This window comes from Lissotriton vulgaris, chromosome 10 (assembly GCF_964263255.1).
Source record: "Lissotriton vulgaris chromosome 10, aLisVul1.2, whole genome shotgun sequence".
In the NCBI taxonomy this organism is placed as follows: Eukaryota; Metazoa; Chordata; class Amphibia; order Caudata; family Salamandridae; genus Lissotriton; species Lissotriton vulgaris.
The window spans coordinates 588,491,435-588,635,613 of NC_141698.1; positions in this window are offsets into that span (position 1 = coordinate 588,491,435).

Sequence of the window (144,179 nt, forward strand, 5' to 3'; positions counted from 1 at the left end):
CCGAAGGGGTATCTCCGCGCTTGCCTTGGGAACCCATCCTGGTTTTTCCCTGTGAGATAGCCCCTACAGGGCATCCCCAAGGTGAAAGCCAGGCATCCCGCCGCGGGGGGGCCGTTGCGGAGATTAAGCAAGCTTAATGCCCAGAGTTGCAGAGTGTGAACCCATGATTAGGTCAGGCACCGAAGCGAGAATTATCGAGTCCGTGGACATTTTGAGCTCAACACCCTGCCGCGTCGGGAATTGAACCCTGGTCCCGGGTCTGACCTCTGCTTCAGGGTCTGCCTGCTCTAACCAGTGAGCCACACTTCTCCACTTGTGGGAAATATGGTGACCAAGATAGTCCACCCCATCCTGAAGGAATTTGCATTTGTCCTCCCTCAAAGTTAGCCCACTAGACCTTAAGATGCTCAAAACAAGTTTAACACACTCATCTTGCTAAAGTTCGGTCTTGCCGTGGACCAGTATGTCATCCTGGAAAAAGACAACACCAGGAATGTTCTTGAACAGATTGTTCATCAGCCTCTGAAAAACAGCCGAGGCTGAAGCTAGAACAAAGGGCATGCGGATGTAACGATAAGCTCCCTCCGGAGTTACAAAAGAGGTAAGATGCTTAGAATTTGAGCACAACTCAATCTAGTGATATGCTGATGATATATCGAGGGAAGTGAAACATTTAGCACCTTCGAGAGTAGCTAACATCTCGTTGATATTTGGAAGTGGTTGCCGGTCAATACAAATGTTTGCATTGAGATCGCGCAGGTCAACACACATCCTCAAACATTTGTCGGATTTTCTCGCCAAAACTATGGGAGCGAGCCACTCAGAACCCTCAATTGGCTCTATCATACCGGCAGCACGCAAACATTGTAATTCCTTTCTCAACTCTGCCCATAAGCTTAGAGGCACTTTGCGCACCTTGTGGGCAACAGGCATGGCATTTTCTTTTAAAATTATACGGTGTTGAAAACCCTTGAGCTTGCCTAACTCCCCACTAAATACCTCAGGAAACATAAGCGCCCACTTGGTGTTAGATACTTGAGACACAGTCAGTGCCCTTGGTGATGCAGAATCTGAAGAATAAAACTCACACAATTCGCTGCAGGATATCACCATGTCAGGATGGTTGGGATCCAAAATGATGTTCAAGTCACCTTGCTCGTCCCACCCCAACAAATTGGTACCATCCTTGACAATGAATAAAACACCAGTGGTATGATCGGCATGAACTTCCAGTTTGGCAGAACACTTTCCCAAAACTTCTTCCCTTTTCCTATTATAAGCAAAAATCTTAATGCTGGAAGGTTCCAAAACTACGCTAGACAGTTTATTGAAATCAGCAAAATTCAGCAAAGTGAACGGAGAACCAAAATCTGCTAAAAACTTGCAGACAACTCAATTCACAGCTATCAAACATGAAGGAGACTTCCTTTTCCGGAGACCAGACAAAACAGATAGTTCAACAACTCCGGCCTCAAGCGAAGAAGAAGACAGCATCAACAATTCATAGCATTCCTCATCAGATTCCCCTGAAATATTCTTTACAGAGTGAATGGGCTTATTCGCAAAAGCAGCTTTGCATATACGGGAATAGTGACCTTTGTTCCCACCCTTGTAGCAGGTGTGATTGAGAGCAAAGCAAAATTTAACAGAACCCAGATGTGACCTACTACCACAACGAAAACACATTAATTCATTTTGCACAAACTTGGTTCTGGAAGAAACATTAACTGGAACAGCACGAGTAACATTAGGCAAGGCACTAGTTTTAGGTTTAGAAAGAGGTTTGGAATTCAAAGGTTAACTACCACCGAAGAAGAGGATGTGGATGGAGAAGAAGAACTCATCTCTCTAACACAAAACTGAGAATGCTCAATACTTTTGGCCAGAGTGAGAGCAGTCTCCAAGTCAGGATCACCAGAAGCAAGTAGCTTCTCTTGAATTTTCTTATTTGAAGTCCTTTCAATAAGTTGGTCTCGTATGATCTCATCCCTAAATTCCCTATAGTTACAGTTAATGGCCAGTATGCGAAGCGCAGCTACAAAATCGTCAATAGATTCACCAGGTGTTTGAGCCCGTTGAAGAAACTTGTGACGTTCGAGCACAACATTCCTCTTGGGAGAGAACCTTTTATCGAGAGTTTTTACTAACGAGGCATATTCATCAATTAGAAGTGAATCACCAGCATCACCACCATTAACCGTAGTGCTGACCACCTCTAGAGTCAAAGTTTTTAAAATGTTTCTGCCTCCAGTGCCAAGATTATAAATGAGCAGAGCTTTTTTCTTTTTACCGGTAAAAGTGTCACCATCAATAGCCTCTAAATACGCTTCAAAAGTGTCCTTCCATTGTTCCCATGGTACAGGCGGTGTGCCAGCAGTTTGCAAAAAAGGAGGAGGGGCCAAAATACGATCCATTGCGTGGGTGAGTTGCTGCCCCAAGAATAAACGTACAGAAATATATCCCCAGTAAAACTAAAAATTTTACAATCAAACAGTGAACATTGCAAAATAGAGACGTGGATTTAAAAACATGTACACCTCAGCGATGATGAAGAAAAAAAAAAATACTCAGCACGTGAAATCCAACACTGTGTGCAAAGAATTAAAGTCAACGTTGTGTGAATTGAAATAATTGCGTGCCTCAAACACAATTGTGCGCATCAAACGAAGACATTACTGTGCCCATCAGTGATGTAGATGATAGGCAAAACGCAATGAATAAGGCAGGACATGCTGTGCACATCAGCGATAAAGGTGATGAAGGGCTAAACAGCGGTGCGCATTGGATCTGATAAAGCGTTGTCACAAAGCACTTAAAATGGCCGCACGCAACGTGGGATGTCGCGTTAACGGCGTCAGGCAAGTCAGGCAGGATCCCTGTAGCAACACAAGAGCAGAGCAACGGCTCGATCGCATGAGGAGAATGAAGTAAAAAGTACCTTTGTAGCGCAGTTAGGAATATCCGACAGTCTGCAGGCATGGAGGGCACAACAGGAAACAGGAATCACTTTGGAGCGGGCCTCAAGAAACTGGAAACCATTCCCAGTAACATCAAGTAGACAGAAGCCCGAAAATGCCAGGAAGACCGGACTGCCATATGAGAAATCGTGTTCGACACTGGGGAGACTAGAAGCTGGAGACAATCATCGCCACTGAAAGGAAGCACAACACTCGGACCAAGGTAATTGAAAGGTGCTTTATTCCGTCCAGCCACAGCGACTCCCTGGCAGCAACTGCCGAGCATAGAATTAACACAAGTCTTCCACGCAGGGAACATTCTCATGTAGAATGCCATGACAGGCTAAAGCAATCCCAACACATACATTTTTAAAGAGAACACAAATATCTACTGAAGATGTAGACACTAACATTTTTGCTCTGTTCAAACTGGTGGCTGAATGTAAATTTGAGAATTTCAGTGACCAACTCATATGGGACCAATTTATCTGCCAATTCAAAGACAGAAATATACACCCTAAACTACTTTCCCTAGATAACCCATCATTGTTAGAAAGCATTAGAATAGCCAAGAGCATTAAAACGTCTTTCAAATCAGCAAAAGAAAGGTATTATAGAACAAGATTAGTCATCACTCTGGACTTCCCCATTAGTTGTGGCATGCAAGAATAATGGTGAGTTAAGAGTGTGTGTTGCCTTTGTGCACTCAACAAGGACGTATTGGTCAATTCACACCCCCTTCTTAAGATAAACGAAATGCTGGCTTCAGTTTCAGGAGCAAGGTTTTTTCCTGAGCTCGACTTAGCTTCTGCAAACCATCAAATTTAGTTAGATCTGGGCTCCCATCACTGCACAGCCTTTGAATATAGTTTCACTCATGCAGTCTGGGAATCCATCACCAACATTTTCAGATAATCTAGGTGAGCCACCAATTTCCTGGAGGAAATGGTTTGATGCCTTTAAAACCTACTTGAGAGCCATTGGCTTATCAAGGTTTAGACCGGAATGAAAACCATGTTTGCTACTCAATTTGCTAGGTTTTGAGGGCAGATCTACATTAGACATCTCCCAGACGTGGATTTTTCCTGAGCTCGACTTAGCTTCTGCATGCCATCAAATTAAGTTAGATCTGGACTCTCATCACTGCACAGCCTTTGTCTCAACTTGGAGAACATATCAGTATTGTCGCATGCTATTCAGCCTGGCATCGGCGGCCTCAGCATTCCAGAGGATGATGTTTACTCTACTCAAGGGCATTAGAAATGTAGCCATTTTCCAAAGTGACATTCTGGTTTATGTTTGTGATCGCCCAATGCATGAAGCTGTTTTAATTTAAACCAGGTCCTCACTATTTCTCAACAACAGGGCATTATTCTTAAAAAAGAAAAATGTGCATAAAGTTGAACTGTTGAATATCTAGGCCATGTGAGCTCGAGCTCTGGCAAAAGTCCCAAGCCAGGATTGATCAGTGCTAATTTAGAAGCACCCCATCCCATTTACAGTGGGGGTGGCAAGTCATTCCTTGGATTGTGTGAGTTTTATTCGCGCTTAATTCCAGGTTTTGAGTCCAAGGTTTGAACCATTTTGAATTACCTAAAAAAAAGTAGTATTTTGATGGGCTGTAGAATGTGTTGCAGCATTTGAGAAGGTAAGGTCGCAATTGACAAATATGAAAATGTCCCAACCATATGATCCTATGCTCAAAGGTGTCTTAATAGTTGATGCCAGTAACCTTGGATTAGGTGCTATACTGTCACAAAGATCAGATAATAAAGACCGGACCATTGGTTTTGCCTCCAGGGTATTTCAGGAACCAGAATTACACTATTCTGTGAGTGAAAAAAGAGCTGTTGGCGTGTTGGTGGGCCATTAAAAAGGATTGTAGCTATTTATGGGGAAGCTATTTTATACTTCAGACTGACCACATGCCATGAGTGTTAATTCTAGGTGGCAACAGTTCTAAAAACAACACACATAGAATAACAAGGTTTTCACCAAGGCTGTTGCAGTTGAACACATACCTGGATGGAACAAAATTAGGCCTGGGCGGTAAAATCCTCTCCGCTTGCGGAATTTGCAGATGTTTGGCAATTCCGCGTTCCACGGAGAACGCAGAATTACTGATCTGCAGCGTAGCGGAAATTATTCCTTGTTTGTGCTTTAAAAATGCATTTTCGCGGGCGCTGTAGTGACTTACCGGGATTCCTGGATTTGACGACGAATGTTCCTATTTGTTCGCGTGCGCCACGCGATTTCGGTAGCCGCCCACGCAATCCCGTGAGAGTGTGCCATCGCGAACACGTCATTCGGACGCACCATCGGACACCACAAGAGTGTGCGATCGCATACACGTCATTCGGACGTGCCATCAGATTTCTGGCGGAAGTTTGGTGAAGCTAGTGATGCCGAACACGCAAAATTTGCAAATAGTATCCCGCGAACAGGAAAAACACATTCCGAACGGGCGGAACAAGCAATTCCGCGTACGCGCGGAATTCCATGTAGCACACATAGATTTTTTACTGTTTGGCAGAACTTTGGTAACGTGACTACGCAAATTCCATCCACCCCTAAACAAAATCAGGGCTGACCACCTCTCTCATTTTACCACAAACATAAATCTTCATATACAGGAAGATCTTCATAAACAGCAAGAGAGTAAACTTAAATTTGTGGCTAATGACATTGAAGATGAAAGTTGTATAATTACAGCAGTTGAATTGGGTATGGTAGGTCTTTTTTCGGAATGGAAAATGGCCCCTGATATTAATGCAGTGTTGGGTTTAGTACCCAAATATATCAGGGATGGTTTGGGCCCAAGAGAAAACTTTGGATCTGAGTATCCAGCTATTCAGTAAGGTAGCTGAAGAGCGGTCCTTGGAGGACTGGTTAGTTTTGAGGATTGACAAGTTGGTTCTTCCCGTAAAACTCAGGCTTCTTATATTGAGGAGTGCCCATGAAGGGCATCTAGAACCCCCTTTAACTAAATGTAGAGTACGATCTACATTCTTTTGACCACAGAGGGACAACAAAGTTGACCTATTGATTAAGGCTTGTGTTGTATGCTCAATGAGTGACAAAACTCTTAAAATGTCTAACCCCCCGTTGTCTCCCTTTGAATGTCCTGCTGGACCATGGCTGAAAATTGGGATTGATTTAGTAGAGCCATTCATCTCCCTGCCCAACCATCCAAGGTATGCTTTGGTCCTTATTTACTATTACTCTAAGAGGCCAGAGGTAGTATTTGTAGGGGAGCCAGATTCTAAGTCAGTCCTGTGTTTCTTAAAAGATGTGTGAATGAGGGAAGGGTTCCCGGAGACCTTGGTTTCTGACAACAGGCTACAATTTGTCTCATCTGAATTGGAAGGGTTCCTGAAAATGAGTATTAAAAGATATTTCAGGAATTCACTCTATTACCCCCAGACAAATAGCCTAGTGGAACACTTAAATTTTGTGTTGGCTGAATGCATGCGGTGGGCATTGCAAAACAGATGAGTGGTAAGCACTGTAGTCCAAACCATGTTGTGGTTTTATAGGACCATGCCACAGTCCTCTACAAATGTCTCCCCATTTGATCTGCTAAGGGGTAGAAAACTTACAACTCAAGTTCAGATAAGCAAGAATGACAATATGGTAGAAACAGATGTGTGAAAAGTATGGACACACGTGTGAGGAAGAATGTGAGCAATGCTCAATGTAAGCAGAAGTTCTACTATGATATGAAGAAAAGTGTGCGTGACAAACCTGTTATGGTGGGAGATTATGTGTACATTAGGAAATGTTCTTATGTCAGAAAAGGTGATTCAAATTTCTCTAAACCTGTGGTTGTTGACAAAGTTTGCGGTAGTGTGGTCCGTGTCGAAGGTCGTCATCGGTGGAATCTTGCTAAAGTTGTCAAAGTTTCACCTTATCCGAAAATTTCACATTAGATCTCTAAACATGGTGACAATGTATAACAAACTTCTGTACAGAAATGCAGTGTACAAGATGGTTTTCAACTGGTGTGGAGCAGTGTGCGAGAACATAGAATTCCATCAAGATACCGATGATTTTTTTGGACATTTATTTACAGTTTGGAGCATTGACCTTGTATACAATTGCTAATCTCATGTTTGTTCTATTTACTTCTAATTACCTGACATTTATATTTTTCCTATTTCTGTTCAGATATTGTTGGTTTAACCTTGGTTTCATGTGTATTTTGGTATAGCTTGTGACCTTTATATTTTGCATTTTTAGTAGGTTTATACTTCTATGTATTTTCATTGATTTAATATGTTTTGGGTATTGCTTGATAAATATTATTGAAAGTTTTGTTGTAAAAGGAAAAAACCCATGTAGTATTCCAGACTCCACACCATCGCATGACAACTTTGTTAGAACAATAGTGTGGAGTCAAAGTTCTGTAAAACATTGTTGATAAAGTGTTTTTGGCAGTTGGATGCTTGACTCGAGTGGTGTCTGTACGCTCAGCAACTCGGGTGGTTTCTTCAAATATAAATGTTATGCTACCTATTTTGGCTTTGTGGTAGTAATTAGCACAAAGGTATGAGTAAACACATCTCAGTTGCTGACAGGAGTTATCTGAAATATGAATATAATAACTATTTTTAATTATGAGGTCATTCTTACCAGTTCTAGGAACACCACTCAGAGCTTCAGACAAAATAAAATAAATAAAACAGAAATAAAGAAATCATATTTTCTGAATTATGGGTCTCATGTACAAGGTTTGGAAAATCTGAGAGTTTTCAAATGCTAAAAACAATTTTTCAATGTACTAAACCAATTTAATGATTCAGAAAAGTTTTTCTGAATTGTTGAATGGGTTTGGGAAACCGTTAAGCATCTTTATTTGGAGGAGGCATGTTATGGGTGTCTATTTCAAACACTGATTTCCAAAGAGACTACTTTCCCATTGTAAATATAGGCACATTTTTTTAGGAGTAGGAAGTAGTCCATGGGACACAATTTTTCGAATGGAGACATGGATCCTCCACAACTCTTCCACCGATATATTGTAGGCTATCCTGCAAGGTTATTCCATCATTAGGCAGTATAGGCTCTCCAAAAGAGGGCGGGGGGCGGATTTGCAATACTCTTTAAGAAATACAGAACAAAAGCACAGGTGCACCACACAACAGAACTTAATCAAGAAGGACAGTTATAAAGTCCATATCCAGTAAAAATGTTCCTCTATTTTTTCTTATCTTAAAAAACCGTCTGCCTGGCTCTCTGTTGCTGTTATGTCTCCCAGCGGTTACATTGACCGCGACAGTCTTATCTCGGCTGTTTGTATCCTGCCTATTCGGTATTGTTTGTAACTTAAGTGTTACTTGCAATGGGACATCTCCTCTGCTCGGATGCACCATAGGTCTAGTGGTGGCCGTAATTGTACAAGCCTATCCATTATCACGTGGTTTTACTGTTCTTACCTCTAGGTCTTTGCGCGATATTTTGAAAATAAACTTCCACAAGATTTGCTCTGAGCTCCATCGCAACATAACATGATGATGTTGGACATCCCTATTGTGGGATGCGCCTTTTAGTCATCATTAGTCGTGGCTTTTATATAGATCTTTCTAATCTCTGAAAATAACACACTGGACGGGAAACAGCCTACTAGTAAGGAATCCTATGACCTTTCAGCTTATGGAGGAGTTTGACCCTGCCATCATCTAGTGCCCTGAAGAAGTCCTGCACTAGGACAAAATCCGTCGGCTGTGCTGTGTGTTGAGTCATTAAAACCGGACTCTATGTTTTACCTACTGGAAATGAAAATGGACTAAAAGAAAAAAGTGAAGAACATTTTTACCGGATATGGACTTTATAACTGTCCTTCTTGATTAAGTTCTGTTGTGTGGTGCACTTGTGCTTTTGTTCTAAATTGTTAGGTTCCTGTTAGGTTCCTGAAGGAACAAGCATTGTGACGGTGGGTTCCATTCAGTGTGCACACAGACCCCAGCTAGTATAGAAGGGACAAGATTGATGGAGGGATAACAGGTTAGGTGATGGTAGTTAGAAGGTTTCACTGTTAGGTCCAATAGTTTCAATGCTCTTTTTTTGAACTTGCTATCAAGGGCTGCGAAACTGCATTCTTCTCTCATGTGCTCTTTAACAATTTTGCTATATTTACCACCCCAGGGCCATTGCCAAACTTCTTCACTTTACTAGCCGATACATGTCCCCCGTAGCCATGTGCTACTCAAATCTATTAGCATTAGGTGATTCTAATGTTCATTTGGATGAACAGGTGGTGTAACCATGCACTCTACAACTGAATAAACTTTCTGTCTTGCTGAAAAGCCCTGGTTAAAGAAATAGAGAGTCTCCAGCTTAGGGAACACACTTAACCCAGTGTTTACCAACATGACCTGTGCCGAAACATTGCCCCCATCCCACTGGTTAGGTTAGATCATCTGGGAATTCCAATTACCATATCTCGTGCTAGGACATGAGGGGAATTTGTTCCCAAACCATATTGGCACAGACATGGATGAAAGTGGCTCCTGAGAGGCATAACCAGGCCCTCAGTAATAACTATTGATCTTTCGATAGCTGTTTTAACAAAGCCAACAGTCAACTTGATGACTAGCTCAGGAGTGCATTAGACCAGATTGCTCCCATCACAAAACTAGTCATCCACAGAAGTAAACCGTCAGCTGCATGATTTTCTACTGAACTGCTGGCTCTTAAAAAGAAATGCAAGAAGCTTGAACATCTCTGGCGCAAATTCTATGATCAACGCAGCACAGACAACTATAAGATAGCCCTGAAAACCTATATTTGCAAATTAGCCAGTAATACCTAGAGCACTATTCTAAGGAAATTTTTGCCTCCAAGAATTCTTCTGATAAAGTCTTTCAGATCATTAAAACCCTCACATCATTAACAACTGTTGCACCCTCCTCATGCCTTTCAATTGAGAGTTATGAAGTCTCCTTGTTTTCCGAAAAGGTGGGACACATTTGCACTTCATTTTCATCAGATGCTAGAAACCACCCACAACTGGAAACATGGTTTGACACAATAGGCAAAGGTGTTAAACTTCATCATTTCCATCTTATCAAATCTGAGGAACTCACATCTCTCTTCTACATAGTTAAACGGGCTCCATAGATGACCTAATTTCCCCGGCCATCATGGAGTAGGGATGTGAAACTATGCATCATGTCCTATATGAATGTATTTCTTTGACCCTGGCCTCCTAATGTGATTCCCTGCAATTGAAGCACACTATGGTGGTACCTCTTCTCAAAAAAAACCCTACTCGACCTATCAAACAGGAAAACTACTGGCCCGTCATTCCTACCCCTATATTAAAAACTCACTGAAAAGTATGTGAATAGACAGTTGTCAGTTATCTGGAGGATAACAACCTATTGCACTGCACCCAATCTGGTTTCCGGCCCTTACATATCGTTGAATCTTCCCTGTTGCTGACTTCTGAATCATGTCATTAGATTATGAAGGAGCGGGACACAGTGGTCATCTTGATACTGTGTCACATAATATTCTTCTGAAGAGCCTTTGGAAATGTGGAATCAGCGGCAATGTGTTGTTTTGACGGTCCTCTTTCCTGTGAAGAAGCACCTCCAAAGTCTCTCAGAACCCTTTTAAGTCCACGGTGTTCCACTGCAGAACAGAGTTTCACAGGGCTCTTTACTCAGCCTGACCCTTTTCAATGTGTATGATTGTCCTTTGGCTGAGGTGATTAAGATACACAGCTTTTCTATTATCTCATATGCTGATGACACACAAATTGTCATCAGCCTGTCGCAGAATAGCAACACTGAGGCCTCTTCCCTCCATGAATGCTTCTCAGAAGTAGTGGCATGGATGGACTCAAACTGTCTGAAACTTAATGCTGGGAAGATGGAGGTAGTGGCCCTAGGCAAGCAAATCAACATCTGGTCCAATGCCTGGAGGCCTGGTGACCTAGGTGCTCCATCCGTATCTAAGGCTAAGGTTAAAAACCCAGGCATCTTGTTTGATAATTAACTATCTTTTGATGTTCAGATCACCACCCTCGCGGTTAAGTACTTCGACATGCTGAGATCTCTGAGGAAAGTCCTCCATCTCTTACCAGAAGGCACCCAGAAAACTGTGATCCAAGCACTGGTGATATCCAGGCTAGACCATTCTAACGTCCTATATCTGGGTGTGTCCAAGGTCCATCTGAACTAACTACAGTGGGTCCAGGATGCAGTGGCTCGGGCATTGTTGAAGCTCCCTAGGCAGACCTCTATGAGACCCGCACTGCAGAAACTACACTGGCTTACGATAAGGTAAGGAGTTCTTTTTAAAGAACTCTGTTATTGCTCTAAGGCTCCTTCCTCCCAAGGTACTCACTACCTTCAGCTGATGGTGAAACTCTATGTGCCAACTAGATACTTGAGATCAGCAAAAGCTAAATGGGCCATCATCCCAAAATGCAAAAAGCCTAGAGCAGGAGGTAGTTCTTTTGGTCTCCTAGCTCCTAAAGTCTGGAATACCCTGAACTTCTATTTACTAAGAAGTTAAAGACCTGGCTTTTTAGCTTACAGTAAGCTTTTCTATCAAACTAGGTGACCCCTCATCCAGTGTGTCAGTAACCTAGTGCTGAGACACTCCACAAGGAGTAGCTATGTGCTTTACAAATTGCAATATTATTATTATATTTAAGTTATTTACCTTCAGCCAAACTTGGGGCCAGCTTCTTAATTTAAAAGTAGTATCAACAAGCAGAATCTATGCTTCTCTCCTAAATAAATACCTAACCTAAACCCTGCCTAAATCCTGCCTAAGTGCACATACTGCCATGAATTATTAATCAATGAAAGAATTTTCAAGGATGATAGAATTAATGAGGAGTGACTTTGAAAACAAGCTTATTTTCTCTCTAACAGTGATCATAAGGCATATTTAGACCACATTTTACCTTATTTTCCACAACTTGTGTCAATGTTTTATGTAGCACTGCAACTACCAATCCCTGACCTGTGCTATCTTAAGGGTTTCTTTAAATGTTTGAGACAGTAGGCTCTTTGCTCTCATGACTCATTTTCTGAATGTCTGCTATCAGCAGGAATTTTAACGTTTCCATTCAACCGTAATATCTTATTAGAGTAGAATAATGAAGTTGCTTGCTTCTTACATGCAAATAGTGAGGTCACAACTGCACTGCAATAGCACAAGCACTCCGTGGTCCCAAAGTTCTCTCTCTTCGGCCCCTGCAATCAGAAAACCGTTGAGGCGGCGGAGGCAATGGGAGGTGAGAGGCGGAGGCGAGAGAGGGGCAGAAGGCTGCAAGCTGAGTCAGAGACACTTCCACCTCCCCCGCAAATTCCATCGTCTACCTTAACTACTCCTCACAGTCTGTACTTCTGTGTGGTCTAGGCAGTCCCAGAGGTACTGTGAGGGAAGGGAAGGTAACCACGTTGCTGCCGCCCGGGAACCACAGCCACCTGAAAGGATCCTTAGGCCTGGGTGCTTCCCGACCCGGCGGCTCCTGGAGTGGGCAGAGCAGGTATTTTCCTTTGATGCACAAGGACGAATTTCACAAGTGAGTCAGGCGTGTTTGGCAATGCCTAAGGCTGCCATCACCTCCCTGGCATGTCAATAACTACTTGTGCCCAGTGAAGACGTACTGTTTCCCCACAGCTCTGCTCATCACAGGAGGAGCTGTATACAAACTTTGTACAAAGTTTGTTGCTACTGGTTTGTGGCATTAAACTGCCCATTTTACTTATTGTAGCCTCCATCTGGCACTGCATAGCACCCTCTGGATGGTAGAACCTTCGACTTGGGAAGTCCTTTTATTGTAACCAGCAAAGGCAGACCACAAGCCCTAGAGAGCAACGTGGAAGGGAACTGCGGAGAACTTATGCTTTTATAACCACAGAGATTCTATCAAAAAAGTGAATAGGTGATATTTTTTTGTATATATACTTTTTACCGTTTACACCAGGGTGCTAGGCTCTCTCTTACACATGGAAAGATGGGAGCACAATGTGCTTGTTAAAATACCCCTCACACTCTAAAAAACCAAGTAGAGTAATGCTTCATCATAGGGGTCTTCCCGCCCCTATAACGGGACGGGGCGTGCTACGACCAGACGGAATACGCGGGAACACTAAGATGTGACAGAGGCTATGTGTAGGTGTATAGGAGTCAGTGAAAGTGTAGGGACCTAACACTAGTGAGTGTGCAAAAAGTGAAAAAATGGAAAAGATTTAAAAATTCCCTGGCTAGTAGAAAAAAACACATTTATTAACTTCTCCAGCTGGGAACATTAAGAAGGGGTTGTGTGGTAGAGCATTAGCTACTACCTTGTCGACATGTTTCGTAAGCAGTCCCCTACTGCTTACTCATCAGGACCAAAAGAACAGTCCCTACTGTTATTTACTCAGTTTCTAACAGGTAATGCCTACTGTCCTATAAACAACCAACAAAAATAAGTTGGATGTTTAGGCCTCAGGGCATGAGTTGGCCCACGTGAGGCAGAAAAAATCGACCTATTATGGTCTCTGTAAGAAAAAGGAAGAGAAAAACCAACATAAATTTATGCACGGACATTGTTTTCTAAGTGGGAAAGAAAACAAACAAACAAACAGGTTTTTTCTTGTAGGGGACCACAATTTCAAATGTTTAAAAGCGGTTCTACTTTCATACATGAAAATCAGCATGTAGTCATGTGTCTCTTAGTATCACTGCCCTATGTGGGAGACACCAATGGTACCGTTTTGTCGGGACCTTTGTCATAATTTCACACACACACACTAACAATCGTGACTCAATGCACTAACAACACACTAACAAAAGAGGGGAGGGGGACCTCCTTGTAAAATGTTTCAGAGTTCGGAATGGTGACATACTTATCTCAGCAGTTATCATGCCCCATGAGGTTTGCAGGCGAGGGGTAATCTGCGCAGTTTTACTGAGAAAGACAAAGGTTCATTTCAGGTGTTTGTTTCTAAAAAAGCGCAGCGAGATATTAGTGCGTTTGTCTACCCCCGCGACCTGTTTATTAAAGACTCAAGGTCGGAGTCTATTACTTACGTCTCTGCTAGCAAAAGGAAAGCATTGTTCCTACCCCCGTGCACCTCCGAGGATTGCCGGGCTCAAGTGGCTTGATGTTTTTGAAAGCCGTTATGCTTCCGCGTTCATTCTGCGCTGGGTGCCGCCCCCTTTGTTTTGTGCTAGAGCGTCAACCCGTTAAGATGGCGACCTATTTTTGGCACAGCGGAGGCGCAAAGGATGCGGAAGTCTTTTTTCTTGTCTATTAAATAGGATCCCAGTAAAGCGATGATATTGTAAACCCTTCGAGACCTGATTACATGTAAATTCAAATTGGGCAAGTAAATTAGGATGATTTAAAAGGTTTCTTTTATTATAAGTACAGCCTCGTGATGGTTAGTAATAGCGATATGAAAAGGAGGGTTTTTTTTGGGGGTTGATATTTCTTACCGCAGTGGATCTGTGTGCATGGCATTTGCGCAGAGTGCTTATAAGATATATGTAGAGACTTATTGCTGATAAGCTCTCACGGTGGAAATGGCTGCTGAAGGGAGATATGGTGGGACTAGCCTACAGTTGGTTCCAGGGTATGTCATCATTCAATCCATGTTTATGTGACTGGACGCGGAAAACCCATCGCTGTTCTTTTTCCAGCAGGAATCTTTCGTTACTTACTAGTTCTATTACTGTCCATTTAATTTCCTCGGGTTTGTGGTTCATTTCGAGGAAATGGTTGGTAAGTTTTGTACTTGTTTTTTTGCATTTGATTGTGCTCTTATGTTCGCCAATCCTTACCTTGATTGCCCTGCTTGTCATGCCTACATATTCTAGTTGGCATGGGCAGGTAATCAGGTATACAACATTCGCACTGTTGCAGTTGCTGAATGCCCTCTGCTCCCACACCGTGCCATTCCTGAAAGTTATTTTCTTACTTTTCTTGGTCAGTCCACATACCTTGCATCCGCCACATGGGTAGTGACCTTGGACAAAGTTGGGGTTTTTTTGTATGTTGGTGTCAGATTTTGGTCTTGTGTGGACCAGGACATCCCTCAAGCTCTTTGCTTTCTTATGTGCGAACATGGGTTTTGATATGTCTAACCCCCCACTGTTCAGGATTTTCCAATTCTTGTTTATGATCTTGGTCACTAGGTTTGAGCTGGTGTTATAAGTGGTCACGCAGATCGGACGTTTTTCTTCCTCTTTTGCTGTTTTTTCTTCCAACAGGCTTTCCCGGCAGTTGTTTCTTGCTCGTGTATAGGCCTGATTTATAACATGGTCAGGATACATCCGTGCTTTTAATTTCTTTTTGAGGTCGCTTGACTGGGTTTTAAAAGTCTCAATCTCAGTGCAGTTTCTGCGTAAACGCAAGAACTGTCCATATGGTAAATTATCCCGCAGATGTTTGGGGTGGAAGCTATTGTACATGAGGAGACAGTTCTTGGAAGTACTCTTGAAGTGAGTCGTGGTCATAAATTTCCCATTTTTAGGAAAAATATTTAGGTCCAGAAAAACCAAGTTGCTCCTGGATGCCGTGCTGGTGAACCTTAAGAATTCGTCCTGCAGATTTAGCCATGTTAGGAACTGTCCCGAATCCTTTTCATCTCCATCCCAGATGATAAGGATATCATCGATGTAACGTTTCCATAATCTGATCTTGGGTCTGAATGGGTTGTTGGGGTTCAATATTTTCGTGACCTCTAGATGATGTACATATAGACCAGCTATACTAGGGGCAAATGTACTTCCCATGCTGGTCCCATGCTTTTGTACATACAGGGTGCCCTCATACTCAAAAAAGTTCTCTTTTAAAGCCAATGCACAACAGTTCATTACCACATTACGCGGTGTTTGATATTCCCAAAAGTCCTCGAACAGAACATCCTCAATGATGTCTAGGGTGGCTTGGTGGGGCAGACTAGTGTATAGACTTTCAACATCACAGCTGATTAACAGCTGGGTTTCAGGATCAAAACGTATCTCTTCCAGAAGGTTTAGCACTTCTTTTGTATCCTTCAGATACGTAGATGTTTTTTGGACCATTGGTCTTAGAAATGCGTCTGCGAACCTAGAGACTGGTTCCAGAACCGACCCAATACCCGAGACAATTGGTCTCCCGGGGGGGTTTTGGAGGTTTTTATGGATCTTTGGTAGGGTATACAGGTAGGGGGTTCTTGGATTCTTTTGGATTAGAAAATCCCCCTCCTTCTTTGTGATCCAATCGTGCGATAGTGCCTCCTCGAACTTATGCTAACAAGGGAGAGAGCAAGAGATCGTGTTCATTGGAACTGACTGGAGAGTACTCCTGTTCCCCTGTGGAATAACTAGATAAACAAATAGAGGAGTACCATCATTGTTTATCTAACTGCGGAGAACTACCAAAAGCTCAGCCACGCCTGGAGGCGCTTGCTGAAATTGAGCCGCGGGCTCCTGCAGCGCCTGGGCCAAGTCTGGGGCTAAGGCCAGGCCTGCTTCACCCATCATCGACCGAAAGAGGCCGGGCAAGGCCTATTCTCTTTCATGCCAAGACCACGCAATCGACCCGTGTAGGTTTGTTTTTTTTCAAAATAAGAACTTTCCTTCTTTGGAGAATTATTGACCATTTCTTTGATGTTTTAAATCCTCACTTTTTGCAAAGGTGGGCAAACGCAAGGCAGGTGATCCCGCGAAAAGTGAAATTCATGCCAAAAAAAACCAAAGGCCTGGAAAATTATACTGAGCCCTTCTCATCAGACTCCAGTACATCAGCTGACATTGATACGCTAATAGAGAAAGTGGAGTTGCTTTTGACCACAAGTGAGAGAAATGGAAAGGGTAACTTAACTAACAATCTAGCTATGTTCAAAAGGTACAAAATACTTAGTCCCCTGATGTGTGTTCAGTGATGATGGTGCCATGTGTAGTATCCCCTGACCACTTGGATCCCACAGACCCAGTTCCATCCAGCGCTAGAGAAATTTGTAGTACTGACCTTGTCGGTATGGCCCTATGCCCTCTAAATCCTAATATAAATATTGTCCTAATGTGCCATGTTACAATAGTTTTGATGCAATACAATATATTGGTCTGAATCAAGATACTCTTACTCACAATGTCCCTGCACCAGAAAGTAATCAAGTCCAGTTTACCGTACTGGTACAAAATGCCCATGGGGAAATATTTCATTTTGAATCATTGGACTGTAGATTGGACCATTTTAAAAGTTTCATTCTCTCCCTGTCTGCCAAGGTTACTAGTTTATTAGCTACAACTTGCTATTGCTGCCAGGACCAAATGTGTAATAAAGGCACTTATGAGCCTTTTTTGAAAAGGCATCAAGGCAACGTTCCAGATCCTGCAACTAGTGGGGAATCAAATTTGACCACGAGTCTAGTGAACACTAGAAATTGCAACAAAACACATTGAGACAAAGTGAATGCTCCTGATAGTCCACCAAACAGAGCCTCCAATTTAAATCTCCTTGTGGGCTTGTAAAGATCTCATTCACAGTATATGCTAAACCATTTGAAATGCCCAGCCACCAAAGCACCGCCTGTAGATACTTTCAAGATTCAAAGGTCGAGCTATAGTGAAAGTCGCTCATATCCAGTAGATAGTATAAGACCACCATTCTATCTTTCATTAAGAAGCCATCCTACAAAAGTCTATTTCAACCTGGCACAAGGGCCCCCGGCCCTGTCTACCAGTCAATCAATTTATGGTCCAAGTCCCGAAACTGCTACAGGAATCCTTTGACGACCCAGAAGCTTTAATTAATAAAGTGACCCATGGGCTTAGGGTGGAGCGTACTGTGTTTCAGTGGTTAGATTTGACATTGTGCATGTAAAAATATGTTCACCTAATCTATCCTCACATGATTACATACAAGTTGTCTTGTGTTCAAATCATATGGTTGAACATATTATTGTTTTTGAATTGCACACTTGTCATCTTGTAGGGATTAAACCTTTGTGAATAAGGCTGAAAGCATTCCCTTCGCCCATGGTTACAAAAAGAGGGCCAATTTGGAACGTGTCCAGCCCTCCCCCCTGTGGTTCCACAACTCCTTTGCCTGATGCCACATCTAACCTGGAGGAAATTGATTGACTAACAAATGAATTTGAACTGAATCCTTGATTGTCTAACAAGAACATTCTTTTAAAAGTAACCGACTAATAATGGTAACTGTATTCCATCCATACACAAAGATGATTTAAGTCAGTTTATTGACAATAAGAGTAACCCTTTGATAAATTGCTGCACTTTAGAAAATATATCTGTCAGTCATCCATGTCCAACATAGACAATGTCTTAAAAGGTGATAGTTTCCACAAGAACAATTGTCTGCTAGCTAGCATTAGTTATTATCATGGAATATAGCAGGACTAGGCTCAAAGCTGGTTGATTCAAATTGGGTATCACTCTTTGAAGAACATGACATGTGCATGCTCCACGATACCTGGACCACAGAAAACTTTTTTATAGAAGGGTTTTCTACTTTTAGCGTAGAAGCAAAGCCTGTAGAGTGATTTGGGAGAGCAATGGGTGGCCTTCTGATCTTAGTCAAAAATTGATGTACCAACATAGATTGCCTTGATTTAATTGGGTTCATTGTGATTTTGGCAACAGGTCTCCATTTGGCACTTATAAACATCTATGTAAAAACGACAAGGGAAATTGATAAATCATCCACTTTATCTCTTTTGGAAGAGGTTTTCGATACCCTGCAGATGAACACAAAAATCATAGTGACAGGGGACTTTAAAATTGCTCATGAACCCTTGATATATTTACATGAGATTACAGGAGAGGAAAATGAATTCTGGGGTATCCCGTCATTGATAGGTCAACCAAGGAAAGACTTCTCCACCACTGCACTTAAACTGGCTTCTTTAACAGTAAGCAGAGGGGACTCAGGGTATGTAATGGGCATACCAACTCTGATCCCAACAGAGCATCAACCTTCAAGAGAAGAACGTGTACCAGTGTCATAGATTATGTCCTCATTGATGTGAGATGAGGGTCACTTTTAACTGACATGAAAGTGTTAAAGTGTTTAGATAGTGATCACAACTCTTTGGAAGTAACACTTGTGGAATCTTTGAAACAAGAAGTTAATACTTCATACACTATGGTTCCAGCCTCCTTAATAATGAACAACCGCTACTATATTACATGGTCCAATGTCCTGTCAAATCAAAAACTATATTCGCAGATTTATATTTTATATGTTGTACACCTAGCGTAATATATGGGGCTTAATGAAGTAGAAATGCCCATCCTAAATGTACACAACCAGTTGTTTGGGGAGTTGCAAAAGATTTTCTATAAGAATGTTCTTCATGCAAAACCATGTTCTACTAAGGCGTCTAAGTGGTTTGACCAAGCGTGTAAATCAGCCAGGAGCTCACTAAGGTTGGCCATCTTCGATGGTGATAGGACTAAATTCTGTGAAGCCAGATGCACTTATAAGGTACTATTAAACCAGTTGAAATTAAACTGGGAAGAAAAACTCTGGCAAGATTTGTTAGCTGCTAGTAAAACAAATGGCATAAGGTCTTTCTGGCATACAGTAGCTCAAACTAAAATCTTATTATAATATTTCACCGGGGAAATGGGTGACACACTTTTATATTTTTTATTCTGCAAAAGATTGTAATGGCCAGAGGACTAATAGCAGCTTGAATGTCTTTAAAACATTGTATAATATAAAACCTGTTGAAGAGATTGCCCCCGTTGTCTTTAGTCTTGAAGACACAAATAGAGCTATTGATTGCTTAAAATCTGCTGAGGCACCAGGCCCAAACAGAATCCCTGGAGATGTATATAACACGGAGCCTCAGATATGGTAAAAGTGTCGTGATAGAGGAACAACTAGACACCTAGTAGCTTTTAGGGTCATAAAAACGTGATACAACTAAACAAATTGTATTTGCAGTAAGTAGGTTTCTACAGGCAATCTGTGACAAAAGGAACAAAATTCAAAAAAGCAGTCATTTAATGCTTGTGTCTATATTGTCAGTAGTTTCTTTCTTTGTGATTTTTATCAGCTTTTTAAAGGTTTTATTATTATACATATAAATATTAAAACTCTGATATTTAATGGGGAAATTGTTAATGCACATTTTCTTGCCCCCTGAACACGACTGCTGGTTGTATTTTGCACTTTCTCCTGCAAGGAGTTATCTGCGCTGATCTTCCTTGTACAGTATCTACAAAATTGCTGCTCCAAATTTTTCTAGGATACTGCTATTGATGTAATACCTTTCTATGAGTTGGAAATGTGACTTGTATAGATTTTATAATAGTTAAGGATGTATATATTACTTTTACATATACTTCCTTGAGTTAGGATGAAGTAAGTAGGAATTGCTATTGCATTAAACTGCAATATGGAAATAATTTACACATTCAATTGTAAGCATATTGAAAGTCACAAAGTATTTCGATGGTCATGTAGAGGCACAAATCTACACGCCGATTAGCTTTGTAAATTCATTAGTTTGGGTGCATTATTCCACATAAGGTTTGGGCCAGTCTTTCAACAGGCTCTGGTTTGATGTTTTCTTGTTAACAGGCTGCAGCCCACCATGGGGAGAAAGTTGGACCAGATGTATCATTATACTGGTCTCAAATAGTGGTTGCAATTTGCAACCAGTCTTCTGAGATCAGTATAGAATATTGTGAACTAACCTATGTACTAATAGTTCGGTTTGCAAAATTCGAAATTAGAGTGGGACCCATTTCGACCTAAATTCATTAATATTCATAATGTAGGTCTTAAAATATGATTCAAAACTCACTCCAGTTGGGTAAATTGACTTATATCTGTCAACAAAGGGAGGGACGGGAAGGGCTTGATGAAGGTCCAACGTACATGCCCTAAATTAATCCAGGAGACTGAAAGGTACGGAGTTCCTTAAGTGGGGTATTAGCCACCTTGTGTATACTCCAGGTAGTAAGGAGGTGGGGAATACATCCTGTCGGAACTAGAACCCTCACACACCCGGCATGCTTAATCATATGGGTCTTGTCCTCGTCAGGCCGGCGGTGCAATGCTCTAAGGGCACCCATAAAGGGGCTCTTTATCAGAGATCTTTTGTTCCTCGCCGTATAGGTGCCATGGGTGTGAGGGGCCTAGGTAAGTGTAGATGTGGGATGTGAATATAAAACAGGTAAGGGAAGCCTCTGTGATGAGTTTTATTCTGTAAGGGTCCCAACCTGATTAAAAGGAATAGAAGGCGGCAACTGTTTTGTTATAATGTGACAAAAATTTCGCTCAATCCCCAGATGGTCAGCATGTTTCTTGCCTCAATAGGTCACAAAAGTCATCAGCTGGAGATTCTTCAGGACTGAGTGAATAATAAAAAACTATCTGCAGTGGGTGGCAAGATGCAACGCTACCCACCAATTGCTCTACCCATGGGTCATTGCCCAGGAGAAAAGGCAGCCAACCTAGAGTACAAAGAAGAAAGAGCAACATTTTTGTTACATTATAACAAAACAGTTGTATGGCTTTTTCTTTTGACTGTTATCGTATATTTAATATTTCACAGAAAGACTTTTTCTTTTTGCAAATGCAGATGGGTGACATCTTGCATTTTTTACTTTTACTACGAGCCATGATGTGAACTGGTGGACTGCCGTAACATCGGATATACATTTAAATTTCGTAAAAATATGGAAGTGTTACTATATAATTCTAATACGAAAATGTTAATATTCCAGATATATAGATTTATTGGTATATGTTTTTAGTAAGCATAACGAAGAAGCGTTCTTGATCAGAACATTTTTAGAACACACTTTAAGATGTTGCCCATGGAGAGGAGGGGGATTTAAGGGGCGGAAAGATGGCGCCCGAGTAGTACGCGGAGCGAGAGCGGACTCACTACAGAGTTGTGTCTGTTGGGAATCGGTGAGTTTCATGACTCAGAATTACAAATATATATGAGAATTCATGGTATGATAGCGCCTTAGCGTCCCTCAAAAGAGCTTGTAGACAGGCGGAGAGACTATGGAGAAAAGCGTACGACCCGGATTTGAAGGCCTGCTATCTTGCCAAGATTAAAGCATATCACAGGGCGGTGTGTAGAGCACGAGCAGCCTTCTATGCTCATGAGTTTCAGAATAACCCGAACCCTTCAAAACTGATTTTTAAGGTGCTAAAAGATCTGATGACGAAGAGGACAGCGGGGGCAGAAATTTGTTCAGACTCCCACTGCGAGGGCCTGGCCTCTTTTTTTTGTGAGAAAGTATTGGCCATTTATCGCACCTTCCCGACGGGATCTCCAACTCTAGAGCTGGTCAGCTGTATTTTGAGAGACAAGGAGTGTCTTACGATTCTGCCTCCCTTGTCTATGGAGGCCTTTGATTCTCTTAGCCTCAAAATTAAATCAGGATCTCCAGCAGATCCACTGAAACCGGCCCAGCTTATGAATCTATCGCCGTCATGTCGCACTCCGGTGCTCTCTTTGATTAACCTATCGCTCTCCTCTGGGCTAGTCCCCGCCAGATGGAAGCAGGCCGTAGTCACACCTATTCTGAAGAAGTCTACTCTGGACCCTCTCAAGCCTGAGAACTACCGTCCTATATCGTTACTTCCTTGGGTTACGAAAGTCGCGGAAGCCCATGTGAACACCATTTTGGTAGACCATCTAGCTAGGGCTAACATTCTTGACCCTACCCAGAATGGGTTCCGTGCGGGCCACAGTATGGAGACGGCCCTACTCTCCATGGTCGAACATCTGCGCTCGGTGCTTGATGCGGGTCGAACGGCGGCACTATTGCTATTAGATCTTAGTGCCGCATTCGACACGGTCTCGCACAGGATTCTGCTTCAACGACTTGAGGAGGTGGGGGTTACAGGCTCCGCCCTATGCTGGTTTCGATCTTTTCTTGCTGACAGGTCGTTCCAGGTCGCAATCCCGCCCGGTAAGCTAAAATCTATCCGCTAGTTCTGGGGGTCCCACAGGGGTCATCGCTGAGCCCCACTCTATTTAATATTTATGTGAGGCCGCTGGCTGCGGTCATCAAGCATTGGGGCCTGACGATGGTCTCATATGCAGATGACACGCAGCTGGCGGTCATGCTGAGTGGGGACTCAGACACGGAGGCCCTCAGGTTCTGTGACGGCTTACGGGCGGTGGCTAACTGGATGAATTCCAACTGTCTCCAGTTAAATACCAAGAAGACTGAGATTATGGTAGTCGGCAAGCAGGCGGCACTGTGGTATGACAAGTGGTGGCCTTCTGAATTGGGTGTGACTCCGTCTCCAGCATCGGAGATAAAGAATCTGGGGGTAAGGCTCGACCCGTCCCTCGGTTTCATCTGCCATACCAAGAAGGTGGCAGCATCTTGCTATGGCATTATTAGAGGACTCAGGCCAATCCTTAAGTTCTTTAATGCTTCCACTAGGCAGCTGGTGGTTCAAGCATCAGTGTTGTCTCGGCTGGACTATGCCAACTCACTTCTGGCAGGGATCAATCAATCCGAACTTTCCCGACTGCCGCAAGTTCAAAATGCGGCAGCCAGAGTAGTGATAGGTCTGCCAAGGCGTTGTTCGGTTGCTAAATCTCTACATTCTCTTCACTGGCTTCCTGTACACCAGAGGATTAAATTCAAGGTTTTATGCCTTGCTTTTAAAATTCTCAAGGGTACGTCTCCTCAAATCTTGGAGAATTTGCTGACACCGTATGTCCCTTCGCGAGCCCTCAGATCCTTGGGTCAAAATCTGGCTGTGGTTCCGCGTTTTAGACTAAGTAGAGCTGGTGGCCGCTCCTTTCGAGTTTTAGCGGCAAATTGATGGAACTCTCTCCCTGTGCACATTCGAGCTATTGACAATCTTCTTCAGTTCAGACGGGCCATCAAGACCATTTTATTTGTTTAGCCTCCTTGTTATGTTCTATGGTCCCTCTGATATTCAGTGGTGTTGTGTTGTGTTGACCTTGTCAAAGCGCCAGGACGCCCCTTTGCTGGGGCAGCTGTGCGCGGTACAAATAAAAATAACATAACATAACATGACAATTCGATGAGAGGAAAACTATGTGGGTTCTAATAATGGTAATCCTTTACCTTTACTCAGGTCATCTACTCTTGGATTGGATAGAAAGATACAGATAGAGACTCACAAACCATTAAATAGCTAAGGTGAGATTGAATATGCACGAATAGTACGGTGACTATAATAATAATTGAGAGAGAGCGCATTTTATATCAGGGATTATCGTTTTTTTCCCCTGTTACATAGGAACAATTATATGGATGATCCTCGCAGATACCTAAAGAGAACAAGATGGGGATTTACAGAATTACATATTACTATGGTGAGGTTAAGACTGATTTGGGTTACATTGTCATTAACAACGAGTGTGGGTGCAATGTTTACATATGGGAGATATTGTATTTCTTCTTGTTACTTAGGATTGGTATCTCAATTTAGGATACTGGTAACGAGTGAATACAGACTTGAGGAGCAATGAATAATTGACCTACCTACGGCGTGATAGACATTTCTTGAGGTGAGACCGGTATTCGGTTTATCTACGAACATCCGCTAATGTTGAAATTTTGAGATTGGCGAAAGCCAGTTGGTGTGCTTAACATGGAGATTTAATAGGGTTATTAGAGTAATTGGAATGATTTAAAGGGGGTTTAATTCGATTCGATATTCATTTAGATAAGATAAACAGAAGAGAGTGACTGTGATTGAGTTGGTGTAGGAGTAGGAATGCATGCAATTGATACTATATTGGAGGATTATTGGAATTTAGTTGAGTTTGTAGTTGGTGAAGACAATTGCAAAAATGGTTCTCTTTTTACAGATGGTTGAATTGATCGGGTACTTAAACTGATGGTTACAGTAGTAACATATAATAATGGTGTTAAAGGTGAATCTGTTTTTGAGTTAATATATTCTTGGGTCCAAAGTGCACATGGGTGTGGAACAAAGTTTTTTTCTTATCTAGCAAGTTCTTTCCTGTTTACTTAAAGATCACAATGGGTGAACTGTGACTATTATATCTTGTGTACTTCTCGTTTCCTGACTGGATCTTGGATTAAGGTCTTACTAATGTAATAATGATACAATTGATGTAGAATTTGTTTTAATGTTAATTATTTTGGGTTGCAGCCCTGATGAAGTCATGATGCATTAGGAATTGCATAACGAAACACGTGTTGGCTGCACTTCTGAAGTTTGCAGTATCAACATGGATTTTGAATGCCTTCAACTAACCCAGGACCACTTCTCCTTCAGAAAGCAACTCCAGACCTGGCTTTTCGAGCAGTAACGGACCTCTCTCCCCCAGCGCCTTGAGACCCTTCAGGGTGAGTAGCGCGCTATACAAATGTTTTGATTGATTGATTGATTGATTGATTTGTACCGTAACTCATATAAGGAAGATTTTTGTTGAAATTGGAGAAATTCTGGACTTGTGATTACGGAATAGATTTATGACTAATGGATATGAATATAACTCGTAATTTGAACTGTTAAATAAATACCTTGACATTTACTTTGGGACATTGAACTAATTATATGTGGATGACCTGCACTTTGACCACTATTGTATTGTTAAACTTGTTTACTTTGATGTTTGACCCATTTTACTTTGCAGTGCTCAGGGAGGAATTGTTATATAGTCATAGTATAATTCGTTGACACGCCTGGTGTGCATGTCACCGTAATGAATCGACGCGTGTTTAATGCTGTAGACAATATGCTCTATTGGTCAAACTCCTCGTATAATTTGTTGACACTCCAGGTGTGCGTGTCACCATTATAAGTAGATGCGTGTTTAGTACTGTACATAAATCACTTTGTTTTCCAAACTCCTTGCTCCATTTTTTTTATGTTTGAATTCCTGCAAACTTTGCTTGTATTGCAATATTGTAAACTTCCAACCAATACGTATTGGTTATGGCCTTTGTGATGGAGATTCAAAGTGCCCGTAACTTTATGTATAAATGCTTTTAAAATGAACTTGTCCATGGCAGACAAATTTATTAACACCAAAATGACCGCTTTGTTGCTGCAAACAATGTATAGGCAACACACTATCTAAAGCTGCTTGTAGTTCTTCTAAGATGGCGTCTACGTTGCTTAAGTTGCGTGCGTCAAGCAATTAGCAAGTGCCTGGCCTGGAAATGGTTTCCTTGATTACGTCACACCAACGTTGTGTTAGCCCTGGAATCTCTTATTATGCTGTTGCTGTTTTTTACACGCATAAAGCTGACAATACCTTTCAGTCCAGAACTGGTGCGCTGGACTCTCTCTTGTCTTGCAAGCAATTTTAACCTGACGAGGTTTCCACTGACCATCGGAAAACAGTACAACACAAATTCAGCACCAGATGTGTTTTGTGGGTTCTGCAGTCACCTGTTCATCATCGCCATCAATAATGTAGTAACATCAAATGCCAAACGATGTGTCATTTGGAAGGCAAAAACTTTATTAGTAACAGGGTCGGCTCAGTGGAAGCATAAGACAGCAACTGACAAGATATTCAAACCACAAGTCTTCTGTATTCTGATGTGGAATGCTCACCCCCGGAACAGCCATTGCATGAGCATTCCAACCAGAGGTAATAACAAGGAGAGACCACTACAGATTAGCATTAATATCTGGTGCTCAGAGAAGAGTGTTTGGTTCTGCCTTCTATAATGAGTAAATCTAGAATTGTCAAAGTTAAAGTCCAAACTTAAAAGATGTATCAGTAGTCTAAAGAATCTCACAATTCAGGGATATGCAGAAAATTGGGAAAAATATGAGGAGGTACAGGAAGTAAAGGAAGGTGTCAGCATTGCAGAAGCTCGGTCAAGAGCCTTCTTGGTTCGGGGGAATTTGAGTATTAGCCTAAGCTACACTCAGCAAGAATCAAAGTACAAGGACAAACTGCTCCAGCATCAGACAGTGTAGACTTCAGTTATTCACACTAAAATCATTCAGGTAATACTCTGTTCACATCATCAGGGGTTCCACTGTGCTTTTCTATTCTCACAGTGTCAACTGAAACATTGGCTAGTGTTCTGACCGGGTTTTTGTCCCCCTTTTTGAGTAAAGGTGACTTTAGCCTGCTATCATTCTAATAGGAAGATTAGAGCCTCAGACCTGGCCTATTTACAAGGTGTTTGACATAATTCCCTATTTTCTTCTTTATCCTCGGGCCTATAAGTTTATGTTAGGGGATAGATCCATTAGTATTAGTATTATTCCATCCTTTTGTAAAGCTACTAGTATATTTCTGACAGAGTTATGCTTATTTTGGGCCTTGTAGGCCTCGAACGAGAGAGACTCCATCTTTCTTTCTGCCTCGGCTGCTTGAGATGCTTTTAGATCAAATGTAATGTTTTAGTTATGAGTAAGCATGGGCGGAAAATCCGTTACGCTCGCGGATTTTGCGGATTTTCGGTAAATTCGCAATCCGCGAGATTCGCGAATTTCCCGCAAATCCGCGAGCAGCGGATTTTATGGCTTGCTCGCACTGTTCACATGAGTTCGCGGCTTCCCAGTTCAACTTCGCGCCCCGCGAATAAGCGCTAAATTGCAGAAATACGATCTTAGCAAAAAAGAAACTACTTACCAGGTTCAAAAGTTCAAGCTCATCATTAGTAGCCATTTCCTGTAGTGCTTCCTGAGGGGCCCCTCCAGAGTTCAGTTGCCTACTTGCAACTATTATGTGACCCTGCTCTGACCCTCAGAATAGTTACACAAAGGTCCTGAATTACAGCTAAGGCAGACAAGCAGGAGCCAGGCTGGAAGTTCAAATCCAGTGACACATTAATCAGCCCCTAATTCATTATTGTCAGTTGGGGCAGGGCAGGTGTTGTAACTAATTTTGCAACAATGAAAGCACTTAGCAAGTGCAAAAGATCACTAATCAGGAAGCACTAAGGAAGCAGGTGCCAGCTAAAAAAATATTCTGTGACACATTAATCAGCCCCAAATTAATTCAGGTCACTCGAGGCAGGGAAGGTGTGCTTTGCTTTTTCCACAATAATGTACACCAGAGGGTGCTGTGATGAAACAGAGGGTGGCATGGGTGGGCCAGAGGGTGGCATGAGTAGTCAGAGAGTGGCATCGGTGACAGAGAGTGGCAGTGATGAAGAAGAGTGTCCCAAACAGGCTGGACACGTAGAAACAACAAGTTCGCAAAACTTGCGACCCGACAGGTAAGTTCGCGTTTGCGAAATTGTACAAAACCCTCGCAAACTGGCAGAAACCCGCGCGAACACAAAAAAAAAAATCTGCAAATTCGCGAACGCGAGATTCGCAAAATTCGCCCATGCTTAGTTATGAGGTGTTGTTCACTTGGAGAGAACCGGCTCAGGCTGGCCCTTATCGAAAGACTGTATTTTTCTTCGTGTCGAAGAAATGACATCAGGCCGGACGGCTGAGAACATGTCCTTGGCATGGGGTGGTACAAGAATTTTGTTGGGCAGCAGGTTACTGGCTGGAAATTTCCATGCATGAACAAGGTTCTATATTAGCGAAAGTACAGAGAGGAGCAGGGTCATTGAGTCAGTTAGTAGACGACAGCTAGTCATTAGCATTATTGCAGTTAATCAACTTAAAGCAGACAGTCGCCATTTTGAAATCCGTAAAAAGACCGAAGGTTGATAATCTCTCAGAAAGATTGAAATTACTTTAGTTGGTAGCAGCTGGTGAGCTTTGATACTGATATCAGAGCATTCAGAGTGAAGAAGTTAGCGGAGCGAACGAATACTAGAGCGGCAGAAACTGATTTATAAGATCGAAGTTGGAAGGTGAAGATAGTCCGTGATCGAGAGGAGAGAGGAATAGTGCAGAACAGCGAGAGTGAAACAGACGAAACAGAGAACAAGAGGGTGATCCTAAGATGAACCAAGGCACAGACGAGAAGGGAACCCAGATGACAACTGAGTCCAGACTTCGTACTCATAAGGTGACGTCGACCCTTTCTTATTAGCGTGCACACACATTCTAATTCTTTCCTTTGCTTTTCAGGCTATATGTTGTATTGCAGTATTATATTGTTGTTATAATTTGTTATTGCGTAATAAAGGGACCCCAGTTCTTAGTGAACCATTGTATAATTGGTATTTCATATGACACAGTTAACCATTCTTCTAGTCAGATGCTGTTATGTGGACGGATGCGTTTCCTGTCCGGGTCAGTGGTAACTGAGCAAGGGAGAAGGGAGCACTTGAATCAGAGAATAACCTTTGCATATCGTAATTCAGCCATTCTTGTGTGAAAGGATCAAATTGTATTTGAGATATTCCCAGTAGTATATAATGAAACTTCCCAACAGAGAGAGAGTTAAAGGTATTAATAGGACAGTGATCGTCGTTGTGTAGCGGCGTTAGTGAGAGCATCGTAAAAGTACGGTGTGTATACCCACAGAATTGTGGCTTGAGTAGGAGCGAGTGAGAGCATCATAAAAGTACGGTGTGTATACCCACAGGATTGTGGCTTGTGTGAGAGAGTGAGAGCATCGGAAGGACACGGTGCCTATACCCACAGGATTGCGGCTTGTGTGAGCACTGATTGTGATCAGTGTGTAATGGTAAGTAATCAGAACTGCCCCCTTCACTATGAGTAGGAGGGTAGCATAGTCTGGGCCTAGGATACCACGAGACTATAAGGTATGAGTGTGGTGTAGAATATGGAATTCCTTAGTAATGAGTGAGTATTTCTAGCAATCCCTATAGATTTGGTGGTGTTTTAGAGGATCTAAGCTTGTATATTGCTAATTCCCCATCCCCAGGTAGTGTAGCGATTACCCATAGCTGGAGAGCTAGTGTACGGAAATACCGCTGTAGCACTACATCTCCCAGAATGCCCCGGGGCCTGGCGCAACTGTCCACGCCCTCTGAGAGTGTATAAAAACTCCCTTGTCCCATCACCGGATGCTTGTCAATCCTTCCGGTTTTATGATCGTGTTGGGAACTAGCTATTTCGAGAATCGAGGGTGCGCGGACGCTTGCCTTCCCGCTGAGGACGTCGAGAATCGAGGGTGCGCGGACGCTTGCCTTCCCGCTGTGGACGCCAAGAAACCTTGCTTATTTTCAGTAAGTAGAATTCAGGTACATACATTTAGCACGGCCGTGCTATTAGGGTATAGTTTTCTACTTGACCTTCGGATCACCCCTGAGGATAGTTTTGATATTCAGATACTAAACACATTCATCCCACAAGTAGTGATTCAAACTACGCGGTGGTATTTTCAGAAACTTGTTTTTTCCTGTGGATCTAGCTGTGAATTAACAGCGACCCATTCGCTTGAACTTGAGTCTCTTCTAACCCAGACTTCAGGATATTACAAGCGGTGGTTATCCGTAAGTGAAGACTTGGTTATATGTCTACATGTAACATTTATAGTATTTGCCCATTTGTAGTACTAAACAAGTGTTCTTGTGTCTCCAGACAATTGTTGTGCCTTGAAGTCATCCGAAGTCTCAGACCAGACCTTGAGGGGTGTCTTCACAACAACCTTCCCCGATCAACTATCCTTCCCCTTACCTGGAGGACTACCTGTCTCCGGTGTGTATGTCACACGTGGAGGGTCAGTGCTATCGGGTATAGGGAAGACTATCATCTCGCCGTGGTCCCCGCTAGCTGGACACTTCAGGTTAGTGGCTTGTGTATTCTTCATTGGGATTACTTGTCCGCTGCTAACCGTGACAGGTAGGTACCCAGGTGCCTTGGTAAATAGGTCCTGAGGAGGGAGGTGGTTACGTTTCAGCTGGGTTGGTGGTGTCTTGGTGAGCTAATTCTATCCGGTCCGAAAATCCGGTCGTTACATCTGGCGTCACGAACCGTTTATGTAAGCCTGTTAGCGCGGTGTTGTTCTATCTTGTTACTTTGCGCTTGGCGCGTACGGAGTACATTTAGTATATTATTTGTTTATAGTTGTATATATCTTTTTCTTTTGGCACAATGTTTTTGAGAAGGTCGAAATCTACTTTTAAATTGCCTGTTGAAATTCCCGGATGGGAATCAACGCCTTACGAGGCATTGGCCCGTGAGTGGGCTGATTCTACTGGATTGAGTGAAAATTGGAGTTCTTGTTTGGAATTGGCGGATCCGTCTAATGTGATTGCTTGTTTGCAAAAAGCGCTGATTGTCAAGGGTGATGAACCTCCTATTTTAGGACGCAGGGTTGGATTGTTTTATCTGCATACAGGCTTGTACATGAGAAATTTTTGAAATTACAGAAACAATATGCAGACATTGAACAAGAGTTTGTTGAAGTGCAAAATGCTCATACTCTTTTGAGATGTCAAAATAAATTGCTTGCCGACAAACTCGAGACTTATCAGACTATTGCTGAATGTGCTGCTGTTTGCATTGCTAAATACAAATATAAGAATCGTCGTGGTCGTGTTTGCAAACGGAAAGTGCGTCTGGTCGTGGCAAAAGCTGGACTGGACTGGAATACTGATGAGTGGGATGGTAATATCTGGGACTCAAATGATTCTGGCTCCTTGGCTGAGGAGTCTGACAAACGCGAGTATTCTCGCACTGGACGTGACTGTAAATCTAATACTTTTGACAAACTTGATGATTCCGGCGACCATGGTCGGGATTCTAAATCTGATGACCTTTCTCAATCTAAATGTCCCTCTAATTCTACTGATCAAGTTCCTTCTGCTGCTCGTACTGAAATTTCTATGCATCCGGTTTTTCGGCGTAAATTACAGCAGGCTCCTGGTAACCCAAATGGTATTCCTTTGGATAGTTTAGAGGACTTTACACAATAGGAAGTTAGTGACATTTTGCAACGATTTCGACAGCGGCCCGGTGAGGCCTTACTTACATGGATGGTGCGTCTCTATGAACTGGGTGCTGCTGGCATCATGTTAGATGCGGGAGATGCTTTGAAATTTTATTCTTTGAGTTCTGATTCTACTGTACAAGATCATTTCCGAAACTATAATGGTGTTGGTCAAATTAGTCTGCTTAAATTAGCGACTGATGGTTGTAATCATAAATACCCTACTGAATCTGATTGGCCCTTGAATGACAAGCCGTGGTATACTTTACGTGATGCGGCACAAAGACTGAAGGAGGAGGTAATGAAAACTGTGATTTTTCTGAATACATCTGACAGATTGTTGGATGGTTTGTTGACATCTTCTGTGCGGAATCGTATTATCCATTCTTCCCCTGTTGCATATAAACAAGTTATGATGACTTTGTTGATCAATCAGACTGGTAACGCGTTGTCCTTAGTGCTTGAATCTGTATGTCAGCTTGGTCAATTGGGTGAATGGCTTAAACCTGAAAGACAGTCCAGACCTGAGGGTCGTACTGCTGGAAATTATCAGTTTTCTAGACGTGATATGTTTCTTGCTTTGTTGGTTGACGGTGTGAAGAGAGAAGACATTGATGGTGAACCTAATAATCGCTTGTGGGATACGTTTTGCAAGCGCGGTTTGGATCGAAAGGAGGGTGCTCGACGTGTACGGAAGAATGAATGTGATTGTGAATATTCTGATGACAGTGGGGATGATAGACGTCGTGATGATTCGGATCGGTGTGATAGACGACGGAATAAGCGTCATTTATCTCCTTGGCGTGAGAGAGAGAGGGGGAGAGAGGGGGAGAGAGAGAGTGGGAGATGACCGTGTTGAAAGCAGATACAGAGATGAAAGGGATCAGTCCCCTGAAATGAGGAGAAGAGAGGATCGACACAGATTTTCTGAACGAAATTCACAATACCATGTAGATGACAAAAATCCGTTTCGTAATGGGGATGGATATGAACAGGAAATTACATCTTCCAAAAAATTTGAGAGTATTTACCCTGATTTGTCTTGGTTGTCGGAACGCAGTAAAAATGACTAGGAAATAGGTCAAGCTCCAGTACGCAGTTGGGCTCACAAAGATAATAGACCCTATGTAGACATTGACATTTTTTGGAGACAACGTAATATACAAAGGGCCCGAGCATTGGTAGATACAGGAGCGGAGGCCACTCTAATTCATGGAAAATCAAAGAAATTTAAAGGACAATTTTTCACAATTACTGGTGTAGGTGGAAAGGAGACCCCGCAGTACAAACAAATGTTGAGATGAAAATAGGTAGAATTCCCCGAAAAGAATATTCTGTTTTAATTGTGTCACCTTTGGAATACATAATTGGAATCGATATCCTAAAAGGTATGACATTGCATTTAGATGATGGTTGTTATCAATTTGGAAGTAGAGGTTATATATCATCCAGACCTGTACGAGTTGGCTGTTTGAGAATGCCTCCTATAAAAATTCCCCAGGCTACAAAAGTCATTTCCCAAAAACAGTACCGTATTCCAGGTGGTCACAAAGAAATTAGTGCTACAATTCAGGATCTGCTAAATGCAGGAGTTATAACTCCGGTTATCTCTGCTTGAAATAATCCCATTTGTCCTGTGCGTAAAATTGATAATTCTTGACGTATGACTGTTGATTACCGCAAATTGAATAAACATACACCCCCTTTGACATGATTACTTTAATTGAGAGAATTCAGAAGCATCCAGGAATGTGGTATGTGTATATTGACATTGCTAATGCTTTCTTTTCGATCCCAATTGCCCCTGAGTGTCAGGAACAATTCAGTTTTACATGGAATGGACGTCAAATGACGTTTAGAAGTCTTCCCCAAGGCTCTGTACACAGTCCTACGATCTGTCACTGACTGGTGGCGGAACATTTATCTGAAATACCCATAAACCCACAGATACAGATTTGTCATTATATTGACGACATTTTGATTCAAGGTGAGACATAGGATCAAGTTCAGACTCAGTTAGATCAGGTTATTAATCATATACGGGAAAAAGGTTGGGAAATCAATCCCAACAAGTTACAAGGTCCGTCACAAAGTGTAAAATTTTAAGGTATCGATTGGTATAAAGCTTACAGAGAAGTAATTCCCCAGGTGAAACAGAAAATCCTTGATTTTGCAGTTGCACGAAACCGAAAAGAAGCCCAGAGATTTATTGGTTTATTTGGTTTTTGGCATCAACACATCCCACATTTGAGTCAGATATTAGCCCCTTTTTACAGAGTTACTCGTAAAAAGAATGCGTTTGGATGGAGTAAACCTCAGCAAGATGCATTTGATTTGCCGAAAGAAGCGATCCAGTATGCTTTGGATCTGTGGCCCGTACGTGATGGTGATGTGGATCTGAATGTGTCTGTGCAAGGTCCTTATGAAATTTGGAGTTTGTGGCAAAAACAAGGCAGAAATAAAGTACCGCTAGGTTTTCGGACTAAAAAGATACCGGATGCTGGTGACCGTTATACACCTTTTGAGAAACAATTACTTGCATGTTATTGGGCTCTGGTGGATACCGAGCAATTGACTTTGGGACATGATGTGATGTTGAGACCTGAAATTCCTATTATGCAATGGGTTTTGAGTTCGCCGAAAACTCATTGAATTGGACATGCTCAAGAGGCAAGTGTGATTAAGTGGAAATGGTACATACAAGACAGGGCACGTGTGGGTCGGAAAGGTGTTGCGACATTACATGAGCAAGTGGCGCAGGCGCCATCGAATGAGACTGGGAGTGATTGCTCCGTACCCATAGTACACGAATCCCCTGTTAAGTGGGGTAAGCCATTTGATGATCTGTCCGCGGAGGACAGAAACCATGTGTGGTTTACGGATCTTTCAGCGAGGTACATAGGGGAGAAGAGGCATTGGAAGGCAGTGTCCTATAATCCTATCACACAAAAATTGCTGAGTACAACTGGTGAAGGAACAAGTAGTCAATTTGCTGAACTGTATGCTGTTTACCAAGTTTTGAAACAGGAACTACCTGGTACATGCCACATTTTTACTGACTCCTGGTCCACTGCTAATGGACTGGCGGTCTGGTTACCAACATGGCATGCTCGTAATTGGGAATTGCATTCTAAAGAACTTTGGGGTAAGGAGTTATGGCAAGAAATTTGGGAATTGCTTCTGCAAAGTACTGTTACAATCTTTCATGTGGATGCTCATACACCAATAGACTCCCTTGACAAATTCTTTCACAACATTGCAGATGAGAAATCTAAAATTGCTGAGGCAGTGGTGGACATGCAGGATTCTGATTTGGCGGGATTGGCGAAATGGGCCCAGCAGGACATTTTGGAGAGAGAGCCACTAGCAGGTGGGCTGCTGACCGAGGAATTTATATTCCTCTAAATTTGATCAAAGATACTATAATGCATTGTCCTATCTGTCAACATTCTAGACAACGAAAAGTACCACAAATTGTTAGAGGACAGTTACACCGAGGTAAATTACCTGCTCAGATTTGGCAGATTGATTATATTGGTCCACTCCCTATGAGTAAAAATTGTCAATATATATGCACCATTGTTGACACGTACAGTGGTTTTTTAGTGGCCTTTCCTTGTAAACGAGCTACCCAAGTAAATACCATTAAAACATTGGAATTGATTATGCTGTATTATGGTGTCCCATTTCAAATTCAATCTGACAATGCATCCCACTTCAAAGGAAGATTGGTACAGGAATTTTGTGTGGAGAATAACATTGAATGGGTGTTTCACATACCGTACTACCCACAGGCAGCATGCCTGGTGGAAAGAATGAATGGTTTGCTAAAAGATCAATTGCGTAAATTAACTGATAATAAATATAAGAATTGGAGAGAATATTTGTTTCAAGCACTGTTAATTTTGAATAATCGTCCCTTTTTAAATGCTGATTCCCCATTAATGCGTTTATTTCCTCCAGCTGTTGATGCTAAACTGAACACAGTTAAAAATACTGTAATGTATTGGGAAATTTCCCCTGGAGCTCTGGCTCCATGCAGAGCAACCCCAGGTTCTGCAGGCTTAGACCTGCATGCCACGAATGACATTACTAAAAAAGGAAGAGATCGAGTTATCATTGAGATTGGCATTGGTGTCAGTATACCAACTGGAAATTTTGGCCTAATAGCCCCAAGATCGGGCCTGGCCTTAAAAGGCATTCAAGTGCTTGGAGGTGTCATTGACAGTGATTATCAGGGAGAGATTAAGGTACTCCTGCTGAATAGCAGTGAGGTTGATTTACCGATTTATAAGACTGACCGAGTTGCTCAACTGCTAATCATGCCTGTTTTCAGTGGTGAGATTCAGAAAGGCACTGCCCCAACTTTATTAACTGTTCGAGGACAAAAAGGTTTTGGCTCCTCTGATAATCCAGGAGCAAGAGTGTGGGTGCAATCGCCTAAAAGTCCCCCTGAACAAGCTGAAATTATTGCAACCGGTCATGATAATACAGTACTTGTCATGAGACCAGGGAGAGATAGCTGGGAAGCTGTCCCAGCTGACAAATGTTACTTACGAGAATGAATAATGCCTGTATTTGATTTTCTTTCAGATCATTCGCTGGACTGCTGTTGCAGGATGTGCCGGCGTTGGACTCCTTTTGGCCTGCTACGTCGGGGGAGGAAGGAACCCCCAGACTCTGGTTGACTGGAGAATCAGAGTGCCACATTCCTTCGCTGCGTGGGATTCATCATCTAACTTTTGGACTACCCTGGCACGAAGGGTAACAAACTCCCCACATTTCTGTTTAACACTGATGCGTTCTGTAACAGACATATTAGCAACCTGTCTGGTTGCCGTCCCGGCTTCTTTGGAGACCCTTGCCCATATTTTTAATATATCAAATGCCCGTCCTAATATTATTCTTGGTGATTTCGCGACTCATGAATACTGTCCTTTATGTACTGTGCTATTAGATCCAGTACCACCGAATCATTCTCAAATAACCACATATAATATCACGCAGGATGATTTATGTTTCTTCCTTACCTGTGATCCAAGCGCCATAACTGAATGTGTTCGTTTGAAGCTAAAAGGTGCTACTTCATTTACAGATCATGAAAGAACTTTATGTTCCCGGAGATCATCGAAATTGTGTGTTTCTGTTAAAAATAGTATGACCTGCAAAAGTCTTGTAGTTACCCCTAGCCACTATCGTACAATGCTATTACCTTCTGGATGGCTTTTTTCTTGTGGCAATACATCTTGGCCTTACATTCCTGCAAATATTACCGGAGGACCCTGTGCTATTACTAGATTAAGCTTGTTAATGTTTTCTTCACATCCTAATGTGAATTCCCGTGTTGTCCGTGATGCAGTAATGTTGAAGGACAATTGTGACTCTACTCTACATTTATTTTCTGAATCTGAATATCTTAGTTTAGCTTTCTCTATTTTAGGTGTTCCTGCCATGGCAGTATATAATGCTAAATCCATTGGAAAAATGGCCTGTTGGATGGTTAAATCCATTAATCACACTTCCACGATTCTGTCTGACATGCTATTGGACGGCCAGGGTGAACACAGGGAAATTCTACAGAATAGAGCTGCTATTGATTACCTTTTACTTAAACATGGACATGACTGTTCTGACTTTGAGGGTCTTTGTGTTTCAATTTATCAAACCACACTAGGTCCATTCAGGCTCACATTGACAAACTACACGACTTAACCAAAGAAGTTAGGAAACACATTGACCACGGCTGGTTTGACTGGCTCTTTAATTGGTTACCAGATTTACATTCTTTACGTCAGATATTAGGGGGTATCCTGCTTACTATTTGCATTTTAGTTGCTATTTGCTGTTTTATTCAGTGTATTCCTTCTTTACTTCAAACTTGGAGATACAGTACTAGAAATAGATCTGTTTTGTTTCATATTATTCTTCGACAGATGTTAGATCCATTTAGTGAATAATTAGTAGTCTAAAGTCAAGGGTGAAAGGTTCTGACCGGGTTTTTGTCCCCCTTTTTGAGTGAAGGTGACTTTAGCCTGCTATCATTCTAATAGGAAGATTAGAGCCTCAGACCTGGCCTATTTACAAGGTGTTTGACATAATTCCCTATTCTTTTCTTTATTCTAGGGCCTATAAGTTTATGTTAGGGGATAGATGCCTTAGTATTAGTATTATTCCGTCCATTTTTAAAGCTACTAGTATATTTCTGACAGAGTTATGCTTATTTCGGGCCTTGTAGGCCTCCAACGAGAGAGACTCCATCTTTCTTTCTGCCTCGGCTGCTTGAGATGCTTTTAGGTCAAATGTAATGTTTTAGTTATGAGGTGTTGTTCGCTTGGAGAGAACCGGCTCAGGCTGGCCCTTATCGAAAGACTGTATTTTTCTTCGTGTCGAAGACATAACATCAGGCCGGCCGGCTGGGAACGTGTCCTTGGCACGGGGTGGTACAAGAATTTGGTGGGCGGCAGGTTACTGGCTGGAAATTTCCATGCATGAACAAGGTTCTATATTAGCAAAAGTACAGAGAGGAGCAGGGTCATTGAGTCAGTTAGTAGACGGCAGCTAGTCGTTAGCATTATTGCAGTTAATCAACTTAAAGCAGACAGTCGCCATTTTGAAATCCGAAAAAGACCGAAGGCTGATAATCTCTCAGAAAGATTGAAGTTACTTTAGTTGGAGCAGCTGGTGAGCTTTGATACTGATATCAGAGCATGCAGAGTGAAGAAGTTAGCGGCGCGAACGAATACTAGAGCGGCAGAAACTGATTTATAAGATCAAAGTTGGAAGGTGAAGATAGTCCGTGATCGAGAGGAGAGAGGAGTAGTGCAGAACAGCGAGAGTGAAACAGATGAAACAGAGAACAAGAGGGAGGTTCCAGTGACTTGGAGGGGAGCAGAGGAGACAGAGCATAGCGGTACAGACGTGTATCCGTGACTGCAGGGGTGATCCTAAGATGAGCCAAGGCACAGACGAGAAGGGAACCCAGATGACAACTGAGTCCAGACTTCGTACTCATAAGGTGACGTTGACCCTTTCTTATTAGCGTGCACACACATTCTAATTCTTTCCTTTGCTTTTCAGGCTATATGTTGTATTGCAGTATTATATTGTTGTTATAATTTGTTATTGCGTAATAAAGGGACCCCAGTTCTTAGTGAACCATTGTGTAATTGTTATTTCATATGACACAGTTAACCTTTCTTCTAGTCAGATACTGTTATGTGGACGAATGCGTTTCCCGTCCGGGTAAGTGGTAACTGAGCAAGGGAGCAGGGAGCACTTGAATCAAGGAATAACCTTTGCATATCGTAATTTGGCCATTCTTGTGTGAATGGATCCAATTGTATATGAGATATTCCCAGTAGTATATAATGAAACTTCTCAACAGAGAGAGAGAGAGTTAAAGGTATTAATAGGACAGTGATCGTCATTGTGTAGCGGCGTTAGTGAGAGCATCGTAAAAGTATGGTGTGTATACCCACAGAATTGTGGCTTGAGTAGGAGAGAGTGAGAGCATCGTAAAAGTACGGTGTGTAAACCCACAGGATTGTGGCTTGTGTGAGAGAGTGAGAGCACCTGAAGGACACGGTGCCTATACCCACAGGATTGTGGCTTGTGTGAGCACTGATTGTGATCAGTGTGTAATGGTAAGTAATCAGAAGCCCCCCTTCACTATGAGTAGGAGGGTAGCATAGTCTGGGCCTAGGATACCACGAGACTATAAGGTATGAGTGTGGTGTAGAGTATGGAATTCCTTAGTTATCAGTGAGTATTTCTAGTAATCCCTATAGATTTGGTGGTGTTTTAGAGGATCTAAGCTTGTATATTGCTAATTCCCCATCCCCAGGTAGGTACCCAGGTGCCTTGGTAAATAGGTCCTGAGGAGGGAGGTGATTACGTTTCGGCTGGGTTGGTGGTGTCTTGGTGAGCTAATTCTATCTGGTCCGAAAATCCGGTCGTTACAGCTAGTTATCCCACATTAAACATAGGAACAACTTTGTCCTTGCTCAACCAAGCCATGTGAAACACTGTGCAATAGGACTCTTCAGTTAATGCTCTGGCTCTCGATGTTCTTTCGTCAGCCTTCTACTCAGGCTCTCTATCACTAATGCAGTGTTGTATCTAATCTCAAACTAACACTGTGTGTGAATAACTGCAAGGGAATAGTCATGTCAGCAGAAATGGAAAACAGTATTTTATACAGAATGAAAAATGGCACCCTAAGAGCAAGTTTAAAATATGAAATTAATGGTGCACATTTAATATGCGTGTGCATGCTTAAACACAAATGAATATAACTTGTCAGTACATTAGATTCATATTGCATGTGGTATACAGTAAATCATTAATAAGCATGTGTGCGTGTGACTAAGAACTACATTTTATATAAAATATACGTGTAACATTAGTCGACACATTACACAAATTATTGTTCCTAGAGCAATCACATTCTAAATATGTGAGGATGGTTTCTTTTCAGTCATCTAAACAGTAAATCACGTTTAATGAGTTAAGGCTGACAGTGTTATGTAAGTCTACAGTGAATGCCTTTCAATAATGATGCCAAGTGCAACATTTTATTTATTTGTTGTTAGGTCACCAAGAAAACGTGCTAGGTGGGCTCAAAATTACGCTGTACTTTTATCCATGCATACTAATGTAACAATGTGCTATAATAGGACAATTATGTACACCCTGTTAAAGGAGATTACCGTTTACCGCGAAGTACATATTGAGAAAAAAATTAACTATATACATGTGGCGTTGTATATATTTTCAGCTATAAGCGATGGTTCGATATAGGACTCTTGTGTACCTGGACATGGAATTATACTGTATTTTTACCTTTTAGGGAGCACGAACTGTTTTACGCATTTACAGGTCCCAAATCTTTGACCTACTTCAAAGAGGAGTTATGAAAGCGCATCCTCTCCTAAACAGTTTTTTGTTGTTCATTTCTTATACTTTTAAAAAGCAAAGCATGAATCACAACAAGGCACAGTCAACTCCGACTACAACAGAGCATAATTCTGAATTCATTATGAGCATGCGGGTCATGCTTGCTAGGAGGAAGAGAGATGCCAGACCTGTAAAGTATGCGTTCTCTTTACACGTTCTGTCATTGCTGTATGAGCAGCCAGCCCCGCCATATGCTATCTCCGGCACACACACCTACTGCCTGGAGTTTTTATGAAGTATTTGGAGCAACCCTGGCCTAAAGCAGGCATCATACTTATTCTCGAGGACTCCCCTTGACGCCCCTGGTGTCTGTGCTACTTTAAAAATGCGACATTCCTGGAAGCCAATCTTTCCAGTTTTCATCCTCAGCTCCTTGCCCCCTGCTGCGACTCAATATGGCGCTAAATAAATATCACCGAAGCGCTCGCGCGCAGCCTGCGTGGGGCCGGCTGACCCGTGGACGTCACGTGCCGTCGGAGGGGTGTGATTGTCAGAAAGTGACTGATAAGGCTTGCAGGAGGGAAGCATTATGCTGGCACTTCATCATGATAACAGTGGGAGATCGAAGTCATCATATTTCATCTCCCGTGAATAAAATAAACACGTGGTTTGGAGTCTCTCTCTGCTGTCAGCAAGTGTACTGGGATTATACACTAAATTATGGCCCTGGCGCACAAAATTGGGGTGTTTTAAAGTTCAGAAGCGTCTTTATCATATTTAACAGCTGCTGCTGCACAGCACACCGACAACAATCAAATAGAGTGGGCATGTATGAGTGTAAGGATATGGGATTTTTATGGCGCGAACCTAGCCCAGAGCCAGTCGAGCGCTGTGCATGGTCAAAGCGAAGCATAAATTCTGCGAGGAAGGGGAGAGGAAGCTGGGCTGTAGACGGCGAATGGTATTTGTAGCTTCTGGCTGGGATCGTGGAAGAATTAAGGCCTACCCTTAACACATCTTCTCCCAAAGAAAGTGTAGTTTGATACAGAGCTAACACACAGCTCAGATATCTGCACTGAGGACATAACGAGGTGTACTAAATCACATTTGAGGCAATATGAAAACTGGGAGGAACAAGCATTTTAAAACGTTTGCGAAAGTATCCAAACAATAACACTTTCTAGTTTGTAAATGTGTTACTAAATCCTTAGCAAGCAAGAGTTAACTGCAGTCTTTTCAACAGCAAGGCAGAACTAGGATGGTGTCTACGGAGCCTCGAGACGAGGGTGCTAGAGTGGCCCTAGTAGTATGGTAGTGCGGCCCAATTGGAAAGAGGTGGAGCGGTTGTTAAACGTTGCTTTGCATGGGATGAAAACGTTATTGCGATGCAATGGTTCCAGAGGCAGCTGGCATCCCCGGGATGCGGGCAGGGGGGCTCGCCCGCAATAGAAAATAGAAAATTTGAAAATTTTAACTTACCGTCTCCGGAGCTCTCTTCTCCCCCAGAACTGACAGCAGCAACTCCCTTGACCGCTGCTCTTCAGAGCAGCACCCTGATTGGAGGGAGCCGCCTCACTTTGCGCTCCACAGCGCTGTTGAGGCAAAGACTTGCTCTAACCTTAGCGCTGTTTGAAGGTCGCTTGTGTGGCTGGTCATCTCAAGATGGCCGTCCAAAAAGACTGCGCACTTCAAACAGTGCCATGCAAGCCCACCCTCCTCCCTGCTGAGTGACAAGCGGCTTTCAGATAGAAGCAGCCCCACCCCGTCCTGAAAGAAAAATAAAATGGTAATAAAATGACCATTATACTTTTTAGGGGTTTGGGCGGATTTTAAGTGGGCAACGCTCCTCAGCTTCAACAGAGCCACCTCTGATTATGGTTCTTCAAAAGAACGTGGTGATAGATTTTGAACTAAGAGAGAGTGAGAGAGAGAGAAAGAGAGAAGAAACAGGAGCACTAAGGGGCTGAGAGAGAGAGAAGCAGAGAGAAACAACAATATACATGGGATGTGCAAGAGAAAAACACAGACAGATTAAGAGAGAGATGAAGAGAAAGAGTGATGAAGAGAAAGAGGCATGGAGATGTGAGAGATCTTGAAAGAGACAGTGGGAGAAACGGCTACAAATAGCAAAAGACAAATGGCGAGAAAGATTGTGACAGGTGTTTGAGAGATACAAAAGAAAAGGCAGGATAGAAGAGAGTGATTGAGAGACAGGGATATCAATACTTGGAGAAGAGAAAAAAGAAGACTCGAGAGAGGACAAAATATAGAGAGAGCCTGAGGTGGAAGACAAGAAGGTGAGAGGAGACATAGAAAGAGAGCTAGTAGAAAAGGGAGAAAGGGGAAAAGAGAAAGGGAGGAATAGAGATAGAAAGAGGGATGAGGTCAAGAAGAAGAGTAAAAGAGAAAATGAGACAGAGAGAGAATGGGGAGATGCGGTAGAGAGAGGTAAAGGTGGGGAAGTGAGAAAGTGAGAGACAGAGTAGAGAGAGGTGGGAGTTTGTGGTAGGAGGAGAGATACATGTGGACACAGACATGGGAGACGAGAGGGAGTGTAACAGAGCAAGAGGAAAAGGTAAGCGTTAAGAGAGAGCCAGCGACGCTATGAGAGTGAAAGACAGGCTGTGAGGAACAGGCAGAGCTTGAATTTCTACTGATACCACAAACACGTTTACAAACTTTATCAAACACACTATACTATGGTGGCATTTCGCCTTCCTCAAAAATTCGTTTTTTTCCTGCTATACTCGTATATTTGCCCATGAAAAGAACACCCCCATGAATCACTGAAAGTCTCTGGTTTTCCTATTCTATTCTCAATATCATAATCTTTGGATGATGCCAAGGGACGCCCTTACATTTCTTTTAAAGCAATTTAGGGTTGATTCACTCCACCCTGTTCCTAGGGTGAATAAAATGTTATCTGGTCCAGAGTAGAATCTTTTAAATTTCTTTTAATATGCTGCCCCAGAATCTCATTTAATTTGTCCAGGTGGAAACATGTTTTATATTGTATTTTTAATTTATATCCTCAAGAAAAATTTCGAATTGGTCTGTTGTAAAATGAGTGAATGGGTTTTCCTATAGATAATACTGTTCATTCAGTAAACTGACAGGAACTATGGTGGTGTTTTTAAACTGTTGAACATTACACAAGCCACACACTTCTCTAGTCATGGTTATTGAAAATGTATAGTTTTAATTTATCAGTTTAAATATAACATACGCTGGGTTATTATTTTCCTAGTGTGTATATTCTAGTGGTGGGCGTAATTCGCGTGATTCACTGTAGTGTAATTATAAAAAGTTATGAAAGATTACGCAGAATTAGCCGAAAACATCAACCCTCTATTTAGCACTATTTACTTAGTTCAAAATGTAGAACTAAATGCCATAGAACAGGAGCAGCAGCATCCAACTGCTGCTCACCCTCGTTTCCTGTGCTCTTCGGTAAGCTTTTTGAGTAAATTATTCCAAATTACATGAAATTGTGTAATTTTCTGTAATTTCACAGCACAAGAGTGATGCAAGATCACCAAAATAACTAAGATTACTCTGGCATAAATAAAACTTGGCCCAGGCTTAGTGTGTTCACATGAATGGTTTCCTTCTGGTAATCTTTAGGGGGCCGAGGTTGTAATTTCACAAATTGCCAACAACATGCACTTATATTTTAGAAGCTCGAAAGACATTGCAATTTTGACTCAGCAGTGCATCCCATGTCTCAAAATCCCCCCTTTCATTGAATATTTTGTTTGTGCACAGTTTGAAAATCACCTGTTTTAGTTAGGAAAAGTTCATTGTCAATCCCTAAATGTTGAGTTTACCCATACGGTATTTATTTAAAAAAATAAAATGTTGTTGCACAAGGTTTAGGCTAAATCACCATCGACAAATGTTTGGGGGATAAAAAGAAATCCAGTTCATAACATTTGTAAAAATCAGTTCAGTGCCTTTTTAAGAGAATTTGAATACAGGGATTACAAATATTTCGTCAACTGCTTATAGAGCCTATTTTATTCTGCTGCCCAACACATTACCAATAGAAATTCAAGACAGTTTTTGTCCATAGTGTTCACTTTGTGAGCGATAAACCTACTTACCCGCACAACCACTCATTTACTTTCTCTGCCACTCACTCACTCACTCACTCACTCACTCACTCACTCACTCACTCACTCACTCACTCACTCACTCACTCACTCACTCACTCACTCACTCACTCACTCACTCACTCACTCTATACGTGACTGTCTCGCTCAATGGCACTCTTATTTGACCTGATAACGATGATAGGTTGAACGATATATAAAACTGAGATTTTTAATTAAAGACATCATTTGCACCCAGCACTTTCATTCTTGCACATTTCTAACCAGTTTATGCACCAATTTCAGCATTTCAATCAATCAATCAATCACAGCATTTGCAAAGCGCGCTACTCACCCGGGATGGTCTCAAGGCGCTGGGGGAGAGGGGTATGGTACTGCTCAAACAGCCAGGTCTTGAGCTGCTTCCTGAAGGAGAGATGGTCTTGGGTTCGCCGAAGGTGGGTGGGGAGGGAGTTCCAAGTCTTGGCTGCCAGGTAGGAGAAGGATCTTCCTCCGGCAGTGGTTCTGCGGATGCGTGGTACGGTGGCGAGGGCGTTGCTGGTCGATCGTAGCTGGCGGGTGGGCCTGTAGAACGTCATGCGGTCGTTGAGGTACTTGGGGCCCAGGTCGTGGAGAGCCTTGTGTGCGTGGGTGAGGATCCCATTTAACCCAACATGGCAGAAGTTTTACACATATTACACATGCTCTACTTTCAAACTGAAAAAAACCCTTCTTTCATAACAATGAGATGTTGCATTAGTCCTAGCTAGGATAGACTACTGCAATGCGCTATATCTGGGCATCCAGAAAAGTTGCACCTGAAACTTCAGTCACTTCAGAATGCGGCTGCCTGTTCGCTCTGGAGGATCCTAAACTTTTATCCCATTTCCAAGGACATTCGTGACCTTCATTGGTTGTCTGTGACCAAACAGGTCAAATTTAAGGCCCTCTGAACTGTACAGAGAGCATTGTATAGTAGAGGTCCCATGTATTTTTAGAAGTCCTTTTCCTGGCATGTGCCTAAACGTAATTTAAGATTTGGAACTGCAAAATTATTGGCAGGTCCCAAAATAAAGAAAGCGAGATGGGGAGGGAGAACTTTTTGTTTTTTGGCTTGTAGGTTGTAGAATTTTTTGCATTTTGTCCAGAGATCCAAATCCAACATATACTCCTTCAGAAAATAGTTAAAAACCTGGCTCTTCTATATTCACTTCTAGTTTATAGGGACGCTTAGCGCTAAAATGCCTCGGCATATACGTGCTTCATAAAAATGCTACTTACTTAATTAACATATTCTGTTTTTGTTTCTGTACACTGCTTAAGCATTTACATTTTTTGAATTAGACAAATTAAACACTGTGACATTAATGGCCTTATTTTGATAGTGGTCGGTTGGACCACCGACTGGTATTACAGCACTCAGGAGACCGACGACAAGCAGTTGCATAGGATGCAACCGTTGTGCTAGAAAAGACAGCTGCACAAGCTGCTGTGTAAAAGTACACTTCATGCACATCCCTGGAATGGTGCATGGAGGTGCTTGAGAGCACTACATGTGTCCCCGCATCACTTACAGTGGGTCAAACACATTAGGTGAAGTAGTTTTCTGTGATTTGAAAAGTCCACAGGAAGGAGGAATAATGAAGCCGACTACTGGGATCTCAGGGAACCCTCAAGGTCAGATCTTAATGCCCTCACACACCTGGTAGGGTGTTATGCTTCATCATTGGCCACTTCTCGTCAAGCCGGTGCTGCAATACCTGACCCATCTGGGGGCTCTTTTTGGAACTCTTTTGATCTGTCATCATTAGATGAATGTATGAAAGGGGGGCTTGTGTGAAAGCTAAAGTGTTGATAGAGGCGTGTGTAAAATAGTGGAAGGTAACCAAAGAGAGTTGTATGGGGTACGGGTATCTTAACTAAGTAAAAACAGAGAAGCTATCCTTTAGTAATAATGTACCATGATAGCTCCCAATTGAAGTGCAAGAGTATGGTTGACATGTTTCATGCCTTAGGTTGTCAGGAGGGTCATATGGCATTTCATCAGGACCAAAAATGGAGTAATCCTGCCCTATAAAAATCCATAAAACACCCTCTAAATAAAGGATGAACTACAACCATTTGAAACTTAACCCTGATAAAACCGAGTTGGTTTTGACAGGTGGCTCCTCCAGTCCCTGGAACTCTTTGTTTTGGCTTTCCTCTTTGGGCTTTCCTCCTTCCCCCTCTTTTTCTGTCAAGACCATAGGGATAAAATTAAACGCTCACCTCACTTTGCACTCCCAGATTAGTTCCGTTTTTTCATCCTGTTTCCTCACTCTCCGCACTATCCGTAAGATTTCCCGCTTCTTTTCTTTTTCCACCCTTAAACTTATTCTTTCTGCCATGGTCATCTCCCGCCTAGACTACGGCAATGCTTTGTATTCCGGCGTCCCCGCATACAATCTTTGGCAACTTCAACTGGTTCAAAACCAGGCCACTCGACTTGTTTACAATCTCTCCAAGTCTCATCATGTTACCCCCTTGCTCAAAGCATTGCATTGGCTGCCTATCCGGGAGCGCGCCCTTTTCAAGATGGGCTGCATCACTTTCCAGGCCCGGGCAGGGACGGCCCCTGCCTTTATCTCTTCTGAAATTAAGGCCTACCTCCCCAGTAGAGAGTTGCGTTCCTCTTCCCAATCTCTTCTGTTTGTCCCTCGCTTCAGGAAGAAGAAGTCGGGGCGTCAAATTTTCCACTCTAGCCCCCGCCTTCTGGAACACCCTTCCCCTTCCCCCTAGGTCCTCCTCTCATTACTTGGAGTTCCGGAAAGCACTGAAAACATTTCTCTTCACTCAAGCTTTCCCACACTAGCGGCCCACCCTCCTTTCTGCCTTTTGGTCCGCATCCCTAGCGCCAAGAAACCGCCTGGTAGTCGTGCGCTTTATAAATATTTTCATTTCAATTTCAAGGATGTCTGTCTTCCCATGATCTATCCCCTACATGATCCCTACAACTACTTGTTTATTGCAGCTACTTCTGTTTGCCACTTTTTACCCCCACCTTGCAGATGCTGATTTGCATATCCTGTGAGTGTTGTTTGAGACAATGTTTTCTGTTCTGAGCTAGAACTCCATCACTAAGGGATGATGGAGCAAGGATTCGCAAGCAAAAGTGACTTGTTCGTAAGCAGCCCTCTCGAAATAACATATAATGTACTAACTAACATGTTTTGTCATATTAATATTGCATTTCATGACATTTCTAGTTTCTAGGGGAAGCTTTTCAATATGCTTTTACTAACTATAACCTGCTTGCATTAAAATGGCTGCTGCTACGCGGGAATTTCTACTGCCATGCGTCTATCACACTCACAACATGACGTATTACTTCGCTTGGTGGGAAATCTTTGCTTCTGCACACTGGAACTAAGATGGCTGTTCTGTGTCGTAATGTGCAAGAAGCTTGCATTGCTGCTTTTGCTAAGCTGTTCGTTCTGCCTAAACCTTAATGCAATAGTTAAAATAAAATAATGGGAATAGAATAGAGATAAGTGGTATTCAGTGCATTCATTTATTTCCGTGTTCTAAAACTGTTTCTTTTCTATTTTCACATGTATCGCATTTGGGCCTGAAATGTGTTTGAACTTCATCTTTGTAGGAACTGCGCCTGCGCAAAGAAAAACTCAAGCTATTGAAGCCATGGCATTGAACCAGTGCCAGAATCGGACATGAACTGTGAAAACTATGGGAAACTGACCTCTCAACCCTGCCAGAGGAAGGTGAATAGAATAATTTGTTAAAACATTTTGTTATATTGATACATTCACTGCCGTGTGGAATAAAAGTGTATGAGAAAATAAAGTTATGGGAGGGAACATAATTTAAATATGACATGCAAGTTACCTCATATCAATATGGTGTGATGACCTCTCCGCGTATTTTGACCAATAAAATTGTGAGATTCACACATTTGCAACATTTGGGGGGTGGTACACTGCTCTGGGAAATAGTATAACTAAGGTAGGCTTAGCTAGTTAGATTGTTCGACTTGTCCGAATAGCTGACCTGTCTCTGAACCAACTCACTCAATAGGTGATCGGGAGCAGAGGTGCTGGCAAAGCACTTTGTCAGAAGATTTGGATAACCCAATCAGGGTTCTGGAAAGAGTTTGATAACCCAATTGGGGTTCTGGCTGTTAGCTGCAGAGAGGGTTTACAACGCTGGCGTTTTGAATTTTAGCTGTGGGTGCCGGTCTTATCCTGTGGTGGTCCTGTCCTGATTCAATTTGGTCTGTACCTGTCCTGATTGCTGGTCTGCACCTGTTCTTTCTTGCTGGCACCTGCATTTTGCGGTTCCTATTCTTTATCCCAGCCCGTGGCCAGGGTTGGTCTTTACACCAGCCTAGGTAACTAAGCAACACCTGCATCTGCAACTGCAGTAATTGATGTTGAGCTTGCCTTGTTAGAATCTTACACTGTGCTCCAGCTGAAGGAATTCTGTAAAAACTTTCAAGTGTTTACAAGGGGTTTTATTAGGAAGGTGGAGCAACAGAAAGCTTTGAGAACCTGGGCGGAGACCCAAGAAGCAGGGGATGACTTACCAAGGGAGGAGAGGCAAGAAATTCTTGAGGAAACAGATGACCAGATTCTGGATTCCAATGTGGATTTGGGATTTCCTGTAGAAGGGGCCAACAACTTGCCAGGAGCAGTAGTGTTTCCCAGCCCACTAAACAGTCTCCTTCAGGAACCTGTCTACAGATGCGCTGGCAGACAGGAGGAAGGAAAGCAAATTAAAGTGAAAGCGTGGTAAGTTGGAGCACGCTCATGAAGGAAGGAGACTGGCTATGGAGGAGAGGAAACTGACCCACAAGCTCAACCTTAATGAGCTGGACATTAGAGCTCTACAAGTATGGTCCAGCAACAGCAATGATAGCAGCGCACCTGTAGTGTCTACTAGTGAGTCCAGAGTCAGGATTCCAAAGTATGTGATGCCAAGTTATGTGGTGGGAGATGACATAGATGAATTGTTTGCACCCTAAGAAGTATCTCTAAGAGTGCAGGAGGTCCCAGAGGAGGTCTGGGGTGGTAGTATATAGAGGTATATTCAGACAGCGAAGAGGGACACACTCCTTACACTATAGGTTGAGGACCAGGCCTGCTACACTCAGTGGCATAACAAAACTTGAGGGGGCCCCCCTGCAAAGTACATTGAGGGGGCTCCCTCTCTCTGGCCCACAACCTACCACTTTTGCTGAGCGAGTCCCCTGGGGTTCAGGGCCCGCCCCCCACACCGCAGGTGCTGTGGGGGCTTATTTTACACCACTGGGGCCAAGCAATCCTCTCAATACTACAGAGGGACTGGGAAAAGTGGCGGGCACTTGTATGCGCGCATGTCGGTTTGGCTGGTTGTCTTAAGCCTGTCAAACAGGCATATGCACTTAGAATTTCTCCACCCAGATGTATTGTATAGCTGGGTGGAGAAATGGCACAGGCCCAAAGTCCCTTCGCGAGCACCTAACCAGGCCACTCAGACCAATCCAGGCGCTGTTCTCACAGCTTGAGAGCAGAGTCTGGATTAGGCGGAGAGTCTGGGAGCCTGTGTTGGCCCGGGGATTCCTAAAGAGGAGCACAGAGGCATCCGGAAGCTGGAGCAGTATTGGACAAAGCAGGTAAGTGCATTTTTAAAAATGATTTGCCTCATGCTGCCCCACCATTTTAGTTTGGCAGCAGCCGCTGCTGTTCTCCGGTCATTCCAACACCTGTGTGCGTGTCGCCTCGCCTTATTCCTTCACTGGCCCTAAGATAACACTGCAGTGTGCTGAAAATGAGAATGCGTACAAGACATGTACCAGAAAAGACAATATGTTACCTATTTAATTATGTAATACATGTTTTTGTTTGGTTTGAGATCCACTAGCATATCTTGATTATACATCATGTTAATGATTCTGATACATCCAGGTTAATAGCCATTATATGTGTTGTTCAGTGCTATAACGATGTTTAAGTCAAGTTGCAATCCTAGGAAATTGGATACCCTGAAATGTTCACAAATGTGTTTCAATGTTTAGGCGATACAAGAATCAGTGGTATTTCAGTTTAGATCTTCATGTAGGCATTTCTTTAGAAGAGTAGCAAAACATTGAATGTTAGGAAGTCATCATTTAAAATCACCTAAAATCTTTGGATATACTTGTCAATAGTTTGTAAATAACACATCTCTTGGTGTCACGTGAACTCACGAGTCACACACCATCTTCACCAAAAGACATAGAGCAACTCAAACAACTACCTAATTGTAAGAGGCTCACAACAATAGGGCAACTCACTTTTCCCCAAGGAGCTGGGTATAATCAGTAACACAGAAAATGACCCTTGAGGAATCATTCAACTTTTAACTTATTATTTACAAGTTGTCACATTCATGAACACAATTTATCAGAACTCGAAACAAGTTTCCATCCAAAAATGGTTCTTTTTATCTTGAAATCAATTCAGTAAGCTTTATCAAAAAAGAGAACGGATCACTGAAACAATGTCGCCGTCATAAAATATCGAGATACCAAAATATCGACAAAAAATATAGAATGCCATAATATCGACTTCCTATCTCCAAACAGGTAAGTACAAAAATATCGAATCAAAAATATCGATGTTAAAAATATAGACAGTCAAAATATCGACTTTTTTAAATAGTTAAAAGTAATTTAAAATTAATAAAATAATAAATATAACTAACTTAAAATACTTAAATACCATCAAAACGAATAGATATTTAATATAATTAAAACATTTGAAAAAAAACCCATATATATATATATATATATATATATATATATATATATATATATATATATATATATATATATATATATATATATATATATTCACTGAAAAAACCATAGGTTATAGACCATATATAGATAGGGATTAGCATTTAAAAAACCTTATTTTATTTGCACAAAACCATTGAAATTCCATATATAGTTAGTTGCACTAACTATATATCGCGGACCCGCAATCCACTGCTAATGATGTCACATATTACATCATTCATGACATGGTCAGTGACATCACTGATGACATCACTGATGACATCTCAAATGACTTCACTGATGACATCACTGATGACATCTCATTTGACATTACTGATCACATCACTGATGACATCATTCATGTGATTATACGATGAACCTCTTCAGACTCTGATATAACCTTAGATACACTCAGTGTAAACAGACACTCACAGACTGTCACTCATCCATGGAGTTACTCACACACCTAGTCAGTCATGCAAAGAATCAATCACACCTCCATTTCCTAAACTATACAGTTATACACACCTTACTTATTCGAACATATACTAACACATATTTACTCTTTTATACAATCTCTGATACAAGTTCACAATGATCCATACAGCCATTCACACATTCACTGGCTCTTATGCACAGTAATTTATATATGTGAACTCTCACATGTACTGTGTTTTACATATGTACTTACTTTGACATGTAGCACTGAGATATCCATTCACTCACCAATACTCTCGTACACAGTCAACCACCCATACAGCTGTTTCCACATGCAGTTTTGAACCCATAGATCTAGTGAATCAACTGTTCACACATGTATGCACAGAGTCACACACCTCCCAGCCACCCCCACACACACACACTCACTCTCCCATACAAATACTTGGACAACCAATCAATAACCCATACAGTTACTCATATAGCTACTGATCAACACATGCAGCAGTTCATAGAACAACAGATATAATGATGCACAAATTAAGACAGTTTAGTCACTAACCCATGCACTCAGTGAGACACATTTAATCACTCTCTCATACAGTCAGTCATGCACCTACTAAATCCTTCATCCAGACACTTATACATCCACTCATTCTTCAATATGTAAGACATATTTTAACTTTACAGAAACAGACAGTCACTGGATGATGTCATCAGTGATGTCATCAGTGATGTCATTTGAGATGTCATCAGTGATGTCATCAGTGATGTCACTGACCATGTCATGAATGATGTAATATGTGACATCATTAGCAGTGGATTGCGGGTCCGCGATATATAGTTAGTGCAACTAACTATATATGGAATTTCAATGGTTTTGTGCAAATAAAATAAGGTTTTTTAAATGCTAATCCCTAACTATATATGGTCTATAACCTATGGTTTTTTCAGTGAATTTTCAAGGTTTTGTAAATGCAAATTCCTAACTATATATGGTCTATAACCTATGTTTTTTTCTGTGAATTTCATTGGTTTTTTAAAAGCTAATATCTATAGCTGTAAAATATATTCTTTATTAAGTGACGTATCACGTAGCCCGTGAGACGCCTCATGATGCATCGCATAACCGTGACGTATCGTCTCTGCAGCGCAAACCAAACCCAAAACGTAAGCGCGCCAGAACACGCTTAAAGATATATATATATTTTTTTAACCTTAATTAGACAAAATCCACACGTGCACATATCACAAACGTTCAAAAAACACAATATGTCGGACTCCCGTTACGCTGCCGGTTAGCTGCCCGGTTAACGTACCAGGAAGCACCTTTACCGCGAAAAATCGCAATTTTTTTTTTCACCCCCCAGGGAACTTTAATAGCCCCCTCATCAATCCTAGGGGTTCAGGAGGGGTCTGCCTTACCCCTTTCATTCATTTACACCTTTTTTTTTTCCACCTCTTGTCTCTCGATCCCACAGAGAGACAAGATGGCTGCCGCTCCAGACTGTTTACAATGATAACAGCCAATCAGCTTCTCCTCAGACTCCCGTTACACTGCCGATTAGCTTCCCGGTAGCTGCCCGGTTAGCTGCCCATTTCGCGTACCAAGACGCGTCTCTACGGCGAAAAAATCGGATTTTTTTGTTTGTTTTTTTTTGGCCCCACGTGGCTTTATAATATCCCCCTCATCAATCCTAGGGGGTCAGAAGGGGTCTACCTTGCCCTCTTTCCTTCATTTCCCCCTTTGTTTTGGCCTCCTCTTGTCTCTCGATCCTACCGAGAGACAAGATGGCGGCCGCTCCGGACTGTTTACAATATTGACAGCCAATCAGCTACTCCTCAGACTCCCGTTACACTGCCGGTTAGCTTCCCGGTTAGCTGCCCGGTTAGCTGCCCGGTTCGCGTACCAAGACGCGTCTCTACGGCGAAAAAATCAGATTTTTTTTTTTTTTGGGTTACACTGCCGGTTAGCTTCCCGGTTAGCTGCCCGGTTAGCTGCCCGGTTCGCGTACCAAGACGCGTCTCTACGGCAAAAAAATCGGAATTTTTTTTTTTTTTGGGGGTTACACTGACGGTTAGCTTCCCGGTTAGCTGCCCGGTTAGCTGCCCGGTTCGCGAACCAAGACGCGTCTCTACGGCGAAAAAATCAGATTTTTTTTTTTTTTTTTGGGCCCGGCGTGGCTCTATAATATCCCCCTCATCAATCCTAGGGGGTCAGAAGGGGTCTACCTTGCCCCCTTTCCTTCATTTCCCCCTTTGTTTTGGCCTCCTCTTGTCTCTCGATCCTACCGAGAGACAAGATGGCGGCCGCACCGGACTGTTTAGAATGTTGACAGACACCGGAGAGCCAATCAGCTTCGCTTCGCAAAGTTCCGATACGCGAAAAGGTCGCGAACCGGAGCGCTGCCCGGAGCGCTGTTACAGATATATATCTTGATTTAAACGTTAATTTCTCAAAATCCACTGAAGCACATATATTGAGACCTAGCAAAGGCACATCGGGCTAACAGTCCCTACAATTTTGCCAAGTTTCGTGCAAATCCATTCAGCCGTTCGAGCTAAAAGTGAGTCCAACCGCCCTATGGAAAACTCAATGTTAAAAACGCGTTTTGGGACCCCCCTTTTTTCTCAGCCCCCCCTTGACGAAACCCCCCCAAATTTCCAGGAGCTGCTCAGAAACAAAATGTGCCATTTTCCTGAAAATTTCAGCCGATTCCGTCCACAAACGCCAAAGTTATTAGACATAGAATTTTCAGAAATCCCATAGGGAAAAAATCCTAACTATATATACCTACTGGCGACCGCCAGTAGGTAATATATATATATATATATATATATATATATATATATATATATATATATATATAAACATAGTATTAATAAAAAAAATACAATATATTTACCATAGGATAGCGAGAGGGTTAAATTTACTATCACCACTCCAGTGAGTGCAACAGTAGAAAAAACATTGGATAGCGTTGCAGTAAACATTACTATTCCCACTCCAGTGAGTGCAACAGTAGGGAAAACGTTGGATAGCGGGAGGGTAAGAATTACTATTCCGACTCCTGTTAGTGCAACAGTAGGGAAAGCGTTGGATAGTGTAGGGGTAAAAATTACTATTACCACTCCAGAGAGTGCAACAGTTGGGAAAACGTTGGATAGCGTAGGGGTAAAAATTACTATTCCCACTCCAGTGAGTGCAACAGTAGGGAGAGCGTTGGATAGCGTCCAAGTAAAAATTACAATTCCCACTCCAGAGAGTGCAACCGTAGGGAAAGCGCTGGATAGCGTAGGGGTAAAAATTACTATTCCCACTCTAGTGAGTGCAACAGTAGGGAAAGCGTTGGATAGCGGGAGGGTAGAAATTACTATTCCCACTCCAGAGAGTGCAACAGTAGGGAAAGTGATGGATAGCGTAGGGGTAAAATTATTATTTCCACTCCATGAGTGCAATAGTAGGGAAAGTGGTGGATAGCGTAGGGGTGTAAATTACTATTCCCATTCCAGTGAGTGCAACAGCAGGGAAAGCGTTGGATAGTGTAGGGGTAAAAATTACTATTCCCACTCCAGAGAGTGCAACAGTAGGGAAAGTGTTGAATAGCGTAGGGGTAAAAATTACTATTCTCACTCCAGTAAGTGCAACAGTAGGGAAAGCATTGAATAGTGGGAGGGCAAAAATTACTATTCCCACTCCAGTGAGTGCAACACTAGGGAAACTAAATACTTCACATATAAATAAAAATAACATAAATATTAATACCAATTACAAATTAATTTAAATATATACTTTTTTTAATAAGAGACCTTTATTATTAAGAATCCAAGCTTGCCATACATTTCACAGATATGCACTTATGTGAGGTACATGTGCACCACAAACACTGATCAACATAATTAAATACACAGCCATTCAGCCGGCATCCCGGGGGCCCGGCGGCGAGTAGGTCGAGTATCAGCCTTGGGAAACAGATTGTGGTTACAGCCCAGAAGCAGTTTAAGGTGCACCATGACAACTTGCAAGCATCTGAAGAACCCTTGTGTCTAAGGTCCCAGGGAACAAGGAAAGGTCAAGAACAGTTAAACCAACCCAACACCCCCCACCCACCCACAAAAGTGCATGCAGGGATGCCCATGTGTGCGCATTCAGATGGAGTACATTAGTGTGCCTAGATGGTGCTATACATAGCCCCTAACCCTGGAAAAACCACCCTCCCCTGTTAGTTGTCTAGACCCAGCCCCAGAGGCATAGGTTGTTTCCACGCTGCCCCTGTCCCGCCCCCCTCCCCCACCCGGCGGTCCCCTCTAAATGAGCCCTGTGTTCGCCTCAACCCCTAGTCCTCCGTGTCATCTGGGAGGTCCACCACTTCCGAATCCACTGAGCCCTCCTCATCCCCCCTTTGAATGTATTCTTGGTAAAGACCCCAGAAATGTTTAGGCCTACTCCTGGGAGGAAGTATCTCACTATAGAGTTTGGTCTGAGTGCTGCAGTGTAGTAAGTCCCCCGCCCATCTTTTCTTGGTGGGGAGAGGCCCCCTCATCCAACATCTCGCAACCAACCTCCTGGCTAACAGTAGTGCCATGTTGACTAGACGACGCTGGGAGGGAGGGAGCGGCTTAGAGTAACCCAGTAGAGCTAATTCCGGACTGCGAGGCAGTTCCACACCCAGGATCCGGTCAATCTCTGAGAAAACCTCCACCCAAAAAATCCTGTATGCCCTGGCAGTGCCATGCCATATGAATAAAGTCAGCTACTGACGTGTGACAGCGTTCGCATTCCGCCGACTGCCGCAGGCCGTATCGGTGGAGCCTTTCGGGGGTGTAGTAGACCCGCTGGAGGAACTTGAAATGCACTAATCTGTGCCTGCCATTGAGGGAGATTCTACGCGTGCTGGAGCTGCAGTATCTCCACATGCTGTCGTCAATGGGCGACTGCAGATCACCCTGCCATGCCTCCCTGGCCTTGGAATAGTGCAACTGCTGATGTGCCACACCTAACTTGTTGATATGTGAAATTAGTTTAGCAGGAGGCTTGTTTTTAATGACATATGTTAGTTTGGGGACCTCCACTGGCTCCTCCATAGCCGGGCCCAGTGCTTCCCTAAACGCCGAGCGGAGTCTATGGAACTGGAACCGTTGCAGAAGAGAGGGACCCAATGTGGAGGGTGGGAGCTGGTCCCATGTCTTCAAGATACCCTCTGCGAACAGGTCTTCCATCTTCACGAGCCCCAGGGAGCGGAGCGCCTCAGTGACACCCTTCTCCCCAAGGGGGTCCAGCCACAGCGCCCATTCAATTTGCATTAGGGAGGAGTACAAAATAGGGCAGCCACGTGCACGGGCCAGCGCGTGCCAGGCGTGGTTAGTCGATTTAAGGGAGTCCAATTGACCGACGGAGCGCTCCTCTGGGAGGCAAATCGTGGCCAGAAGGGAGAGTGGGTCCGCAAACAGACGCTCTAGGGTCACATGTGGTATGCGTGTGTCCCCGTGGATCCACGAGTGTAAGTGCGATGCCTGAGCTATTCGGTAGTATCGTTCCATGTCGGGAGCCCCCAGACCCCCCATCTCACAGGGAAGAATCAACGTCGCCCACTGTACCCTGGGTTGCTTGCCTCCCCATGCCAATCTGATGAGCACTTGTGTGAGTTGTTTAAAGAAGGCCTTCGACAGGACCACTTGGATGTTTGTAAATAGAAATAGAAACCTCGGTAGCACAATCATTTTCATAATGGCTATCCTGCCTAAGAGAGATAGCGAACAAGCTTATTGAAGGCTACACCATAATTGTCCCTGACCAAGATTTCCGGATCTGTGTGTAATTGTATACCTAGGTACCTGACCGAGTCTGTGGACCACTTCAGGGGATACTCCATGTCAAAAGGTTGCGTCACAGGCGTGAGCGGGAAGGCGATAGATTTATCCCAATTCACTTGTAACCCAGAAAGTGAGCCAAAACGGACGACCTCCCGAAGGACAGCAGACAAGTTCGACTCCGGGTTACGGATGTACAGCAAGGTATCGTCGGCATACGTAGAGATGCCTATTTTATAGGTAGGAAAGCGGCTCCCCTCTAGGCTGTGGTACTCCCTTATAGCGCAGGCTAGAGGCTCCGCCACCAGCGCATACAGTAAGGGCGAGAGGGGGTAACCCTGCCTGGTACCTCTGCTGATGCGGAACGGTTCAGTCACTCTGTCCCCCAATTTCAGCCTAGCCGTCGGTTGGTGGTACAGGGCACCTATCATCTGTAAGAACTGTTCACCCAGACCTAGTTTCCTAAGCACCCTAATCATAAAAGGCCACTCCACCGAGTCAAAGACTTTTTCCATATCAAGGAAATACCATTAGGGCGGTATTTTCCTGGCGGACATGTTGCATCGTCCCCAGCACAGTGCGAATATTGTACGTCAAGTTTCTGTTGGGGACAAAGCCGGACTGTTCAGGCGCGACAAGTTCGGGGACCAAGAGGGCCAAGCGATTGGCCAACACCTTAGCGTAGATTTTGGCATCAACGTTCAGCAGACTGAGGGGTCTGTATGAACTGCAGGACTCCGGGGGCTTCCCAGGTTTCAAAATGGTGACCAGCAAAGCCTCCTTCATTGTGAGGGGCATCACACCATCCTCGCAGATAACATCGAAGAGGGAGATCAGGTGAGGAACCAGTTTGTCCTTAAAGGCTTTGTAAAAGCTCACAGTCAGACCATCGGAGCCCAGTGCACTGCCCGATCTCATGCCAGAGAGGGCTTCCAAAATCTCGTCCTCCTGTATGGGGGACATCAGAAATTCCCTGTCCGAGTTCAGCAGAAAGGGCATGGCAATGTGATTGAGGTAATCATCCATTTCGTCTTCCACACCTAGCAATCTGGACTTAAATAGCTCGGCGTAGTACTGCCGGAAAGTTTGGAGGATCTGCTCCTCGTCTGTGACCACTTCTCCATCCGGCGTGTGTAACTCGTCGACCACGAGTGGTCGTCTAGAACCACGTACCATTCGGGCCAGCAGGGCACCCGGCCTTTCCCCCTCCCCGTAGGCCCGAGCCGTCGCGTACTTGCCCATGTGGAGTATCTCCCTGTCAGCCAGTCTCTGGAACTCAGACAGCAAGGGATCAAGTTGAGAGGCAATGTCAGGCCCCGGGTCATTCAGCTGTCGTCCCTCCAGTTCCGACAGTTGGGACTCCAGCGACGCCAGTTCCCGTCTGATAGTTCGCAGCACACTCGAGTGTTTAGACATGGCCATGCCTCTGATGTAGGCCTTAAACGCCTCCCACAGTGTCTGAAAGTTGTCAACCGTGCCTAAATTGGCATCAAAGAACGAGTCAATGTCTTCAGCCAATTCTCCCCGAAAGGCGTCGTCCAGCAGGGAGTAGGGAGGGAACCTCCAGGTAAAGGGGGGATACCCCTCCTAGCGGTGGCCACGTGCAACAGAATGGGGGAGTGATCCGAGAGAGTGCGAGGGAGCACCTCACAGCTACGAATACTCCTCATTACAGATTGTGATGCCAGCCAGTAGTCAATTCTGGTATGGATATTGTGGTAGGCGGAATAGTGTGTAAAGCCACCTTTCGTGGGATGTTTACTTCTCCAAACGTCCACCAAATCTAAGTTAATCAGTTCCGATTTCATATAAGCGGCCGAGGCTACCGGCCTTCGTGCGGGGCCAGCAGAGCGGTCCAGGACAGGGTCAAAAACAACGTTGAAATCACCTCCCCACAGTACCCCGGTGTTGGCGTGCAACCTACAGTGCGCCGATAGATTGGCGTAGAAGTCTGGGTTGTCGTAGTTGGGGCCATAAATGTTGACAAGCAGCAGGTCCATTCCCTTACCCACACACCTAGCAAGAACAAACCGACCCTCAGCGTCTGCCATCACAGGGACCAATTTCAGTTGTGAGGTCGGGCTGACCCAGGTTAGGACCCCCCGGGAGTGTGTCGTAAATCCTGCTGCCACTGAATGCCCCACAAGCCCAAGGGCCTGCAACATCCTGCTGTTAAGTGGCAAATGCGTTTCCTGCAGAAGGGCCAGATCGACATGATGCCTGTGTAAGTAGCTAAGGACCTTCCGCAATTTACGGTAGTCGTTCAGGCCCCGCACATTCCAGGACATCATCTTCAGAGTCTGAGGGATGTGTGTAGTGTTTCTTACAGCGTTACTAGACATTTCATCAATGGGCAATCTAGAGAGCAGTCAGCAATATCAGGCAAAAGATACAAAGACCTCAGTAGGGACCTATATTGCTTTTGACATTGAGTAAATCTAAAACATTTATGAGAAAGATGCCAGAGAGGAAACTACAAAATATTATCAAAACATATATATTTTATAGGTCTTTTTTTTGTTTTCTTAGATGAATATTTTTAGGAACATTTATACAACTAAGCATATCATTTTGTTATCATTAAGGGATTCATCACTTTTACATACATTTTTTCTTTTTGTAACATACAAAAACAGTAAGTGTGCCCTCTAATAAAAGTTAATCCTAGCATTCATGCATACATACTCACATACCAGTCATACTATTTCTATTTTTTTTTAAAAAGCATACCTATCAACATAAACACTAAATCATACAAGACATAAGACTGACATGGATGGCAACTCTAAGGTGTGCTGAAAAAAGTGGTGTGGGGATCTAGAGGGTACAGTTCTAGATCCCCACACCACTTTCTCATAAATGTTTTAGATTTACTCAATGTCAAAAGCAATATAGGTCCCTACTGAGGTCTTTGTATCTTTTGCCTGATTTGTCTCTCCCCCCTCTGGACCTTAAATTAACCGGGAGAACTCTTTCTTTCTAACAGCAGTCAGCAATATCGAGTTCCAGAGCTGGGCACAACTTCCGGCAACACATTATATAGGTTCCACAACATTAAGATGCACAGGCGGCCAGTCGCCGCGTCTTCAGAGGGGCATCTCGATCCAAGCACAACCTCAAGCAGCACCTCACTGGGTTTCGCATGCAACCCCCCACAAGCCAAAAAACAAGAACATCCCTCAGCAACCCCCTCCACCATGGCCTTCCACCCCCCTACCCACCCACAGCCGACCACCCCCAACCAGGTCAGACAGATCCCAATACCACCCCCCATCAACCCAAAATTAACAAAATCAAGGTAGTCCTGAGACTGGCTCACAGTGGAGCCTAACAGCCAAAAGCACCGGGGCAGAGAACGCCAGTCAGGAGCAGTTCCCCTTACTGCTCAGCTACACAAATCAAGTTTGTCCCTCATCCCTGCCCCAGCAGGTAGTTCAGTGTCGTTAGCAAAGCACTCCGAAATGCCCCTCCTCCCCGTCAACCCTCTCGAGGCGTACAAACATCCACTACAAGTGCCGGCTCAGTATCAGGTTATTACCCCCCTCCCCCCGGCAGCGCCCAACCACAAAACAAAACTGTCAGTCGGCACCCACCAGAGTGTCCGTTGAGCTCGTCCATCGTACCTCGCCATTGGAACTGCCGGAAGCATTCAATCCATCACTTACCGCCCCTCTGGGGGCCCAGCCCCACCGAATGGGGAGTAGCCCTACATCGTAGAGAGTCAGACAGAGCACACAATGGCCTCCTAATCAGTCCTGCTCATCCATGTGAGAAGTGGAGCCGGAGTCATCGTCGTGGTGCCTTTGGGCTTCCTTGCATTCTCTAGACCATTCTTTCAGGGACTTCTGGAGGTCTCTGGGGTCCGTGAAGAAGTGAGAATGCCCCTGTTTGTTGATTCGGAGCTTGGCGGGATATAGCATAGCATAATCTAGGCCAAGGGCACGCAGCTGCTTCTTGTACGGTGCGAATTGCCTCCTTTCCTCCTGGACCTTGGCAGTGAAATCCGGGTAGAGGGAGATGTCCATGCCCTCGTATTGCAGCTTGCCTTTGTCTCTCGCCAGGCGCAGCGCCGTGTCCCTGTCTCGGTAGTTGAGAAGTTTCGCTATGATAGGGCGAGGGGGCGCGCCCGGCTTCGGCTGAGGGCCCAGAGTACGGTGCGCCCTCTCGACAATAAACATGGGCGAGAAGGCCTCCTCTCCCAGCAATACTTTTAAGAGTTTCTCGACAAAGAGTTCCATTTTGCCGGTTTGGGTGGTTTCCGCCACACCCGTGATGCGGATGTTAGATCTGCGCGACCTTGCCTCTAAGTCTTCCGACTTGTCCTGTATAACCTGGAGGAGTCTGCCGAATTGCTTCCTATCTTTGTCCCATTCAGTTTGTGCCTCCTCCGCTTCGGTGAGCCGCCTTTCCGCCATGTCCAGACGCTCGGCATGTTTGTCGACGCGCTCCGCCATGCGGTCCATACGATATGACAATGCGTCGATTTTGGTGCCAACAGACGCTATACTGTCCTATATCCCTTTCTGCATGGACACAAGCATGTCTCGTAGTTCTGTGCCCGCCGGGCCAGTCACTGTGGCACCCTTTGGGGACGCCTCGGTTGCAGGCGTTTCCGTCCCTTTAGGCCGCCGCCGGTCAAAGGAGATTTTAGCCTGTGTACAGTCATTCTTCCCCATGGCTGTTCTGTTCGGGGGATAGACTAGGGGACAGAGGGCTCTTCTCCTCTCTCCGGAGGACAGGAGCAGTGACCGATGAACGCTGAGGAGGCGTACTGAAACCACCAATCGCGGGGACCACTAGGCCAGGTTCACCTTCATGAGGGCACGGTCTCAAAATGGCGCCTGCAGGAGAATCACTCAGTTATCGCACGGCTCCGGCGGGAACTCTTCCCACAATTGCCGTCACCGCTGCATCCACACAGTCCCTTAACACACAGCACGAAGGGGGGGAGGCCCGCAGGTCCGTCGGGGCGCGCAGGGCCGGCTGCGTACTCACTATGACTCCGCCGGTACAAGGCCGCCGTTTGACGGTAGCCGAAACGGCTACGGCACTGCTGAGGAGTCGCTCCCTGCGAGGACGAGGGTCCAAGATGGGGGGCAGCAGCCAGGGAGAGGTGGGGGCACTGGCGCCAGGCCGCCAAAGTATCGAGTCACTCCCCTCAGGACCGAGACTCCGGCCACGAGGGTTTGCCGCAGCCGCACGTCGGATGACATCGCTCGGCCCGCTCTCCAGGATAGTCCGCGGCTTCAGGCCCAGTCCGCAACCGCCAATGCGTCACCGCTCTCCGCCCGGAGATCGCAGCTCTCCAGGGCCACCGGCCCTTCCAATAGTGACCAGGGGTCTCAAGTGGAGGAATAGGGCTAAATGCAGAAGTCTGGACACTGTGCAGGATGAGTTAGCAGGATTTTACAGGGGCTTAGGCGAGGAGCCGAAAGTTCACGCGTCCACCATCGACGCCGGCTAGCTCCCCCCCCAATTAATTTAAATAATTAACAATTTTATATAATATATTAATTAATCAATAAAAAAACAAATAACAACATAATTATTTTTAATAATTAGCTACTAATACACATTATTTACCAATTAACAATAAATTAATTAACAATTTTAAAATTATTAAAAAATTAGATCAAAAAATATAAATGTAAAAAAAATGTAATTACTTACAATTAAATTACTTCCCACCCTATTCCACTATAAACCCACAAGCCATAACAGAAAATAAATTAATAAAAGTAACATAATTATCAATTAATCAATTATTAAAAATTAATTAACAATTATATTTTTATTAATTACCAATTAATTAACAATTAATTCAAAATAAATACCAATAAATGAAATAACATATTTAATTAATTATAATTAAATTACTTTCCACCCTATTCCCCTATAAACCCACAACACGCTACAGAAAATAAATTACACAAATTAACATATTTATCAATAAATCAATTAAAATTAATTACCAATTATATTTTAATTAATCAAAATAAATACCAATAAATAAATTAACATATTTAATTAATTATAATTAAATTACTTCCCACCCTAATCCCCTATAAACCCACAACCCGCTACAGGAAATAAATTACTAAAATAACATATTTATCAATTAATCAATTAAAAATAATTACCAATTACATTTTAATTAATTACCAATTAATAATTAATTAACAATTAATTCAAAATAAATACCAATAAATGAAATAACATATTTAATTAATTATAATTAAATTACTTTCCACCCTATTCCCCTAAAAACCCACAACCCGCTACAGAATTATATTACGCAAACATTAAAAATAATATTAACTTACTTACGTCAAATTCGATATTTTTGTTGTCTATATTCTGTCCATTCGATATTTTTGTATTCTATATTCTGTCCATTCGATATTTTGTCCGTTCTATATTTTTGATTCAATATTAATGCTATTCTATCCCATATTAATACTATTCTATTCCATATTTTGGTAGTCTATATACTGTCTATTCGATATTATGTCTATTCTTTATTTTTTACTCGATATTATTGCTACTCGATATTAAAAACTCGATATTTTGACTGTACACCGAGAAGAACATGAACACATATTCAAATCATATCATATACGTCAACCTAATAACTACTGTCTTAGTTCATATAGCATCTACATTAGTATCTTACACTGTTTGTGTTTACGGAGTTATTAGTGGAAACAGAATGAACTATAAGAAAACTGTGAACTGTTTGTAATGTATGCCTAATTGTTTGTGTTGTCCATACCTACGAACAAAATGTGTAAGATACTACTGTGGATGCTATATGAACTAAGACAGTAGTTATTAGGTTGCCATATATATGATTTTAATATGTGTTCATGTTCTTCTCTTTTTTGATAAAGCTTACTGAATTGATTTCAGGATAAAAAGAACCATTTTTGGATGGAAACTTGTTTCGAGTTTTGATAAATTTTGTTCATGAATGTGACAACTTCTAAATAATATGTTAACAGTTGAATGATTCTTCAAGGATCATTTTCTGCATTACTGATTATTGTAAGAGGCAACACAACCACAGGAGGTCTACGTTCAAAGGAGGTTTTCTCTTTCATGGGGTTGTATTATCTTCCTTCGGATGAGGTCAGATGTGGTGTCCTTATATCGATGCGAGGTTCCAGTAGTGCAGAATTCTTCCTGTCTCACAGCCTTGATACCACTTCTGTTGTGGTGATTGACAGGAGGCAGGACGAGTTAAGGGCTTTTTAAGCTAAGATAGCATTTTGCCAGCATGGTGGGTGTGAGTCAAGTTTCTCTAGTACTTGATCAATAAGTAAAAGCAAAGGTTTCAAAAAAAGATATATCAATAAAGTACAGAGGAGTCAGTGTTGTTATTTAGCTGTGAAAACTCAAGTTCAGGGAGGCTGGAGAAAATGTATGCACTATTGTTCGTCTATGAGTAACACATGGGAAAGCTAATTGTTTAATCAGAAGCGCAATTATTGTACCCTGTGATTGTGGAATGGAACAGGAAGTTTTCAGGAGAAGTAGTCGGATTCCTGTACAGGAAATAATTCATGCCCACTCTGTAAAAAGGCTCAACTACAAGGAAACAGAGCCTGTATTGGCAAGTGAAATGATGCAGCAGTTTTAATGAATCAAGGCACGCAACCCAGTAGTCACACAAGAGCCCGTATATTAGTCAGGGTTAGTCACTATAAACAAAGCGCCTAAAATATTATTGCTTCCTCATGGCAGCTTTATTGACTGGTTGCTCTCATTCCATATTTCAATTAAATCGTCATTTACACATACACCTTTCCTTTCAAATTGCTGCCATTTAAGTTATGAGGAAGCCCTGCGCTGCGCACCATTCAATTCATGAAGACGACTTGAAGAGGGTTGCTTGCTGGCTCCACTGAGTGAGCGGGCCCCTGAAGCGCGGGACCCCCGCACCACGGTTCCTATGGGGGCCTTTGTTATGCCCCTGGCTACACTGCTATGAAGGCCATCCTATTCAGTCAATTTGGACTGACCCGAGAGGTATAGGCTCACAATCAGGGGCAGCCACAATATCTCAACACAAACATAGGTGAATTTTTTGGATTAGGCCAGCAAAGGCACTGAAGGGCTGGATGAGGGGCAGCAGAGTCGATGATGATACAGGGCTGTACAACTTAATGTTAAGGGAGCATATGCTTGCTATTTGCTTTCCAGAGCTCCACCAACACCTAGTTGATAGCAAGCGTACTGCCCCCAGGAAGCTTGCTGATGAGGCAGCCATCTGGGTCAGAACCAGAGTGTCTAAGAAGGCATCTGACACGACTCCCAAAAGGGTGGTCAGGGTTCTCATCAGAAGAAGGATGGGGTAGATAAAAAGACAGAGTTCTCTAAAGGAACCCAGAGCAACTCACAGGGGAAAGGGTCTGGTTCTCATTCCCACATTTGTCACCAGAAGAAAAACAACCCTTACAGAAGTCAGCAGTCCAAGCCCATCAAGCGCTAAGATTGCTACTAGTATGGGGATTCCAAGTGAACAAAAATAACATCACCTCACACTGGAGGAAGGAATCCAAGGGTGGCAAGAGTATTGCTGGGAGAGATGCTTGTCACAGATAGTCGGTGGGTTTAGTGGGGTTACCTTAGTGTCCCTTGGTGACAGTGAGATGGTTCCTAAGATCCATGTGCCCTCTAACACTACTAAGTATAGGGAATGAGCCATCATCAATGGGCAAGGTGTGGAGGCTCTGAGGGATACAGGGGCCAGCACGACTATGGTAAGGCGTCTGCTGGTGTACCCAGAGCAAGTGAATCCAAATGAATTTCACCAAGTTGTGTTTGCTGACAACTGAAAGAAACACTATCCAGTGGCCCTTGTTCCATTTGAGTGAGGGGGTTTCAGGTATTCTGAAGGTTGCTTAGTGCCCTGCCATGCCTGTGGACTGTTTGTTGGATAATGACCTTGAGGACACTATTTGGAAGGAAGTGGATCTCAAAGCTCATGTGGAGATGTTGGGGTTACCTGATTGGATCTATGCAGCAACAAGTCCATGGCTTCCTAGGATAGGAGTCAAAATGGGCTGGAGCTTCAAAAATGGATCAGTCAGCTGCTAAAATGGGAAAAGGCACAGGACGTATAAAAACAGCCTCTGAGTGTCTTCCCAGTAAGGTTGATGGAGCACCTGTGATGGCCTCCCTGGAGCCCACTGAGGAGGGCACTGCTTCCCTTGGTGACTTGCCTACATTTGCTGGATGAGACTTGGAGAAAGAGGACCCACCAAGGAGGAGTTCTGTAAGGCACAGAGGGAGTTTGTGACCCTTGAGAGCATGATCAAACAGGCTGAAGCCCAAGCAGAAGTTGATGCCTCTGGGAGTTATCACATTTCTTGGAGGACAACCTCCTTTACAGTGAGCCTAAGGCTCCCGTGCATGGGACACCATGGGCACAGCTAATCCCCCAATGCTACCAGGCCTTCCTACTGGAGATGGCTCACAAGATTCCCATGGCAGGACAGCTGAGCCAAGACAAATCCTTTGCAAGACTTGTCCCACACTTTTATTAGACTAGGATCAAGAATTCCTCAGATGAATTCTGCAGGACTTGTGTAACCTGCCAGGCCATTGGGAAGACAGGGAAGAGGAGTAAAGTCCCCTTTAGTCCATTGCCTGTCACTGAAACACACTTTGAGCAGGCAGGTGGGCATTGACGTTGTGGGCTTATTGTCAACCAGACTACATCAGGCAACAGGTTTATCCCGGTTCTGAGGGATCATGCACTGGCTACCCAGAGGCAATCCCTCTGAGGACCATGACTACACCTGCAGTGGCAAAGTCCCCAATGGGGATTTTTACCCAAGTGGGTTCCCCCAAAGAAGAAGTTGTGTTGGACAGGGGCACAGACCTCATGTCTTAATATATGCAGTCAATGTAGAAGGAATGTGGGGTAACCTGCAAGCTCACCACTCCTTACCATCCACAAACAAATGGGCTTGTAGAGAGATTCAACAAGACCCTGAGGGGCATGATTAAAGGCCTACCTGGGGCCCTGAGTAATACGTGGGAAGTCCTCCTACCGTGCTTGTTGTTTGACTACAGGGAGGACCCACAGAAGGGAGTGAGCTTCAGTCCCTTTGAGCTCCTTTATGGCCACCTTTCCAGAGAACCTCTCAGTTTGATCAAGGAACAATGGGAGTAAGCTCCCGAGAAGATTCCCCAGGATGTAGGAAGCTACACGTTGGTCTTCAGAAGCTAATTGGCTAAATTGCGGAGGCAAGCTTCTGAAAACATAGAAGCCAGTCAGGGTGTAATGAAAGAGTGGTATGACCAAAATTCTGACTTCAAAACAGTATTTGTGGGCAAGCCTTTGTTTGCCCACACTAGATCAAAGAATTTGAAAGAAATACTGAAGCAACCACACACTAGAAGAGGTACAGTCCACCACAGAGGTATGGTAAAATGTCACAATTGTGGCCACTGCAGTAAAGTTATGGTAGGGGATATTTTCCCACACCCACATACAGGCAAACAAATTAATTTGAGACACACGTCAGACTGCAATACCAGCATGGTAGTGTATGCCATCAAATGCCCCTGTGGGCTGGTATGCGTGGGGAAAACCACGAAGAAGGTAAAAGTTTGCATCATGGGGCATAAGTGCACGATAAGAACCAGTAACTCAAAGTATAACCTGGCCATGCATTGGAAAGAGCGGCAGCACACCATACCACAATTTCGATTTACTGTACTAGAGAGCATAGATGAAATGTTACATGCTGACATTAACCGCCAATTGTCTCAAAGAGAAACATATTGGATTCGGAGTCTGAATACGCTTGAACCATGTGGTCTCAATGATAAAACTGAATTTATGTGTTTTCTATAATTTACAAAAATTATGCATGATAAGACGTGTACGATTTAAATACTGTATTTAAGTAAGGCATGTTAAGTATTTTTGTCAAAACCAGAACTGATTGAAATGTGCTAATCACATTATATTCTTTACACACTTACGGGCCCGGTAGATATTCCATAAAACCATTAGCGAGGGAGCTGAGTCCATTCCCATCACATCTCACGCGTTTTTGTAGACGCTAGTTCATGCACTATTTCTTTTCCAACCAAAAACGATATATTTGGAAGGTTCCCCTGGCTCTATACACAGGGAGGGGAGCAGATGCAGTAGGAAGTAGATCCCTGTGGTTTCTATTTTAATCAAACTTCAAATATATTGACTATTGCTAGAACAGTGTGGAGGACTTGTTGGGGGGAGTACTAATTGGAATACACTATGCATTACTATGCATTACTCTTGTTTTTTGACTGTTTTTATGTTTATTTATGTTTATTTGTATTGTCTTTTATGATGAAATTAACCCTTTTTTAAACAAATCTTTTAATTTAGAGTGTAACCCTAACAGGGAGGTACTTTAATAAATTGTGATATATTTTTATAAATTTTCGTTCAATTGTTTCTTGAATTCAAGTGTGACACTCAATGGGATTAATGTTTAATGTGTAATGCATAGTGTATTCCAATTAGCACTCCCCCCCAACAAGTCCTCCACACTGTTCTAGCAATAGTCAATATAGTTGACGTTTGATTAAAATAGAAACCACAGGGATCTACTTCCTACTGCTATTTCTTTTCCAACACACATATGATTACACCATTTCAAGATGGCGCCCGCCAATATAACAGAGCATGAGTCCGTCTTTAGTGTTCAGCCTGAAGGTGGCGGCTTCATAGAGGAAACAGGAAACCGTTTCCAAACAACGTGAGATGGAGAGAGGCTGTCGCGGTAATGCACTAGGCACCTACGAGCCTCTGGGCGCTCCAGAACAGGGTTTAATGTAGTCTTTTAATTTGCAGAGTCGAAAGAATTAACGGCGAGTTTTTCACAGACACAGGGCAGACGGGACACGCAAAGACAGGGAGTTCGACAGGTTGGCGACTCTTCGACACCGGAGCTAGATAAGGAAATAGGGATTGTTGTCAGCAGGTATTGATTGTATCTCATTTTTCAGATAGCAACTCAGCATACTGTACACAGTGGCCAACTACCGACTTAGTAGTTCAGGTATGAATATTATTGATATTGACCAGCATGTGGTCGTAGAGTGACTCCGGTCAAGCTGGCATGCCAGTGGTTACACACAGTGATTGTATAATAGAAGCACAGAGGCACTAGCATGTTTTTCGATTTGGGACTCGTTATAACAAAATTACACAACGTTTTGTATGTACACGAGGTTGGGTCCAAAACATCCTATTTTTGAGGTTTGATGAGTTTTGTTATGTTGGTTTTAATTACAGTATTCCCCTGACGAAGGTATCTCGATACCGAAATGCATTGGGATTGACTGAATACGATGTCTGAACTCATGTACATGATGTAATGTACTCACAGAAGAGAAGAGAAAAAACAAGAAAGAAAATTGTCAATAAAGACATGATGTCTTCAAGCTTTTGAATCTTTGTTTTGGTTTTGTGGCAACAACTGATAGTTGCATGGATATTGAATTTGAAAGATAACAATTTGATTTACAAATGTGTGTATATTTATTGAAGGCAAAAAGATTGTATTTAACAGGAGCATCCCACGGGGGCTTGTGAACAGTGCACCGCTCTCAAACAGTATCTGTTTGATGACCAAAATTCTACCATTGAGGAAATGCAGCCTTGGCGGAAAGTGTGAGTTATAGATCATGTGGAACCCAGCGCCCTCCAGGACTGTTGGACTGGGTCCTATGAGGTGATTGAGAAAAATGTAACGCCACCTGCCTGGTGGACCTTAAGTTAGGACATCCCAGGCAACCCCATAGGGTGCTTCTTGTCAATCGCCTCAAACCTCATTTTGAGAGGTCTGAAATCACCATGCTGTTGGTAACAGATGGATAAGAGAAGGAGGAAAGTGAACCTCTCCCCGACCTCTTGGACTCCAATGAGAAAGATATGTCTGTCGAAGGAGTAATCTTTTCTCCCAGTCTAACTTCTGAACAGCAGAGAGACTGCCACCGAGTTTTGAGAGTCAGTACTTCTCTCTGTTCTCTCTTCTTCCTGGAACTACTCACCAGTGTACCCATGATGTGGCCACAGGAGATATCCTCCCTGTTAAGAATAAGTCTTGCAGGGTGTGGCCAAGCCGGCAAAAAAGATGGCCGTCCGGCATTGAAGCTCCTCATAGCGACCCAGCCGATTGGCGTTTTCCCCCCGTAAATTGCCTTTCCAATGCCCGCAGTATGCAGCGCTGAGTGTCGGAATGCCTTCTGCGCCAAATAATGTGGTCGTGACAAGATATGGAGACCTGAGGCTCGAGCTACAGCACAGAGACCGGCCATGAGGTGGGGTTTACAGAAGTGAGATCCGTCGCCATTTTCTTTGCAGCCTGGCCGGCGGATTCAGAGATCCTGGATACCAGAGCTGGTGGGACCAAGATCGCAGAGGTGGTGAGTCACCAGCGGCTGTGGCGCGGCAGAGCTCCACTTCCCCCACCTCCCTGATCCCACTGCAACTGTACAGGAGCGGCCGCTCCTATAGACTCCCGGCTCAGCGGATAGCGCCTCCCTGCCTTCATTACGTGGGTGGGGACAGGGACCACCTGCTAACATATGCTGCGCCCACCCGGGCATGCAGGAGTGAGTTAGAAAAAGGAGAGGGGATGGCGCGGCACCCGCGGCCTGCATGCCAGGCAGCCCCACACAGCACAATGGCGGGAAGGTTTGGACCCTGCATTTGCCTGGCGGGACACACCAGTTTTCATGGGCACTACCACACGGCACTCAGCGGACACACACAATCACAACAGGGGCATCTGACCACATCCTGCACTTGCCAAACCCTCTGATATATGCAGTTTGGTAGTTTAAGCCCCTACAACCACTTTGTGGTACTCTGCATGGACAGGTGTCCTATAGCTACTGTGTCAGGTCAAGGAGTGGTCTGTCATTGTTCCACCGATTCTCACCAGTGCACCTGTTCGAAGGCAACTGCAAATAACTGAACTGGCACATGCGTTATTCCTGAACGGCAGGGTGACGAGGGTCAGACAGGTACAAGCTGGCACAGACATCCTTGCCCGCCACAACTTGGGTCCCTTTACAACTTGCGCTGCACACACAAACTCTCACCATCCTGGCAACGTAAACCCTGAGGCCTCCTCTCTAGGCGAAGTCCCACGCTTAGTCCAGCTTCACTCCTGCTTCTTGCCGCCACATTTTACTATGCTGCCCATATCCCTGCTGCTGCACGCTGCCACTGGGGCTGCTGCTCCATGGCATGGGCCGCAAAGATCCCAAGCAAAAGACCCTCCCTTTTGAAAAAACTGGCGGACAAAGCGCCCTTAGAAAGCTACAACATGGCGGAAACAAGCACACAACAGACCAGCAATCGTGACCACCTCCATGTTGCAGGAGATGAGGGCGGACTTAAAGGCACTTGATAGACGCTTTGATGTACTCGACAAAAATCTTGCTACTCTTGGGGCCAAATTGCAGGTATACGACAGGAGACTAGATGTTGCTGAGGTACGCATTTCCAACATTGAAGACGGGAGAGCTCAATTCATTAAACGACTGGAACGTGTAGAACGAATATTTAAAGAGGTGGCCATCAAAAATGAGGACCTTGAGGCACGCAGTCGGCGCAACAACATCCGTATCCTGGGAGTCCCGGAGACGGCCTCTGCAGGCCGCATGGACCTGTTTGTGGAAAACCTATTAACTGAAATGTTTGATAAGGAGTCCTTCACTGCAGGGTTTGTGGTGGAGAGAGCGCATAGATCCTTGGGGCCTCAGGCCTAACCCTGGTCTCCCGACCAGGCCTATCATTGCATGTCTCATGAACATTCGGGACCATGATTCGATGCTTAGACTGGCCAGAGAGAGTGGGGACATTGTCTGGTAGGGCTCCAAGCTGTCCTTCTATCCCGACTTACCTATGATATTGCAAGACGCCCGTCCCAAATACAGTAGGGTAAAGGCCACCCTCAGGAACCTTGGGGTAAGATATGGAATGCTTTGAACCTGCTAGACTGAGAGTTGATGTCGGTGGCAAGGCACACATTTTTGACAATCCTACTGAGGTGCAGGAGTTCTGCCAGACTTACAAGCATAGTAACGGTAAGGCCTCGGCGGGTGGAAGTCTCTCGCCCCCCTGCATAGTGGTTAAGGTGCTATTGCAGACTGTTCTCTGGATCAGGCACTGGTTATCACGCCTTCATGGCTTATGATTCAATATGCAACACAATTTGGAAAAATGATATCCATTTTGTTATGATGTTACACTTGGCTGGTTGATTGCTCATGCGTTGCTACACGCTCATGGTGTATCCGTTAGGTTTGTTCTTTCTCATTCTGGGGTACTGTTCTAGGGAATTGACAGTTAAATTTAAAGTCAATTGGTACTTCATGTTCTGCTATATATTTGGATTTGGCCTCGCACTGGTTGAGGTGAGGTTGGGTGGGGGGCTGAGAGGGGCTGAGAGGGGCTGACCAGACCTATCGATCCATATTGGTTTATATGCAGCCATGTTCACTGTCAAAACACGTATCTTCATGTCGCCTCTTTGCTATGCCTGAATTGACATGTTCCTCTGATGGCTCAGCTGGGCTACATACTGGGTCCCTCTGGCCTGTCCCTGGTGTTCTGGAATGTGCGTGTTCTCAACGACAATCGCAAGAGAAGACAAGTGCTTCACTACCGATTGAGGCATAACATACACATAGCCTATTTACAGGTAAGACACCTAACCATTACAGATGTAGCACGGTTTAGGGCAAGCTGGGGTGCACATAAATACTTCGCAAATTATAGTAACTACGCCAGGGGTACAGCCATACGTATCCACAAAAGGGTTCCCTTTAGCCTAAACACCGTAGTACGCGATGCCTAGGGCAGATACGTCATCGTCACTGGAGCCTTGGGGGGGACACAAGACTACCATGGTATGTGTATATGCCCCGAACACTGACTCCCCTTACTTTCTTCACATTTTACACACTGAACTAGTGAAATTGAAGCCGCAATTGATATTAATGTGAGGGGATTTTACTCTGTTACTTAACCCCAGACTGGGCAGCACTTCTGTAACACCAGAAGTGCTTTTAGAGCTATGTGAGCAATTTACATTATTAAATGTTTTGCATATACTTGCAGATTATACATCTTACTCCAGCCAGCACAACACCTGGACTAGAATTGACTATTGGCTACTGTCCCCAGAAACGGCTGGAAGGTTTGATACACTTAAAACACTCCCTCGGACATATTCAGATCACACTGCAATATTGCTACATCTGAAAGTCACTCGACCTGAGGGTTTTGAGGTGCCATGGCGCTTCCCAAGCCGCGCCCTACACGATGACCTCTTCAAGGCAGAGATGCCCGAGGCTATTGAGGACTACTTTGAGATAAACACAGGCTCAGAATACTCCTGGACTACCTTGTGGGAAGGATTTAAAGCAGTCATCAGGGGCGTCTGTATTGCCAAACACTCCGGGGTTCTCAAGGATCTCTGTAACACATTGACACACATTGAGAAAGATATCGCAACCCTGGATGCTTCCTCGATGCAATCCTCAGACCCTGTCAACGGGGGGGCAGCGCCTGGCCCTCCTGACTGAATACTGCGGAGCGGGAGATGTAGTACTTGGGCAAATACCACACAGCCCGACGATACGGAGAGGGTGAACGGCCTGGCAGAGTGCTGGCACAGATGCTGTGTCAGCCATACAGCAAGGCCTACATCACGGAGATTCGATCCACTACTGACCAGACCCTCACCACCACCTCGGAAATTTGCGATGAATTTTTGGACTATTACACTACATTATCCACCTCTAAAACGGGGAATGATCACACTCCGCGAGAAGAATACCTGTCAGAGATTGCACTAGTGTATCTTGAAAAACACATGCAAGACTTTTTAGCGGAGCCTATTTCTGTTGAAGATGTAATTGTCGCCATCAGCACCTTCCATGGCTCTTCGGCACCCAGGCTTGATGTCTTCATGGGCAACTTTTTAAACGAATACAAAGACTTACTTGCGCCACGACTGATCCAAGTGTATCCTAAGGCTTTGGAAAAGCAGGTACTTCCCCCATACTCTGTGAGGCAGTTATTATATTACTCCCAAACCTGGAAAACACGCATCACTCTGAGGATCCTACAGGCCGTTGTCCCTCCTAAATTTAGACTATAACATTTTAGCTAAGGTCATTGCTAATCGCCTGTCACAATTAATGGAGTTTATAATATCCCCTGTCCAATCTGAATTTGTGCCCCATCGGTTCACCTCGTTGAATCTTAGGACATTATTTGCATTCCTCCACAGGTTTGATCTGGGGTCCCGGCTGCCGCAATACTTCTTGATGCAGAAAAGGCCTTTGACTCCTTGGAATGGCCATTTTTCCTTTCAATGATGTGCAGCATGGGAACGTCTATGGGATTTGAAGCCAACACTGCCTTATTAGACAGCAATCCCACAGCCAGACTCTGCTTGAATGGAACTCTCTCCAGACCCTTCAGGCTATCACTTGGCACCCCTCAGGGATGCCCACTATCACCTCTCATGTTCATTCTTGCCATGGATCCGTTAATTAGACACTTTCAGGAAAGACATGTACAGGGGGATACAGTTTAAAATGGGCCCCCTTCTGGCCTCTATGCAGATGACACAATCCTTTAGGCCAGGGAGCCCCAGGTAAATCTGGAACCTCTCATCAGAGAGATACTCAGATTCTGCCGTTTTTCCGGCCTTGGCATCAACTGGCACGAGTCAGTAATTTTTCCTTTAAACTCAAGCACGAAACAATGGGCATGCGGATATCCTCATGAATGGTGCACAGATTCGGTCAAATACCTGGGGATCCATATACATCTAGAAACTATGCAGATCATTTGTTTAAATTACGGGCAGGCCGTCAGCACTCTAGAGACTCAGGTGGATAGATGACTGCGATTGCCCCTGCCAATATCGGGACAAGTGGCTATTCTAAACAGGGTGGTACTTCCCAAATTTTTGTATTTATTTAATAATATCCCCATTCCCTTTACTAACGTTTTTTTAGGACACTACGCACCTAGCCAACATGTCTGTTCTGGGGAGGATACAGCCTCGCATTCGTTGGGCAGTGCTCACTCTGCCATATAGCAGGGGGGGTATGGGGTACTGGATCTGCAATTGTATTACCTTGTGGCCCAGTGCTGCTATGCACATGCATGGTTACTCCCCGGCGCTAGTATACTGCATCTTCGGCCTGAAGCTGACTTTGTATTGCCGGAGCGACTGTCCACAGTTCTGCCCAAAAGCATCCCTAGGGACCCCCAGGACTTACAAACCATGTCCACTACGAGCTGGGCATGGGAGAAACTCAGACGGCTGTCCGGCTCCATGATGCTATACTCTACCGCCCTTCCTCTCCCGAACATCTGATGGATCCCGATATCGGGTGAAAGACTGGTGCAGCGCACCTTGACCACATTCAATATTACCAAAATGGAAGACCTATACCCGGGGGCCACACCTTTTCACTAGTGGATGATATACACTTCCTAGATAGTAGCTTCATGGATATGTGTGTCCTGGGGCGCATTCGGTCGGCTTTGCGTGCCATACTGCTGACTTTCCCGATCGAACCAGAGTCGTTCCTCCCACTAACAATGATAATTGAGAAGACAAATGGGGCGCATTTAATTTCTAAATTGTACAAAGCTTGTACTAACATGAGGCCCGTCATTGACAACAAGATCCACAGTGATTGGGAAATAGACTTGGGCCGCCCAATAACTGATGAGCAGTGGGACGTGTTGTTTAGTCACCAAGGAAGTCTCCCTTAACAGTAAACACAAACTGCTCAATTTAAAATTTTTGTGATGCGCATACTTCACCCCTGCTAAAGCGCATAGGATAGATTCATCCAGACCAAAAACTTGCCTGAAATGCGCTGCGCCTTAAGTTGACTTTGCACATCTTGCATGGACATGTCCACAGCTACAGACTTACTGGAAACACATCCGCTACACATTGGGGAAAATTATTTATTTTCCCCTCATTCCAACTCCAAAGGTGGCCTTATTGGGATACACAGTAAAATTCCCTAAAGGGGTCAGGCGGTTTGCTTCATTAGGTCTACTTCTGGCCAAAAGGGAAGTGGCTATTCATTGGGGCAGGATGATGGCTCATAAAGTGCAGAGTTGGCTAAACAGTCTGGCTTATTGTAATGTAAAAAGCTAGATTTATGCCGACACAATGCCCAGCTCTTCTCGTCCAAAAGACATATGGGACCCATATTGCTCCTATATAGAGGATTTGAGAAAGGCCTCCATTTCTCAACTGGAGGATGGAATTGTTCCAAAGGGAGTGGGGTGACAGCCTTGATAGCTAAATTCACCTAGTGCGAGGCACCATTCACGAATCATGGTACATTCCAAACACCAGGGTTTTTATTCTTGGATGTATCGGGAGTGTTGCAATGCTAGGGAACAGGGGGGTTGGGTTCTGGGGAGGGTCCAGGTGAACTGTTGTTATAGCATCACTGTATCCATCGTACTGGCCTTGCCAGGCATTTCATCTATTTGTAATCTACAGCATATACGCTGATTGTGCGACAATGTCATTGTAATTGTTAGGGAACAGATTGGCGTGCATATTTCTTTTGCAATAACGTAAATTGGAAAAATAAAGTTATTAAAAAAAAGAATAACTCTTGCAGGTTGTCGGATAAGGTGAGGGCCAGCATTAAAAGTGAAGTCTCTAAGATGCGGGAATTGTGGGTGATAGAACCCTCCTGTAGCCCCTGGTCCAGTAGTGTTGTTCTGGTAGCAAAAGCTGCCCCACAGGGCACCACAGCTGAACTGAGATTGTGTGTGGGCTATAGAGGGCTAAACTTAGTGACAAATTGTGATGCTCATCCCATCCCTCCGGCTGATGAGCTGATTGTCCAGGAGGGGCAGTCCAGTAAATACGTCCCTTTGATCTAACATCAGGGTACTAGCAGATCTCTCTAACAGAATATGCACAGGAGAAGTCAGACTTCTCTACTCCAGAGGGCCACTACCAATTGTGTGTGATGCCCTTTGGGCTCAGAAATGTGCCTGTCACCTTACATAGGTTGGTAAACCAGGTCCTTGCTGGTGTGATGGCCTTCTCAACGGCCTTCCTGGATGATATAGCTGTTTTCAGGAGCAGTTGAAAGGGTCGTTTTTTCACCTCTTGGAAGTACTTCAACCCCTGCAACAGGCAGACCTAACTATCAAGGCAGATAAGTGCCAGATAGGGCAGGGGTCTGTGATGTACGTGGGACACCTGGTGGGCAGGGGTAAGGTGCAGCCACTCCAGGCTAAAAAAAAGACTATCATGGATGGCCTGGGAGCTCCGAAACCCCAGACTGAGGTCACAGCATTCTTAGGCCTCACTGGGTACCTCAGGAGGTTTATCAAGGGATACTTCACCATACCCCTTGACAAAACTGATGTCTAAGAAGAAGCCCAGAAATGTGATTTGGACAGAGGTATGTGTGCCAAACTGCATTTGATTCCCTGAAGCAGGCCAGCTCTTCCCCTAGGCTCAGGGCCCGGACTTCTCCAAGGAGGTTATTGTTCAGACAGATTCCTCAGAACATGGCATGGGGCAGTTTTATCATAGCTAAATGAAGACAGCCTGGACCTGCCTGAAGCCTTCATCTCCAGGAGGTTTCTTCCCAGGGAACAGAGATAGAGTGCTATATATAGAGAAGCTTCTGCTGTGGTCTGGGCACTGAAGAAGTTGAGGCCATATCTGTTTGGCACTTCCTTCATGATTCAGAATGTCCACAAGCCCCTCAGGTGGATCATGCAAATGAGGGGTGAGAATACAAAATTGTTTCTGTGGTCCATTTCCCTTCAGGGTGAAACACACACCTGGGGTAGACCACACCAATGCTGATGATCTATCTAAGTTCTTGCACCTTAGTGGTGAGAACTCCCTAGAGGTTGGGTAGATCTCCCCACTTTCAGCTGAGGGTGGCATGTGTTAGACTTGTCATCCTTAGGGTGGACTTCCCCCAAACCTTTGCCTGCTTACCTCCTCTTTCTGCTGTATCTTTTTGTTGGCCATGGGAATCTGAGCACGTTACTTACCACTTCTGGAGTGCATACACTCCTTGGTGTATACATGATCTGCATATTTAGTTTACCTATAAGTCCCTTGTAAACTGGTATGCCATATACCCAAGGGCTGTAATCTAAATGCAACTCATGGGTTTGCAGCACTGGTTGTGCCACCCACAGAAAGTAGCCTTTCAAACATGTCTCAGGTCTGCCATTGCAATGCCTGTGTGTGTAGTTTACTGCCACTACGACGTGCATTTAAAACTACTTGCCAAGCATTAAACTCCTCATTTATTACACATTAGTCACCCCTAAGGTAGGCCCTATGTAGCCCTAAGGGCTGGGTGCTGTGTACCTAAAAGGTAGGACATATACTGTTAATTGTTACATGTCCTGGTAGTAAAAAACAGCTAAAAAATATTCACTACTATGTGGCCTTCACCTCTTATAGGTTAGCATTGGGGAGTCCTTAAAACACATTTATGCTGATTAAAAAGTAGTCGCTGCATCAAATTTCTTATCTTTTGGATGGTAATGATAAATCCTCTTTACTGGTAACATTGAATTTAAAATTACTGTTTTAGATATGCCACTTTTAGAAAGTGGACAATTCTCTTCTCTTACTGCTGTGTGTGCCTTGCAGCCTGTCTCCAATATATGTTTGGGATTTGTTACAGCTACACTTTCTGCATTCCCTCGAGACAGCCACAAACACTGGATGGGTGGATGTGAAAGAGAACTCTTCTGCAATCATCAACATTATGCTAGCTCTTCCAGGGCAGAAAGAGGGAGGGTAAGCTGACACTTACACCTGAATAGATAGTGTCCTATATCCCACATAAAAGACTGATTACCCTCTACTGATAGTCTGTCAGACAGGGTTGGGATGAAAGGGGGAGAGCTTCACATGGGGTCCCTTGGAAGGACAGGGCCCTGGACAATAGCTCACTTTGCCTATGCCATAAAATATCTCTGCCTAAATGTCTTTTACAAACAAATTGTACCACTGGGATTAGATGTTTCTAATATTAACTCCAATCCGGTGACATTTTTGTAGCCAAAATTTATAAACAGAATATTACATAAGACTGTGGGCCTGATTTAAATGATATTGTGGGAGAGAGTTAGTACTATCACCATGGTGGAGTACTTTACTCCTGCTGTGGAGAGGGTACTATGCCTACCGCATTTAGAGATGGCCGGTGGCCCAGTGGACGTCTCTTGCATTTACTGGTACCACTGTCACATTGGTTCCTGTAAATGCAATGGAAGTGTGTCTTGCTGCTCCATCAACATGACGGTGCCACACAGTACACTTCCATTTTATTTAAAAAAGAAATCTCAAAGCAGGCTTTTGTTTTTTAAAATAAAAAATAAGAAATGACCCACTCACCAAGGGAGCGTTTGCCCATGGCTTGTGGGTCAATGAAAAGTTTTTACTTTTACATATCACCACTTTTTTGTTGGCTATTTATAGAAGTAAAAACTGGCTCTCTCTCTGCCCATCCTAAATGAGGTGGGTGGACACATGGCAAACCTTTGAAGACCTTCACTCTGTCAGGCTGTCGGAGAAGTTTGTAGGTTGCGGGCACAGAGTATTCTCTTCGCCTAGATACTGAAGGTTCACCCATCTGTAAATCAGGTGTATATACCTTCAGCTTGGCAGAAAAGGTACTATGTCACTGTTGTGATGGAGTACCATTTCTACCAACATCTAAATAAGGTCCCATATCTGGTACCATCTGATTGGATATCAAACTGTTAATAATAGTGGAAGTAGATCTTGTGGCTCAGATTCTAGGAAGTTGGTGTCGAGTGATGAACGCTGCTGGCAGATTGCCTATCAATATTTTGTTAAATGCAAGGGAGTACTACAGTGGAAGATGCATTTCAGGGCTAAGTTTATGAAGGACATGCAGAATAATACATAAAGTACACAGTAAATGACCATATTAGAGAAATGTAGCATGGGAGAGCAGCTTAAAGCTAGTTAAGATTTTTCTTTGGGCCGATATATTCTTAATTACTATTGTTACCTTATTGCTAGGGAGCACACGTCATAATTAACAAACATTTTCCATAATTTACTTTGTAATGGATTGCCATTCTGTTTGAGACATACTTTGCATGGCACACATACTTATTTCTGCTAGTCATAAATACGCCCCCATAAATATTCTGCAAATATTACAGTTACCCTACAAATCAACATACTGGTAGCTTGAAACATCTGCATGCTTATTCCATTTGGTTTAAACTGAGGTGGTATGATGAGCAAAAGAATTATGGATTTAACCCAGATCTCCTGACTGGGGGTGAATTGCTTGATTTGTTCAGCATTCCCTCCATCGATTGTGTGTCTTTTGCTATCCTCTTTTGGAATCAGTGTAGTACTGTATATGAACTAGGGCACTATCACAGGTTAACTTTGTGGGATTCCTTTGTTACATTAGTATAGTGGCAACTCATATACACTGCTTTTTGGGTGCTGCAGTCCTTTGAGGAGGCCACCAGCGAGGTGAGTTGGAGCTCAGTATCGGTTTCCAAGCTATTGCCTTGTTGGAAATTAGTTCATCCAGTATGACCTCAGATAATAAAAATCTCTGGAGTCTAGGACTGCACAACTGGTTTGTCAAGAGCCTATCTTTGCTGTTGATAAGTGTGTAAAATGCATGAAAGAAACCTGAATATTGCCATTTAGTTTGACACTGGTTTTATTGTTTAAGTTCTTGACTGTAGGGAAAGAAGGGGCACAACAGCAGAATAAAATACACTAGAGAGGCACTTAAAAGAGCAGATGCTTGAAGAGCAGATGAAAGAAGAATAGACATTCCCATATAGCATCACCAGCCATGTGTTTTCACATCTAGACAGTAGGGGCGTAAGCTTCATTTGGAACTGGTGTGCCACATGTAATCATTAGATAGACATTGGTGCAGAACTTGCTACTTAGTCTGGTTTTATCACTGGTCCTTAGATCCAGGCATCATTCTTATTACAGAAAAAAATGTGGGTGTAAATCCTGATTTTCACCTTTATGACATTACGCATTATACCAACTGTGTAAAGTGTCACTTTGTTCAATGAGAAAAAGTCTTTTTGGAACTGTATGGAACGGAACATGTGCCTGAGTGGTTTAAAAACATCATGGATGTACCCCTTGTTTTTGTTACCAGCCATATTTGTTCTGGGCCCAAAGGCTTTTTTTTACCATGTGTAGGTGTCATAGAGACTACTACTCCTATGAGGTTTACATGATCCCTTGAGGTTTTTTTTAATAAAATCAAGTACATTCTGTTTAGTGGAAGAAATTTGTGTTTGAAGGGTTGGTAGCTGATGGAAGACACCAATTATGATTTCCTGTTTATAGATGTTTTATTTATATTTCTTTGATAGAGGGCTTGACAAAGGAACATCTTCTAGTGGAGGCAGCCTTGCGTCCACTAGAAGATTTTTGTCCTTGTTTTTGACCAGATTTACTGATATTGTCCTGGGATTTTGCACCGCTTGGGTCTTGATGCATTAGCCTACTTTGGCCACATATGTCTTTCTCAATTTTAATCAATTGTTAATATTCTCACTGTTGCAGTGTTGGAGGTATTACGGCGCTCTGAACAGGTTTATATTTCGAATGTATTTGAGGTACTCAGGACATTTGTTATTCATATATGTTAGTTGTGAAAGGGATGGAGGACAGCAGCTATCTTATCTTTGTATTCTGTACTCTTATCAAGGAATATGATCATCAACCATTCTGTTAAACCTGTGTGTGTCCATGTGCGCATGAGTGTAGATTATTCTATGCTAAGATTATTGGGGGTATTCAGGTCCTTTTGAAGCCCACAGAAAATGTTCCTAATTTCACTTTTATTTTGTCTAAAATTGTCTGCTGTTCTATTTGTGTGCCTGGTGGTAGCCTGTAGACCAGAGATGTTATTTGTAATTGTAAGTCATTTCTTACATTCTCAGTTCTGCTGTGCTGAGGGGTCTGTGGTCGGGTCTAGATTTCAAGCTACATTTGGGGTTATTTTGTGCAATACTTTTTCTGCATGTGCTTGATATAAATGGAAGAAGAAACTCAATGCCTTCTTCTTCACAACTTGTGCCCATCAATCATTTGTCAAATCTATGTGCTAGTGTATCTGTGAGTGTGTGTGCATGTTAGTGTATCTGTGTGTGTAATAGTTGATTAATGATCATTTTCAGACAGTGATTTAAGCCTATGGTGTGAGACCTTGGAGTGTTAGATTCCTTTTGCAGCACACATTTGTTTTTGCCTATTTTTCAGGGTAATAATTACCTAAATCAAAAAGTGAGTGTACGGATTTTGATAATGCAATCCATTCCCAACTCATGAACCTTCAAATACATGGCATTGCAGCTAAATCACTTTTCATTTGCATCACATGGTTGTTGAGAGCCTTGTGATACTGAAGTACATATTGGTGTATATAGAAGGTGGATTTCCACTGGGGTGGGACTTTTTGAATGAGGTGTAGATGGGCAGTCTATAAGCTTGCTTAAGGGCCCTCAACTGGTTACTTGTGCTAAACCAATGTTTAAAATGTGTGCACATCTGGTGACAGATGAACAGAATGCCAAGACTGTTTTGTTCCAGTTTAAGAAATCTGAATATAATAAGGTTCATGCAAAGCATAACATAAAGCACTCTAAAATATCTACTGTTCAAAATGGAGCAAACAATGTTACTAACTGGCCATTGGCAAGAAGTATAATATTGAGATGCCTAGATTCAAGTGATTTGTAGATGTTGGAAGTGAGTACTTCCAAGATATTGGCAGCTGTTTACACTTTCTCCTTGGAGAACATTGCAACTGTTGAATGCTGATGAATGGCTTACATGGCAATACAGACAGTAGTTTCACTCTTGGCAAGCCCCTTGAATGTTACTCAGGGGTGGCTCCTCTATATGGGCAGAGGAGCGTCGCCCCACTGCTTTCTTGCAGTGCAAGAAGCAGAAACATAAAATTGTATTTTAAATACAATTTTATATTTCTACTTCTCGCACTGCGAGAAAGCAGAATAGTTTGTCTGAGAGCGGGTGGGCTGTCCTGCTCTTGGGCGGGGAGGAGTGGCTTGGCCACTGCTGAGGGCGCTGTCTGTTTAGTCGGACCTCTGTGCCAACCAAACCAGTAAAGCGCACTCTGCCTTTTCTTCATGTAGGTTGCATGCCGCCTACATGGAGAAAATGGCTTCGCCATAGACGTTTGGCTGGTCAGCGTCCCGACCAATCACAATGCTGCCATTACAGCATTGTGATTGGCTTAGGGGAGAGGAGGGAGATTTTCTGTTTCCAGAAGAGGAGCAGACACAACGCGGGACCGGGCCAGCAAAGGTAAGTTAAAGTTTTTATTTTGTTGATTTTAATGTTATATTAAACCTCCCACTCACCACTTGACTTCCCACCCCGCGCAACACCCCGTACCACCACCCACGAGTCATGCCGGCCACGACTGATATTACCTAGTGTGCAGTGATGCACATATGGACCTGTAGTTCCACATTTCTGTTGTCAGATCGCTGCTATAAATGACAGACTCCTTCAGTGCTTCAAAAAAAACAATCCTAGCATTTTTCTGTGCAATTGTGCTACATCTATGCCATGAGGTTACTTAATTTGGGGAGCGTGTAGGGGAATATTGTGCCCCTTTCGCAAGACCAGACAGCACAAGGCTGGTATCTTCACAGATTGGACTGTGGTAGCATTTTTGTAGTCACAGTTACTCGCATGTCACTGTGGAAGTCATCCCTGGACAAATGATGCTTGTGTAGTTCATTGAGACTTAATGAGAAAATTCCCCTGTTGCATGATCACTACCATTTTTTGCTGACTCGTATTGCTATTTTGAACTCTGAACACTGGGGCACTGATGACCGGTCCTAAGTGTATGTGTTTTGCCCACTAAAGCATGGTAAAACTGGCCAATCCCAAGTTTTCATATTTAACTTTACAGTTAGGCCATAATAAACGGTGCGGGAAAATAAACAAAATGCCATGGGAAGTTACATTTCAGATGTGCATTACAGTACATGTTGTGCATGCACAAAGCTGATAAAATAAACATGACATCAGGCGCACCTGTGTAGCTTAAGTGCTGTCGTTTTAAAACCAGCAGGCAAAACCTGTCAAAACAACCCTTTTTGGCAGGAAGAATGCTAATTTTACATATTGAATATGTCACCAATAATGAGGCCTTGTAGACCACAAGGAAGGTTGCCTAGCATTTAAAGTGGCGCATTTAAGAATTTATTGTTGGCATGTACCTACAATGACTAGCTCCCAAAAGTTATTTTCACGATAAAGGGCTTTAGCTTTGTATATGAGAAAAACATATGTTTAAATTAAAATACTATTTCTGCGAAGTCAGGCTTGGAATGGGTGATGGTAATGATTCAACTATTGTTTTTAATATTCAATTTACAGGTGGCCACTCTCAATGCTTTCCCTTGATAAGGCATTAAACCGCTGCCAGAGTAGAAACAATAGCTTAGTCCTTTAGATGGGATGACCTGGGTTTGAACTATGTGACTCCTCCCACTCAGGAAGGGCAGCTGGTTCGCGAACATTATTAGCTTGAAAGGGCTGTTGTGAGATGTGCACACTCATACTTAAGTGTAAATCGAGACCTGGAGAAGAGAAACCTTTGCTGCTTCTGCCAAATGTGGCTAGGTTGGCACCAACCGAGTAGGGGAAGAAGGTGGTCCAAGAATCAGTTTGGTTGGTTTAATGAAGAGGAGACAACATCTCATTGCCCTAAATCCACTACTGGTTCAGGCATGAGAAACCTCCAAGAGCAGAATGGTGCTGACATTTTTCATCTTACTTAGCATAGTGCACTGTGAGATGATTTACAGTCAGGCAAACAGGATGTTCTGCAAATATTAAAAAGCTTGCCTCTGAAAACCTTGTTTTCATTGGTTAGGGAATGTCCAGGAGTCACCTCCACACGCTGGCTAGTAAGGCTTACAAAAAAAGGCATTTCACCTAAAGGTAATTTGAACACATCTGGACATGCGGTAGAACAAAAGAGGGCTCGACCTGCTGTCTGCAACCTGTGTAAAGTGTGAGGCTAGTGCAAGCTGCAAAAAGGCTTTTTTTCTGGAATTTCTAGTTAGTAAATGGACCTGGGCTGGACCCTAGTGGGCATCTCAGCTGGAGTGAGTCCTATCCCTTAAGTACTGTTCCTGAGGTCCTATGAACCTTAGGAGAGACCAAGAGCAACTGCTCCCCAAAAGTCTGAGTTGGGACTCAGAACAGTTTTGGGACTTCCAAGACACCTTGAATGTCAGAGGCACCTCATGGCAAAGGTGTCTAATTTCAAGAAGACTTTGTGTGATACATTACCATCAAGTAAGTCACCCCAACTTTCAATCCCCACAGTACGTGCAGGGGAGGGGGTAAAAGATCACCCTTTAAACAATTCAGAGTGCCCATGGAATCCCATATTGGAGTAAATGGAGAATAATATGAATATGCTATTGCACATCTTTTCCGCAGGTTGTACAACAAACCCAGATGCAAATTTCAAGACATATAGCGATATTTTATTAAAGTACCTTTGATCGCCGAACTTATAAAGAAATCCTTTCTCAACCCCATGGACATCTAAAATAGCCCTGAACATCTGTGCTTTGTCAGCATCTCTCACATCCTTTGGGAAGTTTAACAAAAACCTCAATGACTTGAACTGGATTGCCATACAGTACAGTTGGACATCTGGGAGTAACAGACCTCGTTTCCTTAATTCACATCTTAATTTTCCATGGTATTCTGGCCCCCTTGGAAGACCACTTAAAATTGTTAATATTCCCCTGTATTTTATAAATACGATTTTTTTCAAAGAAAAGAGGAATTCTATTATTGAAGAAGGACACCCTCTATAAAATATTCGTTTTTACCAAGTTGACTCTGATAGATATAGTCAAGGGCAGATTTTGCCATCTTTGAGGATGGCCTTACTCTCACTATGCACTTAAAAACAAATATTATGTGCCATTACCTCTAACCCAGGGTATGTCCTACTTCCCAAATACCTTAATTCTTCTTTGACCAGATTACTTTGAATGACCTGATTTCAAAGCATTATCTCAGTCGTGTCCTGATACTCTGAAAATGCCTCAAACCTTTTAGCTAGTTTGTAAAAGCTGCAAAGCGATTCCTTTGCACTAAAGGTATGCATTGTCATTCCTCATCATGAAACACATGTTCTTAAAACCCCTGCACCCTAAAATGTGTAATGGACAGTTCTTCTCTTATCCTCTTTGCTCAATATAAAAGTAAAAAAGAAGCGGGTACAACGGACAACCCGGCCTAGTACCCCTTCCAATCTTAAAGTTCGCTGTTAAGGCTCCATTGACTAGCACCCTAGCTGATGTATTAGCGAAGAGAGATTTAATAGCCTGTATACATGCCCTCTGGACTCAGAATTTAGTTAAAAAACCCCACACATGATCCCACTGCATCTGTTTAAAAGCTTTTGCTGCATCATTACCACCAAAAGTGCCTTATATAGAGTTGCCAAATCTATGCAGCCTATCAACACCTGCACAAGATCTTACATTTGCCTGCCTTGTATGAAGCCCTTCTAGTCCTGATGAATAAGCTCACCTACCACCTTACCCAATCTACTTGCCAAAATATGAATATATGACCTTACAATGCAAACAATTACAACACATGCTTTTACAACGCGTTTTTTACATTGCAACTACCATTACATTGCATTATTTTTCAACGCATGCCATTACAATGCATTTTTTAAAACTACCATTACAACACATTCCATTACAACGCACACAATTACAACGAATACCATTACAACCCATAATACTTTTAGGTCAATAGTAGGGTAAGTGTTGGATAGTGTAGGGGTAAAAATTACTGTTCCCACTCCAGTGAGTGCAACAGTAGGGAAAGTGATGGGTAGCATAGGGGTACAAATTATTAATCCCATGTACCCCAAAACCAAACCCACCCTAAAACTAAAAAATCTCCATTACTTACCTTATAATGCGTTATCATGGCATGCGTTGCAAGGGTATGCGTTGTAATGGCATGCATTGTAGTGACATGCATTGTAATAGCATGCATTGTAATGGCATGCGATGTAAAAGGCAGTTGAGTTGTAAGTTGCGTTGTAAAGGTAGAGTGCTGGAATGGCTGTGTTAAGAATCTTCTCTCCATTGGCCATGTAAACTGTTGTGGGATCGTTCCTACTTAAAACATTGGTTTAGGGTCTGAAATATCAGTTGGAATTTTTATAAGTTGCCTAACCTTGGGTACCAGTTTATTATCCAGGAACAAATATTCTAATCTAGAACTATGGCTGTGGATTCTATAACATGAATATACCTTTTGGTCTCCTATTTTCTCCCTCCAGGTGTCACTTAAATGGCGATCCTTCAGTTTAGACTTCAAGCTGCTTTCCATCTTGGGTGAACTTGTTCCTGCCACATCACTATCAATTGTCTTGTAATTCTAAGAAATGGGAATTCAAGAAGGAAAAGCGTGAGCATTTTGGATTTAAAATTGAATGCACCTGGCTTTCCATGAATATAAAGAAAGTATAAGCTGTTTTGAAGTTACCTTCACCCAATATTGAAAAAAGAGACTCATGCCTTTCTTGAAATTGCAAATTTTCAGTGTTTTATCAAATCAAGCTTGAGGGGCATTTTTCTATGCACAGTACAATTTTACTATCACTTATATTCCTGGTTCCAAGAACCTTTTAGCTGTTGCACCCATCTCATCCAGTCATTCCTCACTCATGACCAATATGTGATTCCTCCAGTTGGGTGGTTGAAATTGTTCAGTTCTTTTTGACAGAGTTAAGATTGCTTGAGCTGATAGATCTAAAGGAACTAGATGAATTGATGGTTCACTCAACAAGCTATTCCTGTTCCAATGAAGCAACTGCAGCTAGATATGATGACAATGTATCATGTCCTTACTATTTCTGGTCATAGAAGAGTTAAGATGACTTTTAATTAGTTTTACAACCTTTTGCACTGGAATTAGTAGCATGCCATTAACTTAATTATGAAAAACCACCACTGGGTCTGGGCCCCCAACAGCAAGGTTTAGCCACTAGCTAATATTAAACAACAAGAATTGCCAATACTGTACAATGATTCACCTTTGATCAACTAAAAACATACAAATTAAATAATATGCTTTGTTTTCATATGTGGGTGGTTGAAATTGTTCAGTTCTTTTAGACAGAGTTAAGATTGCTTGAGCTGATAGATCTAAAGGAACTAGATGAATTGATGGTTCACTCAACAAGCTATTTCTGTTCCAATGAAGCAACTGAAGCTAGATATGATGACAATGTATCATGTCCTTGCTATTTCTGGTCATAGAAGAGTTAAGATGACTTTTAATTAGTTTTACAACCTTTTGCACTGGAATTAGTAGCATGCCATTAACTTAATTATGAAAAACCACCACTGGGTCTGGGCTCCCAACAGCAAGGCTTAGCCACTAGCTGATATTAAACAACAAGAATTGGCAATACGGTACAATGATTCACCTATGATCAACTAAAAACATACAAATTAAATAATATGCTGTGTTTTCATATTTATGTGTGATTGAATCTTTTTTTAATTTTTGCAAAATTTCTTTACTTCATATCTTTGGTTATTTTTTCACCAATTTTCACAATTTACAAGACCTTCTATACAAAACTAATACATTCTCATAAAAACTATACATTTCAAAACATTACCTTATAAACATTTTCAATCATCACTCATTCAAACATACCCTCTCATACAACCACACTCCAAAAACATCACGAGTTTGAAACGCGTAGACTGTTAGAGCCATAAAATTATATGAAGTCACTTCAAATTGCTCTAAATAGTTGTCTTGTCTAAAGAAAATGATTTTTCTTTGGCATTCTGTGAATATTGTAATTCCAGTGAAAATGTCTGAATGTTTGATGTCTGTGGTTGTATGAGAGAGTATGTTTGAATGAGTGATGATTGAAAATGTATATAAGGTAATGTTTTGAAATGTATAGTTTTTATGAGAATGTATTAGTTTTGTATAGAAGGTCTTGTAAATTGTGAAAATTGGTGAAAAAATAACCAAAGTTATGAAGTAAAGAAATTTTGCAAAAATTAAAAAAAGATTCAATCACACATAAATATGAAAACAAAGCATATTGTTTAATTTGTATGTTTTTAGTTGATCAAAGGTGAATCATAGTACAGTACTGGCAATTCTTGTTGTTTAATATTAACTTAATTATAAAATGGAGCAAACACCATTGTGATGGATTGAACCCATTTCCACATTGAGAGTTGTAGCTTGCTCCAGGTCGTGAAGCCCTTGAACGTTTCATCAAAAAAGAACATCTGTGTTCTCCTTGACAATTGGCCACAGGTCATTGCTCAGCAGGAAAGCAAGATACATCTGATAAGTTTGTACCCATCGGAATGGCAGGCCATGTTGGGATGGTGTCATAGGTAGGGCTTCTCTTTTAGACCAGTTGAACCAGTATCCTGAAAACATGGAGAAATGTGAGTTTCTATGAATGCTGGAACGGATGAGGCTGGTGTTCTTAGTGTGAGTACAATGCCAACAGAGTAAAGCATTGTTTTCAGCGCAATAACCAAGACTTCAATGCTGCAGATGTCTATGGAATTATGCATTGTAACGGCTAGTAGCTCTAAAGCAAGCACAAGTGACAGGGATACAGGAGACCCTCTGTGTATCGCAAAAGTGTTTGATAAGGAGCTGTTGCAGTTGACTAAGTCCAAGGGGTTGGTGTATGGAATTTGCACCATGGCTTAGATTTTTAAGCCCAAGCTCATTCTGCCAAGTGCTCTGAATAGGTAGCCCCACTCCACTAGATCAAAGGACTTCTTGGCAACGAGGGACAGGGCCACGCGGTATTCTCGAATGTAACGTAAGGACTGTAATAGATTTGCCAGAGTGGACAACTGATTTTGTGCTGACTGGCTTGGTATAAACCCAACCTGGATCTTGTGTACTAGAGAAGTAATACTTATATGCAGCCTTGTAGCCAGAATATTGGCCAGGATTTCAATATCGCTGTTAATGGGCGAGATGGGCCTACATTTTTCGCAGCGCAATGCCCCGTCCCATTGCAGGGATCAAAGCGATATAAGCTTTGTTGAATTCAGCTGGAAGTATTTTATCTTGCATAATTATTCTGATTAGCTTCCGCAGGAGAGGGACCACCCCTGATGCTGTGACCTCTGTCACAAATCCATGTATCTATGGTTCTTTCTCAGTAGGTAGTTGTTTCATAGTTTCCATCAATTCATCGTCCATGATTTCTTTATCTAACTCTGCTCTACTTTCCTAGTGTCAGTCTGGTTATTGGTAGTTTCTCAAAGAATTGCAATTCTGCTTTTTGGTTGTGGCGGGTGGAATTCTGAACTGTTTAGGTTTCATAGAAGGAAGCGGAGGCATTGGTAATATCTGTGTGATTAGCAAGCATGACATTTTTCGGGCCATAGATAGTTGAAATGGCCGTCTTAGTGGCCCTCTGTTTTAGTTGGAAGGCAGAAGCCTACCGGCATTTTCACCCTGTACACAGTACAAGACGTTTGTGAACGTTTTCTTCCTCAGTTTTAAGTAGATCATTAAAGTCACATTTCTTTAAGTCAATAACTTCAGCAATGCATTTGTTTGTGCTGCAGGGTATTTTTCAAAGAGAGTAGCAATGCCCTTCTCTAGGGTTTATTTGATGCTCTAGGCCTTTTTTGGGCAGTGGCTGAGGTTCATATGAGGAAACCTCATAGACAGATTTTCGTGCAGCACATAGAGTGTATGATGAGTTTACTGAGTGTTCATTGAGTGCAATATAGCCTTTAAAGTATCCCAGCAGTTTTTTCTACCTTAGAGGAGTTTAATCCTGGTTGTGTCCATTCTCCACACCCTGCTTTTATGGATTTGTATTTGAAGGTCTATTTCAAGTGCTATTGGTGCATGGTCATAGACACCCTGTGAGCCAATAGTACTGTCCATGAGTTCCGGGAGAAATTCGAGGATATCAGAAAATATTATATTCTCAAATCTGTCTCTTGCAGACGAGATAAGAGGTATATACGTGTACAGTCGCTGTAGAAGCCTTCTAATATCTAACAATAGGTGGTCAAATATCCGGTTATGGAGCAAGCTCTATTGTTGTTGTGGAGATCAGAATGCCAGATCAGTCTAGAATCTGATCTGGCACACGATTTCAATTCACGCCATTCATTATTTTTGAGTCACCTACTTTTGACAGTATTCTATTAAGGCCTGTAAAGAATTCTCCTTTTTTCAGTGTTCAGGGTGCAAATTGAGCCGCATATATAAGTGTTGCCTTTCATGCTCACTAAAATTGATATCACACTTCTTATAGGGTATTGAGGAGGAAACTGATTGATCATTGGACAGTCAGTCCTGAAGTTGCTTCTGCAGACACTAACCATTCACGCCATGATTTCTCCACTTCTGTCTGGGAAAGCTGAGTTTCCTGAAGAAGGAGCACATCTTTTTTTTCTAACCTGAATAAGTCAGGATTGTTTCCTCTGAACATAACTGCTAAGATTATTTTCATTAAGGGCCCAGATCAAGAGGGGCTTTCGCTTATTCATTTTTATGTTTCACCAAAGAGTACAGCAGATAATAATGTGACTGTAAATGAGGGAGGTGGCAGATGATGTAATTTAATGTTTTTCATAAAATAAATACTTTAAAGGAGATGCTCTTGCAAAAGCAGGAAAGGGTCAAGAAAGGTAATGGGAGAACTCTGTAAAACACGGTTAACGAAATCTTCAAAATTATGAATGACATCCTGTGCCATCTCGGGGTCATTCCTGCTGCTACTTCAAATGAGTAGGGACATATTGCAGAGGATATATAACCATATGTGTGTCTTTGTTGAAAGCGTATTTAGTGATTGGGGGCACTCACATTGTGGGGTTTAACTGGGCCAACAAGCTTTTAAAAGGGGATGGGGATTTGTCCCTGTCTCTCAAGGATTTTGGATGACTTGCTTTTTCTTGTGAGTAGAATTTGTGCCCAGCAGGTTTATGACTTGCAGTTGGGCCAACAACAGGTACGGTAGGCACTTTGGAAGATTTAGGGAACATTTTGAAATTGTGTTGTGTTGGGGCAGTATCCATTTAGTAGTATTTGAAGGAACTCTGAAATATTTTGAGGTCTTGCAGGATATCAATTCTCAAGTCTTACCATCATGATCAACAACATTATTGCAGAGTCTAGAAGGCCATCCCACAACCGCTTTTGTCTAAGGGTAGGACGTAAGGAGAGGAACTTCTTACAAAGTATGTGCATATTGCACAAAAAGTCTGCTGCAAAACAAAGTTTCCCTCCTTGGGAATCACATGGCCCATGTTGTATCGAACTGGTATGCAGGTGGTACAAAAAAACACATAATTATTGGCGTTGGATGTTTTGCATTATGGGCTCTTTCAATCGTATTCATACTAGAGAAGTCAAACCCAAGCAGCTTTGGTGAAAATGGTGGCATAAAGGCAAGTACGTTGTCCTCTCATCCATTTCTGGCAGGCAGTACAGGTGTATGTTATCACGCCTCACCCCGGTCATTGACGTCAGGTACTTTCTCTTTGAGAGACCAGATTGCCACCTCCTGTCTGGAGATTCCAGCACTTTAGTTTCTTTTTTTTTTATATTTTATTGAATTTTTTACATATTTATTCCCCCCACCTCCCCTGGACAGGTAGACATTCTACACATTAATAACATGTGTTTTACATTGTTTTTGACATACGTACATAGTCATTATATAGAATTTACAAAAAATAAGAAAAAATAACATAAATACATGACAGCATCAATATTAATTAGTTTTGTGCGTCTCTCCATTGTGTAAGAGCGGTCCAGATTTTCATGCCTCTTTTGCGTCGCGGTCTGCCTTTTCGTTTGTATATAGCTATCTCGATGTTATACACAGATAAAAGCCTGGCAAACCACTGTTGAAAGGAGGGTGTTAACGGGTCAAGCCAAGCCGAGGCTAGGCATAGCCGCAGAACTGCCATAGCAATGAATATAAAACCGTGACCACTCTCAAGGTTATCTGGATCTTCCACCCCAAGTACTATTGCTTCATGTGACAAAATAACACTTCTACAAAGAACTGAGCTTAAGAACCTCTCTATTTCTTGTATTAAAGGTAGTAGCACTGGACAAGAGCCAAAAATATGAACAGAATCTGCTTTAAATAAATTACATCTCGGGCAGCGAGTCCCTTTGCCAGTTCCCCATTTAGCAATCTTATCCGGCGTATAGTAGAGAAAGAAGCAGGTTTTGTAAAATTGTGCTTGGAGTTTGGTGGAGATAAGAATGGTTTGGGCTAACTGATAGGAGTATAGAAATCCTTCCTTAGAGATATTAAGTTTACTTTGCCACTTCATTGCAGTTTTATCTAAATCGTCCGGGAGCGTATCCAGTAGTGAACCATACACCCCGCCTATTGAATCTTTCTTAGAGTGTATAATTATCTCTACTACTGTACATTTTTCAACAGGTGTCCTTGCCCCAAGTTTATGAATTAAGATATCCCTTATTTGGAGGTACTTGAAAAAGTCCAGCCAATCTAAATCAAATTCTTCCTTCAAAGTATTAAAGGATTTAATTCCCTGAGTAGAGTAGAAATCCCCTTATTGTGTTATTCCTAGATTATACCATTTGTTTACACAGTTGTTCTTAAAAATTATTGGAGGAAGAATAGGATTATTCAGAACTGGAGTATAATATGAGATTGGTCCTATTCCTAATATTTTCTTTACGACCTTCCATACTTTAAAACTACTATAAAGTGTCTTAAATTTGACTTTTTTGTGATAGCTGTCGTGAGTGTGCCTCCAGAAATAGCCATAGCTAGCATTCCCCACTAATAGCTGAAAGATTGAAGCGGTACGTTCCTCTGAGTTTTCTCCCCCTCACAGTAATTCCTTACTGTAGAGCAATACACATGACCAGTAATATCTCCTTAAATTAGGAAGAGCTAGCCCGCCTCTGTTCTTAGGAAGGGTAAGATATTTATACACCCGGCGGGGTTGTGCATATGACCATATGAATCTAGAAAAGGTACGCTCTATTGCAGTGAACCACAGGCTAGAGAACTCTAGACACACAGCCCTAAATAGGTATAGTATTTTGGGAAAGTACACCATTTTAATTGCATTCCCCCTCCCAATAATAGACAAGTGGAGATTATCTAAACATTGTAAATCCTTTTGTATTGTGTTCAACATTGGCTTAAGGTTTATGTCCACCACTTCCTCCAGCTTTGAGGAAATTGTAACTCCCAAGTATGTCGCTCCCTTCACCACCCTTAGATCATCCATAGCAATTTTTGAGTTCAGAACAATTTGTGTCTTACTTTCGTTTATCGCGTAGCCAGAAACCAGCCCAAATTTCCTGGCTTCCGCCTCGATAGTCAGCATTGCTGTTATGGGATCTGCCGTGACTATGGCAATATCATCAGCATATGCTAATGTTTTTGTAGCATATCCCTGTGATATAATAGGTGTTATATTGCTGTTTTTCTCGAGATAGCAAATAAAGGAATCTATGTATATTGCAAAGAGCAATGGAGAGCATGGGCACCCCTGGCGAGTTCCCCTGGAAATAATAATTTCCTTGGTTAAGCTTCCATTAACGGATACAACGGTACTAGGTTTGATATACATTTTTTGTATCGCCTGTATAAATTTAGTCTGAAATCCCATTATCACCATTGCTTTCCAGAGAAACTGCCAGGAGACCCTATCAAAGGCCTTCTCTGCATCAAGCAGAATTAGGGCCATAGGGTCTCCTGTAGTTTCTGTTCCATCAAAGAGCGTAATCACTCTCTGGATATGATTTATCGTTGACCTTCCAGGAACAAAACCGTGCTGACTTTTGGCTATTACCTGGTGTATTATAGGTGCAATTCGATTTGCCAAAACTTTAGAATATATTTTCGAATCAGCATTTATTAGAGTTATAGGGCAATAAGACCCTAGATGTTCTGGGGGTTTCCCTTTTTTAGCAAAAATTACAATTTTGGCTCTGGACCAAGAGTTGGGCGGTTCACCCCCGGAAAAGATATGGATAATTAGATCACTTAAAACATGTTTAATTTCATCTATAAATGTAGCATAGAACTCTGAGGGGATACTATCCAGACCTGTTGCCTTCCCTTTAGGGAGGCTCTTAACTGCGGTTAAAACCTCTTCCATACTAGGAGCTTCTTCTAGTGTATTTATCTCAAGGCTTACACCCTCATAATTCTCTAAATACCTTTCAATTTCGATTGTGTCCCCTTTGCGATTCTCCATATATAGTTCTTCATAGAACCTCCAAAATGCTTTCCTGATCTGCTCTGAGTCTTTAATCTGCCCTACCACAGGATCTATAATCTCCCTAATCAAGTTTGCGTTGACCTGTTGTCGCATTCGCACGGCCAGTTGATGACCCACTTGCTCATTGACCTCATAGATTAATTCTTTTTGTGCCGTGGCTTTCCGTATTGCCTTATCCGTAAATATATTTGTGATTTCTGCCTTTGCAATTGCTACTTTGGCTAAGATGCTAGAGATAGCCCCAGTAGCGTCCCTATTACTGGTGGCATTAACAAGTCCTACTTCTGCTAACATAAGCTCTTCCTGCAGCATCCATATTTTTTCTTTCTCTTTCCCCTAAGTGAATATGAAAACGTCTCGCCCCGAACCCCGGCTTTCAAAGTGTCCCATACCTCTATTGACATGCTGCCAATGTTTTCGGCTAGGAACTTGGGGATCCAGTATTTCATATGGAGACGATACTGAGGATCATTCAGTAATGCATTTTTGAATGTCCATTGCTTAGGCTCTAATTTAGTTGGTAGGATAGTCAATGTACATAAAAGGGGGTTGTGGTCAGATAATACCCTAGGCAATTTGGCTGTATGTCAATTCTTAATTAGTGAGTTTGAAAGTAATATGTAATCAATTCTAGCATGCGTACGGTGTGGATTTGAATAAAAGGTGTAGCCAGGGTCACCAATATTAGTATTATAAGTTTGCCAGCTATCCAGAAGTCCATGTACGAGACACAAATCCTTAAGAGAACGAAATACTTTGGGTTTACGACCTTTATACACCCAGTCATCATTCAGGGACCAATTTGTCGGGAGGTTTATATTGAAGTCCCCACAGACCATCACCGGAAGAGACCAATGTGACAATTCATTGGAGACCTCATTAAAAACCCCAGGGTCATCTGTATTACTCCCATAAATAGCACAAATTGTCAATTTCTGCCCTGTTTGGTAGCTGCATTTGGTGATAGCCCAGCGGCCAAACTTATCAGTTTTAGATTTATTAAACACCATTCCACTCCCTTTAGCCAGAATAGCAACCCCCGAATTGTTGCACCTTGTGTGGTAGCACACACCAATTTATACCCTAATGTATTTAACAGCTGGCTCTCCTGCATATATATAATATTAGCTCCCCAGTTTTGTAGGCCAATTGCAACTGTTTGCCTTTTTTTATGATCGTTCAGACCACAAATATTCAGAGATAATATTTTTATCCCAGCCATACTGCTAATGAAAAGGTGCCATAATATTTATCCTGGGCTTTCTGGTTTCCTATGATCCCTGTATTTGTTTCCCTATAAGATTTCTTACTCTGTATGTCTAACCTGTCCTACCTTTCCCCACCCCCCACCCACCACCACCTTTGAAGGTTACCTGGGCCTATCTGGACCAGGGGTGTGACCTCCGCGCTAGCGGGCCCTGTGGACTGGGCTAGATTGTAAATATAAGTGATATGCTTATCTGTTGCTGGTTCAGCCAAGAAACCCGATTACTCAGATTACTCTAATAATGTATCAGACTTAGCTTCAAAGGCTGCCCAGCCATTCAGTTTATTGCCCACATTTCCAAATGTACATTGAAATAGTTAATTCAACCTATCCGCTCCTTCTAGCATGATTCATTTAATATAGTTAAGATTATTTCCCTGAGTAACGAGAGCCAGACTCGGAAATTTCACGTAGATAGTCTTCTGCCTGTATTTCATTGTTAAAGCTTCTTGTTGTGCTTTGAATATTATTTTCAAGCGTGCTGGATTTTGCAAAAATACTTTTGTTCCAAGTTTTTCAAACGGTTCAAATAGCTGACGCATTTTCCATCTTCGCTCCACGGTAGCGTGGGCAAAGACCGGTCTTACAAAGAATTTCAACCCCTTGTAGTCTCTTTGGGCAGTAGGTCTTGCTAGATCATACATTTTTTCCCAGAGAAGGAAATTACCAAAGCAGACCAACATTGCCCTGGGATATTGATTTTGCTTGTTGGAATGCTTTGATAGCATTAAAGGAAAATGATGGGCCCGCTGTACTTCCGTTTCCATATCCCAGGCTTCCAACTCCGGAAATGATGTTCTGAGAATGTCAATCATTGCCCCTCTGGCGTCGCTACCCTCTGAGTTCTCCGGAATTCCAAGGAATCTCAAGTTATTCCTTCTAGATCTGTTTTCCTGATCTTCCATTTTGAGCATAAGATCTCTTATTACTCCATCTTGTTCTTTTCCTTTTTTCTGAAGCGTCCCGAAATCGGTTTCAAGGTTCTCGTGCGAGTTTCAACCATGACCATTCTCTCAGAGATCTCAGAACAGATATTGCCCACTTTATTCACTGCACCTTGTAGTTTTTTAATGGCCAAACGATTCTTTTGGCTGTCCTTCTTTACATCCAGGTGAAAGCTTTTAATCGAGCTAAGCACCTGGCTCAATGAGGGCTCCGTTGTTTTTTTATATCTGTCTGTATTCTCATGTAAGTCCGAAGTTTGACATGGTGTCTCTCCCGATGTTTTGCTCTTTGGACTCCTTCGGGGAGGATTAGATCTACTTTTAGCATAATCCGTATTATTACCAGGATCTGTGGTTTCCTCATTCAGCAAGTTTTGTTCTTTTTTGTTTTTTGACCTTTTTTCCCCCCACTTATTTTTTTTCTTCCTTACATTGACTTCGCTAAGTAATCTCGATTCATTGGAGCCGGAGTTCTCCTGTAGTGCAATATCCATTTGTGCGCTTGGGCTAGATTCTCTTGAATCACTCAGTTTGCTGGAACCATTTGATTCACTTGAGTCACTTGAGATAGACATCCCTGTCTCGTATATATCAGATTCTAAGTCTTCATTTGAGAGTGAATGGTTTACTAAATGCATAAAGGCAAGTACGTTGTCCTCTCATCCATTTCTGGCAGGCAGCACAGGTGTATGTTATCACGCCTCACCCCTGTCATCGGCGTCAGGTACTTTCTCTTTGGGAGACCAGATTGCCACCTCTTGGCTGGAGATTCCAGCACTTTAGTTTCCATGTTTGACAAGAGCTTACCAGTAGAATTAAGTTACAGTCATTTTCACCCTCAAATTTTTCAGCTCACGAGCCTCAGTGAAGCCATTTCTCCTGATGAGATAGAAGTTTTAAACTTGCGGCTCTTGCATGAGGGTCTCTAGCATTACTAATGACTTTTTTTGTTCCATGGTTTTCAGTTCTTTCTTTTTGTCCTTAGTTCTGGTCAGAGCCTCAGGGAATATAAGCTGTAATCCATATGGGTTGGTAGGATAGGAGAGCCTTTGGAGATGATAGAAAATAATATCTTTATGTGTTATCAAGCCAGAGGATGGCTTGCAATATTACAGAATATAGTCAGGATTTATTTCAGCGGGGCTAGCATGATGATGTATTTTCTGGGCAAAGTTACACTATCTTATAACTACTAAAGTGTGGCACATTCCATCTCATTGAGTAGTTACTCTGTAACAAATAATAAAGAGTGTTTTGTATCAAGAGCCTTCAATCCACTAGTCATACGCTGTTATGTCCTTGTTCCACCAGGTGTCACTGTACCAGATATCTGGTTTAGACTTGGCCCTCAGATAGTGTAAACAATAAAGATGGTGGTTCCTGGAGAGCTAGCTGGGATGATTTCCCAATCTAAGATGGTTGCAGTGGCTGCTAGAGATCAACCAGAGCCTCTGCGTCATTGCTCCCCCAGACAGGGAGGTAGCATTCAACAATTGACCGGGATTCTGACACTGCTGCTGTGTCTATGCTGCTGTGCAACACAGCCACTCTGAATGGTTGCAGAGCAGTCACAGAAGTCAAATACAGAAGTGGCTCATCAGCACCACAAGTGTCCAGCAGCACCAGCGCCTCTGTGAGTGTGGGTAGTCTTGGGGTGGCATTGTTTGCCGCTGGTGAGTGAGATCTGTGCTGGCACTTGCAGTATTATACCTGCATTGTATCTTCTTCCTTCCTGGGGTTTTGATATCTGGGTAGAGAAGACTTCAGAGCCTTAGGTTCTCATTTTGGGTCTCTTGATACCACCTTCACTGGCCACAAACATTAACATGCATAGTGAATGTCAACTAGGGTCCATAAATTACAAGACAGTCTATTGCAGGGTCTATCCCTGAAGGAGTAATGTAGGAAGTCACCCTCTTACTCAAGGCTAAGCTCTGCCCCGTTAGCACAATTTGATTGATTTGGAGGTGCGGCACTCTCTGGCCTGGGACACAAGGCTATGCTGTTCACTTTATCAGTATTATTGTTGAATAGTTGCTTAGTGTGAGCATGCAGAGTTCAGATACCACTGCTTTGAATGTCGCTAGGTGAAAGAGAACAGCACAGTGTATATGTATAGTGTAGGAAGTAGGAATACGTGTGTCACGTCTTTATGCTCTTTGTTGAGCAGTAATTTATGGAATCAGTAGCCAATGTTCAGTTGATGAATACAGTCAAGGTTTCAATTTCTTTATTTGAGAAATCTGCAACTGCTCAAGGCTTTTGTGATGGGTTTAAGCCATACTCCTTGACAGAATTGAAGACCATTCCAATTTTGCATGATTTAGTTTTAAGGTATAAATGTATCCTTACAACAATGTAGATATTGATTTTGTTGCAAGTACTTTATATTGTTTGCACAGCTCTGATTTTATTAACAACCCGTGTGCTGGAAGCGCTTGTCATTTCTTTGTTCTTTAGGTTTTGAATAGGACTTTATTAATTTGTGAAGATTGTCCTCTGCAAAGTTTGCTAAGTTTTTCCAAAACGTTGCAGGGTTCTGAAGATCACAAGACTGTAAAATGTAAAACTCACTCACACTTACTGTGGGACAGTCGGTTTGTAGAAATGTTGGCATATTCTTTCGCAGAATCTTTTGTGCAGAATGTTTTACCCAAAGACAAAATCTTACAAAATTGATACATTTCACACATTTCAAGAAGTGTGAAATGTGTCATTGTTGCAAAACTTTGCTGGCAATGTTTTTATGAACATGATGATCTGTATTAACACAGCTGTCCAATATTGTGTATGCAAGCATGTTATATTTATCCATTGTAGTTCTTCATTTTTCAAGTTCTGTTGTTCTGTATTTTTCTTGATCGGTTGTTCCCAGAAGTGATTATGTTGTTATTCTATACTGCCCTTTTTTGTTATATGTGAACGATTGTGTCTTTCAATAAAATAAGATGTGTGTGCTATGTCTTTGTGCTTTAATCACTGCCAAGATGGACCTCTGGTAAGATCCTCTTTAGTACCTCCTGTTGTGCGTTTCATGCTTTCATTTCACCTCTCCCTGACCTACACATGTAGCCTGATTTTGCCATTTGTATATTATAATTTCAATATATAGGATCCTGTAACTGAGGCTCAATGTACTCAGGCATGCGTGCCAAAAAGTAACTATTTTAGGGACGTTTATTAGTTGTTATGTAATAATCTCCTGAAGTCGCGAGACTGCCAGCTACCTTAGATAGCTGACATCTGCTGGCACATTGCTCATTTGGTTTATATTCAGCCTGCCTAGAATTATTCAACTTTGGGATTTGCTTTTATTGGTAGTTTTTCCCTCACACTCTTGGAAAATGTATGCACTGAAGACTCTTCTACCTTTACGATGGCTTTTACTTCAATCCTTTTATTACCTCAGATGAATGATTCTGTTCACGCATGCAGTGTTATCCTAGTCTAAAGCAAAACTAAATGTTGCGAGAATTGTCATTACCTCTGATTTTGAAATTGTCTAAGTGACATAACGGATCCTCTGGTCAACATATTTACCCATTTAGTGATATCCATATAAGTGTTGTTCAAGTGCTTTATTGCTAGATGTGCTTTTTATGCAAGTAAATATTATAGGCCCTGTGCCAATATATTCACCAATGATGCTCAAGAAGCCCACATCACAGTATACAGTGTACAGCCAACAGAGATAAACCCTAAAGAAATGTTGACATGGAAGGAAGGATGTAGTGGGCCTGCCAACTGCCTACTTGGACTCTGGTGTGGGGCAGCAAGTATTTTAATCAATCCAATGAGCAGACATTGAGATTTTGCGAGACTGCTGGCAATCTTGGTGACATTTTTTAACAAGAGGTGACAGATAGGGGCACCTTGAAACTACTCTAACAAAGATTCGGCAAATTTCAGAAGTAGCAGCAGGCCGTAGAGCGATTTCTGATGCTCATGTGTAGAACTTGGAAAAATAGATGCTAAGTCTACTCCAGGTCATAGAATCATGTACATTCTTGGAGAGTGATTGACTAACATTTTGTAGATGATTGATTTGAGATTTGGAAAAAAAAGCAAGATCCATAAATTGACTTAGGGCCATATGCATCAAGCCAAATTGACTTCGCAAACGCCGAAATTCGCAGAATTTCGGCATTTGCGAATGCAATTTAGACTAATGGTATGCATCAAGGGAATCTGCTTGAAAAATAAGAAATCGCTAAATTTGCGATTCCTTATCTTGCGATTCCATTTAGGGAATCGCAAATTTTGCGATTCCTTAAATGCAATGTAAGAAGCCAAAAAAAATAGCAAATTGGCCTTAAGGAATCGCAAATTACCACCAACTTCTAGTTGGTGGTAAGTGGCAAATTCCTTTCAAAATGCAAATTTTTTCATTTTTCAAAGTGCCATGTGACGTACATACATGCCCTTAGGGCATGCATGTGCGCCACATGTGCACCCATGCAGATTTCAGGGGTGCAACAGGGTGTCCTTTGGACACCCCTGCACCCTTGAAAATATTCTCAATTTGCAATTAGCAAATTGCGAATCGCAAATTTCCCCTTCATTCCTATGGGCCTCCTGGCCCATAGAAATGAATGGGAAATGATTCCTTAATTGCAATTAAGGAATCGCTAAAAAGAAGCGAATTTCTACATACATACCATTTTGTGATTTCTAAGTAGCGATTCCTTAAAAATCGCTATTTAGAAATCGCAAAACAGGATGTTGATACATATGGCCCTTAGTCTAAGTCTTGTATGGAGAGAACTGAGTCACAAATGTTGCTAGAGAGAGATTGACAAACTGATTTGGCATCTCATAACTACTTTAAGTATTTATCTAATGCTGATGCAATTTCACAGTGGAAACCTGAACCTGTAAACATAGGCATCTGACATGTTTTAGTGAATTGTGCATATTTGGAAAGAGGTGTGATGAAACACCTGAGGCAAGAATTGCTGGCATTGATTCATAAATGGTGTGAAGAAGCACCTAGGATCACAAAGTTGTTCCTAATTGCTGATTTTTATCATGTATGCTGTATTTCCTTAAATTAATGTTAAAGTGCAAGTGTAATAATTAGAAATCCAATGCACTAAAGCTAATTAAGCAAGATCCATCATTTTCAACATTCAACATATACACTTATCACAAGAAATACAATGTTATGCAATTGTATTCAAGGTAAATATAATAATGTAAATTGTGGCATACGGTTCTGATCGTGGAAGTAGCCTGTTTTTACAGCTTTTCTGATCGGGCTTTCATATTATGTGATTTTATGGAAATCTATGGGTCGCATATACTCCCATGGGTCTCTTGGTACTATCTGTAGGACACAACTGAATAAAAGCAAGTTAAAGGCTGAAAAGGAAAGTCTTATGCTTCTTCCTAAAACAAGATAGTGCATCAGTCACCCTCCATTCTTGAGGAGCGGATTCAATTGTTGACCTGCCAAGTGAGAGAAGGACGTCCCATTTGACGGTTAAACGAAACAGCCAAAAGCCTTGAACTGGAACAACACAGCAGCTGAGTAGGCTGGTATACTTAAATCATGATTTCCAGAACAAAGAATCATCTCAATGAAGGCATTTTTGCACTATGCACATGGATTTTAAAACAATCCTTTTGAAAATGGGAAACAAATGAAGTTTAAGCAAGAATGGCTTTGCCAAGGCAAACCATAGAACTTGAACAAAGGCCAGGCTGCTTGATTTGAACAGCCTCTGTCTATTAAGTTCCTGTTTAGACATTGCACCATAAATGAAAGTGCAGTAGTCTAATCAAGATCCAATAAACTCTGAGGCTAAGCTTCTCCAAATTCCCTTCCATAGAAGGGGAAGGAAAGGCATATGGCTACACTAAATTATGTGACAGGCTGGTATATGCCAATTGTCAGATAAATTTTGAGTAGACATTGAATTTAACCCCAAGATTGTCTTTGGGGTCAAGGTGTACCCCAAGGTCAGAAGGCCAAGGAACCGACTTTCAATAGAAGACATGGTTGCCCACCACCAGCACCTCTGTATTATTATGTTTGAAGCATTCACCTCTTGATTTAACTGATACATTTTGGCAAGGAATCACAAGATTGCTTAGTTTTAGATACCAGCAGCATTACCTAAGTACCATGCTCATAGGAATACAATGTGCTCCTGGAGCTCCTAATAATTTTAAACAAGAGGTTGGAAGTTGATGTTAAAGAGCAGGCAGGAAAACATGGACTCCTGAGGATCTCTAGTGTTCACTGTATGTGGAGCTGAGGTTCACATCCCCCAGGTACATTCCTACGATCACTCCTTAAGAAAAGATCTAACCCATTCCAGAATAACCTCATCAATACTGCATTCAGACAATGGATGACCTATTTAGGACAGTCTTTGCATTGCTTATATTAAATACCTGTGTCCAAATTATGAAGAAAACCAACTTGAGCAGGGAAAACAAGAAGTAGACCCCTAACACATGGGAAAAAACTCCCTGCACTTTAATGTAGTCACAAGAGAGGGGTTTCAGTAGGTAGGAAGTTATGGCGCTCCGCTATATTTGCGTGTGTGTAAATGACATTAAAAATGACGTTGTAGGTGGATATGGTGCTAGCCAGGTAGGGGAGACCCCTGTAACCCCTATATCTGTGTAGGAAAATTCCACAGCAATATCGAACTACCAAGTCCTGGGCACTCACATACAAGAGTAGTTAGAACAATTAGCACAATTCACTAAATGTAAGTCCATAGTAAAAATCCCTGCACTTTAGAGCCATTGCTTTTTTATTTTTATCAAACTACTACTTTAGTTTGTTTTTTTCAGAAATCAGCACATGACAATCATATGTGACCTGCTCGACATTCCACTGTGCTGAAAGACACGGGCCTCATTGATGGATTGCCTTTGGGTTTAGAGATCCCTGACAGGCAAGTTGGTCTCCTGCCATGGAGGCAGAGGTCCAAAAGTATGCCAACCTGATGGGACAGAGGGCCACCCCGAGGGTCTAATTGGCCTATTAGCATAACAATGGCAAATCCTCCAGTGCAAAATCCTAAATTGGAAATTATACTTGTGGAAGAAATTGCATTACCACTGCATTTCTAAGGATTATATGTTAAAACACCTCTCTTAAGTATTTCTAGAGGTGCGATGTAACACAACTTGGTGGCACGTTGCAGGTTAACAAAATGTCTCTGTCAGCAAATGTGCATGCTTCTTCACATTAATAATATGTTTAGATTGAAACTTTGATTAAAACCAACTTCATATATGTAGAATGAAATTCTACTAGAAACAATAAAATATTTATGTAATGTGTGCATTAATATTGCATCTATTTGATTTAAATGTAGTTCTCAGCCATACTTACAGTTTTCCATTGTAATGATTTATTGAATATTACATGTGATATGAAACCTAAAGCATTAGAATGTATACTGACTGTGTTTAAACGTGCACACGCATATTAAATGTGCACCACTGAATTTAGTGTTTAACTAGCCATTAGCAGCCATGTATTTCACCATGCTGGATATAGCTGATTTAGTTTTTTCTGCCAACTCTGAATCTCTTGCAACTATTCACGTGTATTGTTAATTGTAGTTAAGATGCATTACTGAACTAGAGGTAGTGGGAAAGAGCCTGACAAAAGGACTTTGACGAAAGTCCTTTGAAAACATAGCTCTAACTGAATGAACTGTCTTCCAATTGTTACCATCTTTGTGCGTCTGAGGAAGAGATGTTATTCCCATGTCCCGTGTGGGACACACCAGCAACGTTACAGTCTGCAGCCTGAGGATTTGATGAATACAATAAACCCCTCATGGTGTGATCAAGGCAGTGTTGAAAAGTTGACGTTTCACGTTATAATATACCGTTACCCCGGGACTTTCGTACAGATGCTTTGGGGATCCCTTCCTACCTTTTGCCTCAGCATATCTTTCACAGATACCGCCCTTGAGTCTCTACTATATTCTGAATGGACCTTGAGAGGTTGTATACCTCTATGCTTCATTGATTCTTTCTTAAGTGTGGCTTAGACTAACACTTATCCCTGACCCATAGAAGACTCTGAGATTCTGAGAAGCTAATGCGTGTCTACTTGATTTCCTTTTGTCTTCACCTGATTTCCTTTATCGAACTTCCCTCATTTGCTAGGGTTCATTTCTCAAAAACCATCCTCTAAATTTTGAAATTCTAGATTACTAATATATAGAAGAGAGAACCTTCGATATTCTCTGAGCACCACATTTTGATGCTGTTGTTCTGCGTTGCGGATACATAATTGCTTGTTTGTTTAATACTAATGTGCCTTGAGTTCTTGAGGCATCTGGGAATCCTGGTTGTTATTCTGTAAACTCTACAGCATGGTGCTGTGAGTGGTGAATTTGAACTTGGTTATTCATTTGTAAAAAATCTTTTTAACCCCAGCTAGGAATTCCTGGTCCTCATTGTATAGCCAAATGGGTTACACTGTTAATTGAATTTGATTGATGTTAATGCTTATTCCCATCACCCCTCAGTTGGAGAAAAAGGTCTATCAGAGGACCAATGGTAAAATAAATGCTGGATCAGAGGCTTTAGGCAGGCAAAAGCAGGCATTCTACAAACAGGTTATGCAACACATATATAGCTATTATATTTTCTTAGTCACTAAATTGAAAACAATATAAAATGTCATGCTCATAAGAAAAATGCATCATGTATGAGTTCAGTAAGGGCCTATATACGCCCACACATTAAAGATTGCCTTCTGCAGTAATGACGGAAAAACCAAATTAAAGGCCTTTGCATTTAAACTCTTCTTTCTTTTTGCTTCACCTGAAGTTGGATGAGTTATGTTTACTGATACAGAATATCAGAAGTTTGCAAGACTAATAAATCTGAATATTTTCTTAGAACATTGTAAAATTGTGTTCAAAGGCAAGCAATCCTTTGAACAACCTAATATTTCTTGTCCTTTTATTTTAGCTCCAAACCTCTCACAACAAAATCTAAAATAATTCTAGATATTTTTCCTTCAAGCATATACATAATCTTGTTTTGCACAATATGAACTTCCATCACACTTTAATATTATTTTGGTCTTAGTGACTAAATGCTAAAAGAATAAATTTGCATCCTTCTCTGAAGTATGCATAATGTATGATTTCATAAGGATTGTTGTGAGCCCACACAGTAATATTCGCCCACTTCAGCACAGACTTAAACTCAATCCAAGACAAACGTCTATGAAAGGAATGCATTTAAACTTGTATAGGAGCAGATTAGTCAACACCATGCACAGGTACCAAGCCTCCCGTTCTGATGCAATCAAAGCAAAGTCTTCATAAAGTATTTACTAGAGGTGTTTGAAATATGTGTAATTCACAAAATTACCGTAAAATTACGTGAAAGTATGCAAAATTGTTGTGTGAAGTATTCATTCAGTGCCTCATGTCAAAAGAATGCTGTTGGAGACGCATTTTGCATCCCATAAAATAGCTTAAACAGCAGTCATGTTGCACAGGCGTAAGGCCATTTTGTTTTACGCGGGTCTGCCACTGCCCAGTCATTTCTCGTGTTTCCAGATTATGAGGCTCCATTCATCTCCATCCAGCACGTTCTAGTCCATATATTCACTTTTTCCAACTTAATTTTAACTTTCCGTTAGTTTGTTAATGCCCCAGTGCCTTTATTTTCATTTTAGTTCCCTTTTTTTATAGATATCCCCATTCCACTATTTCCAGCTATGCTAAAGACAGTCAGCGCTGCTCAAGTTTGAGCTAAAGAGCTCCCTGGCTCACTCCTCTGGTCGGAAACAGACTCAAGAGATTATAACTAGATCTTGGGGCAATTTGGATGTGGAGAGGCTGGGAAATGTCCTTGAAAGCTAAATGTACCAGCATCAGTTGGATGTGGAGGAGGCTACGACCATTTATAATAAGTGGCTTTCGGAAGCCTGTGATCAGCTTGTTCCCCACAAAAAATGTAATTCCTAAGCGTGCCTCTCCAACTGCTCCCTGATATTGGTAGGAGCTCAGGGCCAAGAAATTGGTCTGTAAATACGCCGAGAGGAAATGGCGAAAATACTATACCGAATCTGATAAGGAAAATTATAAAACTTGTATTTCCAATTACAAACAAGCACTTCTGGAAGCTAAAAAAGAGTATTTATCCTTACAAATAACCATGGCAGAATCAAACTCAAAAGAACAGTTTAAAACTATTTCCAAATTATCAAATCCTAATACTCCCAAGAAACAGGGTGATGCGTAATTCTGCAATAAAACTGCAGGTTTTTTAAAATCGAAAATAGAAACAATATTTTCCTCACTCATTAGTCGGATCAATGGAAATCAGACTGATCTCAAGCTAATGGAAGCAGGAAAACCAGGTGCCCGGGCAGAACTACTGGACCATTTCACCCCAATCGAGAAATAACACTTGGTCAAATAGCTGTACACAATAACATCTGGTCCCCCTAGTGACCCCTGTCCAGTTGGGATTACTAAGCAAATTCCGGATATTATCGGAACGGCACTTACACTTCTGCTCAACGCAGTTTTCCTATCCGGAATTTTTCCAATAAGATGCAAAAAAGCTTCCATTCTTCCTCTACTGAAGAAGCAATCTTTGGACCCCAAGGACTTGAATAATTATCATCCGATATCCAGGCTCCTATTACCAGCTAAACTATTGGAAAAAGAAATTAACTGCCAACTCAGCAACTTTATCTCTGCTAAAAACTCTCTGGACCCGTCGCATTATGGGTTCAGAACTTTTCATAGCACGGAGCTAGCTTTAATAAAATCAACTGAGGAGATCAGAGAGGCAGTGGATAGGGGAGGCAATGCTATATTAATCCTCCTGGACCTATCCGGGGCCTTTGATTCAGCTCATCATAAGGTCCTGCTGAACCGGCTCTCTGATATTGGTGTGAAGGGCTCGGCATGGAAATCGCTACATTCCTTTCTGTCGGACAGGTCTCAGACTGTAGACCTAGACGGTAACACCTCTGAACCCTTCTTGCTTCCATGCGGGAGGCCACAGGGCTCGGCTTTGAGCCCTACACTCTTTAATATCTATGTGGCACCCCTGGCCAGCATCATCGGGTCGTTTGGTTTCCAGCTCACCTCCTACGCTGACGACATACAAATTGTGCTGTCGCTGACGGAGGGAGCGGAAAGGGAGGCGGGGGATCGGTTCCACAACTGTATGAGCTCTATCTCCACCTGGATGTTGTCCAACTTTTTAAAACTCATCTCAGCAAAAACCGAGGTGCTACAATTTGGCAACAATCCACGGGTCAGGACACTGGACTGGTGGCCAGAGGATCTGGGATCCTGACCAGTGCCTTCAAGGAAAGCCAAGAATTTAGGCGTTATGGTGGATAACAAACTCACCATGGTCCTCAGAATAATCAAAAAAATTAAGTTCTTCCTGTCGGCAAGCAACCTAAGGACGGTGGTCACTGCGCTCATTATGTCACGTCTGGACTATTGCAACAGTCTCTATCTCAATGTTCAAAAATAACATATGAACAGGATGCAATTGGGGTGCAGAGCAGGAGTAGCGACAGGGAAATATCGTGGAACAAAAATATCGATGCAGAAATATCGTTTGGAAGAAATATCGACCACAAAAATATAGATGACAAAAATATCGACTGACAGGTAAGTTATATCGATTACAAAAATATTGTTGTATTAAATCTCGTTTACAAAAATATAGTTTACTAAAATATTGATTGTTTAATAACGTTATGGATTTTAGTGTTTTTAATAAGAATTGTTTGTCATTTTATTATATGTTTTAGAATTGTTCTACTTATTAATTTATTTTAAGTTTAATTTTGCGTTATTAGTTCCGTAGCGGGTTGTGGGTTTATAGGGGAATAGGGTGGGAAGTAATTTAATTATGTAAAATTAATTTAATAATTAATGTGTTAATTTATTAATTAATTATAGTTTAATAATTAGTTGTTAATTAATTTTAATTATTTAATTAGTAATTAAGTATGTTAATTGTTTAATTTATTTTACGTGTGTTGTGGTGTTTATATAAGTAAATGGTGTGAAGGGTGGTAACTACTTAATTTTTTATTGATTAATTATTAAATAGTTTAAAATTAATTTCTATTAATAATTTAGTAATTATTAATTGTAATTGTGTAATTAATTTTAGGTGTGTGTTGTGGTGTATATATGTGTGAATAGTGTGAAAGCTGGTATGTAATTAATTGTTTAATTAATGATTAATAAAAAATGAATTTTAAATAATGATTTAGTAATTATTAATTGTAATTGTGTAATTAATTTTAGCTGTGTGTTGTGGTGTGTATATGTGTAAATGGTGTGAACGCTGGTAAGTAATTAATTGTTTAATTATTAAATAATAAAACATTAATTTTAAATAATTAATTAGTAATTATTAATTGTAATTGTGTAATTAATTTTAGGTGTGTGTTGTGGTGTATATATGTGTAAATGGTGTGAAAGCTGGTAAGTAATTAATTGTTTAATAAATAATAAAAAAATAATTTTCATTAATTAATTAGTAAATATTAAATGTAATTGTGTAATTACTTTTAAGTATTTGTTGTGGATTTTATAGTGCTAAATATTTTTTTAAATCTTTGTTAATAATAATATATTTATATTTATAAATTAGTTATGTTAAAATTAAAATTTACATTTATTGATTACATTTGTTGATATTTTCATTTTTTATTGTTTTGGGATCCTGCGCTTTCCTACTGTTGCACTCACTAGAGTGGGAATAGTCATTTTTACCCCTCCGCTATCCTGCGCTTTCCCTACTGTTGAACTCATTGGAGTGGGAATAGTAATTTTTACCCCTATGCTATCCAGCGCTTTCCCTAGTGTTGCACTCATTGGAGTGGGAGTAGTAATTTTTACCCCTACGCTATCCAGCGCTTTCCCTACTGTTGCACTCACTGGAGTGGGAATAGTAATTTTTACCCCTACACTATCCAGCGCTTTCCCTACTGTTGCACTCACTGGAGTGGGAATAGTAATTTTCACCCCTATGCTATCCAGCGCTTTCCCTACTGTTGCACTGTCTGGAGTGGGAAGAGTAATTTTAACCCCTAAGCTATCCAGCGCTTTCCCTACTGTTGCACTCTCTGGAGTGGGAATAGTAATTTTACCCCTACGCTATCCAGTGCTTTCCCTACTGTTGCACTCACTGGAGTGGGAATAGTAATTTTTACCCCTATGCTATCCTGCGCTTTCCCTACTGTTGCACTCATTGGAGTGGGAATAGTACATTTTACCCCTACGCTATCCAGCACTTTCCCTACTGTTGCACTCACTGGAGTGGGAATAGTAGTTTTTACCAATACGCTATCCAGTGTTTTACCTACTGTTGCACTCACTGGAGTGGGAATAGTAATTTGTACCCTCCCGTTTTGACTATTAATGTTTTTATTTTGTTATTAAATGTATGTATTATTTTTTTAATAGTTTAATGTGCTAATTGTATATAGAATATAATTATTTATATATGTTTTTATTTTGTTTTTATACAATTAATAACGTTTATAAATTAAATAAAGAAAATAGTTAATAAAATGTATTTAAGTAAATATATATGTATATGTACACTTTTTTTGTTCATATTAATTAAATTGCATTTATTTGTTACTAGTTAAAATATATATTAAAATTAATTTAATTTGTTAATAATAATACTATTAATATTGAATTAATCAATTTAAGGTATGTAATTTTTTAAATCGATATTTTTTAAATCTATATTTTTTACATCGATATTTTTGAGTCAATATTACTGTACTTACCTTTTTAAGTATAGGGAGGCGATATTTTTGTTATCGATACTTTTACATCGATATTTTTTTCATCGATATTTTAACATGGATCCTGCAATTGGTCCAGAACGCGGCAGCGAGAATGCTGACGGGAACACCCAGGTTTTCCTCCGACAAAGGAGAACTCAAGAAACTGCACTGGCTCCCAGTTCCACTAAGATCACGCTTAAAGGCACTTTGGGGTTCATTAGGATGGCGGTGGACTTTGCCCTCCCGCCATCCTCGTGGTAATAGGGACTGCCTGTCATAAGGGCGGGGTTCCCGTGGGGGGTATTAGGATGTGCCCGCCACAGTGGCGGGCACATCCTGCATGTTAAGCACTGTGGCGGGCGGTGCTCTCAGCACAGCCCGCCACAATGCTTAAAAAGCACTTTTGCATTTGCATAATCAAAGAGGCAGGCACTGCGCGGTGCCTGCCGCTTTGATTTTGCAAATGCAGGGGGGTACCACAGGTACCCCCCCGTGTGCACCCCCCTACTCTCCTTCACTCTGGGGGCCCGCAGGGGGCCCCCAGAGTGAAGTCTGAATGCCTTTCCCTGGCGGTATTGCCGCCAAGGAAAGGCATTGAAAAATGCCTATCATAATATGGCTGGCGGTGTCTGATAGACACCGCCACCATATTATTCCATTTCCGCCCCGGCCGCAAGGCGACCGGGGCGGAAAAGCGGGGGACGGTCTTTCCGTCCGCCGAGGTCCCCTCCGCCATACTAATATGGCGGGGGGAAATCAAGAGTGGATGTCAGGCGGATTGCCCCTGCCAGGCTGGCCAGCCTGGCGGGGGCAATCCACCCGACATCATAATGGGCCCCTTTGTGTTGTCTTTAAGGCGGTTAACGGGATTGGCCCCGAGTGCCTGAAATCTAAACTTGCGCGGTACGTCCCAAGTAGAACCCTACGTTCCTCCTGCTCCAAATTAGTTCAAACCTCTACCTTCAAAAAACCTAACTGGGGAGGCAGAAGCTTTTTCCACTGTGCCTATAAAGCATGGAATGAACTCCCATTCCATCTTAGAAATGCTTCTCATCTCCTTTTGCAAGGGTTTAAAACATGGCTTTTCTCTCACTAAACAGCTAAATGCTCCCCAGGTTACCAATACTTAGCGCAAGGACACCCTAGGGTAGCATTGCGCTCTATAAGTATAAATAACATAACATAACATATGTGAGTCCTGTCATCATGGGAGCCCCCTCGTTTCTCCTGGTGTCTTCACGAAATTAGTCAATCGTTCAATGAAGGCACTCTCGACAATTGAAAATAAGGCAGTGCTGGTGAAAACATCCTGTGGATGGATGATAATAAAAGACCATAAAATCTTCAAACAACAGTATTATCTGAAGGCAGGATAGGCACTGCATTTACAGAGAAAACCGCTTTGGCCACCTCATATTTTGCCCTGACTACGGTCCAAAGTCTAAAACTCTCATCGCCTATGTAGGATCGGTGTGAAAGACATGATTCACTTATTTTGTATTTGCTTAAAACTCCAATTTGAAAGGAGATCCCTCTTAAGAGTGACCTTAAATGAAAGGGTCTTGGGTCTTGGAGACAGGCTGTCATCACCTGTTTTGACTTATTGGACATGCCCTGAAACTGCTGATTTGCATTTTTTTTAACAAGAGTAGACCAAATACTTAAGGAGTCTGATGTGCTTTTGGTTACTTGATTGATTATCAGCACATTATTGGAACAATATTTTAACTAATGTATGATTGTGAGAAGTTGGCCTGATATGTAGTGTTTCCAATTCTGGAACCACTTGGTATCAGTCTAAACAAACCCCAAAGATGTCTGGTTGTAAGTCAACACTGTTAGACAAGTTATCCTAGTGGTAGCATGGACTAAGCAGCCTTAAAGGCTTAACTTAAGAGGTCGTGTTAAGCGAGCTGTTTTACCACATACAATCCTGTAATCAAATGAAAGGACACAACACAAGTATATATTATAAAAATATATGTATTTATTTCTAAATTACTCCCCAGTACTCTTTATGAGGAAAGGGGCACAAGCGTTAAATCAAAAGCACAGTATAACATACAAAGTTGCACGATTTTGGATAAGGGCCGGTGGCCACTTAAACCATATACTAAAAAAAGTGATATAAGAGATACCAATCGATCAGTGGTTAGGCCTAGGGCCTAGAGATTCGCTGGGAGCAGTCAGGACTAGCAATGCTGAAGTCGGGATTAGCCCACGGAACTCGGGTGCAGCACGGAAAGTGCGGCTTGCACCAATGCAATGTCAATGGTGCGTAAAAGTTACACAAAGTGAGTTAAAAGATACTTCTGCTGAACCTAGAGGAACAAAACTTTAGTCACAGACCCTAGAGGTGTGTACCAGTGTAGGAACACTGGCGTTGCAATGTTACCTCACCCACAGGCCGTGGGTGCACAGGGTCGAAGTGGCGTCGGGTTTTGACACGCAGGCTCTTGGTGCTTGAAGCTGTTGCAGCTGCAGGCGATGTGAAGCAGAAGTGTCCGGTGCAATCCAAGGGTGGATCGAAGTAGAAAAGTACCTGAAAGCAGAGGGGACAGAGTCTGGGTCACTCAGCAGTGACCAGGGTGGAACCAGGACGGAACCAGGCAATGTTGGGCGCAATCAGCTGGTTGTCGATAGGCTTCTCTTCGCTGTCACGTGGGCTCTGGGGCATCTGCGACGTCCAGGAGCAGGTCACGATCTGTCCCACGTAGGCTCTCGCCGTCAGCACCGTCGGCTTCAAGATTGCAGCAAACAGCACTTGGCAAAAGCAATCCACACGGAACCGGGAGATTGCTTATCAATCGAACCAGGAGGGTCAGAGTGAGGGCTCCTTTTCACAGGAGCTGGTGCAGATCTGGAGCAACCAGAAAAGCAAGTCGTATTCAAAGTTTCGTCGGCACAGGGGCCACAAGCCAGCTGGCAAGTGACCGGGCCAACGCGTCGAGCCGCCACAAGCAGAAGGGCCCCACGCAGCACTCGTCGAGTGTGGAGGGGGTAGCTTTGGTGCAAGTGTAGCTCGGGGTGGGGGCTTCTCAAACCCCGGTGCACAGCTTTGAGGATCACTTGTGGGCTGCACGGTCAGCGTCTCGTGGCCTTTTCAAGATGGCGTGCCCCACGCTTCCGGTCGCCTCCACTGGTCTCAGCTCTGCAGGGACTGTGGATCGGGCTGGGAGAAGGCAGGCAAGCTTGATCTCGTTGATCTCTGTCGCTCGAGTTCTGGCGGGAACTGCAGCAAAGCAAGGGTCGAGGGCTGGATGGTGCCTGTTTGCACAGGGTGGTCACTCCTTGACCACAAGGGAGATTCTTCAGGCTTCTATGTCGAATAGAATGTCGAAGGGTCCAGAATTCGTTTCTTATGTTTCTTCAGGATGATCTGAGTTGCATTGGCACTGCTCCCACTCTTATTCGAATCTGGTGGGCTGGACATCCTGTTAGGTCCCCTCCTATGGGTGGGACCCAGGAAGGGGGTGGTTACACCCCTTTCCTTTGATCCAGGCCGCGCTGGGACTGGGGCTGGAAGGCCCCAGAACCGGTTTGGCCGGATTATGCAAGGGGCAGCCTTGTGCTCCCCAGGCAGTGTCTGGTTTCTTTGAAACCTCCCTGCTGCAATCCACTATCTCCTGTCTGGGGTGGTTTAACACCGCCCTGCGACAGGAAACCCTTTGTCCAGGCCACCATTTGCTGAGTTTCGGTCAGCAGCAGGAGGCCAGACCCGTGTCTGTGGCAGGGGCATCCATTTTGTGGATCTGAGGCTCATTTTAAATCAACCGCGTTTCAGCAAAGTAACATGTCTTATCCCTCTAGAAGGGTGGAATGCTACCCCCGTCGCCAGGACTGGCGAGGGGGTAGTATTCCAAATCGTATGACACCTTACACGACATGTTTTGATAAAGCCAAACCAAAGTTGACATATAACCGCGAGGATTATAATGCACTTAATAGTATATGGTTTGGCATTATCCCAGAACAGCTAAGGGAATTGGTCCCGACAGCTGCAGACAGGCTCAGCTCATGCTAGAGCACCATCTCACATTAAACCACGCACTCTGCCTTCAGGATTGTTAAGGCCTGCCATAGGAGTGGCTCACAGGCTTATATGTGTCCCGATAGGTTTAGATATAGGCATACTATATCTAAGCAAGGGGTGATTACACCACCTTGCCCCAGCTGAGTGATCAGCCAGTTGTGTCAATTTTAGATAGCCAGCCAGGGGTGGCAAAAGATATGCTGCAGCCCCTGGTAGGCCTTGGATGCACCTATGCCCTGGGCACCTATAGTGCTCTGTACAGGGGCTGATAAGGTGACCCAAGCCAATCTAGTTATGCACCTAGGGTACATGGAATCCATTTTACAGAGAGAGCAGATAGCCTGGGGCCCTGATTAGCAGGGAACCAGGCCAACTAAGTCGAAAACCAGCTAAACACAAGGCAAAAAATCTGGGGTAACCATAGTCAGGTAGCCACCTTCCTACACAACCCTCCCCCAAACGAAAGGAGATAAGGCTATCCTTGTCCAGGTAAGCCTTTATTGCCTGAGTGGCCATATAAGGAAGTACCTGCACTAGCATGGGTACCCCCTGTCTCATGGTCCACTAAGCAGTCCCTCACCCTTGGGGTATCAGAGGGTCTCCACCATAGGGAATCACTACCTTGGGTGTGTTTTTGCAAGTTAGAAGGCTGGTTTGGATATGGAGTTTTGAAGTAAGGCTCCACTAATTTAGGACTCAGCTTCCTCCAATTATCTTCCACCATGTGTGCCTTTCTTTCTTCAACTGAGTTGCACTGAGCTCTCAGGGTCAACCTCTGGCTACCTAAAGCTGGAGGCTGGGTCCCTCTGTGTGGCTTGCTGGAGGGACAGTTCAGGTTTGGGCCCTTTGGGTCCCAGGTTTGGCTGTGCCCAACAGAATCCATCTGTGGGAGGTCCCTACCTGTTTTTAAGGGGGCTCCCTCAGGAGTTCTTAAAGTTTTCACCTTACTAGGCCTACTAGTTTTGGTGCCCCTAATCTGTTGATGGGGGTGCTTTATTTGACAGGGGGCCCTCTGGCTCTCACTGTCCTTCTTGTCCTCTGCAGCCCTGGGCTGACTGAGGCAAGGTAGAGAGGGGCAGGTTACCTGCTCCAGACTGGATCCCACCTGAGAAGGGTCCACTGCCATCAGAGGCTCTGTCAGGCCAGGCCTAACAACCTCTGGGGCAGTTCCTTCATCAGGGGTAAGATCAGTTCCCTGAGGAGGCTGATCCTGTCCTACTGTCTGGTGAGGGGGAGATTTATCTTCCTCCTCCATGCTCTCAGTTTGGGTGGAGTGATCCATCATTTCAGGCTTCACAACACACATATCTGTTTGAGTTTGGGCTGTGGCCATCACAGCCCCACCAACCTTTTCAGGAGGAGACTCAGTTTGGGTTTCTGCTGTTATCATAACAGCTTTGCTATTCTGTTTTGGAAGAGCTTCTGGTAAAGATGGGGCAGAGAGTTGCTCAGCCCTACCAACCCTTTCAGGAAGGACATCTTGGGTTGGGGCTGTAGCTATTACAGCCCCACTAACCTTTCCATTGGAGTTTACCATTCTAGAATGGATTTCCTGTTCAACCTCAGCCCAGGCTGAGATTTCCAAATCATTACCCAGTAGACAGTCTACAGGTAAGTTTGGTGACACTGCCACTCTCTTTGGGCCAATGACACCTCCCCAGCTGAGACTTACTACTGCCATGGGATGATTTGTTTGGATGCCATCAATGTTTGTTACCTGGTATGTGGCACCAGGTAAAAGTTGCTTAGAGGGGACTATACAGTCAGCCACCATGGTGATGCTAGCCCCTGTGTCTCTAAAGGCTTCAACTTTCAAACCATTGATGATGGGTTCTTGTCTATATTTCTCAAGGTATTTGGGCAATCAGAGAAGTTGGCAAACCCCATGCCAGTCTCATAAACAAGATCATTTGGGGATGGGGACCTGGATAGGCCAGGGTCCTCCTGGGCTCCAAAAGTAAACCCACCCAGATCCCTGGGTGTGCTCCCACTTCCTGGGGGATTACTGCTGACAGTAACAGGAGGTGTTGGAGCTGGCTTTGGAGGTATATTCTCTTTATCGCCATTCTTGGGACAACAGCTGTCTGTTTTGTAATGCCCCACCTGTTTACAGTTATGACAATAAGGCTTTTTCTGAGTTGAAGAAGTGTCTTGGGACCCACCCCCATCCTTGGAGTTTTGGGGCCCTGTGGAAGTCTTTTCTTTACTTTTATCCCCACCCTTATCTTGATGCTTGGTAGACTCCTTCTTCTGGTTACTGTCCTGATTCTTAGGCCTAATCCTGGTTCTGACCCATTTATCTGCCCTCTTTCCCAATTCTTGGGGAGAAGTCAAATCTGAGTCCACCAGGTGCTGGTGTAAGAGCTGGTTCTGACAATTACTTAGGATCTGCTCCCTCATAATCAAATTATGCAATCCTGTAAAGTCATGTACTTTGCTGCCATTTAGCCAACCCTCCAGAGCCTTAGTTGCACAATCAACAAAATCTGTCCAGTCCTGAGTCTGTGTCTTCTGGGTGTCTCTGAACTTTAACCTGTACTGTTCAGTGGTTAAGCCAAACCCATCTATCAGAACACTCTTCAGGACTTTGTAATTGTTGGCATCCTCATGTCTGACAGTGAGGAGCCTATCTCTCCCTTTCTCTGAAAAGGAGTACCATAAGATTGCTGCCCACTGTTCCTCAGGAACCTGCTGTACCATGCAGGCTCTCTCAAGAGCAGTCATCCATTTGTGGATGTCATCCCCTTCCTTGTAGGGGGGCACAATCTTTGTCAGGTTTCTACTATCATAGGACCTGGGTTTCTCTTTAGGAATATTGCTGCCACCAGTGGCATCTAAGCCACACAATTTTCTTTCTCTTGCTAAAGCAAGTTTAGCTTGAGCCAAGGCTACCTATTCCCTCTCTATCTGGAGTTGGACAGCCCTCATCCTGGCCTTATGCTCTTTCCTCTGGGGGGAAGTCATTCCCCTTTGAGATTCTCTTGAGACACTAAAAACATGAGAGTCCCCTGATGGAGATCTCACCCTCCTGTTGCCTGGGAGAATTAGGTTATGGGATCTGGGGAGGTGCTGGCCCTCTCCACCCCCATGTAGGTCTAGATTGGCCTGGCAAAGCCTGCCAACCTGTACCTGGGTCACCCTCTGATCCTGATCTTCAGGCTCTTCTACATCTGAGCCTTCCTCTTCCTCTTCCTCCTCCTCATCTTCTGGAAGATCCTCATTCTCATGGGAGTTCTGTCCTTCTCCTAACTCTAAGGGAGCCTGACTCACCTTATCTAAGTCATCCTTTTCCAGGATGGCTATCAGGGAAGGAATGGTAGGGCCTCTGCCTCTTTTTAGCCCTCTTGCTGTGCACAAGGCACTCAAGTCTTTGTGGCTAAGGTTGTCATATCTGGAAGTTGCCTTGGTAGGGTCAACTATCACAGGGGCAGAGCCTGAAGCTCTTCCTGTGTCAGACATGGCTGCTAGTGAGGTGTAAGTGGTGCACTTACCTACACTAAGTGTTTTCCTACTGTACCTTGCTAGTGAGTTGTAGTCAGGGTGTGCTAATCCCTTTAATCTACAACTACTAAGTTCAGTAGAACTTAATATGCTAAGCTTTTGATTTATATGTACCTAAGGTACTTGATGTGATCTTTCAATTTGATGTAAAGATTGCAATGGTAAAACAAACAGCAAGCTCAAATCCCACCGCTGCCACCAATGTGAGAAGTTGGCCTGATATGTAGTGTTTCCAATTCTGGAACCACTTGGTATCAGTCCAAACAAACCCCAAAGATGTCTGGTTGTAAGTCAACCCTGTTAGACAAGCTATCCTAGTGGTAGCATGGACTAAGCAGCCTAAAGGCTTAACTTAAGAGGTCGTGTTAAGCGAGCTGTTTTACCACATACAATCCTGTAATCAAATGAAAGGACACCACACAAGTATATATTATAAAAATATATGTATTTATTTCTAAATTACTCCCCAGTACTCTTTATGAGGAAAGGGGCACAAGCGTTAAATCAAAAGCACAGTATAACATACAAAGTTGCACGATTTTGGATAAGGGCCGGTGGCCACTTAAACCATATACTAAAAAAAGTGGTATAAGAGATACCAATCGATCAGTGGTTAGGCCTAGGGCCTAGAGATTCGCTGGGAGCAGTCAGGACTAGCAATGCTGAAGTCGGGAGTAGCCCACGGAACTCGGGTGCAGCACGGAAAGTGCGGCTTGCACCAATGCAATGTCAATGGTGCGTAAAAGTTACACAAAGTGAGTTAAAAGATACTTCCGCTGAACCTAGAGGAACAAAACTTTAGTCACAGACCCTAGAGGTGTGTACCAGTGTAGGAACACCGGCGTTGCAATGTTACCTCACCCACAGGCCGTGGGTGCACAGGGTCGAAGTGGCGTCGGGTTTTGACACGCAGGCTCTTGGTGCTTGAAGCTGTTGCAGCTGCAGGCGATGTGAAGCAGAAGTGTCCGGTGCGATCCAAGGGGGGACCGATGTAGAAAAGTACCTGAAAGCAGAGGGGACAGAGTCTGGGTCACTCAGCAGTGACCAGGGTGGAACCAGGACGGAACCAGGCAATGTCGGGCGCAATCAGGTGGTTGTCGATAGGCTTCTCTCCGCTGTCACGTGGGCTCTGGGGCATCTGCAACGTCCAGGAGCAGGTCACGATCTGTCCCACGTAGGCTCTCGCCGTCAGCACCGTCGGCTTCAAGATTGCAGCAAACAGCACTTGGCAAAAGCAATCCACGCGGAACCGGGAGATTGCTTATCACTCAAACCGGGAGGGTCAGAGTGGGGGCTCCTTTTCACAGGAGCTGGTGCAGATCTGGAGCAACCAGAAAAGCAAGTCGTATTCAAAGTTTCGTCGGCACAGGGGCCACAAGCCAGCTGGCAAGTGACCGGGCCAACGCGTCGAGCCGCCACAAGCAGAAGGGCCCCACGCAGCACTCGTCGAGTGTGGAGGGGGTAGCTTTGGTGCAAGTGTAGCTCGGGGTGGGGGCTTCTCAAACCCCGGTGCACAGCTTCGAGGATCACTCGTGGGCTGCACGGTCAGCGTCTCATGGCCTTTTCAAGATGGCGTGCCCCAAGCTTCCGGTCGCCTCCACTGGTCTCAACTCTGCAGGGACTGTGGATCGGGCTGAGAGAAGGCAGGCAAGCTTAATCTCGTCGATCTCTGTCGCTCGAGTCCTGGCGGGAACTGCAACAAAGCAAGGGTCGAGGGCTGGATGGTGCCTGTTTGCACAGGGTGATCACTCCTTGACCACAAGGGAGATTCTTCAGGCTTCTATGTCGAATAGAATGTCGAAGGGTCCAGAATTCGTTTCTTATGTTTCTTCAGGATGATCTGAGTTGCATTGGCACTGCTTTCACTCTTATTCGAATCTGGTGGGCTGGACATCCTGCTAGGTCCCCCCTATGGGTGGGACCCAGGAAGGGGGTGGTTACACCCCTTTCCTTTGATCCAGGCCGCGCTGGGACTGGGGCTGGAAGGCCCCAGAACCGGTTTGGCTGGATTATGCAAGGGGCAGCCTTGTGCTCCCCAGGCAGTGTCTGGTTTCTTTGAAACCTCCCTGCTGCAATCCACTATCTCCTGTCTGGGGTGGTTTAACACCGCCCTGCGACAGGAAACCCTTTGTCCAGGCCACCATTTGCTGAGTTTCGGTCAGCAGCAGGAGGCCAGACCCGTGTCTGTGGCAGGGGCATCCATTTTGTGGATCTGAGGCTCATTTTAAATCAACCGCGTTTCAGCAAAGTAACATGTCTTATCCCTCTAGAAGGGTGGAATGCTACCCCCATCGCCAGGACTGGCGAGGGGGTAGTATTCCAAATCGTATGACACCTTACACGACATGTTTTGATAAAGCCAAACCAAAGTTGACATATAACCGCGAGGATTATAATGCACTTAATAGTATATGGTTTGGCATTATCCCGGAACAGCTAAGGGAATTGGTCCCGACAGCTGCAGACAGGCTCAGCTCATGCTAGAGCACCATCTCACATTAAACCACGCACTCTGCCTTCAGGATTGTTAAGGCCTGCCATAGGAGTGGCTCATAGGTTTATATGTGTCCAGATAGGTTTAGATATAGGCATACTATATCTAAGCAAGGGGTGATTACACCACCTTGCCCCAGCTGAGTGATCAGCCAGTTGTGTCAATTTTAGATAGCCAGCCAGGGGTGGCAAAAGATATGCTGCAGCCCCTGGTAGGCCTTGGATGCACCTATGCCCTGGTCACCTATAGTGCTCTGTACAGGGGCTGATAAGGTGACCCAAGCCAATCTAGTTATGCACCTAGGGTACATGGAATCCATTTTACAGAGAGAGCAGATAGCCTGGGGCCCTGATTAGCAGGGAACCAGGCCAACTAAGTCGAAAACCAGCTAAACACAAGGCAAAAAATCTAGGGTAACCATAGTCAGGTAGCCACCTTCCTACAATGATGCTTTTTAACTCTAACATACCTGTCTGGGGTCTTCATGTAGATTTTAAGTTTTTTATAGTCTTAGCACTGTGTGTAACACCTCACCTCATTTTCAGGGAGCAGAAGGTGGCAGTGTTAATTTTGTTGATTTAATGCTGGCTCAAGCTCATGCTGGCGGCAGGCTGCAGACTGGGAGACCTACAGCCTGGCACAGCACAAGCTGTGGTGGGGGAGAGTGCAGCACAGCAGGCGCTGTCACACAGGGGTCGCATGCATCCAGCTCCAGGCGATGCCCCGCTGGGCTGATGTCATTGAACCGGGGTGGTACCTGCTCAACCAGTTTAGCTTGGAAGTGGCTGGGGTAGGTATATGATGTTGCTTAAAACTATTTTTAATTTCATAATTATTATTTTTCAGGCTGTATTACATCACTGGAAACTTTACGTAAAAACATATTTATATACATATATTGAAATACATTGTTAATCAATAATTAACTGTGTATACTTATATTTATATTTAAATATGTTACATTTTAATGTATTTCTTTATTTGTTTGTTTTAAAGGAGTGGGCATGTAATGTGTAGGGTTTCAGTATACACTTTGGCGAGTGCATGTGGTCCATAGAGTACTGAGGCTTGTTGTCAGCCTGACAGGTAAGGCATAGGAATGTCAGATTGGGGTGGGGGGGTAGATTTCAAGTGAATCATGCTTCCTGGTTTGTGTTTCACGGGGAGCCAAGTGTGCTTAAGCTGATATGCGGGGTATCAGAAGGATGGTTTGATATAAAGGATGTTGGCGCTTCTTTATTGCTTCAATGACCTTGTTGCTAGGGCCCTCTCAATCTCATGGAGTTGTAGAAAACGAGACAGACTGACTTTGCCATAGCTTTTAGAGTGATAAAATTGCAAAAATGTTTGAGTGGAGGAGACATTATTTTGAAGGTGGAGGAGAGGAAAATGGTTAGTTAGTCAGGCAGAGGGTTTTGTTGCCTGTAATAGACCGCTTTATAGAGACTACTACTAAGCCCTAAACAGTGACCTTTTTTCGATCCTCCTTTCAGAACAACTGAAATGAACCAAAAAAAGGGGAGGAAGACCTACCTGGCCCCAGACAAAAGTGATGCCACAAACTCCATACCCGCTTTTATCACTAGTGTTGGTATGGCCTGTTTATTATTTCTTACTTTTAACAACTAGTATGTACTATGGCCTTCTGCATTTTGCAGCTACCCCTTATCTACTTTAGAGCCCATGTTAAACCTGCATACCTCTTTGTGTTTCCTTTTATATTTCCTGTGTTTCCGCAGTTGACTTTCTCTTGCCATTAGATTTCTTTACCCCGTTTTTGTTACTGCAGTGGTAAGCTTTCCCTCACCCCTCTTTTACATTGCATGTGGTAAATGGATTGCCCATCAAGATATAGGTTGACAGGAGACTTAATTGAGGCAGTCATTAGCAGAGAAACATGGATGGTGGTGCACCCCTACATGAAGCTGTATGCAGCTCACTCCTGGTCTAACTCTCATAATGCTCACGTTGTGGAACTCCCCATCATCCAAGACTCCACGATGTCATGAACAAGTAGCATGAAGAGTACCATTACCATATGTCTTTTCCATTCCCTCCCCTCCATTCATCATTGTTTTTCTGATCCTTTTTGAGTCATTTAACTACATCATTTACAATGTTAAAACATGGATTTGTTGACTACTTGAATTTTAATCTACGGGGATCCAGTGTAGGTCTCTGAGGTGGGGGGTGATGTGGCTGCGGCGGGGATCGTTGACGATCAGTCGGGCGGAGGCGTTTTGGATGCGTTGTAGTCGTCGTAGGTGTTTGGCTGGGATTCCTGCATAGAGTGCGTTGCCGTAGTCCAGTCTGCTGTTGACGAGGGCTTGCATCACAGTTCTTCTTGTTTCGGTCGGAATCCACTTGTAGATCCTGTGGAGCATGCGGAGGGTGTTGTAGCAGGAGGAGGAGACGGCACCGGCCTGTTTAGACATGGAGAGGGAGGAGTTGAGGATGAATCCCAGGTTGCGTGCATGGTCGGTGGGTGTCGGTGCTGTTCCCAGTGTGGTCCGCCACCAGGAGTTGTATCAGGGTGAGGGGGTGGGTCCGAGGATGAGTACCTCCATCTTGTCCGAGTTCAGCTTCAGACGGCTGTTCCTCATCCAGTCGGCGACGGCCTTCATTCCCTAGTGGAGGTTGGTTTTGGTGGTGCGTGGGTCCTTGGTGAGGGAGAGGATGAGCTGGGTGTCATCGGCGTAGGAGATGATGTTGAAGTCGTGCTGGCGGGCCACTTGTGCGAGGGGGGCTATGTAGACATTGAACAGCATTGGGCTGAGGGATGAGCCCTGGGGGACTCTGCAGATGATGTCGGTGGCCTCGGATCGGAAGGGTGGGAGGCGGACGCTCTGGGTTCTGCCGGAGAGGAAGGACGTGGTCCAATCAAGGGCCTTCTCTTGGATTTCGGCTTCTAGAAGGCGTGTCTTTAGAGTGCGATGGCAGACCGTGTCGAAGGAGGCTGACAGGTCCAGGAGGACGAGGGCTGATGTTTCGCCGTTGTCTAGTTGGTGCCTGATGTCATCGGTGGCGGCGATGAGGGCTGTCTTGGTGCTGTGGTTGTGTCTGAATCCGGACTGGGACATGTCTAAGATGTTGTCTTCCAGGTGGCGGGCCAGTTGAATGTTGACGATTTTCTTGATGACCTTCGCCAGGAATGGGAGCAGGGAGATGGACCGAAAGTCCTTGAGGTCCTTGGGGTCCGCATTGGGCTTATTGAAAAGGGCGTTGATTTCGGCGTGTTTCCAGCTTTCCAGGAATGTTGTTGTTTCGAAGGAGATGTTGATGACATTCTGTAGTTGGGGTGCGATGGCAGCATCTGCTTTGTTGAATACGTGGTGTGGTCACGGGTCTGACGGAGATCCTGAGTGGCTGGGGTTCATGACCTGCGTGTCTCGTCATCGTTGACGTTGGACCAGGAGGTCAGGCGGTCAGGCGGTCAGGCGGTCAGGCGGTCAGGAGGTCAGGTGGTCAGGCGGTTGGTGCTGGTGGTGTTCACAGGGGAGGTGGGTCTGGCGTAGTCGGGACGGTCATTGTGTTGAAGCTGTCATGGATGTCAGCGATCTTGCGGTGGAAGAAGATGGCTAGTGAGTCGCACCGTTCTTGTGAGGGAGGTATGTCATTGGTGTTGGCGCGGGGGTTGGAGAGTTCCTTTACGATGCTGAAGAGCTCTTTGCTGTCATGTGCGTTGTTGTCCAGGCGGTCTTTGAAGGAGGATCTCTTGGCTAATCTGATGAGGTGGTGATGTCTGCAGGTGGCGTCCTTGTGGGCTGCGTGGTTGTCCGAAGTGCGTTCGTGGAATCATATCTTCTCCAGTTTCCAGCCTTCTATTTTTCTGTTTCAGACTCACTAAAACTGAAATAGATCATTAGAATAAAAGGTGTGTTGCCCAGTGCCCACTCCTACCTAATGCATTCTACATTCAGTTCAAGCTAACCCACAAATCACAAGCCCAACCCAGCACGTGCCCCATTTCTCCCACAGTTTCTGCCTAAAGGCCTGATTACGGTGGCAGTCGGATGAACATCCGACAACCTTCACCGTGGGAATGGAACCAACCAACATGTAGTCGCAGTTTCACCCACCAAATTACGATGTGACCTCATGTAGGCATCCAGAAACATGCTTTTTTCCATTGTAGCTTGAGCTGCAGCCCGTTAAAGAATCGCAGCACAAGCTGCAATGATAAAGGAATTTTGCAAACACCCATGCACTGAGTGTAAGGCACCATTTGGTGTCTGGCAAAATGTGCATCAATGTTTGGCGGGGCACCCCATGTGCCCCCATGGCCCCCATACTGGAGGCCCATGGATGATGGGGCTCTGTAGAGGGTCCCCAAAGTCCCTTTCCATCTACATTTTTCATGGCAGTCAGACCACCAAGTACAGGTAGAGGGAAAGAGACATAATAATCCCTATGCTGGTGCCTCTGTAGGCTCCACCCCCATTGTAGGGATTATGGTCCAACTGTATGTATGTGTATGTGAGTTGTACCACCATGTTAAGCAGAATTTCTATGAATGTGAACATTTTGAACTGGCTGAGTCAATATACAGTTGGAGATTTGTGTCATCTGGGTATGTGAAAAAGTTAAGTTGAAATCAGGCAGTCTACTTTGTGATGGGCTTTGTTAAGAATTACATTAATCAAGGCTAATTGAAGAGCCCTCTCCCCTGCATGAACCATATTTATCAACTGCGACAGTGCTTACCTGGATTTGCCTATTCACAGAAAACAACACTTAAAGATATACATAAACAAGCATCCTCAAAATGGAACCCTTTGGAGACCTGATTTGACTTTTTACATTGTGAGTTTGGAACCAACAAAATGTGTTGATATTCATTTTCACTTATAGGCTTTATCTAAGTCTGTCTTTCCTCTCTCCTGCTAATTAGCCTTTCAGCACAAAACTGAAGTTAAATAATGGCAGCTCGAATCTACACTGATGAGCTGCAACATTAACATTTGTATAAGTAAAGGGCATCATGCTCTTGAAAGGCAAATAAAACCTAAACCTTCTACCTGAAATCAGCCTCCATTTTTAGAAGTAGATAGCAAAACTCATTTGATTATTGTATTTGTAATCTAAAAAGGAAGTAAAAAAATAGCATTACATCACTGCAGAGAGATATTAAACATACAGTCTATCAGTGATGCCAATCAGTTTAGAAAAGTCATACACAAAAATCGTTATTGTGGAGGTGGTGATATGGCAGCCGGTAGCAAGAACGCTGCCAGGAGCTGCGAGTAGCTCCAGATATAGATACCTTCCTCCCCATCAGTTACTGAATCAATCCAAAGTATCTTTGTTTCAGTTAATAAAAACCATTATATATACTACACGAATGTCAGAGTTAAAATATTAAAATCTTAATATATATGCAAATGAAGACACATCATATTACTTCAACCATACTTCCAAGTAAAGTGCAAGGTATTACTGCAATGCCAATAAAAGTACAGCACAGTAAAACTATAAACCAGTACAGATGGCCTCTCAATATCCATATGTTCATTTTCCTTAATCAGCAGCAATCAAGATGGAAATCCTAGTGCAAAGTTCTCTAGAAAGTGCGGAACAGTAGATTACACAACACATATGCTAGAAAAAGAACATAATATGATTTCTGCCCTTTATCAAGAGAGAATGCAAAGGAAATTAATGCGATTTTGATTAAATATGCCGTTCTATAAAATTGTAAACTAACACGGAGAATATCTCCAAAATCACAGGTACTTGTCAATAGTAGAAAGTGAGTGAAACAACAGTGCACATTTTGCTAGAAAGTGCAGAGGCAGGCAATACATTAAACACAAATAGAGCTAGTATCATTATTTCTAATCAATCATTATTACATTCATACTTCAGATTAAAGTGCGAAAATGCTAGTGCAAACCTCGCTAAAAGTGCAGCGCAATTAGGTTGTAAACATAGTACACACGGGTGGGGGCCGGTTTTGGGCCCCTGGGGACCGATTTTGTTACAGGGCCGTTTTTGCAGCATAGCTGCAAAATCAGCCCTGTAACAAAATCTGCCGAAAACCGGCCCAGGCAAAGAGCTAGGCGGCACCTTCAACCCCCTCGCCACCCCACCCCCCCCCACCCCCGCCACCCCCCAGTGGGGAGGGGGGCCGGCTGAGCTCTTTGCCAGGGCCGGTTGTGGTTCCCAGTCGGGCCCTGAGTACACATAGTATCTCTGCATCGCTACGTTCTTGATCCCTTGGACAACCCTATAGGGCACAGGTCTTCAATCTGTGGGGCGCGACCCCCAGGGGGGTCGTGGAGTCCTGGGAAGGGGGTCGCAGATTCTGCCAGAGTGCAGTTCCTGGCGTCGGGCTGATCGAGGGTGCTCAAGGCGGAGGCCGCCTAATTCACACCGAGGTGTGAAAAACATTAACGCCTCGTTAACAAGTAAAGGTCTTTTAAAGACCTGTGATAGTACTCTGGTGTGCCTTTGTGTGTGTCCAAGCTGTTTCAGCCAGGCTGACGTACACGAGCTGGGGGGGGGGGGGTTCAATGGACTTAGCTGTGGGTTTATTTTTACTTTTAACATTTTATATAGCGCTAGTTTAACCCGTAGGTATCAGAGCGCTTTACAAATACACAGTAAACAGCAGAAATACAGCAGAAGGACATTACAATCATATCGTTGGTTCAAGTCCCACGAGCCCTCATACCTGGCGCCTGTGCAGGCAGGAGAAATGTGGCTGAGAGTCTGTTCTTCATGGTGAGATGTTTTCACAGCCGGCTGCCACCCCTCCCCCCAAGCAGGGAGGCACAGACATGCCCTTCCATGAGAGAGGAAGACGAAGCAGAGAGATACTGACCCCCCATGAGAGAGGCACAGACAAGGTGGGTGAATGAATGATGGGTGGATGGATGGCTGGATGGATGGATGAAAGGGTGGACGGATGAAGGATGTATGGATGGATGGATGAAAGGGTGGATGGCTGTATGGATGGACGGATGGAAGGATGAAATGGTGGACAGATGTGTGAAAAGGTGGGTGGATGAATGATGAGTGGATGGATGTAAAGATGAAAGGGTGGATGGATGGATGAAGGATGGATGGATGTGTGAAAAGGTGGATGGATGGATGAAAGGGTGGATGGAAGGATGAAAGGGTAGATGGATGAGGGATGGATGTATGGATGGATAAAAGGTTGCATGGATGAATGGATTTGTGAAAAGGTGGGTGGATGAGTGATGGGTGAATGGATGGATGTAAGGGTGGATGGATGAAGGATGGATGGAAGGATGAAAGTGTGGATGGATGGATGAAGGATGGATGGATAAAAGGTTGCATGGATGAATGATGGATGGATGGATGTGTGAAAAGGTGGGTGGAAGAATGATGGGTGGATGGGTAAAGGATGGATGTATGGATGGAAGGGTGAAAAGGTGGATGGATGATGGATGTATGGATGGATAAAAGGTTGCATGGATGGATGAATGATGGATGTGTGAAAAGGTGGGGGATGAATGATGGATGGGTGGACGGATGGATGAAAGGGTGGGTGGATGAAGGATGGATGTATGGATGAAAGGGTGGATGGATATATGGATGGAATAATGAAAGGGGGATGGATGAAGGATGGATGTATGGATGAAAGGGTGGATGGATGAAGGATGGATGGATGAAGGATGGATATATGGATGGATGGATAAAAGGTTGCATGGATGAATGATGGATGGATGTGTGAAAAGGTGGGTGGAAGAATGATGGGTGAATGGATGGACGGGTGGATAGGTAAAGGATGGATGTATGGATGGAAGGATGAAAAGGTGGATGGATGATGGATGTATGTATGTATGGATAAAAGGTTGCATGGATGAATGATGGATGGATGTGTGAAAAGGTGGGGGATGAATGATGGATGGGTGGACGGATGGATGAAAGGGTGGGTGGATGAAGGATGGATGTATGGATGAAAGGGTGGATGGATATATGGATGGAATAATGAAAGGGTGGATGGATGAAGGATGGATGTATGGATGAAAGGGTGGATGGATGAAGGATGGATATATGGATGGATGGATGGATAAAAGGTTGCATGGATGAATGATGGATGGATGTGTGAAAAGGTGGGTGTGTGGATGGACGGGTGGATAGGTAAAGGATGGATGTATGGATGGAAGGATGAAAGTGTGGGTGGATGAATGATGGATGGATGGATGTGATGAGGTCTAACAGGCGCATTTATGGTTGTCGATAGTTGTTTATGATGAGGAGTACTAGTTTCTAGAATCTTTTGTCGGAAGGGGGTCCTTACGCCTAAAAAGGTTTTACAAGGGGGTCTCGGCATCAAAAAGTTTGAAGACCTCTGCTATAGGGTGAGAATGATAGTACAAATTTAACTAAAAGTGCATTAGAATAGAAGTAAAAACTAAAAGCATGTTCCATAACTATAGCTCACATTATTACTGTGCCTCCTGCAGAGCATTCATTATATTATTTGCTGCTAATAACTTCTCTGCTTTTATAATAAATTTTATGAACGCTGCATTTACTTTAAAAAATTCACCCTTCAAACAAAAAAGTAGCGCATGTCGACATGACCTGATACCATGCTGTTTAAATATTCTCTGCAGCAAACCCTCGATAAAATATGCGCCAGATTTTCTTCAAGTAAATGACAAAGCCTGCACTTAGTAGTGGAAGGTTTTGGATGCTGTTAGAAATGGAGGTCTCTTGTTATCAATGGTTTGCACCTTTGTCCAAGTAGGGATCTTTGCTTCTAGTCAGGCCGGCGTCAAAATCGGTGTAGTGGATCAGTGCACAAGTTCCGAAATGCAATGCCTTCTTCAGCCGTGGGCAGGCACTGCGTCGGTTTCTATAGCAGCACAGTGGTGTTTCGGCGCTTTTTAAGTTGCTTCTCTTTTCCTAGCTCCTAGCAGCAGGAACAACCTCCAGAGGCCCAACACAGGAACAGGCACCTCTTGGCAGGTCAGAGCTCCCAGTAAGGAAGTTCAGGGTGGCTGGTGGTGAAGTCTTTGTGTCCCTGACTTCTTCAGACCAGGAGGCAAGCTCCACTTCAATCCCTTGGAGATCTTGTTCAAGCAAGATGCACAAAACACATCAAAGTCTTTGTCCTCTGCTTGGCAGAAACAGCCACTGCAGGCCAGCCACAGACAGCACACAGCAAAGGGGCAGTACTTCTCCTTCAGCTTTCTCAGCTCTTCTCCTTGGCTTAGGTCCCTCTTGAGGCCAGAAGTATTCTAAAGTCCTGGGATCTTAGCCCCAATATTTATACTCATTTTCTCTTTGTTCCCTTGTGGCAGAGAGGCTCTGTGCTCAGTCCAAACCAGTTCTGTCCTCTCTGGCCCAACTTCCTGGCAGGAGGTGTAGACAGCATTGTCCAAGGCAGACCAGGCCTTTTCAGCCCCACCCTGACTCATCCAGGTAAGGCAGGATACACGTTAACCCCCCCAGTTGCTGTCTGTGAGAACGCACAACCCAGCCCCTGTCACTCCAAAGCCAGAGAGTCTATTAAAAAAACAGCAGAGGCACGGAGGATGGCTGAGCAAGAAAATTCTCACTTTCCAAAAGTGGAATTTTTAAACACACAATAAAAAAATCACCTTTACTAAAAGAGGCATTTCTATATTCTGAGTTCAGGCGTACTAAACTCCATCTTACTACCTGGTCCCAATGGGACGTTATAAGATGTTATAAATAAACTCCCATTCTATACTAAGGGACAGATAGCATTTCCATAGTGAAAAACAAAATACACTGTATTTCACTATCAGGACATGTCATACACACCAGTACATGTCCTGCACCCTGACCACAGGGCCTGTATTATCAGTGACTCACATGTAATTAAGGGAAAGTTAGGGCCTGGCAACTGGAGGCACTTGCCAGGTAGACATGGGAGTAGAATCTGCTGTCAGACACTGAAGTGGCAGGTCTTAGAACCTTTTGAAAGGCTACTTGTGCGGGTGGCACAATTAGTGCTGCAGGCCCACTAGCAACATTTTATTTACAGACCCTGGACACACACAGTTCACTGTACTAGAGACTTAATCAAATAAGCCAATCGTGGTAACCCCAATCCATAGGCACAGTTTACAGGAAGAGCATATGCACTTTAGCACTGATCAACAGTGGTAAAGTGTCCAGCATCATAAAACCAATAAAAATGATCAGAAACAGGAGGCCAAAATGCAAAAAGTCTGGGGATAATCCAGCAGAAAAAGCCAGGTCTAACAGAAGCCATTTAGGAATACAGTCAATTGTTTGACCCAGGCCATAGCGCAGTTGGGAAAGCTAATTCCTTATAACAATATCTATGTACATTTTTTAGCTACCAATGTGTTGAATCCATCATTGTTCTTTAGCTCACTTCGCCACTCAAGTTCAGACCTAGCTATGTGCAAATTAGTCTTTACCCGGTTCCTCATAGGAACAGTCCAGCCTGAACCACCAAGGCAGGTCTTCCCTGGTCCGGAAACAAGCATCCGGCGACCCCTTTCGGTGTAACACCCCTCATCAGCCAGGCTAGCTTGAATTCAACTGCAAAGTAAGCAAAGCACCTATGTATGGGCATAGTCTGCCAACTTAGGGCAAATAAAGCTAACACAAGGAGAGGATGGACAGAGTGCTGAAACATTTCAGACACTCACCCCCAATCACAGTTCTGAGTTGAATCCATTGTTGTTCTTTAGCTCACTTTGCCACCCTGTTCAGACCCATCCATATGTAAATCAGTCTTGATCCTTTCCTCATGGGAACAATCTAGCCCGAACTGCCAAGCCATGTCTTTCCTGGACTGGAAACAAGCATCCTGGGACCGGTTTCGAGGTAACACTTCTCATCAGCCAGGCTAGTTCGAATACAGTGGCAAAATGAGCAAAGGACCTACGTCTGTGCATACCCTGCCAACTTAGGGCAAACAAAGCAAACATAAGGAGATGATAGACGGAGCGCTGAAACTTTTCAGACACTCACCCCAATCACAGATCTGGGTTGAATCCATAATCATTAATTAGCTCACTTCACCACCCCAGTTTTGACCCAGTCATATGCAAATCAGTCTTGACCCTGTTCCTCATAGGAACAGTCCAGCCCAAACTGCCAAACCAGGACTTCCCTGGACCGGAAACAGGCATCCAGGGACCATTTTTCGGGTAACACCCCTCATCAGCCAAGGTAGCTTGAATCCAGTGGCAAATTGAGCAAGAGATCCGCGTCTGGGCATACCTTCCCAACTTAGAGCGAATAAAGCATCACACAAGAAGATGATTGACAGAGCTCTGAAACTTTTTTTCACTCACCCCTAGTCACAGATCTGGGATAAATCCATCATCGTTCTTTAGCTCACTTCGGTTAAATATTCTCTGCAGCAAGCCCTTGCATTCAATGAATAGCATGGGGCAAATCGACAAAATATGTGCAAGATTTTCTTCATGTAAATGACAAAGCCTGCACTTAGTATTAGAAGGTTTTGGAAGCCAGGAATACAGTCAGTTGTTTAACACAGGCCGAAGCACAGGTGGGAAAGCTGATTTTTTTATAAAAAGATCTTAGTAAAATTATTAGATACGACTATGAATGGGGCTGTTTATAAGAGTCAATGATGGCCCATGCATGTCATCTTTTATTGAACGCCTCTTGATCTTTATTGCATGATAGCTTCTTGATTTGTTTATTTAAAACAACTTTAAAAGAGTTATGAGGTAATGCCAAATTCCATATTTCATCTACATTCAAATCAATAATTGCCTGCTCAAAAGACAGAGCCTGGCTGTTTATTTTTATTGATGCATCAATTTGTATTTCTTTTCATGACAGTCAGCACAGTGTGGCTTGTTCTGAAGATCATAATAACGACATATATCTAAGTAGGGAAACAGCCATTACAACGCAACTAAAACAACGCACTACCATTACAACAAAACTTTTACAACGCAGGATCCATTACAACGCATGCCATTACAACGCAGCTGCTATTACAACGCATGCCATTACAACGTAAGTATGGGTAAGTATTTAATTAAATTTTAACCCCTACACCATCCAAGACTCCCCCTACTATTGCGCCCCCCTGGAGTTAGAATAGTAATTTTAACCCCTACACTATCCAACACTTACCCTACTAACACCCCCCTGGAGTTAGAATTGTAATTGTAACCCATACACTATCCAACACTTACACTACTCTTACATTCCCATTAATAATTAAAAAAAAATTCTTACCCATACTTACGTTGTAATGGCATGCGTTGTAATAGCAGCTGCGTTGTAATGGTATGCATTATAATGGATCCTGCATTGTAAAACTTTCGTTGTAATGGTATGCGTTGTGAATGTATGCGTTGTAACATCATACATCCATCTAAGTATGGAGACCTTTTATGCAAATTCTTGGTTTGCCAAGTCAAATTCCAAATAAATCTGGGATGCTGAAACATTTTGACGAAGATGAAAAAGAAGACTGAATACTTTACTTTGTGCAGAGTTAAGAAAGAGCCCACATTTTCCAGGAAAATCTTCACTACCGATACTGATTGTTGCCATAAACTTACTGTGGCGATATCATCCACCCAAACTGACTATTGGTAGAAACATTGAGGTACCATGCAGACAACATCAAGATACACTGAAGATGATGAGATGCGGGTGCACTGATGCTGGCTGCCGATCATGCTGAGCTTGGGCAGCTTCCTACACTTACTGGTCCTCAATGTACTAATTGCCCACTCTACTGCAATAAGGGTGTGAGGGGTACGGACTGTGACCCCTTGATATTAACTGTCGGATTTGCGGCTACTTCCTTTGTCAATGTCAGATGGCTGTTGAGGGAGCAAAGGAGATTACAAGAAGATCCTTTCTTTCCTTCTCGCCTGGCTTCTGGATACTGTTTCCCATTACAAAGTGTTAGGAAAGATGGAGCACTTTGTATATAGCTTAATGTAGCTGACTGTTGTACTTTGCTGAACTCTGGTGCACTCTGCCTGACAGGCTGTGGCTGTACAATAGGGAAGGCAATGGAAAGGAGAGGATTCACTGATTTATTACCTTACTTGTACTTCACTTAATAAGCATGACAAACCCGGGTGGGGGGCTTTTATTACTATTACCTTGTCAGAGATGCAGTGTTTAAAGATACTGTCACCAATGCATGAGCCTGATCATATGTTCTACTGCATCCAGTTTTCGTCACTAGTACTGCTGAATGTCTTTCGGGAATTACTATCTGTTCTACTCAATACAACACAGCTGAGTGCCAGAATCTGCTTTGAGACTTCAAGAACAGCACAATAGCTAAACAGCATCCTTGTATCTGTGATATTTGTAAGACCTTTAAAAGGTGGTGCAAAGGAGGCAGGAGAAAAGTAGAAGAAAGATGGGGAATCTCATCTCTGCGAGGGACAACCAAGTCGGGACCGGATGATTGGGTCAAAATTTAGGAGGAACCGTTGAAGGAGCACTGAGCCACATAAAATGGAGATTCGAAGACCTGGAAGACCGGGCAACGGGAAAGGGAGGGGGTGGCATGATCAACTTAAGGTCAGTCCCGGAGGGCTTTTTGAAGTAACTATACACCAAACAGAGGGCAGACACTCAAGTGACCGTATAGATTCTGGTAGTAATGTCGATAACAACAAGAAGCTTTTAGGATCTTAGAGTAAGAGTCCCCTGAACAGAGTCCACACAGTAAGTTCTAGTTAAGAAAAGAGTATTGACTTAAGTACTCTTTGCTCCTTGGCTCATCTAGTTACTCCTACTTCAAGAGCTTTAGGCAATAAGATGGCTGAAGTGGCTAAAATGTCTTCCTATGTCAACCCCAATGGAAACTGTAGCTAATCCAACTACTGGTATATTGGAGAAGATAGAGATTGTAGGGGATGCTCCAAATCCCACCTCTATCATAAGATCTCCTCTAAGCCTTGCAGTTTGTCCATTAAACACCTAAAACGCTCTGTTGAACCAGCTCTATAGTGCAACTGTTTTGGAACTGGCAGCAAACAGACATAAACTTCAGTCTTCTTAGTTACAACTGATTTCACCAGATTTCAAGATGAAGATCTCAATAAATGGATCTGCCTCCAATTGTTGACTAGACACAGCCTTCCCAACAGTGGGAGTACACTTATTGAATCTACCCCTGATGAGATAGAATCACAAATCTGGGAACTCAGAGGGCCCAAAATATCCTTTCCAAGGCTAAAGCACAGTAAAAAGTGCACTTGGGAGTAATAGAAGGAAAGAGTGCTGGGATTCAGGTTTCATAACCTGCTACGCTACATATACTTTTCAATCAACATTTCCTGATAATAGACAAACTAATAGATAAGCAATTTTGGATCCCTCAAATAAGATCCTAGATCAGGAGACTGAAGCAACCAAGGATCTCCTGACTCTGCAGGATATGCTCTTAGAAGCCTCATGCACCTCTGGAGCTGAAGAGTCAGACGAAAACTTCACCAGCCTTTCCACTTTTACTTGCTACTAAGTCAATGTTTTAAACCATCTTGAAAGAGGTTCATCATATATGGGCCAATCATATTACCCACTCGTTCAAATTTGAAAATCTAACACGGAAGGTGCTCTCAATCGAGGAACAGCTGTCTGAGTTTGTAAAGAGCAGTAAAATTATCAAAGCCAACATCTCAGACTTGGAAACTGCTTCTTCCGAGCACCAAGTAAAACTAAAAACCTTGAGTCTATAAATTGAAAACCTATCTCCTCAGTGGGAGAATTGTGAAAACTGCTCCCAGGGATCCATTCTTCCTGAATTGTTGGTACAACAGAAGACACTGATGGGGCAGATGTAACTATAATTGAGGTCGTTGCCAAGTTTATTTTCATTTCTGTGCTCGGTAATCCTAGGGAAGGCAAACAAGGAACTGGTCTCTCACTTTCTATTGCACAAACACAGAGTGCTGCCAGGACCTTTAATACAAGGGAGTATGCCACATGCCATCCTTGTTCACTATCAAGTCTTTACCATAAAGAAAAAAGTTTAATCAATTGTTTGCAAACGCAGAAGATTAAATATACACAAAGTTATTTTTCAGATTTTACCTTGGGAAACTGCTTGCAAACTACAAGAAATGAAGGTACTTATTTTGATATTCAAAGCTTTAGTTATTCCAGTGTACCTCATAAGTGGATCATCTCTTCAGATTAACTGATTAGGCTACTTCATTATTTTTCAGACCCTGAGAGAACCAGGCAATTTCTGGAGTAGATACTTTAAGTAGATCTCCAATATGAGAAGAATTTAAGAATTGTGGTTGAACCATGGGACTATAATCATGATCTGATAATGTGATATTTTTTTTCTTCTTTTCCTTTTTTGGGGGGAAACGTGTGGAGGAAGGAAGGACCCACTCAAATATTGTCATGATGTCAAGAGTGACAACTAATCAGGATGAGTCTCTCTACCCTCTAGCAATTGCGAGCCAGGGTGCTGCAGGAGACTAGGAGAGTTAAGACGATGGGCAGGGGAGGGTGCAGGATGGACTCATGGGGATGGAAAGAGGGATGAATATCGGAGTACAAATATGGCAAAAGGAGCATTTGAAGTAATTAAATTAATGTGAATATAAGAGAAGGGGGTATGATTAAAATCCTGTCATGGAAAAATAAAAGTATTAAAAAAGGGAGTTTTGGGTTTGCAGTTTCCCCGACCCTTAATAAATGGTGTAGAGATATGGATGAGATAATGGTGGCAGAAAAGGCGGTTTTTATTCATCGTGGTTGCCCGAGGAAATGGGATGGAATCTGGGGAGCCTGGAATAAATTTCGAGGTTACATCTGTGAGCCGCCTTGTAGTGATGGGAAGGGTGAGGACCCGGACAGTTCCAAGACAGCTAAAGTGCGGGGTTGGGGTTTTGAAATACTGATACATGCTAATTTCTGTAATGCTTCATGACTCTTCAAATTGAATATGCCTGCAATGTGTTCGAAGATCTAAGACTATGTAATGTAACGGAATGTTCACAAGCACTGTCCTAACTGTTTTTTGCTTAACTGAAAATAAAAACTATTTAAAAAAAAAAAGAAAGGGAGTTTTGGCTGAAGCTTGATGGCAGAAACCAGATATTTTGCTCAACAGGTACCTCACCTTACCAAATATGAAGTCACGATTCATATTACATCCAGATGCGTAAAGGCTATATTTTGCCAAGACTCTTTGACATCATTTGTGCTACATATCTCTCAGGACAGAGACGAGTTTCCATAATCAGCTTCAATAAGACATTTAAAATGAAACATTTTAAGGCAGACCCTGCTGGCCAAAGGGTAATAGAGGAGATAGCCAATCAAGAAAATAGTAGTAGGTTTATTGTATCTAATTTATCTGTACTAAACTACGAGAACCCACAGTTTATTGCTAAAATAATGTTGGTGCTGAGTAGCTATAGTTTACCTGTTATTGTCATGGGCGATTTTAATTGCATATTGCATTCTACTATTGACACTGTTAATATCGCATATACTGGACGGATGAAGAGAATGAGAGATAGTATCATTTGTATGATGGAAGTGCTGAATTTGGCAGATACTTGAGGAACCTCAGTGTTGATGCATAGGAGCATACATTTTTCTCCAAGCCTCATATGCAATACTCCTGAATAGATATGTGTTTGATCAGCGCATTATATGCCTCCTTTTGCCTAACTTAAATTCAGCATCTCCTATATTCTGACCTCTCTGCAATGGCAATAAAATGGAAATCTGGTGGCACTTATAACACCAAATCATGTTTCTGTTTCTTCCCTAAATATATAATCGAACGGACTGCTTATATCCAATACTTGAAACCTCAAATTTATGAACTTATTCTAATCAACTGGGAATCAGCTCGCCCCATCAGTAGTATTGGCTACTATGAAAGCCTTTATTAGGTGCATAACATAATCCTTTACCATGTAGATACAAAAAGCAGATAGGTAAGAAGAAAAACTGCTATGAAAACAACGTAGTAGTTGGTTTTAGGTGCTTATAGCTCTGACTTGTTCGCGTTCTAACACAGCGCAGAAGAATATTTATAAATACGGGGCTTACAAGAGCACATTTGGACACATGCATCAACATTTCATTTTGCGATTCTTTATTTGCGAAAATTAAGGAATCGCAAATAAAGAATCACAAAATGAAATTCATTATTTTTTCTAATTTTCTTTGCGATTCGGTAAGAATCGCAATTTTTACTGATTCGCATTAATTATGCGATTTCTAATTTGCAAATTCGCATTTTGCGAATTTGCAAATTGCGAAATCGGAAATTGATGCATTCAAATGACATCACAACCAGGAAGCCAGGAGACTAATCAGACACACCAGTAGCCCTGTTTGAACTGTAGGAGTGGCAGTTGGCAATTGGAGGTCTGCTTGGAGCAACTTTCGTCAAAAAAGATTCCCTTTGGGCACCTTCTACTTGAAATGACAATCCTCTCACTCACATAAAACAAATATTAAGCAAACACATATGTTGAACTGTAGAAGCAATGCAACAAATATAACAAAACTATTATAAAATAATCCTGCACAGTTTATTCATACACAATTAAAATTCAATTAAAATTGGGAAACAGACATTAATCGAAGGAAAATTACATACAAAAAATCACACATTTCCTATCAGTAAAAAAGGAGATACAAAACAAGAAAATTAATTCAGCCAAAAGGTCAGAATTATCCTCAGTTCATGTACGGTGTATTTCTCCTTTGGCATCGACGCGTTTCGGTGGATACAAATATATGACCACCTTCATCAGGATAACATATAATGTCACCCCAATAGTTCTGAAATTTAAACAACATTTAATTTAAAAACCAGAATTCATTGAGTTAAAACTAGTGTACATTGATCCGAATGGTTGTCATATTGCCAAACACGTTTTTAGATCATTTGAAAACTATTAAGATTACAGGGAGTACCCAGTATTGATTGATCCAAAGTTACAGTGTACTAATTCCTATTCATTTAATTGGCATAGCAAATGTTATATCCTATACATCTTGCTAGGAGCAACTGCAGCAGTGTGTTTGTCTGCTGTTGAAGGGTCAATGGCCTCAGAAAATGCTGGAGAAGACCTGCAGGCCAGGAAAAGAAAAATTAAATTTAGTGACCAGAAGCTGGAAATACTGATTGAGGAGGTCACTATGAGGCAGGACCAGCTTTTTGAGAAGCAATCTTTAAAGGTGCCTAAAGGAGTGAAGAGGAAAATTTGGCTTGCAATACAAGCCAAAGTGAATGCTGTGGGGGTTGCCCACCGTGATATCAATAATTTACAGAAACGCTGGTATGACCTGTGCAGTCGTGCCAAAGAAAGAATTGCAAACCGGATTAAGGCTGCAAAAAGGACTGGTGGTGGCACATCCATGGATAGGCCTAATACCCCCCTTGAGGACATGGTTGAAGGAACCCTTGCAACTGAAGCTGTAATTGGAGTCATAGAAATTGACACCTCAAGGTAAGAATTCATACATGTGTTTTTAGTCTAAATGTGAGTGCTGTAGACCCCTAATGTTGTCCTACTTGCTTATTAACAGTCCCCCACAAGTACTATTTTGTTTGCAGAACAGAGCAGTAAATAAGAACACTTTCAATGAAAGATGCAATGCATCATGGGAGTTGTAGTCCATGTACCTTTAAAGTTTAATTTTGTAAGTCAATGAATCTTGAATTGAAATTTGCACAACCACACTGTTAGAATAGAAGACCAGCCATGCTAGATGTGCTTTTTATTTGAAATGAACTTCATTACATGCTACAGAAATTTAGAAATTTAAAAGTAACATACTGTTTGCACTCTTTTAATCATAGATACAGAGCAGGACACTAACACAAATGAATGGGCCGAGATACAGAGCCAGGAATTTGAAAACACTGTGGAATTAAATTCACCCACTTCTTCACCCACTGTACAGCCAAGAACTCAAACAAACAGAGTGCGCCAACTGCAGCACTCAGAGAGTGAAGAAGACCCAAATGTCCATGTGGAAGAACCACAAACTGCTCAAACCCCAGCAACCCAAAACAGACAGCTTAGCAGGCGGAATAGAATTCAACAATTTTATAGGCGCAGGGCACGTCCATCCCAGCATACGTCTGCAGTGCAAGATGACAGCAACGCCAGTGTTGTAGAGTTAAAACTCCTGAAAGTCCAACGCCTATAAGGAAAAGACATCCGTGTTATGAAGGGAAAACTAATTCACATCAGTCATGATATTAGTGCTTTAAACAACAGTCTGACTCACATGACAAAGGTAATTGAAAAAGCACATATGGCGTCATCTGAGAAACTTGACCGCATGGCAACAGCTATGGAAACATTGTGTACAGCTATACAGGCTCAGCAAGTAGGAAGTGCCAATAGGCAAAATAGATCATTGGCCAGCATGCAGGGTTACACCAGGGCAATGAATCGTATGTCCAGCAACACTACACAATTAATAAAGCATACAGTTTGCATGCAAAAGGAGATGACACAATGTTGTGGAGATATTTCAAGAGGAATGATGGCACTCAAGAATGTTTTTGATGTAATGCAAAATGATAAAGCAACTGGAAACATACTACCAGTAGGGGTAGTGATGGATGCACAAATGACAGTAGCCAAGTTAAACCTGCTGTACCTAGTGGACGCCGTAGCTCCAGAAAGTAAGACATTGGTAGCAGCATTACTATGGGCGATGGGACAATTTCAGGCAAGGCATTAGGAGTGCGAGCACGTAAAAAGTAGTATGTGACTTATGACACTACTTGCCAGACTTTTGAAGGACATCTGCAGTTTAAAGGTTTGCTATGAGTGAAAATAGTAAATGCCTTATAATTTACTGCCTGAAGCATGCATGCTGATAGATGTCCAGGATACTATGAATCCTTGAAGAACATTTAAAAATAAATAGATATCAGTTTTGCACAAACATGAGTTGTGTAGTTCTTACCTTTGTCAAATGTAATGTTGAGTTATCTCTGCCCTTCTTCTTCTTCCCTCTGCTGTGTCTGCTCCATGTAATCTTGGTTGGGGTTGTTGAGGCTGGTTGTCAATGTTAGGTAGTACATCCTCCAACTCCAGTTCTAGGCCTCTCCTAGTGGCTAAGTTGTGCAGCATGGCACATGTTGCAACTATTTTACAGGAAACATCTGGACGATATTGTAATGCTCCACCTGTCTTATGTAGTATGCAAAATCTTGACTTCAAAACTCCAAAAGTTCTCTCAATTACATTGCGAGTTGCTATGTGCGCATGGTTATACTGCTGTTCTTTACGGGTTGCTGGATTTAGATAGATTGTGAGTATGAATGTCCTCACAGCATATGCACTGTCACCTATAGAATGGGTAAATGGGAGATAGAAATTATAAGTAATGTGGGACAGCATGGTACAGAGAGTAGTAGCAATTGATTTAAATATATTTACCAAGCAAATATCCATCTCCAAATTCTCCATCAAGCAGTCGTGTGTGGATGGCACTATGTCTAAAAATATAGCAATCATGGGCACTTCCAGGGTAACTTGCAACTAAATCAGTGATGATAGTTTTTGAATTACAAACTGCTTGAATGTTGAGAGAATGGTAACATTTCCGGTTGCGGTAAATGTACTCATTGTCAGATGGGGGACTAAGGGGAACATGCGTGCCATCTATACAGCCAATCACATGTGGAAAATGTGCCATGTTGTAGAAATATAACTTTGTTTGCAGCAATTCCTGTTGTGTGCTTGGAAATGTCATGTGATGCCTAATTCTTTGCAACATGGCATTGAGGAAATCATTGAAAAAACGTGAAAGGGAACTCTGGGACACACCACCAGCAATGGCTATGACACCCTGGAAGGACCCTAAGGCAAGGAGGTGTAGGGAACACAATACCTGTACATGGGTAGGTATGGCTTGGGTCCTACGTGTATGTCTCTGCAAGATTGGGTCCAATTCATCTATCAAATCTAAAATTGAGTCAGCATTTAGCCTATACTTATCATAGATTTCAGCCTCTGTCTGGCCTAGTAAGGTGACGCGCACTCTGAATATTCTTTCATGAACCATCCTTCTCCTCCTTGCTGCTGCTCTCAACCTTAACCTACGTGCCAAGAAAATGAGTGCTGACATTCTGAAAAAAACTTTCATGCATTGTGGAGCCCCTTATATGCACTCCAAATGAGTTTCACCTGCATTGCTTTTTTTCATAAATTTACCACCTGGTCTGACTTCTTCTAATAATAGGAATTGCAAAATGCGATTTCTTAAAAAATCGCTAATTGTAAATTTTTGATGCATGCACTTTTAAAAAAAAATTTGCGATTTCTTCAGTTTGCGATTATTTAAGGAATCGCAAAGACATTTGCGATTCCTTAATTTGCGAAAATACACTTTTGACATGATGCATCCCAAAAGATGGAATTGCATTCGCAAACGGGCGAATTTTGCGATTCGCACCATTTGCGAATGCAATTTCAAATGATGCATGTGGCAGATTGCTTCATCGGTTACCACTAGATTTAACAAAATATTTTTTGAGTCTTGAGATAACATTTGTGAAATAGAGGAATAATCTGGAAAATTGCCAATCTGCCTCAGCTGAGTTGACAATCAAAAGACTCTATTAACTCAAATAAGAGACGAAACAGGCGAAATATGTAAACAACGCTCAGGAATTTATCCTTTAAAAAAAATATATTATTAAGAGGTATATCTGAAAGAGTCAAGCAGCAACGAAACCAATATTCTCGACTACCTTAGAAATACCAACCTGCCCAAGCTAGATCACTGTGGCAATGCAATACTTAACACTGCTTTATTTTAGAGGAGGACTTAGCCACTATTCTGAACTTACCGCTTGGAATGGCCACTGGCCCTGATTACATTGCTGCTGAAATATATAAGATGTTTGCTAACACAATCTCTCCATTATTTCTGGACGTATTATAGTAAATTCAAACTACCAAATGATCTCCACTTTCTCGGCATAAAGGCATTTTAATTATATTTGTTAAAAAAGATAAAGATTCTGTGGAATGCAGT